A 137,893-nucleotide genomic window follows, 5' to 3' on the forward strand; every position below is an offset into this window, starting at 1 on the left:
TCCCTCTCTCCTCCCCTCCCCTCCCTCCCTCCTGACACACACAGGCTCTCGCTCGCACACACACACACTCGCACACGCTCACACGCACACGCTCACACACGCTCACATAACCTTTACCCTCTCCCCGCGCCCCCCCACTCCACCCCCCCCCCCCCCCCCCAAAAAAACCCTCTCTCTCCTCTCTCGCTCTCACCCCCGAGAGATTATGGGGCTCAGCGTATTTTTTTTTCGGGGGGGGGGGGGGGACGGACGGGGATAGATTTAATTCAAAAAAATGCAGCACTGAATTTTTTTTTCACCGCTCTCTTCCCTCTCTCCGTCCCCCCTCACCCCCTCATCATCTCTCCCCCTTCCACCCTCCGCGCCCCTCTCCCCCCCTCCCCCCCCCTCGCGATCTCTCCCCCTTCCTCTCTCCTCTCGCTGCCCCTCCCTCTCCCTCCTCTCCCTCACCCCCTCTCCTCTCTCCCTCCGTCTCTACCTCTTCTGCCGCTCCCCTCTTCCCTCTCCCCCTCTCACTCATCAGCATCTCATCTCACCAACGAGAAATTATTTTCCGGGGAGTGGTGGGGAGGGGGTGGGGGGCGACGAGATTAAGTTGAGGCGTTTGAGCCTTTCTTGACACACTCTTTTAAGAGCAAAAAAAATTGAAACGGTCCTCTTTAAAATGGGGCCGCAAACCAGACCGTCTATTATATTGCATACATATCACCCTAATATATATATATATGTTATATATTAACCCATTATATATATCTATAGCACACAAAACATAAAGACAAACCTTAAAACCAAAGGAAATTCCAACACCCCCCCTATTAAATACAAAATACTTAACAATTAAATGCGGTTATGAAACCCAGTCACTACACACCTTGCAGTGCGTCCCGTGAAGCGCTTCGAGACGGTCTCGGCGACGCGATAAGACGCCGCGTCAGCGTCCCGAGTCGAATGAAATGATTATGGCGACGAGAAAAAACTTGGGAGGAACCAATTCGGAAAAATGGCGCTTTCGGGGCTCAAACCCTCTTATTGGCGAAGGCCGTCCTCTCGCGGGTCTCGCGCTCCCACCCACACACCGAACCCCCCCCCCCCCACCCCCACAAGAACACACATCCTGTCAGACTGTCCTGATGGATCTTAAGAGGGGAACGTTGAAGTCGCGACTATTTTTTTTTTTTTTACCCGCAGTCACTACACTTCGCAGCGTGTCACGCGAAGCGCTTTGAGACGTCTCGAAGGCGCCATTAAAAAGTCAAAGGACATGAAACAATTCTTGAACTTCTCTTACTTTCCCCTCTCACTCTCACTCTCTCTCACTCTCTCTCTCTCTCTCTCTCTCGTAGGGTGAAGAGGGAGAGTGAAGTTGAGAGGGAGAGAGGGGAATATGAGGGAGGGAGGGAGGGAGGGAGGGGGTAGAGTGAGCTGAGCAAGAGGACAGGGCACGGGAGAGAGGGAGGGAGAGAGGAGGGGGGATGAAGGAAAGAGAGGGGGTGCAGGAATGAAGAAGAGGGTGAGGGTGGAGGATGAGGGAGCGAAGGAAAGCGGGAGATATAAGAGAGACAGAAGATGAGAGGATGAGAGTGAAGGAGAGAGAATGAGGGACAGAGCGCTGGAGGACGAGGGAGTGAAGGAAAGATGGGAGGGAACAAGATAGATGGAAGACGAGAGGACGAGAGGAAGAGGGCGCAAAAGGAGAGACTGAATGAAGGAGACAGAGGGCGGGAGAGAGGGGGAGAGAGAGGGAGAGAGAGAGAGAGAGTCTTCTCCTACAATAAAAAGTTAAATAAAACACGAGTGACGATGAAGAACAAAAGCTTTACCGTGAATCCGGTTTGTGTATAAACCGGAGGAAAGCGGAGAAACAAGGGGTTCATTGCTCTTCTCTGTCACAAGGAGGAAGTTTAAGGACTAAAGCATGTGGGGTTTTTTTTGGGGGGGGGGGGGTGGGGTGAGGTGCGAGTGTGGCGGCAGCGAGTTGGGGGGGTGGTGGGGGGGTGGGGGGCGGAGAGGGGAGAGCAACCACTCAGAGATGCTTCCCCCACATGGAGTACGCTGTGTAACTATACAGGTTCAAGATGTTGTGCGGTGGGCAGAGGTGGGGGAGTGGGGGGGGGGGGTTGGGAAAATGGGGAAAGGGTGGGAATATGGTGGAAATGGGGGGATACGGAGAGGGGAGTGTGTGTGTTGTGTGTGTGTGTGTGTGTGAGGGGGGTTGAGGATTATTTGGGGGTCGGGGTGGGGGTGGAGGGAGGGAAAGTGAGGGCGTTGGGGGTGTGAGGAGGAGGGATTGCCGTAGAGGGGATATTGGGAAGGGGGTTAGTTGGTGTGTATTGGGGGGGGGGGGTGGGGGTGCCTGTGTGTGTGTTTGAGGAGCTGGTTTGAGGGGGTTACTAAGGCTGCGTGTGAGGAGAATATGGGGGGCAACGTGTAGAGATTGTATTGAGGGGGGGGTTGCGGGTGGGGTGGGGGGGTGAGAGTGTGTATTGAAGGGGAGGGGGGGGCTGAGATGTTAGTGTCTTGAGGGAAATATGAGGGGAGGGGGTTAGTTAAGGTATGAGTGTGTGTGTGTGGGGGGGGCAGGGTTGAGGGTGAGGAAGTGGAATGTATATTGAGGGGGGAGGGTGTGTGAGGGGGACAGATCAACCCCATTCCCCCCCCCCATAGCCCTGATCAACCCCATTCCCCCCCCCCATAGCCCTGATCAACCCCACTCCCCCCCCCCCATAGCCCTGATCAACCCCACTCCCCCCCCCCCATAGCCCTGATCAACCCCACTCCCCCTCTCCCCCCATAGCCCTGATCAACCCCACCCCCCCCATAGCCCTGATCAACCCCACTCCCCCTCTCCCCCCATAGCCCTGATCAACCCCACTCCCCCCCTCTCCCCCCATAGCCCTGATCAACCCCACTCCCCCCCCCCATAGCCCTGATCAACCCCACTCCCCCCCCCCACAGCCCTGATCAACCCCACTCCCCCTCTCCCCCCATAGCCCTGATCAACCCCACTCCCCCACTCTCTCCCCATAGCCCTGATCAACCCCACTCCCCCCCCCCCATAGCCCTGATCAACCCCACTCCCCCCTCTCTCCCCATAGCCCTGATCAACCCCACTCCCCCCCCCCATAGCCCCGATCAACCCCACTCCCCCCGCTCTCCCCATAGCCCTGATCAACCCCACTCCCCCGCTCTCTCCCCATAGCCCTGATCAACCCCACTCCCCCCCCCCCCATAGCCCTGATCAACCCCACTCCCCCCTCTCTCCCCATAGCCCTGATCAACCCCACTCCCCCGCCTCCCCCATAGCCTGATCAACCCCACTCCCCGCTCTCTCCCCATAGCGTTGATCAACCCCACTCTCCGCTCTCTCCCCATAGCCCTGATCAACCCCACTCCCCCCTTCTCCACCGGCCTTTCAGGCAACGATTCCAGATCCCAACAACTCGCTGTGGAAACAATTCTCTTCGCCTCCTGTTTCTTCTAACAACTATTTTAAACCGATGCCCTCGGGTTCCCGACCCACCGCCAGTGGGAATAGTCTCTCCTGTTCACCCGATCGAATCCCCTCATCATTTTGAAAACTTCTGTTAAGTCTCCTCTGAACCTTCTCTGTTCCCCGGAGAATAATCCTCACTCCTCTGCCTCTCCTGATCACTGAAGCCCCTCATTCCTGGTACCATTCTGGTCAATCTCCTTTGCTCCCTCTCCAATGAGGCCTAACCTGGGGGACAGTGTACATTGTGGGGGACAGTGTATATTGTGGGGGACAGTGTACATTGAGGGGGACAGTGTATATTGTGGGGGACAGTGTACATTGAGGGGGACAGTGTATATTGAGGGAGGGCAGTGTATATTGAGATGGGCAGTGTATTGTGGGGGACAGTGTACATTGAGGGGGACAGTGTATATTGAGGGGAAGGGCAGTGTATATTGAGATGGGCAGTGTATATTGTGGGGGGCAGTGTATATTGAGGGGAGGGGCAGTGTATATTGAGGGGAGGGGCAGTGTATATTGAGGGGAGGGGCAGTGCATATTGAGGGGGGAGCAGTATATGGGGAGGGGCAGTGCCCCTCCTCAATATACACTGCCCCTCCCCTAATATGGGGCAGTTGGGGAAGGGGGGGCAGTGTATAAGGGGGGGGGGGTTAGTGAGGAGGTGTTGATTGGGGCAGTATTTGGGGGGAGCGGCATTGGGGAGGGGGGGCATTATGTGAGGGGGGGGAACAGTGTATGTTTGGGGAGGGGGGGCAGTAGGTGGGAGGGGCTGTGTGGGGGGCTGTGAGGGGAGGGGGGGCTGTGTGGGGGGGACTGTGTGAGGGGGGGCTGTGTGTGTGGGGGGGAGAGGGGGGGCTGTGTGTGTGGGGGGGGAGAGGGGGGGCTGTGTGTGTGGGGGGGAGAGGGGGGGCTGTGTGTGTGGGGGGGAGAGGGGGCTGTGTGTGAGGGGGAGAGGGGGGGCTGTGTGTGTGGGGGAGAGAGGGGCGCTGTGTGTGTGGGGGGGAGAGGGGGGCTGTGTGTGTGGGGGGGAGAGGGGGGGCTGTGTGTGTGGGGGGGAGAGGGGGGGCTGTGTGTGTGGGGGGGAGAGGGGGGCTGTGTGTGTGGGGGGGGAGAGGGGGGGCTGTGTGTGGGGGGAGAGGGGGGCTGTGTGTGTGGGGGGGGTTGTGTGTGGGGGGAGAGGGGGGTCTGTGTGAGGGGCTGTGGGGGGAGGGGTGAGGGGGGCTGTGAGGGCTGTGAGGGGGACTGTGTGGGGGGTCTGTGTGAGGGCTGTGGGGGGGTCTGTGTGAGGGGCTGTGGGGGGAGAGGGGGTCTGTGTGAGGGCTGTGGGGGGGTCTGTGTGAGGGCTGTGGGGGGGTCTGTGTGGGGGGGAGAGGGGGGGCTGTGTGTGTGGGGGGGACTGTGAGGGGTGGGGCTGTGTGTGAGGGGGGTGGGAGGGGGACTGTGTGGGGGAGGGGGGGTGTGGGGGGGGTCTGTGTGGGGGGAGAGGGGGGTCTGTGTGAGGGGCTGTGGGGGGGTCTGTGTGAGGGGCTGTGGGGGGGGTCTGTGTGGGGGAGAGGGGGGGGTCTGTGTGAGGGGCTGTGGGGGGTCTGTGTGAGGGCTGTGGGGGGTCTGTGTGGGGGGGAGAGGGGGGGTCTGTGTGAGGGGCTGTGGGGGGGTCTGTGTGGGGGGAGAGGGGGGGGTCTGTGTGAGGGGCTGTGGGGGGTCTGTGTGGGGGGAGAGGGGGGTCTGTGTGAGGGGAGAGGGGGGGTCTGTGTGGGGGGGAGAGGGGGGGTCTGTGTGGGGGAGAGGGGGGCTGTGTGTGAGGGGGGGACTGTGAGGGGGAGGGGGGCTGTGGGGGGGGTCTGTGTGGGGGGGAGAGGGGGGGAATGACCGCCTGAAGTTCTCACCTGAACGCCGTCCGCCATCTTTTCCCTCCTTCAGTGCCCGGATCTCAGCCTCGTTCTGGCTCACAGCCGCCGCCGCGCTCCAGCGCCACCCGCCGGTCAGAGCGGGTATCACCCCCAGCGCTGCCCCCCACCCCAACCCGCCCGCCCGCCAGCGGGTCAGCGCCGGTACTGCACCATCCAGTGCTGCCGCCAGCGGGTCCCCGCCGGTACTGCACCTGCACTCATACAGGTGTAGTGCCCTCTCTGACCTGAGAGGGTCTTGGACTCCAGCAGTTACCCCCCAACGCAGCCTCTGGGCTCTCCCCCCACCCCACCCCCCCCACCCCCCCCCCCTCACCCCAAGCCTTGGCTCTCGCCAACCTGCGCCTAACGCTCTCAGGAATTAGGTAACCAGGGGGCGTCCCTCCAGAGAGAGAGAGAGAGAGAGAGAGTGAGAGTGCGTCCCATCGCACACACTCTCTCTCTCTCTCTCTCCCTCCCTCCGTGGAAGGACACGCTCTGCTGACCCAAACCCGGGGGGTGTTGGGCGCAGGTTGGCGAGCGCCCAGGCCTGGCGCGTGCGTTGGGCTCACTGCTGGAGTCTGACCGGCCAAAACCACACGGGGCTCGGCCATCTGAGCCGCAAAAACAGAAGCGGCCGGGAACGCTCAGCGGGTCAGGCGGCATCTGTGGAGAGAGGAAAGTGAGTCAACGTTTCGGGTCCACGACCCTTCGTCGGAACTGGGCATATTGGGAGAGAGAGGCTTTTAAGGACTAACGGTGGTGGGTTGGGTGGGGGGGGGGGGGGGGCGGGAGGAAGACAAAGGACAAAATAGGGGTAGAGGATAGGGGATGATGGGTTAAAGAGATGTTAATGATGCAAAACAAAAGGTGGTGGGGGGGGGGCAGGGGATTGCAATTAAACAGGTCGACCAGAGAGAGAAAAAGGTGTGTCTGGGACCCAGATGTTGTGCACCTGCAGTATTTTGCCCATGGCGAGTGCTATCTGGCCAAGCTTTCCCGCTGCTTGTCCAGCTCGGACCACCCTACCCGTTCGTTAGGGCTTTGGCTGCAGGGTTAACGTGGAGCCGAGGCGGGAGGAGGATTCCCCGCCCCCAGTGACTGGTCGGCCCTTCCAGGTCCTGCCGGTGAGCCGGGCCGGGCCGGGCCGAGCCGCCACCAGGTGCCAATCCACATTGTGAGATCATTGCTGAGGCCCATCATCAGCATCAATTGATGACTTCACAAACATTCAACACATCACATACCCAATGGCCATTGTCCACCTGAAAAGGGCAGTGTAATACCTGAGCAAGATGCCATTCAAAAGATTGGTAGCAAAGTACATGAAGTGTCCCTCCTCCTCCGCCCAACAATAAATGTAGATAAGAGTGTAAAGGGGAAAGACGGACCGGGTCACCCCCACCCCCCACCCCACCCCCAACCGGCAGCAACTGCCTTGGAAAAAGGTCTAAGTTAACAATAGTTTAAACCTTAATGGTCTTATAGAGTCAAGATCTGGATTGAAAACAAAAGTGAGTTGGACCGAGGACAAGGTATTTTAAACCTCAGAAACCTTGAAGAGCGCATGTATGTCAATCTGTGTATCTTTCAAACGGAAAGTAGAACCAATACCAAACATTCGAACTCAAGGGAAACCCCCAAAAAAAACTACCACAAACTGATTCACCCAAAGGCAATCTAAATTGACCAAGAGAGAGGGAGGAGAGCGAAATACTTACAAAGAGAGAACAGTCCTGTTATGGAATATATCGAGGATGATCCCTTTTATGTGGATGAAGATAAGAGTGAAGACAAGAGAGATACAGGAGAGGTTGAGGACGAGGAGGAATTGGAGGAGGATTTAGCCAGAAAGCTTGAACGTCAGTGGATAAAAAAAAGGAATGAAGATCTCTATACTTATGAGAGCGATTATGAAGAGGAAGAGGTGTGCGGGGTAGACCCTGAAAACAGCGAAGAGATGGAGAAAGTCAAAGCAGAAAATATCAGGAAAGTGGCAGAGGAGAGGAGGAAGAAACAGTTTGAGGAAGAGAAAAGGATTGAGGAGCTGGAGAAGAGGAGGAAGGAGAAAGAGGAAGAGAAAAAGAAGAAGCGGGATGAGAGGAAGAAGAGGGAGGACAGGAAGTACAAAGAGAAATACCAGGACGAGGTGAGGAGTAAACAAGGCAAGGAGGATCAGGAGGCCGATGATGACAGTAAAGAGCGACAGGAGGAGCAGAGGATGATCGGGGAGGAGGAGAAGAAGAAAAGACAGGATGACGAAGAGAAGATGTTTGCAAGTGAAGATTCGTTGGATGAGGAGTTCATCCAGCCCTTGCTTCAAACCAGCAAAGATATGATGGGAAGTGGAGAGAGGGGGAGCCAGGAGAAGGAAGAGAAAAGACCAGAAAAGAGAGTTGGGGAGGACCAGGAAGGGTGGGATGAAGCAAAGGTAAGAGAAGAAGAGAGGCAGCGAAGGGAGCAGTTAAAGAAGGAGAGCAAGGAAGAGGCAGAGAGGGATATGAAAGAGGAAGAGAAGAGGAGGAAGCAGATGGAAGAAGATGCTGAGGCATCAGAGGAGGACACAGAAGTTTGCTTCTTGTTCTCTGACCCTGAAGCGGAGAAGGAAGAGAAGCCTGAGGATGATGAGGAAGAGGAAGATGAGGTATGTTTACTGGTGCCTGATAAGGAGGCAGAGGCGGAGGTGGAGGAGGAAGAGGAGGAAGGAGAGAGCAAAGAGGACAAGGTTGAGGGAGAGGGGGACGTGTGTTTGCTTCAATCTGATGAGGAAGAGGATGAGCAGCCAAAGGAGAGTGAGGAAGAGAAGAGAAGGAAGATGGAGGAACAGCCGGAGTCAGAGGAGGATGAGGAGGTGTGCGCACTGAGAGCTGAAGAGGATCAAACGAAGGTGAGAGAGGAAGCGAGGAAGAGACAAGAGGAAGAGGAGAGGAGGCAGATGGAGGAAGGTGTGAGGAAGAGGGAGGTGGAGGAAGATGGTGAGGCATCAGAGGAGGATGCAGCAATCTGTCCATGGATGCCTGATGATGAAGAAGAAAAAGAGCGTGAGGAAGAGAGGAAGAGACCGGAGGAAGAGGAGAGGAAGATTGAGGAAAAGACAACAGGAGACGTGTGTTTGCTTCAATCTGATGAGGAAGAGGATGAGGAGCCAAAAGAAAGTGAGGAAGAGAAGAGAAGGAAGATGGAGGAACAGCCGGAGTCGGAGGAGGATGAGGAGGTGTGTGCATTGAGAGTTGAAGAGGATCAAGCAAAGGCAAAGAAGAAAAAGGAGGAAGATGTGAGAAAGCCAGAGATGGGGGAAGATGGTGAGGCATCAGAGGAGGACGCAGAGGTCTGTCCATGGAAACCAGATGATGATGAAGAAGAAAAGGAGCGTGAGGAACAGAGGAGGAGACAAGAGGAAGAGGAGAGGAAGAGACAGGACGAGGAAAGGAGGAGACAGGAAGAAGAGAAGAAGATTGAGAAAACAACAACAGGCGATGTCTGTTTGCTTCAATCTGATGAGGAAGAGGACGAGCAGCCAAAGGAGAGTGAGGAAGAGAAGAAAAGGAAAATGGAGGAACAGCCAGAGTCAGAGGAGGATGAGGAGGTGTGCGCACTGAGAGTTGAAGAAGATCAAGCAAAGGCGAGAGAGGAAGCGAGAAAGAGAGAAGAGGAAGCAGAGAAGAAGAGGCAGATGGAGGAAGATGAGAGGAAGGGTGAGATGGAGGAAGATGGTGAGGCATCAGAGGAGGATGCAGAGGTTTGTCCATGGAAAGCAGATGCAGATGAAGAAAAAAAGGAGCATGACGAAGCGAGGACGAGTCAGGAGGAAGAGGTGAAGGAGGTTGAGGAGGTAAAAGAGATTGAGGAAGAGACAACAGGAGGCGTGTGTTTGCTTCAATCTGATGAGGAAGAGGATGAGGAGCCAAAGGAGAGTGAGGAAGAGAAGAGAAGGAAGATGGAGGAACAGCCGGAGTCGGAGGAGGATGAGGAGGTGTGTCCACTGAGAGTTGAAGAGGATCAAGCGAAGGCGAGGAAGAAAAAGGAGGAAGATATGAGGAAGGCAGAGATGGAGGATGGTGAGGCATCAGAGGAGGACGCAGAGGTCTGTCCATTGAAACCAGATGATGATGAAGAAGAAAAGGAGCGTGAGGAACAGAGGAAGAGACAAGAGGAAGAGGAGAGGAAGAGACAGGAGGAAGAGGAGAGGAAGATTGAGGAAAAGACAACAGGAGAAGTGTGTTTGCTTCAATCTGATGAGGAAGAGGATGAGCAGCCAAAGGAGAGTGAGGATGAGAAGAGAAGGAAGATGGAGGAACAGCCGGAGTCGGAGGAGGATGAGGAGGTGTGCTCACTGAGAGTTGAAGAAGATCAAGCAAAGGCGAGAGAGGAAGCGAGGAAGAGAGAAGAGGAAGAAAAGAGGAAGAGGCAATTGGAGGAAGATGGTGAGGCATCAGAGGAGGATGCGGAGGTTTGTCCAATGAAACCAGATGCAGACGAAGAAGAAAAGGAGCGTGAGGAAGAGAGGAAGAGACAAGAGGAAGAGGAGAGGAGGAGACAGGAGGAAAAGGAGAGGAAGATTGAAGAAGTGAAGGAGGTTGAGGGAGAGACAACAGGAGAAGTGTGTTTGCTTCAATCTGATGAGGAAGAGGACGAGCAGCCAAAGGAGAGTGAGGAAGAGAAGAGAAGGAAGATGGGGGAACAGCCGGAGTCAGAGGAGGATGAGGAGGTGTGCTCACTGAGAGTTGAAGAAGATCAAGCAAAGGCGAGAGAGGAAGCGAGGAAGAGAGAAGAGGAAGAAAAGAGGAAGAGGCAAATGGAGGAAGATGGTGAGGCATCAGAGGAGGATGCGGAGGTTTGTCCAATGAAACCAGATGCAGACGAAGAAGAAAAGGAGCGTGAGGAAGAGAGGAAGAGACAAGAGGAAGAGGAGAGGAGGAGACAGGAGGAAAAGGAAAGGGAGATTGAGGAAGTGAAAGAGGTTGAGGGAGAGACAACAGGAGGCGTGTGTTTGCTTCAATCTGATGAGGAAGAGGATGAGGAGCCAAAGGAGAGTGCGGAAGAGAAGAGAAGGAAGATGGAGGAACAGCCGGAGTCGGAAGAGGATGAGGAGGTGTGTCCACTGAGAGATGAAGAAGATCAAGCGAAGGCGAGAGAGGAAGCGAGGAGGAGAGAAGAAGAAGAAAAGAGGAAAAGGCAAATGAAGGAAGATGGTGAAGCGTCAGAGGAGGATGCGGAGGTTTGTCCATGGAAAGCAGATGATGATGAAGAAAAAGAGCGTGAGGAAGAGAGGAAAAGACAAGAGGAAGAGGAGAGGAGGAGACAGGAGAAGGAGAGGAAGATTGAGGAAAAGACAACAGGAGACGTGTGTTTGCTTCAATCTGATGAGGAAGAGGATGAGGAGCAAAAGGAAAGTGAGGAAGAGAAGAGAAGGAAGATGGAGGAACAGCCGGAGTCGGAGGAGGATGAGGAGGTGTGCTCACTGAGAGTTGAAGAAGATCAAGCGCAGGCGAGGAAGAAAAAGGAGGAAGATGAGAGGAAGAGGCAGATGGAGGATGGTGAAGCATCAGAGGAGGATGCAGAGGTCTGTCCATGGAAGCCTGATGATGATGAAGAAGAAAAGGAGCGTGAGGAAGAGAGGAAGAGACAAGAGGAAGAGGAGAGGAGGAGACGGGAGAAAGAGAGGAAGATTGAGGAAAAGACAACAGGAGACGTGTGTTTGCTTCAATCTGATGAGGAAGAGGATGAGGAGCAAAAGGAAAGTGAGGAAGAGAAGAGAAGGAAGATGGAGGAACAGCCGGAGTCGGAGGAGGATGAGGAGGTGTGCTCACTGAGAGTTGAAGAAGATCAAGCGCAGGCGAGGAAGAAAAAGGAGGAAGATGAGAGGAAGAGGCAGATGGAGGATGGTGAAGCATCAGAGGAGGATGCAGAGGTCTGTCCATGGAAGCCTGATGATGATGAAGAAAAGGAGCGTGAGGAAGAGAGGAAGAGACAAGAGGAAGAGGAGAGGAGGAGACGGGAGAAAGAGAGGAAGATTGAGGAAAAGACAACAGGAGACGTGTGTTTGCTTCAATCTGATGAGGAAGAGGATGAGGAGCAAAAGGAAAGTGAGGAAGAGAAGAGAAGGAAGATGGAGGAACAGCCGGAGTCGGAGGAGGATGAGGAGGTGTGCTCACTGAGAGTTGAAGAAGGTCAAGCGAAGGCGCGAGAGGAAGCGAGGAAGAGAGAAGAGGAAGAAAAGAGGAAAAGGCAGATGGAGGAAGATGATGAGGCATCAGAGGAGGACGCAGTGGTCTGTCCATGGAATCCTGATGATGATGAAGAAGAAAAAGAGCGTGAGGAAGAGAGGAGGAGACAGGAAGAAAAGGAAAGAATGAGACAGGAGGAAGAGGAGAGGAAGATTGAGGAAAAGATAACAGAAGATGTGTGTTTGTTTCAATCTGATGAGGAAGAGGACGAGGAGCCAAAGCAGAGTGAGGAAGAAAAGAAAAGGAAGATGGAGGAACAGCCGGAGTCGGAAGAGGATGAGGAGGTGTGCTCACTGAGAATTGAAGAAGGTCAAGCGAAGGCGAGAGAGGAAGCGAGGAAGAGAGAAGAGGAAGAAAAGAGGAAAAGGCAGATGGAGGAAGATGGTGAGGCGTCAGAGGAGGATGCGGAGGTTTGTCCATGGAAAGCAGATGAAGATGAAGAAGAAAAAGAGCGTGAGGAAGAGAGGAGGAGACAGGAGAAAGAGGAGAGGAAGATTGAGGAAAAGACAACAGGAGACGTGTGTTTGCTTCAATCTGACGAGGAAGAGGACGAGGAGCAAAAGGAGAGTGAAGAAGAGATGAGAAGGAAAATGGAGGAACAGCCGGAGTCGGAGGAGGATGAGGAGGTGTGCTCACTGAAGCCGGATAAGGATGATGAAGATGTCGCGAAGTTGAGAGCAGAAGCGAGGAAGAAAAAGGAGGAAGCTGAAAGAAGGAAGGAGATGGAGGAAGATGGTGCGGCATCAGAGGAGGATGCAGAGGTTTGCCCATGGACGCTTGATGAGGATGAAGAGGCAAAGGAGCGTGAGGAAGAGAGGAAGAGAGAGGAGGAAGAGGAGAGGAAGAGACGGGAGGAAGAGAGGAAGAAAATGGAGGAAGAGAGGAAGAGACAGCAGAAAGCTGCGGAGGGCGACGATGAAATGTGCGAGTTGGAACATGAAGACGAAGATGAGGACAAGGCACCTGGAGAGGAAATATCCAAACAGGTGGAGAGAGAGGTGTCTGAGGAGGAAGAGGCTGTGTGTGAATTGGAAAGTGAGGAGGGACAGGCCGACGGGAGCAAGGGAGAGGGGAAAGAGGAGATCAAGGGAGAGGAGGAAGAGGACAGCAAGGGAAAGGGAGAAGAGGAGGCCGTGTGTCTGATCCAATCCTCCGAGGGAGAGGATGAGGAGACGACAGAGAGCAAGGAAGAGATAAGGAAGAAGATGGAGCAACAACCAACATCAGAGGAGGATGAGGTCAGCTGCTCTCTTGACAAGGAAGAGGGTGATGATGGCAAGGCCAAGACCAAAGAGGCAGCGAGGAAGAGGAAGGAGGAGCAGGAGGAGAAGATGCAACCAATGGAGGGAGACAGCAAAGAGAGGCTGAAGGAGAGCGAGGAAGTGAGGAAGGAGGCAGCGGACGACGTAGAGGTGTGTGAGTTGGAAGAAGAAGAGGTAAAGGCTGAGGAGGAGGAGATGATGAAGAGACGGGAGGAGAAAGCCACAGCCGAGGAGGAAGAGGAGGTGTGTGAATTGGAAGAGGAAGGTGAGGGGGCAAAACAGGAAGAGGCGTATAACCCGGCAACAGAGGAGGCGGATGAGACGTGTGAACTGGAGTCACCCGAAGAGGACCAGGTCAAAGATAGAGAGGAAGATGGGGAGAGAGTGTCAGAGAAAGCATCGGTGCCCGAGTGGAAGGGGGAGGGGGAGGAGGAGACAAGCTTATTATCTCCCAATCAGGAAGAGGACGAGAAATCAAAGGAGGTGGAAGAGAGGAAGAAAACAGAGGAAGAGGAGAGGAAGGGAAAGGAGAAAGAGGAAGAAGATGAGATGTGTCTACGGGAACCTGGTGAGGAAAAGGACAAGGAGGACCAGGAAGCCAAAGCAAAAGAGGAAGAGAGGAAGAGGAAAGAGGAAGAAACAAAGAAGAAAAAAGAGGATGAGGAGGAAGAGAGGAAGCGGAAGGAGGAAGAGGAGAGGAAGGGGCTGGCGGAGGATGAAGTATGTGAACTGGAGCCGGGGGAGGAGGAGGAGAATGAGAAGAATAAGGAAAAGAGGCGGGAGGAAGAGAGAAAGAGGAAGGAGAAAGAGGAGACCATGGCTGCAGCAGCTGGAAAGGAGGAAGAGGAGGTGTGTTTGCTGGAGGATGATCAGGAGGGGATGAAGCCGGAAAAATCAGGGGTTGAAGAGAGTTCCCTGCCTTCCGATATGGAAGGTGTTAAGGCAGAAGTGGAAGGTGCGATGCCCCTAACAGGAAAGCAAACCCTGGACGAAGAGGAGATGTGTGAGTTGGACACGGGCAAGGAGCTGAGTGGGGAGATCACTGAACCTCACGAGGCGGTGAGAAGGAGCATTGAGGAGAGCGAGATAAATATGGAGGAAGGTGAGGTGTGCTCGTTGGGATCTACTGAAGAACTGCGAGCGAAGAAGAGTAAAGAGAAGGAAGCGGAAGAGACAGAAGTGAAATCGCTCCATTCTGACAAGGAGTTGGGGAAAGGGGGAGAAGGAGAAGGAGAAGTGTGTTCACTGGAATCTGATGATGAAGGTGTGAAACGTCAGGAGAAGGGGATAGAAAAAGAGAGGAAGAGGGTGGAAGAGATGGAGAGAAGGAAATTGCTGGATGAAGAGGAAGACAGGAAGAGGAATGAGGAGAGAGAGGAAGAAAGGAGGAAGAGAAAGGAGCAAACAAAGAGGAGGAAGAAAGAGGAAAGTAGAAGGAAAAGAGAGGAAGAGAGGTGCGAGAAAATGCAGGGTAAGATGAGGGAAAAGGAGAGGACAGCCGAAGGGAGGAGGGGGAGTGAAGTGGACGAGGACGAGTGGAGGAAATCAGAGCGAGGGAGGAAGAAAAGAATGGAACAGGAGGACGAGGAGGAGGAGGGGAGGAAGCTACGCAAGGAAAGGAGAAAGAGTATACTGGAGGAGGAAGAGAGGAAGAAGAAAGTGGCGGAGATCTTGAAGAAAGAGGAGGAAATAAAGAACAGGGAAGAGCAGCTGAGGATCAGGGAGGAGGAGGTCAAAAAGAAAAGAGAAGGGGAGGAGAGGAGAAGACTGGAGGATGAGGAGAGGATGAAGAAGGAGGAGAAGAAGAGGAAGAAGGAGGAGACGAGGAGGAAGAGAATCGAGGAAGAGAAGAGGATTGAGGAAAAGAAGACGAAGATTGAGGAGCAAATCAAATTGATGGAACAGCGCAAGGTGTGGGAAGAGGAGCTGAGGAAGAAGCTGGAGGAGGATGAGAAGAAGAAAAGGGATGATAAAGAGCGAAGGAAACGGCAGGAGAAGGAGAGGAAGAAGAAAGAGGAAGAGGATAGGCGGAAGATACTGGAGGAGGAGAGGCAGAAGTGGGAGGAGGAAGAGAGGAGGCGACGGGAGGATGAGGAAAGGAAGAGGCTGGAGGACGAGGAGGTGAGGCAATGGGAAGTGAAGGAGAGTGGGAGAATGGACGATGCAGTCAGGAGAAAGAGAGAGGATCAGGAGAGGAAGAGGAAGGTGGAGGACAGGAAGAAGAGACGGGCGGAGGAAGAGAGGAAGAGAAGGGAGGAGAGCAAAGTGGACAGGGTGGTGACCCTGGTCATCAACGTCATGGACAAGGTGGTAGACAAGTTCATGGAGAAGATAACAGAGAAGGACCGCAAAGGCAAAGGCAAAGACAAGAAGGCGGTGGACAAGACCAGAGGTGGCGATGACGGGTTGGGAATTGGTCCCAAAATGGATGAGTTCTGTGAGCCCGTGGCCTCCGTTTCAGAAGAAGCCAAACAAGAGGGCTTGTCCGAGATCCAGAAGAAGGGGGCTTCCCTGACCAAACACCAGCGAGAGGCCTTTAAGGAACTTTTCAACCTGTTTTCCGTGGCTCACACCGACGGCCTGACCCGCTTTGACCTGTCGCTGGGGCTGCAGGCTGTGGGCATTAAGCTGTCCGAGGACAAGCTGGCCGAGTTGGCCCAGACCCTGGATCTGGACAGAGACGGGCAGGTGGGCTTCGAAGATTTCCTGGAATTTGTGACAGATGGAAGCCGGTTCCTGCAATATTTCTCCCAGCTTCCTGACAGCTGTGAGACGTCCACACTTCAGAAGGGAATCGTCACCAACACGGTCTTCTACAAGATCCTGGCCGAGGTCTTGAAGCTGGAGGAGCTTTCAGTGGAGTCCACTAGGCTCATCGTCCAGTACTACTTCGCTAAGAAGAAAGGTGCCAACATCAAGAGCAAGAGGGACAAACAAGACAATGGTGAGATGTTGATGCCGTCCAACTTCATGGGCATCAACCTCCATCGGCTGGTCCATTACATCGACATATTGGAGCCCGAGGAGGACTACATGGAGTCTCTTCTGAACGAGGAACAGTTCTACGCTTTCCGGGAATTCTTCGAGCTGTTTGACCGCAACTATCAAGACAGCATCGATCACTATTCCCTACTGAATATCATGACATCCTTGAATATCTACGTGAGGAACCAATTGATCCCCATCCCCATTCAATTCTCGCCCATCAACCGGGGTAGAAATGTGACCTTCCGAGACTTCCTCACTATCATGTCCGACACGACCACCTTCGCCCAGTTTCTGGCTCAGGAGCGCGAGGACCTCTCTCAAACCAGGACTCTTACCCCAGAGATGGTCCTATTCGATGCCATCTCCAAACATGTCCACCTCCTCTCCCAAACTGCCAGAGTGGGCGATGTGATCATGAACTTCTACCACCAGAAGCTCAAGGAGATGCTAGTGGCTCAGTACAAGAGCTTCTCCCCACAAATGAGCACCAGCGAGGAGTTCACCACCAGTGAAGACTTGCTGACCAGCGATGAGTATTCCACCAATGAAGACCTCCTTCCTCAACCAGCCGGGCAGGTGGTGAGAGAGAAGCCAGTGAGAGATGAGACAGGAAACGGTAAGGAGACACGGGTCAAGGAGAAGAAAGTTGCAGGCGCGGAGAGGGAGAAACTGAGCAGCGAGGAGAAGAGGAAGAGGGAGGAACAACCCAAGTGCGTGCCCAAGTTAGAGGCGATGTCAGAGGGCAAAGAGCAGGGCATAAGCAAGGAGGTGTGTGAGGAAGAATCCTCATCACCCATTCCTGGGCAGACAAGCTCCTCGCTGACTCCCGATCGGACCCAGACTCACCAGATGGAGAGGAGCGATGTGGGCTGTCAGGTGTCGGTCAAGGTGAAAAGCTCCAGGAGCCACGTAGGGAGCATGAAGCAAGCCAAGCGAGGGGCTGCCTATGAGAAGAGGTTCAGACAGGCACTCAGGCACCCGGGATTCAACGCTGTGTTCAACGAGTATTCCTGGACCTGGAAGATGGAGGAGGCGGAGAGGCAGAAAGGTCAGGAGCACCTCAAAAAGCGCAAGAAGAAAGCAGAACAAAGTTGAGCGTCAACGTGGGGCGGGGTGGGGTGGGCAGAGTAGAGACCTCCTGGGGCGTCTTCTCATCTTCCTTTCATGTCAGCCACCCCAATCATTTTGTACGCAATTAGAAATTGCTTTGCTTGGATGTTCTCCTATCACAATAAAACCTCAGGGTCCAGAGAAATCTTGCTTTACTTACTTGCACCCACAGGACAATGTGGAGTCCTGTAGTGTAACGAAGTGGTTAGACCGCTCGCCTTGCAAGCAAGCGAGAGGACCCGGGTTCGATTCCCAGCCGGCCCAGAGAGTCAGGGCAGAACCGTAGGCAAATTTACTTACTCCACACACACGCACACGCCTCTGTTTACCAGCCGTAAGTAGGAACCGGTTTGCAAGTCGATTGGCGGATTGCTTTCCGGGGGTAATATAATGATCCCTTAAAAAAATAATTATAATTTGGTGCCTCAATCCACGACCGTTTGTGGGACAATTGGCTGTCGTGTTTCTCCCACAAAATATACAATCAATTCACTTTGCAATATATCCTATACAGCTCTTTGACACGTCTCAAGGATGCGCTAAGGCGCCACGTCAAGTACAAGGATTATTAATATTATAAAATTGGTCACTTACTTCATGCCGTTGGTGGGATAAACCGGCTTCCGTGTTTGCCTGCCTACATGATACAGTTGGCACTGAAATCCTGTGAAGCACTTTGAGGTGTCATGACGATGTCATGAGGCGCTGTATCAAATGCAAGCATTATTATTATTAATCCCAATTTTTCTACAGCCTATATTTTTATACTCAATGTCCCCGTTTGTAACTGGGGCAAGCAGCAAAGTGATAGGTCAGGGTTAGTAGGATGAGGTCATAAACATTGACACCTCATAGCAGTCACACAAATGCCATTTGAATTTTCACAGCCTGCAATTAATTGCCAAACCTTAGCTGTAGAGTTAAGTAACTCTTAATTCCCCCCCCTCCCCACCCTCCAAAAAAAAAAGCATCCTCATGTGTTTGAGAAGAGAAGAGACACAGACCAGTTCTGCAACGGTGAGGTTGAGGCTACTTTTCCCCCTGGGGGACATGCGACAGAACTGAAGGGACTTTTTGTTATATATTTTTGTGTGTGTGGGTGTGTGTGTGGGTGGGTGTGTGTGTCTGTGGGGGTGTCACCTTTGAAAGGATATCGCAACCAGCTGCCTGAGACAGACAGACAAGACACTCTGAATGAAGTGTGAGCCAGGATAGCGGGACACCGAGAGAGGTGGTTGACGTAGGGAGCAACCCCTCTTGTTCCTTGTCTCCCCTCCACCCTCACCCCCACCCTCCCCTCTCACCCCCACCCACCCACCCACCCACCCAGGCTCCTGGTAAACAGTCTTTGATGTCTGGTCTTGGAAGGAGACCAGATACTCCATTGTATAGAGAGCGCGAGCGACAGCGAGAGAGAGCATCAAAGGAGTAAACGTAAGGGGAACCTTTTTTTTAATATAAATTAAGAGGAGGGGGAAAAGCAGAAGAAGGCAAGTCAATTTCAAGATGACCACAGCTTCGACAATGAAAGTGGAGACCCAACAATGTTCAGAAGGCGACGTGGTCAAGGGGATCGGGAAGATAATGGAGAAGGTTGTGGATAAGGTGATCGATCGGATGATGGACAAGGTGATGGATCGCATGACAGAGAAGTGGAGGATAGAGAACAGGGACCGGGTGTCGGCCACAGTGGCGGAGACAATGTCTGAGACGGCTCACAACCTAATCGTGGAGGCTCAGACCATGGAGAACGCCATGGGCAACAGGGTGGGCGAGATGGTGGACAAGGTGGTGGTGGAGGTGGCCAACATGGTGGAGAAGATGATGGAGAAAGTGGAGAAGAAGCTGGAGGGCAACGCAGTGGACCAGATCCACTTGGGTCATGGGGACACGGTCGGGAGCCAGTCTGACCAGGAATCTGTGTGTGAGATGTACTCGTCCAGCGAAGACCAAGCAGAGGAGGAGGAGGAGTACGAGGAGCCCCCGCTCACCCAGAACCAGAAAGATGCATTTTACGAGATTTTTAAAGAGTTTACCAGAAAGGAGGAAGATTTTATAGATTTTGTCAGCCTCCAGTTTGTATTGACCTCCGTGGGTGCCAGGCTGAGGGACGAGAAGATTCACCGAGCGCTGGAGGTCCTGGACAGTAATAAGGACAGCCGGGCGGATTTTGAGGACTTCCTCAACCTGCTGACCAACACCAAACTCTTCTTCAAGTTCTTCGGCGATTTGCCGGACCGCTGTGAGGGCACGGGACTCCACAAGGGCTTCGTGGACAACACCATCTTCTTCGAGCTCCTGTCCAAGTTCATCGAGTTTCAACTGCTCTCTGAAGACTCCGTCAGGAAGATCATCAAGTATTACTACCTGAAGAAGAAAGGAGCCAAGCTATTGACCAAGGACGAGGGGGTCAAGAACCTCCCTACCTTCCTGGGACAGACCGTCTATAACCTGGTCAACTACGTGGACATCCTGCAGCCGGACGCGGATTACAAGGAGGTGGATTTGACCGAGGAGCAGGTTGCAGCATTCCGAGATGTCTTTGAGATCTTTAACAGGACGGGTGAGGACAGTGTAGGGGTGGACTATCTCCTGGACATGATGAAGCAGGTGCAGATCTACCTGAAGAACCCCCTCGTGCCCAATGATGTCAAGGTCAACGGGGTCAACCAGGGCCGCCCGGTAGGCTTCCAGGACTTCCTGACCATCATGACGGACACAGCTACTTTCAGGCAGTACTTGGCTCCGGTCTACAAGGAGTGCAAGGGCGAAGTGGACAGCGATGTAGTACTGTTTGAGGCTATCACCCGTCTTGTAGATTCGACCATCCTCACTGCGAAGACCAAGGGCATCATCACCGTCTACTACCGCAGTAAGTTCCAGCACAACTGGAACGTGGATAAGGAACCCCCAGAGAAACCTCACTCGGCCCATCAGCAGCAGAAGGGAAATCTTGACAAGCCCCGCGCCACCCCTCCCTCCACTGCCCCCAGACCCACCTCCAGGAACACGACCCAAATCCCAAGGAGTGTCGCAGTGCAAGACCATGGAAAAATAACCACGGCCAATGCCGGCAGGAAGCACCATAAGGAACAGGGGAATCGCAAACGGAACGATCTGGAGAAGCGATTCGCTGTGGCTCTGCAGAACCCAGCTTTCAAAGAAGCTTTCAACGCTTACTCTTGGACGTGGAGAAATCGGGCAGATGTGGAGGGAGGTCCCCCGTAAATGACATGACGTGTTTTTTTTTGGTGGGGCTGACGCTTAGTGAGTTGGGTCCTGGAGGCGGAGGGGGGGGGGGGGGCAGAGGGAGGAGGGAGTGGAGGCCACGTGAAGGGGTGGCTCGCTCTTGTTTTACTTCAAAACTATGCTAAGGATAATCAATGCTTTCGTGACTCTCTTAATGCAGAATAAATTGGCATCTTGAACATATGTTTGTGGAGTCCCTGTAGCGCATTGGGTTAGAGCACTCACCTCGCAAGTGAGCAAGAGGACCTGGGTTCGATTCCCGGTTGGGTAGGGTCAGGGCAAAATGTTAGGCAAGTATCCTTACTCCACACACACACACACGCACACACACAAACCCCACTCTGTTTACCAAGCAGTAAGTAGGAACCGCTTGTTAGTCGATTGGCAGATTGCTTTTCTAGGGGTAATAATCCCTTCAAAAATAGATATATAATAATTTGGTCACTCAATCCACAACGGTTTGTGGGACACTGCTGTGCTCAATTGGCTGCCACATTTACCCCACAAAATTTACAGTCAATTCACTTTACAGTGTATTCTGTGAAGCGCTTTTAAGATATTTCGACGACGTGGTAAGACGCTATATCAAATGCAAGGATTATTATTATTATTATTATCATTATTCCCACCTCAGGAGAAAGGAGATTCTGGATATAGATCGTTGGAACGGACTGCACACACTCTCCCTGGAGGGTTGCAACCTGCTTGCCCAATTCTGGAAAGTATTTGGTGCAGGTTGGCAAGAGCCAAGGCTTGGGGGACCCCAGTGTGCATTGGGATAACTGCTGGAGTCTAATCTGCTAAAACCGCACAACTTGCCATTGAGAGCGCTGCCTGCCAAGCTTGTCCAGCTAGGACCACCCTCCCTGTTGCCTGCCCCCCAGTGACTGGCCGGCCCTTCCAGGTCCTGCCGATGAGCCAGGCTCGGCTGTCATTAGCAGTGGGTGCCCTGGAATACTGTGGCCTCTCCTGCCTCAGGAACTGGACCTAGAGACCGTCACAGAGAGAGGGGGCTCGATTCCAGCATTCCATTGCCAAACATGTCACCTTGGAGCCAGTTCAGCTCCCCACATACACACACGCACCTCTATTTATCAAGCAGTGAGTAGGAACCCGCTTGTTAGTCGATTGGTGGATCGCTTTCCGGGGCTAATAATCCTTTTTTAAAAAAATGCGGTCATTCAATGCGTGGGAAACCTCTGTGTGCAATTGGCTGCTGGCTTTTGCCCACAAAACCCACAGTCACTACCCTTTACAGTATATTCCGTGAAGCACTTTGAGACGTCTCGAAGAAGTGATAAGGCCCTGTATCAAATGCAAGGATTATTATTACGGGCGGGGGGTGTGGGTGGGGGGGGGGTGGAGGGGGCGGTGGAGCGGGAGTTATGGTAGGTCACAAAATTATGACATAATGTGCTGATGCCCTTGAAGTGACAACTCATCATTGACACGATGTCACAAAACATCCCCCACCACATCATAAAAATATCTGACGAGATGTAAAATAAATGCTAATCCTTCATTATAAAGGACATGAACCAATCCCTCACCCCCTCCCCTCAAAGAAAAGCCCCTCATGGAAGTAAGTGGAACATAGAAACTTGCCCAACGAGGAGAGCAGTGAGCTGCATTGACTTGGCTGCTTTCAAGGAAAATAGACAGAACTGAGAACTGTTTTAGTGTAGTTACGGCTAAAATGTCAGTCGGTTGAATTGGAGCAGCTGTAAGGAGACTTCAAGACCCCCAAACCCCCCCCAAAAAAGCTAAAGTTACATCATAAGATAAGGCCACATCGCCCAAATTTGTTTTATCTTTTGTGAAGCGCTCGCCCCAAAAAGTATTTTAGTTCATCTCTTATGAAAGACAGAGGAAAGAAGAAGGTGAGATGGAGGAGGAACTGAGCCGAGATGATGAGGGGAGGATTGTTGGGCAAGGCGATGAGAAGAAAGAGTTCAAGGAGCAATTGGAGAAAGAGTCACTCACAAAGGAGTCCAGAGAAGTAGAGGCTGGAGGATCAAGAAGAGGAGGAGGAGCAAAGAAGGCAAGCCAGGAAGCCTACAATGTGAATGAGGAAGAGCCGGAGATGGAATCCATGGACACATGTCCTCTGGAGGAAGGATGGAGGGAAGAGACAGAGAGAGTAGAGGAAGAAGAGATGGAGGGAGAGGCGACAGAGGTGGAGGAAATTATGGAGGAACCGTTGACGCCCAAAGCGTCAGATGAGGTGTGCGATTTGGATATTGAGGGGAAGCAAGTGTACGAGTTGGAGAAAGAAGAGCAGGAGGAAGTGAAGGTAGATGAGCCCGAGGAGGAAGTGTGTGAGTTGGAGGAACAGGAAGTGAAAGCTGTAGAACCTGAAGAGGAAGTGTGTGAGTTCGAGAAAGAGCAAGAAGTGAAAGAGGAAGTAGAGCAGGAGGTAGAACCTGAGGAGGAAGTGTGTAAATTGGAGGAGGAGGAGGAAGTAAAATCACCCGAGCCAGAAGCAGAATCCGAGGAGGAAGTGTGCAAATTAGAGGAGGAAGTGGGAGAGGTAGAAGTAGAGCAGGAACTGAAATCAGCAGAATCTGAACCAGAGGAGGAAGTGTGTGACTTGGAGGAAGAGAGAGTGGAATTACCCAAGCCAGAAGCTGAACCAGAGGAGGAAGTGTGTGAGTTGGAGGAAGAGAGAGTGGAATTACCCAAGCCAGAAGCTGAACCAGAGGAGGAAGTGTGTGAGTTGGAGGAAGAGAGAGTGGAATTACCCAAGCCAGAAGCTGAACCAGAGGAGGAAGTGTGTGAGTTGGAGGAAGAGGGAGTAGAATCACCCAAGCCAGAAGCAGAACCAGAGGAGGAAGTGTGTGAGTTGGAGGAAGAGGGAGTAGAATCACCCAAGCCAGAAGCAGAACCAGAGGAGGAAGTGTGTGAGTTGGAGGAAGAGGGAGTGGAATCACCCAAGCCAGAAGCAGAACCAGAGGAGGAAGAGGGTGAGTTGGAGGAAGAGGGAGTGGAATCACCCAAGCCAGAAGCAGAACCAGAGGAGGAAGAGGGTGAGTTGGAGGAAGAGGGAGTAGAATCACCCAAGACAGAAGCAGAACCAGAGGAGGAAGTGTGTGAGTTGGAGGAAGAGGGAGTAGAATCACCCAAGACAGAAGCAGAACCAGAGGAGGAAGTGTGTGAGTTGGAGGAAGAGGGAGTGGAATCACCCAAGACAGAAGCAGAACCAGAGGAGGAAGTGTGTGAGTTAGAGGAAGAGGAGGTGAGAGAGGTAGATGCACAAGAAGAGGAAGAGCATGAGATAGAAGAAGAGGTGAAAGAGGTAGAAGCACAAGAAGAAGTGTGTGAGTTGGAGGAAGAGGAAGAAGCAGAGCCAGAACCTGAGGAGGAAATATGCGAGTTGGAGGAAGAGGAGGTGAGAGAGGTAGAGGCAGGACCCGAGCCAGAGGAGGAAGTGTGTGAGTTGGAGGAGGAGGAGGTGAAAGAGGTAGAGGAAGAGGAAGTGTGTGAGCTGGAGGAAGAGGAAGTAAAAGAAGTAGAGGAAGAGGAGGTGTGTGAGCTGGAGGAAGAAGAACCAGAACCCGAGGAGGAAATATACGAACTGGAGGAAGAGGAAGTGAAAGAACAAGTAGAGCAGGATGAAGTGAAAACAGCAGAGCCAGGATCTGAGGAGGAAGTGAAAGAAGTAGAGGAAGAGGAAGTGTGTGAGTTGGAGGAAGAAGAGCCTGAACTTGAGGAGGAAATATGCGAACTGGAGGAAGAGGAAGTGAAAGCGGAAGAACCGGGACCTGAAGAGGAAGTGTGCGAGTTGGAGGAGGAAGAGCAGGTGGAAGTGAAACCAGCAGAGGCTGAGGAGGAAATGTGCGAGTTGGAGGAAGAGGAGGGTGCGGTACAAGAGGAGGAAGAGGGGGAAGAACGCCAGTTGGAAGACGAGGAACCAGAAGAGACGACAGATGAACTGTGTGAGCTGGAGGAGGAGGAGGAAGCCACCAGGTCCTCGGATGGGCTGTGTGAGTTGGAGGATGAGGAGCCGGAGACCAGATCCTCCGAGGAGCTGTGTGAGTTGGAGGAGCAGGAAGTGAGGGAGGGGGAAGGGGAAACAGAGGATGAAGCATGTGAGCTGGAGCAAGAAGAGTCGACAGAAGAGGAAATATGTGAGTTGGAAGAGGGAAAGGAGGAAGAGGTTGTGTCAAAGACATCGGAGGAGGAACTGTGTGAGTTGGAAGATGAGGTAAAGGAGGAAGCAGAGAAAGAGGAAAAGATTGTACCAAAGCGATCGGAGGAGGAATTATGTGAGTTGGAAGATGAGGTAAAGGAGGAAAAGGTTGTGTCAGAGCCATTGGAGGAGGAACTGTGTGAATTGGAAGAAGAGGTAAAGAAGGAAGAAGTGAAGGAGGAAGTGTTGGAGGCAAAACCCTCGCAGGAGGAATTGTGTGAGTTGGAGGAAGAGGTAAAGGAGGAAAAGGTTGTGTCAAAGCCATCGGAGGAGGAACTGTGTGAATTGGAAGAAGAGGGAAAGAAGGAAGTGAAGGAGGAAGAGATGGAGGCAAAACCCTTGGAGGAGGAATTGTCTGAGTTGGAGGCCGAGGGGCAGAAGGAAGTGGCGGCAACAACAGAGCCAGAGTCCAGAGCACCAGATGTTTGTGATCTGGAGCTCGAAGAGCAACCAACAGGGAGAGAGGAAGATAGAAGAGAGGGGGGTGGAGAGGAGGAGGAGATAGAGGATGAAGAGGAAGAGGAAGAGGAAGAAGAGGAAGATGAGGACGAGGAAGGATGTCCCAGGGAAGGGTTAAAGAGTGAGCGCATGGATCAGGTGGAGTATGTGGTCAAGGTGGTGGTGAAGGTAGTGGAGAAGGTAGTGGACAAGGTCATGGAGAAAGCAATTGAGAAGTTGCTTCAGGTAGAGCAGGACCGCGTGGAGGACAAGGGCAAAGTGGTGAAGGTGGTGGGCAGGGTCGTAGACAATGTGGTAGAGAAGATCGAGCAGATGATGGAAGATGCCGGCAAGATGGAAAACATGGTAGAGCAGAAGATTGAGAAAATGGTGGAGCTGGTGGTGGAGGAAGGGGAGAAGATGGTGGAGAAGATGATCGAGAAGATGGGGAGGTTCGTGGAAGAGAGTGGCGATTTGGACACGGAGGCCTTGCTGTCTCAAATGCCGTTCAGAGACGGCGATCTCACGACCTCGAGCCAAGAGAAACCTGCGGTGACCAGGAAACAGCTGGAGGCGTTCCGCGAACTCTTCGACATGTTTCTGAAACGATCGGGAGACGCCATCGACTTGGACAAGTTCAAGGTCATTCTGGCCAGCGTGGGGGTGAAGATGAGCGATTCCAAAGCGGGAAGAGCCTTCAAGAGCTTTGACGTGAATGGGGATGGCAAAGTGGATTTCTCGGACTTCCTGACAGTCATGACCGACACCAAACTCTTCTTCCAGTTCTTCAAGGAGCTGCCCGACGTCTCCCAGTTTCTGGTGGTGCACAAGGGGTACGTGGACGACACAATCTTCTTTCAGATGTTGACCAAAGTCATGAAGAACCAAATCATCTCCGAAGACTCCACCATCAAAATCATCAAGTACTTCTTTCGGAAGAAGAAAGGCGCCAAGCTGAAGACTAAGAAGGAGGACAAGGTTTGCAGCAAGGCTGACAATACCTTCCTGGGAATCCCCGTCTTGAGTCTGATACAGTTCGTGGATATCCTGGAGCCTGAGGAGCAATACCGGGAGCTACCCCCCACGGCGGAAGAGGTGACGGCCTTCCGGGAATTCTTCCAAATGCTGGTGAGAAACAGCAATGACCGTATCGACGTGGCCAGTCTGCTGAGCAACATGACCAAGCTGGACATCTGCCTGAAAAACCCTCTGGTTCCCAATGACGTGAAATGCGCCACCGTGAATGGGGGTAAGGAGGTGGACTTCCAGGACTTCCTGAAGATCATAACGGACACGTCCAAGTTTGGCCAGTACCTGAGTCCTCCCTGCGAGGTCGTAGACCCCTACCTCTCCCCGGAGGTGGTGCCTTTTGAGATACTCCTCAGGTTGGTTGAAGCTCCCGTCATCAATGACAGGTTGAAAAAGACGGTGACCGGCTATTACCGGGACAAGTTTGAGGAGCCCATCCCCATATATCCCGAGATCACAGGGGAATCCCGAGGGTCCAGTGTCTCACGCGTCGTCTCCGAGGAACGCAGGCCGTTGTCAGCCGAAGAGGAAGGAGCGGAAGAGGAGGAGCCAGAGGAACTCGAGAAGGAGCCACAGGAACCAGAGCAGGAGCCAGAGGAGGAGCCTGAGCAGGAACCAGAGCCAACGGAGCCTGAACCAGAGAAGCCAGTGGTGCCAGAGGAGCCATTGGAACCAGAGACAGAGGAACCAGAGCCAGAGCAACCTGAAACAGTGGAGCCAGAGGAACCTGAGCCAGAGGAGATAGAGGAACCAGAGGAATCTGAACCAGAGCCATCTGAACCAGAGCCAGAGAAAACAGTGGAACCAGAGGAGCCAGAGGCCAAACCAGTGGTAAAAGAAAGCAAATCCGCAGTGAAGGAACCTCCGCCGGTCAAGAAGCCAGTGGCGTCCAAACCCCCGGTAAAAGCCCCCGTCCCGGCCAAGCCCCCAGCCAAGCCCCCGGCCAAACCAGTGTCCAAACCACCCGTCAAAAAACCCCTAGTCAAGAAACCATCTGTGGCGAAGGTGCCAGTGAAAAAGCCCCCACCTGTCAAGAAACCAGCAGTGAAAACGCCGCCCAAAACTCCAGTGAGAAAGACTCCGGAACCGGAGCCGGAGCCGGAACCGGAACCAGAACCAGAACCTGAACCTGAACCTGAGCCCGAACCAGAGGAGGAACCAGAGCCAGAGGAGGAAATTGAGCTAGAGGAAGAGGAAGCGAAAGTGGAAGAGGAGGAACCAGAGACAGAGGAGGAGCTAGAAGAGGAACCAGTGATCGTGGAGCCAGTGAAGGTGGTGCCCCCGGCAAAGGTCTCAAAGGCGGAATCCCTGAAGAAGACCATCCTCAAGTTGGAGGAACGCAAGAAGGAAGTCAAACCGGTGCTCAGACCACAGAGACTTCCTGTGGTGACCGCAGGCCCGCCCAGAGTCAAGAACTTCAACAGAGCCCTGCTCCAGGACGCCAACAAGACCGCAGGCCGGGCAGGCAGACCGGATGCGCAGCAGATCCGAGCTCAGGTCAGGGAGGCTACGGGGGAGTACGAGAGGAATGCACTGAAAAACCGACTGTACTACGAGAACAAGTTCCGAGATGCCATGAGGAACCCGGCTTTCTGCCAAGCGTTCCGAGAGTACACCTGGACCTGGAGGACCCAGAGTATAGACCGGGCCAGGAGCTCGGTTCGGGAGAAACAATGAGAAGAAAGAGAAAACGTAGGGATGAGTTTTACTGAGAGATGAGTTTTTTTCCCAGAAGCCTTGAACCAACTGACCAATGCCTCCCTCCCCTCCAAGGTTTGTTAAGAATTCAGTACTGGGCAGGTAGGCAGATGGACCTTTGACTGGTGTCCTTCAATGTGCAATAAACATCAAAACATAAGCCACATACAAATGCACCAATACTTGGGGTCCCTCTCTCCATTTTTGTTAATAATTCTTGCATTAGATAGAGTGCCTTATCGCGTTGAGACGTCTCAAAAGCACTTCACATGGATATACTGCAAAGCGTAGTGACTGTGTGTAGATTGTGGGCGAAACACGGCAGCCAATTGCACAGCAATGTCTCACAAATAGTCGTGGATTGAGTGACCAAATTATTCTTTTTTTTGAAGGAAACGGGAAACGCAATCGGCCAATCGACTAACAAGCGGGTTCCTACTTACTGCTGGTAAAGAGGTGTGTGTGTGTGCGTGTGCGGAGAAGGAAACTTGGCTAACATTTCGCCCCGCCCGGCTGGGAATCGAACCCGGGTCCTCTCGCTTGCAAGGCGAGCGTGCTAACCAATACACTACCAAACTCCAATACAAAGCAAAGGAATAGATGTCAAGTGTGTGTGTGTCTGTGTGTGTGTGTCAGCCTGGCGAGATGGTAGCGCTCTCACCTGAGTCAGAAGGTTGTGGGTTCAAGCCCCAAACACATCACGGACTTGGAATCATAGCGTCTAAGCTGACCTTGCCCGAGGCAAAACTGATCCAAACCCTAGTTCATTCCTTGGGGAACAAGAATCTAGAATAGAATCATATCACAGAATCTTACAGCACAGAAGGAGGCCATTCGGCCCATCGTGCCTGCGCCAACTCTTTGAAAGAGGCACCAACTAGTCCCAGTCTCTTACCCCCAACTAGTCCCACACTCCTGCTCTTTCCCCAATTAGCCACACTCCCACTTACCCCAACTAGTCCCACTCCCCCACTCTTACCTTAACTGGTCCCAGTCCCCCATTCTTACCCTTTGCAAAGCTACCATCGAATCTGCTTCCACCACCCTTTCAGGCAATACTTTCCAGACAGTAACAACTCTCCGGGTAAAAAAAAAAAAAATCTCGTCTGGTCTCCCCTCTGGTTCTTTAGCCAATTATCTTAAATCTATGTCCTCTGGTTTCCGACCCATCTGCCAGAGGAAACAGTTTCTCCCTATCAGAACCGCTCATAATTGGGAACACCTCTATTAAATCTCCCCTCAATCTTCTCTGTTCCCAAGGAGAACAATCCCAGCCTCTCTATACTAATCTCTCCACACGACTGAAGTCCCTCATCCCTGGTATCATCCCGATAAAACTGTTCGAGATTAATAACTTGCCGCACCATAAAACAGTTACAAACTAATAACTTTTATGATTTTTTTCTGATTTTTTTTTACAAAAGAAAGAAACAAACAAACACAGAAAACAAAAAAAAGATCAGGGGGGAGTGGAGGGAGAGGGAAACAGCTTATAATCAGGGTTGGCCCAACCATTTGGCTGCTGTGGGCCGGATGCCCTATTTCAGAAACATTTACAGACTATGAAGGAAGGGGGTTGGGGGATGAAATCGACCCGTGGGCCGCATCCGGCCCATGGGCCGCCAGTTGGACCACCCTACCTTATATAATGAAACTTCTACTGAACAATGATATCACACAGAAACCCATCCCAGAGGGGGCTTTTGATGTTGACACTAGACTCTCCCTCCCTCCTGCTGACTGCCTCCCCTCCCAAAAGGGGTGGGGGTTTGGGTGGTGATTAGAACACCACTGTGGTTTCCCCCCCTCCCCCCACAAAGGGAGAGTAACAAGACTAAAGAATGGGCGAGTTGAGTTGTCAATGGGGGGGGGGGTTGTTGAGGTGTGGTCTGAATTTGATAGGAAGAGGGTGTGATAAAGCGGGGGGGGGGATCTCCTCAACCGCCCACTTGTTCCTTCTCCGGTGCGAAGTGTGGCCAGACTCGAACAGGGCGCGAGGAGACAAGTCTGAGATGGAGATGGGGAGGGAGGGTGGGAGGGAGGGAGTGGGGGAGTGAACTTGTGAGTGCGTGTGTGAGTGAGTGCGTGAACGAGCGAGTAAGTGGGTGAGGGAGCGAGTGAGTGAGCGAGCGAGTGAGCGAGAGCGTTAGTGAGTGAGTCAGATCACAACCAGTCTAGATTCTGAACATTGGAAAATGCAGACATGTATACACACACACACACATGTATATATATATATATATATATGCAAAAGCTCTCAATTTCTCTACTCTTACATCTGATACCCTCTATTTGTCCAAAATGGTGGGGAATGTGTGGGTGAGGGGTGGGAGGAAGCGAGGAGGGTGGGGAAGCGAGGGAGGGGTAGGAACGAGGAATGGAGGGGAGAGGAGCTGGATTCAAGAGGAAAATTCACTGTACAAGACATATACAAACACTCAAGTTCCCGACATGTAAAATAGAAAAATATTCTCAAAGCAAGAGCTTCCCGTTCCGATGGATCTTTAAGATTTTGCCCAGTCGCTGTTTGGCTGTTGCCAGCCCTTTCTTCGGACGTTTTCCTGGTGAGAGAGAGAGAGAGAGGGGGGGGGAGAGGAGGGAAAGAGAGAACATTTACCACCTACTCATTAATTGGTGCCTTTTTGTCTCTTTGATGTCTATCTTCCCTGTCCTTGGGCTGGGAATTAATGACGGTATAATTATAATACTACTACTGCTAATAATAATCCTGGCATTCGATACAGCACCTTATCACGTCTTTGAGATGTCTCAAAGCACTTCACAGACTATGTTGTAATAATAATAATAATCCTTGCATTTGGTATAGCGCTTTTCACGTCGGGAGGACGTCCCAAAGCGCTTCACAGAACACACTGTAAAGTGAATTGACTGTATATTTGTGGGCGAACGCGGCAGCCAATTGCGCACAGCAATGTCCCACAAACAGTCGTAGATTGAAAATGACCAATTTAATTATTGTTTTTTTTTTTGGAGGGATTATTATTAGGCATGTGGAGTAAGGAAACTTGCCCAAGGTTTCGCCCTCTGCCTGGAATTGAACTCAGGTCTCTCACTTGCAAAGCGAGTGCTCTAACCACTGAGCTATGTTGTAAAGTGTAGTGACTGTATGTTTTGTGGGCGAAACTTGGCAGCCAATTGTGCACAGCAGTGTCCCACACAGTCGTGGATTGAGAGACCAAATTGTTTTTTTATATATATTTATGGGATTATTACCCCCGGAAAAGAGATCCGCCAATTGACTATCAAACAGGTTCCTGCTGACTGCTGGGTGAACAGAGGCTCGTGCGTGTGTGTTTCTATGTGTGTATGTCTGTCTGTATCTGTACGTCTGTGTGTGTGTGCGTCTGTGTGTGTGCATGCGTCTGTGTGGAGTAAGGAAACTCGCCTAAGGTTTCACCCTGACCTGCCCGGCTGGGAATCAAACCCAGATCCTCTGGCCTGCGAGGCGACGGCTCTAACCACTGAGCTACAGGACTCCCCAAAGTCACTTCTCTCTCCCCCCCTCCTCTCCATAGTAAACGCTCCCCATCCCCCCACCTCCCCCCCCACCCCCCCTCGCGGGGAAGGACATACCTGCAGTGCACTTGGTCTCCCGCGAGTGCTCAGTTGGGGTCTGGCTACCCTGTGAGGATGAGGAGGCTCGACGTTGGGTGAGGAAGACCCCGGGAGCCATGGGTGTGGATCCGCGGCTGATCTGGGGCAGGCCGAAGGTGCTGGGACCTGCCGTGTACTCGTGGTCCAGCAGGCTTCCGCTGTACACCTCCTGCTTGGGCACCACCGCCGCCCCCTCCACCTCGGCCTCCGGCTCGGCCTCCGCCTCCACCTTCGCCTTCACTTTACTCGGCTCCTCCACCAGCGGCTTCTTCTTGTTGGGACATTTCTTCTGTGTTTTCTGCTGTTCCTGAGGCCCGGGGTGGACAAAGAGAGCAAGAGAGAGAGCACAGTCACTACACTTTAGTCATTCTGCGGAGTTAGGGCCTTGGGTCACAGGTAACAAGCTCCATTGGCTCCCCTTCCCCAGAGTTCCTTGTCCTCGCCCTCAAAGCCCTCCATGACCTGGCTCCTCCTCACCTCTGTAAACTGCTAATCCCATATCAACCTGTCCCCCCACTCCTCCCTCACCCCCCCCCTCCCTCCACATCCCCTGCTCAGTCAGGGCATGGTGGTCAGGCCTTCAGCCTCTCTGCCCCCATCCTCTGGAACTCCATCCCTCATTCCCTCCGCCTCGCTCCCACTCTTGCTCACCTCCTTCAAGGCCCGCCATCTCAAGACCCTCCTCTTCGATCGGGCCTTTGGCCACCTCCTGCCCCCTCCTGATCCCAACCCCAGCACGGGTCCAAATCCCTGACTGTCCAGCGCCGGGGGACGTGCTCGACGGCAGAGAGGAGGGAACGAGGGACCAGCAGGAGGCCCGGAGCTGGGTGGGGGAGGCGAGCGGATGGGGAAGGACAAGAGACGAGCAGGAGTCATAAGACGTGACCCACCTGTTGTGAGAGTTTGGCTGCAGCTGCCGCTAGCCCGGTCTCGATGGAAGCCACGCGTGTTCCCTCTCGTACCGGCCTCTCCTGCCGCGGGAGCGTGGGGGCCACACGAGCTGGTCACAGGGTGAGAGGCAGCCATTAGGGACACACTGAACCACCATCTTAATACATCTCCCCACATAGCATCAACAACAACTCGTGTTTGTATAGTGCCCTTCACATGGGGTAGCAATAATAATAATAATCCTGGCCTCGATCACATCTCCGAGACTCTCAAAAGTGCTTCCCAGGATACACTGTAAAGTGTAGTGACTGTGTGTTTTGTGGGCTTGGCAGCCAATTGCGCCCAGCGACGTCCCCACACAGTCATAGATTGAGTGACCACGTGAATATAATTTTTTTTAAAAGGGATTATTGGCCCCCAGAAAGCAATCCGTCCACCAATCGACTCACAAGTGGGTTCCTTTATAATAACCCTTGCAACTGATATAACAACAGTCATAATCACTGCATTTGACCCGGCGCCTGATCACGTCGTCGAGACGTCTCAAAGCGCTTCACAGGATACACTATAGAGTGTAGAGAAACCAGGTTCTTACTTACTGCTTAGGTAAACAGAGGCGGGTGTCTGTGTGTAGTAAGGAAACCTGCTAAACCTGATTTGATTCCCGGCCACTGGGAGTCCACAGAATTGTAAATGGAGCAATGAAGTTGAGTACCTTTCGGGTTCCAGGGGCTATCGTCACTCTCTCGCCTCTTCTTTGGCTGCAACCTCAAGGCTGGGTCATCCTCGTCAGACTCCAGGGAGGGATACACTGGGGGAGAAATGCAATGGTAATAATCCTCGCATTTGATGCGGTGCCTTCACACGTCTTCGAGACGTCTGAAAGCGCTTCACAGAATATACTGTACCATGTTTGTATGTTTTGTAGGCGAAACGCGGTAGCCTATTGCACACAGCAGCGTCCCACAAACAGTCGTGGATTGTGTGACCACATTATTATTTATTTTGAAGGGATTATTACCCCCAGAAAAGTGATCTGCCAATCGACTAACAACTAGGTTCCTACTTGCTGCTAAACAGAGGCGTGTGTGCGTGCGTGTGTGTGCGTGTGAGCGTGTGCAGTATGTAAACTTGCCCAACGTTTCATCCTGTCCCGCCCGACCGGGAATCGAACCCAGGTCCTCTCGCTTGCCTGCGAGCTACAGACTCCTACAAGATACTATTATTCTGATTTACCGTAGTCGGAGTCTTTGAAACAAGCCCCAAGACTCTCCTGATCGTCGAAGCTGTCGTTGTCGCTGGCCGTGCTGTGGTGGCTGTCAGCTCTCTGTCTCGGTTTCTGCACCGGAGTCGGTGTGGGTGTGGGCGCGGGAGTGGGAGTGGGCGCGGGAGTCGGTGCGGGAGTCTTTGCTGGAGGAGATCGCTTGCTGGCCCGCGCCACGTGCCGGCCTTTGCTCTTCTTGCCCTGGGCCTGGCTGCCAGTGGAGGTGGAGACGTTACGGTCCTGCCCGCTGGTCCACCAGGCCTGCAGGCTGGAGGCCGGAGAGGAGGGCAGGTTGGCCATGGACAGCATCCCCTGGATGGCCTCCTGTGTGCTGGGGGAGGCAGGCGGCTGGCTGCAGGGAACACAGGAACAGAAGAATCATGTTTATAATAATAATAATAATAATCCTGGAGTGTGACCCGGCGCCTCACCACGTCTTCGAGACGTCTCAAAGCGCTTCACAGGATATATACCGTAAAGTGTAGTGACTGTGTGTTTTGTGGACGAAACGCAGCAGCCAATTGCACACAGAGACGTCCCCACAAACAGTCGTGGATTGAGTGACCGCCTTATTATTATTATTTTTTTTTGATGGAATTATTACCCCCTGAAAATCGATCCGCCAATCGACTAACAAGCGGGTTCCGGCTTCGCTAGGTACGGAAACTTACCCAACGTTTCAATCAAACCCAGGTCTCTCGCTTGCGAGGCAAGCGCTCTAATCACTGAGCTACAGGACTTGTGCAGCCCGCGGACATTTCTCAAATAGGGCATTTGCCCTCAGCAGCCGAAAGGGTTAGTGACTGGTGGGGAGAGGGTGGAGTTATCAGGAGTTCTCTGTACCTCTGAGTGGCGTAGTCCAAGCCTCCCACTTCTTTACTGGCTTTCAGCAGGTCCAGTATTCCTCCTGAGCTACTTGTCCCCGCCATGTCTCCCGTTTTCACCCCATTCTTCACCTCAACATCCATCGCAAAGTTTTCATCCTCTGAAGAATCGTCCTCCTTTAACACGAGAGGAATAATAATAACCATAACAACAACAACAATATTCCTTGCCTTTGATTTTGAGGCAGAAAGCGCTGTTTGTTTCAAAGACAAATGAGATAGATTTCTGTTGGGAAATACTATCTGGGGGGGATACAGTATATAGTTTAGGACACAACATGTTAATAATAATAGCGCTTTATCACATCTTCAAAACGTCACAAAGCGCTTCACAGAATACACTGTAACGTGAATTGACTGTATATTTTGTGGGTGAAACCGGCAGCCAATTGCGCACAGCAGCGTCCCACACACAATCGTGGATTGAAGTGGCCAACTTATTATTATTATTTTTTTAAGGAGTTATTACCGCTGGAAAAGGGATCCACTAATCGACTAACAAGCGGGTTCCTACTTACTGCTGGGTAAACAGAGTCGTGTGTGTGGGCGTGGAGAAAGGAAACTTGCCCAACGTTTCACCCTGCCAGCCTACCTGCCTGCCAGCCCACCAACCAGCCTACTCACCTGCCAGCCTACCTACTAGGCTACCTACCTGCCTGCCTATCTATCTGCCAGACTACCAACCAGCCTGTTCACCTAGCAGCCTACCTACCTTCCAGCCTGCCTATTTATCTACCAGCCGACCTACCTATCAGCCATCCAGCTTACCTACTTCCAGCCAGACTACCTACCTGCCAGCCTACTTACCAGCCATCCAGCCTACCAGCCTGCCTGCCTACCTGCCAGCCATCCAGCCTACCTACCTAATAGCCATCCAGCCTAACTACCTAATAGCCATCCACCCTACCTACTAATAGCCAGCCAGCCTACCTACCTGCCAGCCGGACTACCTACCTGCCAGCCGGACTACCTGCCTGCCAGACTACCTAGTCGCCAGCCAGTGAGACTGCCTACTTACCTACCTGCCAGTCTGCCTGCCCACCTACCTGCCTACCCACCTCAATATCGAAGTCCACCTCTCCAGGCTCTCTCTTTCTCAACGGATCCTTACACGGCTTGGCTCTGGGCAAGCGACGTGGTAACTCTGTGTGCAGAGGAGCAGAGGGAAACAAATTTATACAATAATAACAATCCTTTAATTTGATCCAGAGCCTTATCACGTCGTCGATGCGTCTCAAAGCGCTTCACAGCATACACTGTAAATCGTAGTGACTGTGCGTTTTGTGGGCGAACCACAACAGCCCATCGCGCCCTGCGACATCCCCACAAACAGTCGTGGATTGAGTGACCACATTATTATTATTATTTTGAAGCGATTATTACCCCTGGAAAGCGATCCCCCAATCGACTAACAAATGGGTTCCTACTGCTGGGAACACAGGCGTGTGTGTGTCTGTGTACGTGTGTGTGTCTGTGTACGTGTGTGTGTCTGTGTGTGGAGCAAGGAAACTTGCCTAAGGTTTCACCCTATCCCTGCCTGGCCGGGAATTGAACCCAGGTCCTCTCGCTTGCCTGTGAGGCGAGGGGGTCTAAGCACTGAGCTGCAGGAGGGTAGGGAGTGAGCGAGGTTTAAGGCACTGAAAAGGGGAGCGGAGCAGGGGACGCTTGTCTCACTCACTCGGGGATTTTTTGCGTCCCGCCACCCCCCGCCGCTCCCGTTTGGGGGTCTCGTCGATCTGCAGGTCGTCATCGGAATCGTAGCTGTACTCATCCTTCAGGTTCCGTCTGCCCCCCTTCACCCCCTCCAGTATCCCCAGCAGTGGGGCAAACTTCCCCCTCCTGCTCCCTGGGACCTTCACACCTTTATTGCTGAGGGGGGTGGGGTGCGGGGGGGGGGGGAGAGACACAAGGCAAGTCATAGGTCAGACAGTAAAGAGAACAAGGTCACAGAACACACTCCAACCTCACAGTGCTCGCTCCCTCCCCCACACTGACACAGTCTACTCTAACCCCAACCCCCTGCCCTCACTCTCTCTCCCCCACCCCCATCGGGTCCGTGTTGGTGCTCCCTCCATCGCCCCCCCACACTGACGCTCTCCACTCTAACCCCATTCCCCGCCCACACTGACTACTCTTTAACCCCATTCCCCTGCTCTCTTTCCCCCCCCCCCACCTCTCTCTCTCTCTCCGCCCCACAGAGGGCAGGAGGGGAGGGGAGAGAGGGGGTAATGCGAGCGAGTGAGCGAGCGACACTTGCCTCATTATCTTGCCATTGGAAAGGATGAACCTGAGTTTGCTCTCGTCAAGCCCGACCGAGGCATCCATCGAGAGCTCCCCCTCCAAGCTGTCCATCTGTAGCTCAGAGCTGGACACGTCGTGCTGCGGAGACAAGGACCACATCAACAACAACGACGACAACACCACCACACGACATTTACACAACGACGACGACCTGTGATTACACGGCGTCCCACAGCATTTGACAGTGGCGGAGCACGAGGCTGGTGGGGGGGGTGCGGTGACCGTAAGCACTGGTCGAAGGGACATGCAGGAGGCTGGAGCCAGTCGAGCGGAGGCAGCGGGTTTGGGGGTTGGGGGGTAAGCAGGTCAGAGAGTTAGGGAGGTGCCAGGGCTGGTGTGATAGGGGTACGGAGTACAGTACACAGCGTCTTTCAGGTCAGGAGGACATACGTCCCCAGGTGCTGGACAGTCAGGGATGGGCACCCGAGCTGGTGGTTGGGATCAGGAGGGGTGGAGGGCGGGGGAGGGGTAGGAGGGGTGGAGGGCGGGGTAGGAGGGGTGGAGGGAGGGGAGGGGTAGGAGGGGTGGAGGGCGGGGTAGGAGGGGTGGAGGGAGGGGAGGGGTAGGAGGGTGATCGAAGGTGCGGTCGAAAAGGAGGGACTTGAGACGGACTTGAAGGAGGCCGAGGGAGGGAGGAGGTGAGACAGAGGGACTGCGGGATGGAGTTAACAAGGACAATAACAACAACAATAATAATACTTGCATTTGATAAAGCGCCTTATCACGCCTTCGAGACGTCTTAAAGCGCTTCACAGGATATGCTGTAAAGTGTAGTGACTGTGTGGTTTGTGAGCGAAACGCGGCAACCAATTGTGTACAACAGTGTCCCACAAACAGTCGTGGATTGTGTGACCACATTATTATTATTATTATTTATTTATTGGCAAGTGATCTGCCAATCGACTAACAAGCGGCTTCCTACTTACTGTTGGCAAACAGAGGAGTGGGTGTGGGTGTGTGGAGTAAGGAAACTTGCCTGGGTTTCGGTTTCGCCTGCCCGGGAATCGAACCCAGGTCCTCTCTCGCTTGCGAGGTGAGTGTTCTAGCCACTACACTACGGGACACCACAGAAACGTGCCCAAGGTTTTGCCCTGACCCAGCCGGCTAGCTGGGAATCGAACCCGGGTCTTCTCTCTCTTCTGAGGTGAGCGGGCGCGCAAACCACTACGCCACCGGGGCTCCACAAACGGGACGAAGGGACTGACGGACGAACTCAAAAACAAGTTGAGCGAGTGATGAAATCGCCACAAACCTTTTCTTTCTTGGGAGACTCCATTTTCTTGAGGGTTTGTTTCGTGTGCATCTCCAGCAGGTCCAGGTCAGGGGTGAGGATTTCACACACCTCCTTGGCCTTCTTGCCCTTCCTCTTACCCCGTTCCTTGACCTGGGACCCTCGCTTGCGGCCTGGTTTGGGCCCCGGGCTGGCCAACCCCGTGGTCTGGGGGCTTCTCAACACCCCCAAGCCCCCACCCGCCTTCCCTGCAGGCTAACAAGAGAAGCACTGCTAAAAACACACACCATCGATCAATCAATCAGTCAGCCAGCGAGCGAGAGACACTGCACCAACTTACAGTTAATAGTAATAAACCTTGCATTTGTTACAGCGCCTGATCATGCTGTAGAGACGTCTCAAAGCACTTCACAGGATACACTGTAAAGTGTACGAAATGCGGCAGCCAACTGAGCCCAGCGACGTCCTCACAAATAGTCGTGGCTTCAGTGACCACTTGGTTATTATATTTTTTGAAGACGGGATTACTACGCCGAGAAAGTGATCTGCCAATCGACTAACTGGGTTCCCAGTTACTGCTGGTGAAGGCATGCGTGTATGCAGTGAGGAAACTTGCCTACGGTTTTGCCTGACCCGCCCGGCCGGGAATCAAACCTAGGTCCTCTCGCTTGTGAGGCGAGCGCTCTAACCACTGAGCTACAGGACTCCAATATACTGTGGAGCGACTGTGTATTTTGTGGGCGAAACACAGCATCCAATTTGTTCAGAGACATCCCCGCACACAGCCGTGAAGCGAGCCAATTTTTTATGTCGCCCAGGACACCGGGAGAGTGAGCGAGACTCCCTGAGGTGGGGTGGGATGGGGGGGGGGTGTGGGGGGTGGCGGAGAGATCTTCAACATCCGCCCTGAACACAGCAGACGGGGAGTGAGTGAGGTTTAACGTCTCGTCCAAAGGACAGCGTCTCTGACAATGCAACGCTCTCTCTCTCTCTACCCCCCCCACAGCATCAGTTTAGACTATACCAGTTCTGATTCCCTGATGTGTGTGTCTGTGAGTGTGTGTGTGTGTGTGGGTGGGGGGGGGGCTCAAACCTACAACATCCTGCCTCAGAGGCGGGAGAGCAACTGAGTTGGGCTGATCAGATGCACAAACTCACTTCGACCAGCCGGATCTCCTTGGCCAAGTCTTTAATCAGCTGAGCCGTTCGAATACAGTCTGGAATCTCTTCCTCATGGTCCTTGACTACCTGAGAGACAGAGAGAGAGAGAGAAAGAGACTGACTGAGCCAGCTGACAAGTAATGGAGGCCAGAGAGAGAGAGAGAGAGAGAGACAGAGAGAGAGAGAGTGATTGAGCAACGCTAAACCGTAGTTTACCTCCTTCTTTGTCCAGGACCTGAAGGCCATGTTGAGAGCCTTGGCTCCATGCACCAGATAGGCCGCTGGGTGCCTCCCGTTCTCTCGTAGGCCTGATGGAGATGGGGGGGGAAAGCTATTAGATAATCTCCTCACTGTCTGAGGCTGGGCTGAGTTTCACAGTTACTCACGCACACAGCAGGTGACACACACACAGAGAGACACACACACCAATATAGACACACACACACACACGCACCAATACAGATAGCCCCCCCTCCCCCCATACAGACACACACACTTACCTCTGAAGGTGTCTAGTAGATGTTTGCCCACATACCAGCAAATGGTCTCGAAGTTGGGGAACTTGAAAAGATCGGCTGTGTTGAGGCGCTTCTCAATCTCGTACGCTCTGCGCGGACAGAGATAATAATAACATAACAACATAATAATCCTGGCATTTGGTACAACGCCTTATCACATCGTCGAGACGTCTCAAAGCGCTTCACAGGATACACTGGGTACAGTTACCCAGGTCCTCTGTACGGAGGGGGAATTCTCTGTACGGAGGGAGGTGGGGGGGAGGAGTCGAGCTCACAACTTACTTGAGTTGCATCTCGATGTTCAGACTGTGAAGGAAGTTGCCTCCGAACGCGATACAATCCACTGGTGTCAGGACACCATGTATCCAGCCTGTGGGGGACAAGGTGACAGTCTGTCTGTCGGTCTCTCAATACATCCTAGAATTCGGCCTATCCTGGCTCTGTGAGTGTGTAGTGTGTGTGCGCAGGGGGTATGAGGGGGGTAAGTTACCTGTGGGTATAAACAGCGTGTGACCCGCCTTCACTGAGCAGCGGTAACACTTGTCCACCTGGTCACCGAAAAACATCTCGTTCTGGTTGGACGAAGAGCTCCAGCATTCAAACAAGGCCAGGTTCGCATTGGTGGGTCTGATCAAGTAGAAAATCTTCTCGCCCTGCGAGGAGAGCGGGACGGAGAGAGAGTGAGACACACACAATCTCACACACGCACAGACAGACAGTCACAGGGAGGGAGGGGAGGGGACAGATTACCTTGAGGACGTGGTACCAGACTGACGTACCCCCGAAATCGATGTGGAAATCGGTGTAACTGTCTTTCACCCCCATCAGACAGTATTTCTGCACGCTCGGCCTCTCGAACACCGACTGCTCCGGCCACAGGTTCTCAACCCAGGACAGCTTCCTCACCAGCCTGGGCGTCTCCACCAGGTTAGACAGCCTGTAGACACACCAGGACTCCGTCACACCCAGAGTCAGCCATGCCCGCACCCAGACTCCATCCCTCCCTCACACCCAGGACAGCTACCTCACCAGCCTGGGCATCTCCACCAGGTCATATCACACCAGGACTCCATCACACCCAGAGTCAGTCACATCCTCTTAGTGGGTATCCAGTGAGGGTGGGTGTGTGTGTGGGGGGGTGGGGGGAGGAATGAGGGTAAATTCCTCTCTCGCCTTCTCTCTGAGACCAGGCTGATGACTTTTAATGATGGGTGTGTGCGTGTGGAGTGTGTGTATTTGTGTGTGTGTGTGGGGGGGGGGGGGGGGGGGGGGGGGAGCTGAGGGTGAATGTCTCTCACCTGCTCTCTGAGAACTCCAGGCTGATGACGTTTAACACCTTCTCTCTGCGGCTGCTCCTGTAGTACTTCACAAAGTCTCCCAGCTTCATCTTACAGTCAGCTTGTCTGGCCACATCAATCACATCAATGGTCCTGTCACCCCCTACAGCACACACACCACATAATACATTACTCTACCAAACCATACTGTCCCCTGTCACCAACACACACGCAATATAGTAATGGGATTGATGACACACACACACACACACACACAGCTATACATACGGAGAGACAGATACACACAAGTACAGACAGACGGGCAAACAGACACACAGATACAGACAAATAGACACAGAGAGAGCAAGACACACACACACACAGATAGACAGACAGCCAGACACAGTTGGACAGAAACTTGCCTGAGGTTTCGCCCCGTCCGGCTGGGAATCAAACCCAGGTCCTCTGGCTTGCGATGCGAGGGCTCTAACCACTACACTACAGGACATTGCGACGGCTGACACAGGGAGACAGACTGACCTACAAAATGCTCCACGTCACCGACGGTGAAGGATTGAGGGGGGATTGTCATCCCCAGCCCCTCTTTCCTGGTCACCAGGATGGGAACGCTGAAACTGTTCTCCTCCAGGTACTCCACCGTCAACTGGCTGCCAGCCGGCTTCAGGATCACCTCATCAGCACTGGGGGGGGAGAGAGAGCAGTGAGACACACACATACACTCCCCCACACAGACACACACACACATCAGCAATGGGGGGAGAGAGAGCAGTGAGACACACATAACACATACATAGATATATATATATATAGACAGACACACAAACACAGATACTCATGTAGACACATGCAAAGATACACACACAGACACCTACACACCACACACACTGACACAAACGAGCGAAAGAGTGAGTGAGTGAGTGAGTGAGTGAGTGAGTGAGTGAGTGAGTGAGTGAGTGAGTGAGTGAGTGAGTGAGTGAGTGAGTGAGTGAGTGAGTGAGTGAGTGAGTGAGTGAGTGAGTGAGTGAGTGAGTGAGTGAGTGAGTGAGTGAGTGAGTGAGTGAGTGAGTGAGTGAGTGAGTGAGTGAGTGAGTGAGTGAGTGAGGAGAGAGTGGGAGCCCCTCTGCTGTAGACCGGTGACACTGGCCAGGAGTAGAAAAGGAGACTTATTAGGAGCGAAGGAGCGAGTGAGAGAAGGAAAAGGAGCGAAGGAGGGAGCGAAGGAAGGAACAGAGGAGCGAGTGAAGGAGCACGTGTGGCTGTGGACAGGTGACACTGCCCGGCTCAGGGCTGCGACACTGACCTGGGGAAGGTCCGGCTCCTCAGTTCCCTGATGAAGGTCTGGCTCCCGGTCTGTACCGGCCTCGCTCGCTCATTGTTCTCCACCGGCTCCAGTTTGGCACAGTTTTTCCTCCTCCTCACTGAAAGGGCAATGGCACCAGTAACGGGGGCTCACAACAGCAGCTATAACAAGAACGCTAATCCTCCCGTTCGACCCGGCGCCCGATCGCGTCGCCGAGACGTCTCAAAGCGCTTCACGGGATATACGGTAAAGTGTCGCGACTGTATTTTTAATGGGTGAAACGCGGCCGCCAATTGCGCAATGATAATAAAAAAAAAATTGTTTGAAGGGATTATTAACCCCGGAAAGCGATCCACCAATCGACTAACAAGCGGGTTCCTACAGACTGCTGGGAAGCACAGCCGCGTGTGTGTGTGTGTGTGTGTGTAGTCAGGAAACTTCCCTAAGGTTTCGCCCTGTCCTGACCCACTCGGGAATTGAACCCAAGTCCTCTCACTTGCGAGCCTCGTGCTCCAACCACTGAGCTACGGGACTCGGTTTACGCTTCCAAACTGTCAGGGTTTGAGATGTCCTCCTGACGTGAATGCCCCCTTCCCACACAAAAAGGATTATTTTATGTACTTACTGACAGAGGGACCCTGTGTTTTCTCACAGTTCGGGCAGTGATAGAGATCGATATCAGCAGCTTTCTCCTCTTCCACCCCCACACAACTGCAAACACAACACAGGATTACCAACACACCAGAGAGGAGGACCCAACGACAGAGACTGAGAGACAGGAGCTGAAGGGAGGGACCGAGTGACCGCCAGTGAGATGGAGAGACTGAGACGACAGAGACAGAGAGATAAGGAGATAATGAGGAGACAGAGAGCGAGAGACATGGACAGAGACAGTGATGAGGAGGAAGGAGATGGAGAAACAGTGACAGGCAGTGAGGAGCAGATGGGGAGACAGTGAGCGAGAGGAGAGACATGGAGAAATTGCGGAAAAGACTGGGAGACAGACAGGCAGACAGTGAGGAGGAGAGAGAGGGGAGTTGATGGGGGGGAGAGGCTGTGAGACAGACAGAGAGGAGGAGAGACTGAGACACAAGAAGTTGCCGGCAAAAGAGGACTAAGGTCCATCTAGTTCGCCTTCCGCCATCCTCGCAGTCACTTTAACGTGTCCCAAACTATACACCGTATCCCCAGGTATTATTTCCTCACGGAAATCCATCTCATTTGTTCCTGAGACAAACGACATGGGGAGACAGAGACGATGAGGTGGGGAGAGACAGACAGACAGTCAGACAGTGAGGAGGAGGAGGAGGAGGAGGAGGGACACATGGGGAGACGGCGGAGAGTGAGAGAGACAGAAATAAGGAGATGGAGAGAGCGCGGAGAGATGACGAGGAGGGACAGTGGTGATGTCGAGACGACAAGGAGAGACAAGAGACACACAGACAGACAGTGCGATGGGAGAGAGTGAGAGATAGTGACGGAGGAGAAAGGAGAGAGACCTGGAGTTGGGGAAACGTGGAGGGAATGAGGAGGCAATGAGGGAGTGCGGAGGAGAGGCAGAGAGCGTGTGAGAGAGAGAGACAGAGACAGAGAAAAGAGAGTAAGAGTGTGAGAGTGAGAGACAGTGACAGAGAAATGAAGATGAGTGAGACAGAGAGAGAGAGAGAGAGAGAGAGAGGGAGTGTGTGAGAGAGAGAGAGACAGAGAGACAGAGAGAGAGTGACAGAGAGAAAGTGTCAGAGAGAGAGAGTGAAAAGGAGATGGAGAGAGTGAGACAGAGAGAGAAGGAGATGGAGATGAAGAGAGTGAGACAGAGAGAGAGAGAGGGAGTGAGAGAGAGAGAGAGTGATAGAGAGAAAGTGTCAGAGAGAGAGAGAGTGATAAGGAGATGAAGAGAGTGACACAGAGAGAGAGAGTGATAGAGAGAAAGTGTCAGAGAGAGAGAGTGAGAAGGAGATGGAGAGAGTGAGACAGAGAGGAGATGAAGAGAGAGAGGAGAGAGGAGAGAGTGAGAGAGACGGAGAGAGAGTGATAAGAGAGAGAGAGTGCGACAGAGAGAGAGAGAGAGAAGATGGAGCCGGTGTTGAGTTGCCCGACTCCCCCTCTCCCTCTCTCTCCCTCACACTCTCCCTCTCCCCCCCCCACAGACCCCCCCACCCCTCCCCCCCTCCCCCCCCGGGGGCGGACCTGCCGTGAAACCAGTCCTGACAGCCATCGCACTCGATCATGAAGCGCGTCACGTCGTAGGGAAGGCGACAGAGACAGTACACGGGCGCGGCCGCCATCTTCCCTCCCGCTCTGCCCACCGCGCGGCCGCCGCTCGGCTCCCGGCGGCACTTTCCGGCCGCCCCGGAAACAAAATAAGCCCTGCGCCCCCGCGCCCCCCCGGGCCGAACTCCCCGCCTCCCCGGGACCGGCAGCGCCATCCCCGTCCGACGGCGGCGCGGCGGTGCTGTTTAGCGCCGGGGGACGCCCCGCGCTTCCGATTCCCGTCCGCACTTTCGAGCCGAGCGCGTCACCACCGCTTCCCCCCTTCTCTCTCCTCACCACCACCGCGCACGCGCGGGCCGTCCCCCCGCCCACAGCACGGCTACGGCTCGGCTCCCAGCCGCACTTTCCACTCGCTCTCCGTCGCCCTCCCGAATAAAATACCCCTCCGCCCCGCCCTCCCGGGGGGCGAACTCCTCGGCTTTCCGGATTCGTACCGAACTCCGCCGCTTAACGGCCGCGGAATTATATTTTTACCGTCGGCCGAACGCCCCGAACCTCCGATTCCGATCAGCGCTTTCCAGCCGCCGCCGCCCAGCGGGCGCTTGATTCCACGCAGCACTTTCCGTCCGCTCTCGCCCCCCCCCCCCCCTCCGCCCTCATCCATCGCCTGGAAAATAAACGGCCGCCGCTCGGGGCGAACCGCCGCCCAACCCGACGTCGGCCCAACCGCCGCCCTTCAACCGGGACACCGACATATTTTTGTATCGCGCGAAACGCCTCAGTCTGTGATTCCGGGCCGCAGGTTCCCGCCGCCTCACTGACTGACTGACCGACCGCTTCACGGCCGCACTTTCCGCTCCGTCCGTCGCCCCCTCGTGGCGACCTGTGGCGCAGCGGTGAGAGCGAGAGACCCGCGGGTTCGATCCCCGACAGCTCAGAGCCGAACCGGGGGCGGGTTTCCTCACTCCACACACACACACACACACACAGAGCCCTAATAATAATAATAATAATAATAATAATAAATTGGTCATTTTCAACCCCACCACTGTCTGTGGGGCATTGCTGTGCGCAATCGGCCGCCGCGTTCGCCCACAAATATACAGTCACTACACTTTACAGTGTGTCCTGTGAAGCGCTTTGGGACGTCGAGAAGACGTGAAAAGCGCTATATCAAATGCAAAGGATTATTATTATTGTTATGATAATACCCCCCCACCCCCCCCCCCCCCCTCTGCCCGGGGGGACACCCCCCCTCCGCCATCACAGTCATCATCGCTCTCTGACGACCGTAAAGTCATGTTTTTGTAACTCAGGAGAAGACGGTGACGTTTGATTCCCACCGGCGGTCTCCGACCGCCCTCCTCCGCAGAGCGCCGCCCTTCCCACGCGCTCTCCGTCACCCTCAATAAAACGCTGCGCCCGCAGGTCCAGGGGAAGCTCCGGCCGGCGCGCGGCGCACGTTCATATCATTACGTCTTACGCGTTAAACAGCGACGACGACACTCCCTTTGCATTGGACGCAGCGTCTGATCGCGTCTTCGCGACGTCTCGAAGCGCTCCACAGAATAGGGCCGCAAAGGGAAATGACCGCGTGTTTGTGGGCGAAACGCGGCGGCCGGTTGCGCGCAGCGGCGTCGGTCCCGCAGACAGTCACACAAACAATGTTTTATTATCTCCCTCCCCTCACCCTGACCATTCCCCCCCTCCTCACTCCCTCCCTCCCCTCACCCTGACCATCTTCCCCCCTCCTCACTCCCTCCCTCCCCTCACCCTGACCATCTCCCCCCCTCCTCGCTCCCTCCCCTCACCCTGACCATTCCCCCCCCCCCAATGCTCGGGTCCCGACCCAACCGTCCAGCGCCTCGGGACGTCCTCCCGACGTGAAAGGCGCTCTACAAATGCAAAGTTGCTGTTGTTGTTGTTGTTATGACTCAGTCCACTCTGCGTGAGAGACGCCAAATCAACGCGACTTGGCGTTCGGGCGATGCCCAATTCTTTGGACTCGTTGACCCACAAGGGGGGACCTCGTGGTCAATGACTGTGGAGCAGGTCATCGGCCTGAAGCCAAGTCACTGTTACATGGAGCGCCACCGCCCCCCTGTGGCCTCCTGTGGTAATGCGAGCGGTGAAGGTGAAGACGCGAAACTGTACATTCGCAGTCAACGTCGCCCTCCTGTGGTGGAGATTGGCACTGCGTCAATCTGAACACACGGTCATAATAATAATAATAATAATAATAATAATCCGTGTGTGTGACACAGCGCCTTATCGCGTCTTAAAGCGCCGCACGACATACACTGGAAAGTGCGGTGACTGTTTTGTGGGCGAAACACGGCAGTCGTTTAATAATAATAATAATAATGATAATCCTGGCGTTTGACCCGGCGCCCGATCACGTCGTCGAGGCGTCTCAAAGCGCTTCACGGGATACACTGTCAAGGAGAGAGAGAGAGAGAGAGAAGATCCCCTCTCTTGTCAAATAGCGCCATTCACGTGCACCTGAACAGGCAAAGCTTTCTCTCTCTTTTCATGTCCTGCAAAGCATTTTGAGACGTCTCGACGACATGATAACAGGGCGATGGCGGTGTCAAACACGAGGATAATTATTATTATGGTCTATATGGACAAAGTACCCATTCCCACCACTGTTTCCTGCTGTTGTGCGGGATCACGTTTGACCTGATCGCATTACCACAGTGTGGCCACAGGAGGGCAGTGACGCTCCATGTTTCCTGTGAAGGGCTTTGACACCGTCTCAACAACGCGATCAATACAGATAGAGACACAGTAACGCTCCTCTACACTGTGTGTCCACACTCCCAGGTCAGGGTTAGAGACACAGTAAAGCTCTACACTGTGTGTCCACACTCCCAGGTCAGGGTTAGAGACACAGTAAAGTTGTTGGAGAACAGAAAAGACAACTTTGCAATTTGCCACATAATTTATTTTGGTCAAAAAAAATTATAAATCATTTGACTCTGTTTTTTTTAAACTTTTTTTTGATGCCATCCCTATGTGTATATATATATGTGTGTATATATATATTTACTAAACATATGTACAAACATACTCCACAGATAACATTTTGCTCTCGTGTGTGTCCGCCTCTCTTGTGGATCGCGGCAGCCAATTGTGTGGGTGACCACAATTTTTTTTATTTCTATGTATTTTTTTGGAGGGATCATTACTCTTGGAAAAGCGATCCGGCAGTGGTCTAACAAGCGGGTTCCTACTGACTGCTGGTAAACAGAGGCGCGTAGGTGTGCGTGTGTGCGTGTGTGTGTGGAGGAAGGAAACTTACCTAAGGTCTCACCCCACCCGCCCGCCCGGGAATCGAACCCAGGTCCTCTGGCTTGCGAGGTGAGCGAGAGCTCTAACCACTGCACTACAGGACCCCAGGATGATCTCTAGCTCTAGCTCCAGGTGAACATGAGGTGTCTGTCTTCTTGCGCGAAGACAAAGTGATGTCTTATCTCCGGGTAAAGATAAGATGGTCTACGTTGCCTTCAGAATCTCGGTTGGAAGTTCCTCTGGTGTCAGGCCGGGGAGACGGAGGAATTGGAGACGGACGAGACATCCGTCTTTGATGTGGAGGACAACTCTGAGCCATCGTCCACTTTCTTTCCAAACAACTGGAGGATACAGTTACGGAACTGGGGACGGAGACAGGAAAATAATCCACCGTCAAACCATCACGATAATGAATAATATTCCTGGATTCAATGACAGTTTTTTCAAGGTGACGTGTTTCCATGTGTATGTGTGTGTGTGTGTGAGAGTGTGTGGGTGTGTATGTGTGTGTGTGTGTGTGTGTGTGTGGGTGTGTGTGTGTGTGTGTGTGTGTGAGTGTGTGTGTGGGTGTGTATGTGGGTGTGTGTGTGTATGGATCACACACCTGATGAATTCTCACCTGTCGGTTCATGAAAACATAGATGATGGGGTTGTAAATGGTGGAACTCTTAGCGAAGTAGCTGGGGATGGAGGCCACGAGGGGGTGGAAGGCGTAGCCTGGGTTCAGAGCCGAAAACATAGCGAAACAGGCGTAAGGTCCCCAACACAGACAGAAAGCAGCCACCATCACTACCACCATCCTGGACACCTCCTTCTCAGCCTTCTGTGTGGATTCTGACTCCTTCTGCTGTAAAGCAACCTGCACAGGACACAGGGGGAGAGAGAGAGAGAGGGAGAGAGGGAGGGGGAGTGTGAGCAAAATGGAGAGTCTTATAGCTCAGGGGTTAGACCCCTCACCTCGCACCCCACAGCCCCTGTAGCTCAGGGGTTAGACCCCTCGCCTCGCAGGCCAGAGGACCCGGGTTCGATTGGTGAGGGGTGGTTGGGGGAGGGTTGCGGAGGTGGGTTATGGGGGGGGAGATGTAGCTGGAGATTCTCACCGCTCTAATTGCCCACCAGACTTGGAAGTAGCAGAGGATGATGATGAGGAGGGGCAGAACAGCACAGCTCAGAGTCAGAGCCACCATATACGACTGGACACCGGGGTCTTCATTACCACTGAACACGTCAGGACCACACGAGGTCTTCAGCCCATGAGGCCAATACCTGCCACAGGAGAGACCGAACGAGACAGAGAGAGATAGAGAGAGAGGGGTGTGGAGCTCAGCTTCAGCTAATTACTGTTCATTCCCTCTCTATCTCTTCCCTCCCTCCCTCGCTCGCTCTCCCCTCTCTCTTGGCTCCCTCCCTCTTTCCTACCCTCCTTTTCCCTCTCTCCCTCCTCTCTCCCTCCCTCCCTCCTCTTTCTTCCTCCCTTCCTCCTCTCTTCCTCCCTCCCTCCTCTCTCTCCCTCCCTCCTCTCTCCCTCCCTTCCTCCTCTCTCTCTCCCTCCCTCCCTCCCTCCTCTCTCTCCCTCCCTCCCTCCCTCCTCTCTCTCCCTCGCTCTCCCCTCAATTATTCTTCACTCAATTTAATTCTCAAATCTTCCCAAACGAGATTAACGCTGTGTGAATTAGGGCTAATGATCTGATGATGGGATCAATCAACGGATTAAATAAGGATGTTTGGAGTCCTGTAGTGTAGAGAGACACAGACAGACACAGACAGACAGACAGACAGACAGACAGACAGACAGACAGACAGACAGACAGACAGACAGACAGACAGACAGACAGACAGACAGACAGACAGACAGACAGACAGACAGACAGACAGACAGACAGACAGACAGACAGACAGACAGACAGACAGACAGACGGAGGTGCCCTGACCTGCTCCAGCCGAAGATGGGAGGCAAACACCAGCCCGCGGACCAGACCCAGGAGAAGACAATCCCGGCCACAGCCATTTTACTGTCAAACTTCATGTTCCCGAAGGGTTTACACACCACAACCCAACGCTCCCAGGCGATGATCGTCAGCGACCAGAGGGCGGTGATCCCTACAGCGACAATCAATACAGTAACGATCAATACCACAATCAATACCACAATCAATACAGTAACAATCAATACGGGGGGTGAGTGAGTGTGAGGAGGTGAGTGTGTGGGGGTGAGTGAGTGTGAGGAGGTGAGTGTGTGGGGGTGAGTGAGTGTGAGGAGGTGAGTGTGTGGGGGTGAGTGAGGGGGTGAGTGTGTGGGTGAGTGTGGGGGTGAGTGAGTGTGGGGGTGAGTGAGTGTGTGGGGGTGAGTGTGGGGGTGAGTGTGGGGGTGAGTGAGTGTGTGGGCGAGGGGAGGGGGGTGGGGGAGGGGGCGAGTGACAGCCTCACGGAGCTCACCGCAGAGCGACACGACGAAGCCCTCGAAGACGCACAGAGGGTGGCCCAGGATGAAGTAGCCAAAGAACTGGTTTGCGACGCTGACGGTGCTGGCGAGGACGGTCTCCCCCAGGTCGGCCAGGGCCATGTTGACCAGGATCCAGTTCAGGGGGTGGCGGAGCTTCTTGAACCTCACGGTGGCCACTAAGACCAGTCCGTTAGTGAAGACAGAAGCCACCACCACGCCCACCATCCACACGCTGGTCAGGTTGTACGCCCAGCGAGGGGCGATGTGGTAGTTCGGGCCTTCGAAGGGACCTGAGCGAGAGAGAGAGAGAGAGACGCAGGTCCGCGGCATGTTAGCGACGTGTTAATCGCCGGTCAATGACGTGTTAAAGACACGTTTCACCCACGAAACACGCAGTCACCTCCACTTGGCAGTGGACTGCGAGTGCCTGCGGCTCAGTGGTTAGAGCTCGCGCTCGCCTCGCAAGCCGGAGGACCCGGGGTCTATTCCCGGACGGGGCGAAACGTTGGCTAAGTTTCCTTACTCCACACACACGCACACACGCACACGCACACACACGCGCACACGCCTGTGTTTACCGGCAGTCGGTAGGAACCCGGTTGTCAGTCGATTGGGGGATCGCTTTCCGGGGGTAATAAAAATAATCATAACTCGGTGGCTTCAACCCCCGGCTGTTTGTGGGGACGTTGCCGGGCGCGATCGGCTGCCGCGTTCGGCCCCAAAGCACACAGTCACTACACTTTACTGTGTATCCTGTCAAGCGCTTTGAGACGTCTCGACGACGCGATCGGGCGCCGGGTCACACGGGAGGATTATTATTATTGCTATTATTATTATTATGTTAAGGACTGGCGAATGATACAGGAACAGGAGGAGGAGGAGGCCATTCAGCCCCTTGAGCCTGTTGCACCATGCTATTAGATCACGGCGGATCTGTCCCTAAACTCCCAACACCCGTCCTCCGGCTCGCGAGGGGAGTGCGAGCTCTGACCACTGAGCCACAGGGACTCGCCTCACAGACAGACGGACAGGCGGATGGACAGACAGACAGTCTTACCTCGCGTCTGGTTGGAGTTGGTGTACACAAATATTCCGCTATGTGTCGGTTCATCATATTTAAAGCCTCTCCTGGCCGCGGGAGCCACGAGCTCCCAAGATTGAGTCATGTCTCTCTCTCTTTCTCTCTCTCTCTCTTTCCTTTCCTGCGGAGGGAGAGAGGGAGGGAGGGAGAGAGGGAGGGAAGGTGAGAGGGAAAAGGAAGGGAAGCAGAAAGCGGGGCGTGCAAGCAGAGAAAACCCGACCCGACCCAACCTGTCCCAACCCGACTGGCCAAAGGCAATGTGTTCCTCAGCTTTTATAGCGGGGAGGGAGGGGAGGGGAGGGAGGGAAAGCGGGAGGGAGGGAGGGAGGGAGGGAGGGTGGGGAGGGAGGGGAGGGAGGGATAACTTGACTAAATGACGTATTTCACATCAACGTTATCCCGGGTTAATTGCGCCCCTTTGACCCTATTAGTTTCCGGGTCCGATGATCGTTCCAAACATAGCGTCGGCTCCGCAGCTGAACTGGTCGGGATCCCCGGCGCCTCCCGACCTCTCCGCCCGGCTGATTCCCGTTCCCGGGAGGGAGTTCGCGCGCACGTCCCACTCGGAATCGGGCTTAACGGGGTGTCAGCCCGTGGCTCGGTCCCTCACGTCCCCCCCACCCGCCCTCCTCCCTCTCTCTCTCTCTCTCTCTTTCTCGCTCCCGTCTCCGAGTTACGAGGTTGGGGGTTTGAGCCGCACACACACACACACACACACACACAAATTGGGGGCTCGTACGGTCTAAACTGAGGCTTCAGCGCTGCACTGGGGGGAGAGAGAGAGAGAGAGAGAGAGTGTGAGGGGAGAGAGAGAGAGAGAGAAACCTTAAACCTCACTCACTCACTCTCTCTCCCTCTCTCCCCCCCTGTCTGAGCCCCGTTAAAAGATCTCCCTGACGTTTGACCCAGGGCCTCTCACGTCGGGAGGACGCCTCAAAGCGCTTTCACCCGATTCACGATCGAGTGTAGTGACTGTACACGGGGTGGCCAAACTCTCCTCTTTGTCTTTCTCTCTCTCTCTCTCTCTCTCGAACCCACAACCTTCTCACTCAAGAGGCGAGAGGGAGAGATGGGGAGAGAGCGACTGAGCCCGTCTGACACACACGCCCACGCGCATACACACGTCCGCGCACACGCACGCACACGCGCACGCGCACACACACCTGATAGAAGGTCAGCTAATCCAGCAAATGTCCGGCTATTTGGCTTCCCGTCCGATCAGGGCTTTGGATAATCCACGTGCGGAGACCGTCTGTCGATCAAATCAATTACTGTGTCAGTGTTAAACGATCAGCATCACCTGTCAGACCAGCTCAGCCTCTCTCTCTCTCCCTCTCCCTCTCCCTCTCCCTCGCCTCCGAGGCAGAGGGGTGTGGGTTCAACCGCCCCCCAACCACACGCACACACGCGCACACACGTCAGAACATAGTCTAAGCTGATGCTTCAGGGCAGCGCTGGGGAGAGAGAGGGACGTATTGTCAGAGACGTTAAACCTCACTCACTCCCCGTCTGTGCCCTGTTCAGGGCGGACGTTAAAGATCTCCCCCCACAGCGCTGTCGGGTGGGGAGGGGGGGTTGGGGGGTGGGGGGGAGAGAGAGAGAGCGTCCCATTCCGACAGTCTATCTCTGGGGTTTCCGGGTGTGGGGGGGATGTGGGGAGTTCTCAGTCGGGGTTCGGAGACTCTTAAGCCACAGTGACGGGTTTCCGTGTGTGTGTGTGTCAGACACCCGGCCGGTCACACGTACAGACACACACACACACACACACACGTACAGACACACACACACACACACACGTACAGACACACACACACACACGTACAGACACACACGTACAGACACACACACACACGTACAGACACACACACACACACGTACAGACACACACACACACGCGCGCCTGTGGGGATCGCTCTCCGGGGGTAATAATCCCTTCAAAATAAATAACATTGCTTCAACCCCACGGCTGTTTGTGGGGACGGCGCCGGGCGCGGTCGGCTGCCGCGTTGCGCCCCACAACAACGCACCGCCGCAACGCTCGGCACTGCCGCCCGCGAAGCACTTCGGGACGTCTCGAACACGTGAGCCCGGGGGCTGACGCGCAGCGCCCGACGCTCGGAGCTCCGGAAGTTTGTCAAAACTCTCCCCCCCCGGTGTGACGAGAGATTCCGGGTCCACTTCAGGGGAGACAGATCAGCCGGGAGTGAGTCAGGCATTTAATCCACTTAAATTAGAGGGCTCTCACTCTCTCTCCCTCTCTCCCCTCTCTCGCTCTCTCTCGCTCTCTCTCTCCCACCCTCTCCCTCAGAACACAGACTTGCGTTCACGTGTAGTGACTGTTTTTGGCAGGCAAGGACCCTTGAGCAATTTTAACTGGGGAGGAGAGCGAGAAGTTTGCTCGCACGATTGACACAGGCAATGACATTACGCCGACCGGCTCCTAAACCTCTCGATACAACAACAACAACAACAACAATAATAATAATAATAATAACCCCCGGCGTGTGACCCGGGGCCCGGTCACGTCGTCGAGACAAGTCTCACAAGCGCTTCCCGGGACACGCCGTGAAGTGTAGTGACTGCGTGCTTTGTGTGGGCCGAACACGGCAGCCAAACGCGCCCGGCGACGTCCCCCACAAACGGTGGCGGAGGGGCACTGTATGACCCCGAGCTGTGGTTGTGGTGCGTGTGCGGAAACGTGTGTTGTGTGTGAGTGTGTGTGACAGGTGTTGGGGGTGGGGGGGGTGGGGGGGGGCGGAAAGGGGAGTGCGACCACGTTCTGGTCACTGTGGGGGGGGGGGGGGGGGAGGCAGATGGAAACCGGAATAAAAACAGGTTTAAAGAGGCAAAGATTTCAACACATACGTTGCACAAACTTTTATTTTATGTCAAAATAACACAAACTACAGACATAATAATATCACTGTCCCCTCTGTCTCTAACACTGGGATCAGCCTCACTGTCTCCTCTGTCTCTAACACTGGGATCAGTCTCACTGTCCCCTCTGTCTCTAACACTGGGATCAGTTTCACTGTCTCCTCTGTCTCTAACACTGGGATCAGTCTCACTGTCCCCTCTGTCTCTAACACTGGGACCAGTCTCACTGTCCCCTCTGTCTCTTACACCGGGACCAGTCTCACTGTCCCCTCTGTCTCTAACACCGGGACCAGTCTCACTGTCCCCTCTGTCTAACACTGGGATCAGTCTCACTGTCCCCTCTGTCTCTAACACCGGGACCAGTCTCACTGTCCCCTCTGTCTCTAACACTGGGATCAGTCTCACTGTCCCCTCTGTCTCTAACACTGGGATCAGTTTCACTGTCTCCTCTGTCTCTAACACTGGGATCAGTCTCACTGTCCCCTCTGTTTCTAACACTGGGACCAGTCTCACTGTCCCCTCTGTCTCTAACACTGGGACCAGTCTCACTGTCCCCTCTGTTTCTAACACTGGGACCAGTCTCACTGTCCCCTCTGTCTCTAACACCGGGACCAGTCTCACTGTCCCCTCTGTCTCTAACACTGGGACCAGTCTCACTGTCCCCTCTGTCTCTAACACTGGGACCAGTCTCACTGTCCCCTCTGTCTCTAACACTGGGATCAGTCTCACTGTCCCCTCTGTCTCTAACACTGGGATCAGTCTCACTGTCCCCTCTGTCTCTAACACTGGGACCAGTCTCACTGTCCCCTCTGTCTCTAACACTGGGACCAGTCTCACTGTCCCCTCTGTCTCTAACACTGGGATCAGTCTCACTGTCCCCTCTGTCTCTAACACTGGGATCAGTCTCACTGTCCCCTCTGTCTCTAACACCGGGACCAGTCTGGCTGGATAAGACTGGCACGATCAACACAGACAATAACAGCACATCTGCCTTCTGTTAAAACTTTCCACGTCTGAAGCTCTGGATATCAGACCATCCATTTCACGATTGGGGTCATTCTCCCCACAGCGCCAGGGGGTGGGGGTGGGGGTTGGGTGGGGGAGGGGGGGGTAGTGGGGGCTAAAAAAAAAGTGATGGATTCACCCACCAAAAAAGCCAATTGCCTGAACCCCCAACTCCAGGGGTTGAGCTGAATTGGGGTTCCGGAGGAAACAATATTCACAACGAGGAAAATGAGACGAGAGTAGAGAAGGATAAGGGTGACGTGCCCCATCCCTGCCCCCCCCCGCCCCCACCCTCCGCCCCCACCCTCCGCCCCCACCCTCCGCCCCCACCCCACCGGAAATAAAAATCAAGACGGCGGTTTCAGGACCCGCCTTTCAGTCGCTTTGTACAACAACAACAACTACATTTCACGTCCGGAGAACGTCCCAAACGACATGGGACCCTAAACGACGACGACAACAATGTACGAGAAGCATAATAAGTCGGCTTCCCGGCCAGGGTTTTCGTGGGACGCCATGCGTGCTCTCTTTACCACCGGTCCTCGCCGGATCGGCCATTTTTGTTTGCTCCTCCAAGGGAGAGAGTTTTCTTTTCGAAACAGTCGGGTTATATTCGCTTGAATGTCTGAGTTGTTTTAACCTCTGGGTGTGTGTGCGCGTGTGTGTGCGTGTGTTTGTGCGGGGGGTGTGGGGGGGGTGTGGGGGGGGGAACAACAGCATTTTATATTTGCATTTTATTGACGTCTCTGGTTCCAAACTCCCTCCCCTTTCCCTCCCTCCCTCTCCCTTATTTCCCCACACTTCCTTTCTCCCGCTCCCCCTTTCGCCCCCTCCCCCACCTTCCCGCACCCATTCTCCCACCCCCCCCCTCCCCCGCGCGCAATCCCGTCGAATTAAAAATCATCGAAAGAATAATTAATTTGAAGTGACCCCCGGATTTATCTCACACAAACCTTTTTTTTTTTTTTGGGTAACCAATTGTGAAATATACTTTTTTTTGGAAATGAATTTGGAAAGAGAGAGATTGCTGCGTGGGAGGAGGGGGTGGGAGTGTGGGGGGGGGTTAGGGGGAGAGGGCGGGGGCGAAGGGCAGGGAGAAAGGGATGACACCTGATCGGAATGTGAGTGAGTGAGGGAAGGAGAGGGAGAGAGGGAGAGAGAGGGAGAGAGAGGTCGTCCATAAATTTCCCCCCAAAATAACTTGGAAATGGGACGGATCTCGGTTTCAAAATTGCCGCCCTGGTGTCGCGTGACGGGACGAGTGTCATTTGATTGGCTCCATATATCCTACCTGACCTTTGGCCCGAGTCAAAATTCGTTGCGTGACCGAGTTTTCAAAATGGCCGCCCGTTGTGCCGCGTGACCTCCTGTCGCCAACTCCGTGGGCTCTGATCTACATTGTCTGACGCCTACAATCCACACAGTTCATCAACCTAAGGCCTGAAGAGCCGCCTGACCCTCTCTAGTCTATACCACGCACCCAATGTCTAATCTATAGGGTATCGGGTGGGTGTCTGGAATCTATATGATCGGTCGGGTGTCTCTGTTCAATGTATGTCTGGGGTCTAAACTGTAGAATCAATGTATAGAATTGATCCGATTCCATGGGATCTAATCTATATGATCAGACTGTATGTCTATATGATCAACATGATGTTGCATCTATAGGATATGCCCAATGTCTCGAATCTATACGATCAACCTGGTGTTTCCAGTTGATACACACCCGGTGTCTTATCTACAGGATCCGGCTAATCCATAGGATACATCTGATGTATAGGACATGTGATGCATATAATCTAACAGTGTATTGTATGTGTAATCCATACGGTGTTCCATGGGTGTGATCTATAGGGTGTGTGATCTATGGGGTGTGTGATCTATGGGGTGTGGGGTCTATGGGTGTGGGATCTATGGGGTGTGGGATCAATAGGGTGTGTGATCTATGGGGTGTGGGATATATAGGGTGTGGGATCTATAGGGTGCGGGATCTATGAGGTGTGGGATCTATGAGGTGTGGGATCTATAGGGTGTGGGATCTATGGGGTCTGGGATCTATGGGGATAAAAATGAAAACACTTTTAGATCCATATTCATGTGTGTGTGTTGGGGCGGGGAGTGAATATGGGGGGGGGGAGTGATTGGGTGGGGGGGGGGAGTGAATATGGGGGGGAGTGATTGGGGGGGGGGGCAGGGAGTGAATATGGGGCGGGGAGTGAATGGGGGGGGGGGGGCGGGGAATTAAATTTAGCTACAAGTCTAAGCTTCCATTCCGAGCTTGAACGGTCCGAGGGCTACGAACGAGAGGAATTCCGAGGTCCTTTTCCCGTCCATCGTGGGTTTTTCCGCTCTTCCGCTCCTCTTTTCAGCAGCGGAGACGAGATCTGAGCGAGAGAGAGAGAGAGAGAGAGAGAGAGAGAGAGAGAGAGAGAGTTATACGGGGGAGAGACCGTCGGCGAAGGCTTTCATTGTGAAGCGTAGTGACTGCGCATTTTGTAAGACAACGCAACGGCCAATTTTCGCCCGGCGACGGCCCCTCAAACGGCCGTGAAGCGGGTCAGCGGCTTTATCTGTCGGCCAGGACACCGGGAGAGAGAGAGAGAGAGAGAGAGAGAGAGGGGAACTCCCTCTCTCTTTTCCCCCCTGATCTTTAATGTCCGCACTGATCAAGGCACAGACGGGGAGCGAGTGAGGTTTAACATCTCGCACTGCGCTCACGTCTCGCGCTCTCTCGCGCTCACACGCACACACACCCTCACACGCACACACGCCCTCACATACACACACACCCCCTCACACACACCCCCTCCACACACACACCCCCTCACACACACACACACCGACTCACAAACACTCACACAGACTCACATACACACTCACATACACAGACTTACATACACACACACACACACCACTCACACACACACACAAGCAAACACACGCACGCTCACTCACTCACACGCACTCGCGCACACGCCTACACACATACGCGCACTCGTACCTCAGAGCGTTTGATAAGAATTCCTTACCTCAGTCTCTCAGGCGGTTGACGTGGGTCAGAACTGGTCGAGATTCTCACTGAATGAGCCGAAATGATCGGTTCCTCCTTCGATCCCAAACAGCCAAGATACCTTCCAACAAACAAATTAAACTTTAATTCAATTCCTCCCCCTCTCCCTCTCCCTCTCTCTGTCTCTCTCTCCCTCTGAATGTTTCGCCTGACCCGCCCGGCCGGGAATCGAACCCAGGTCCTCTCGCTTGCGAGGCGAGTGCTCTAACCACTGCACCGCAGGACACCGCAGGGTCCGCTTCCTGGCGCCTGTCCTGAAATCACCCCTTCGTGGCTTGAGACCCACATCTTCTTCTTCTTATTTGACCCGGCGCCTTATCACCACTTCGAGACGTCTCAAAGCGCTTCACAGAATACACTGTGAAGTGAATGAAGTGGGGATGTCCGTGAGCGAAAGTTTTCCTGCTGTCTTGTTACATCCCAAAGCAACGAGCTGGGTTTACTTTCACAATCCCTTTGAAAATTAAAGTTGTAGATGAAACACCCGTCCTGTGATTCGTCACCGTGACCGGCCGGGTGTCTGACACACACACACGGAAACCCGTCACCGTATGAAGCGCTTTGAGACGTCTCAACAACATGATAAGGTGCTGCGCCAAGTGCAAGGATTATTATTATGTATTATTGTCACGTCGTCGAGACGTCTCAAAGTGCTTCACAAAGTGCTTTAGGCAAGTTTCCTTACTCCACACACACGCGCACACATGCACACATGTACACAGACACGCACACGCACACACGCACGCACGCACGCACGCGCCTGTGTCCCCGGCAGTCAGTAGGAATCGCTTGTCAGTCGATTGGGGATCACTTTCCGGGGGTAATAATCCCTTCAAAACAATAATAATAATAATAATAATTTGGTCACTTCAACCCCCGGCTGTTTGTGGGGACGTCGCCGGGCGCCATCGGCCGCCGCGTTTGGCCCCCGAAGCACACAGTCACTCCACTCCACAGTGTGTCCCGTGAAGCGCTCTGAGACGTCTCGACGACGTGATCGGGCGCCGGGTTGACCCAGGGATTGTTATTATTATTATTATTATTATCCCTTGTTCGAGGTACGTACCTGCAGGAAATCCCTGCCCATCTCGGTGGGCGACTTGCTTCGGGGTCCAAACCCAGACCCCACTTTGCTCGCTCACTCCCTTTCTCCACACACTCTCTCTCTCTCTCTCTCTCTCACACACACACACGAACCTCAGACAAACCCCCACAATCGCTACCCCTTCTGACCCGATTTATACTTTTTGCCATTATTTATACGGGGGATTATTTGAGCAAAAAAAAACCTGGTAATAGCTTTAACCTGTCGCTGACCCTTTAAGATGATGTGATCGGGTGATCTCGCAATCGGTGTTCCAGGCTTTAAGTGTGGTCTCGTCGGCTCATTAACGCTCGAGAGTAATTTTTATAATCCCTCCGAAATAATAGCAACGGTAATAATAATGTGTTCGCTCAACCCGCGGCCGTTGTGTGGGGACGTGGCTGGGCGCGTTTCGCCCGCGAAGCACGCCGTCGCTGTGTGTTTGGGACGTCTCGAGGGCGCGACTGGGCGCCGGTGTCAAACACGAGGCTTAATCGTTATTTGTCTGAAACGTTTCTCGTTCTTCCACTGAACAGCCCGCGGGTCGTGGCTCGCCCCTTTGCTTAGCCCCGATCTCCAAGACTTTGGGGGACGGTTCGGGGGACGGTTCGGTGGGAGAGAGGGGGTTGGGGGTGGGGGGGGGGGATGTAACGAGGCAAGATCAGACTCTCTAAATCTGCAGGCAAAACCCAACCAGTAACGAAGTGGGACCGTGATCTAATTGAGTCGGGGCCGGAGTGCCCAGTATTCGGGGGAACGACGTCAGGAATAGAGGCTGGAGTCCAAGCCCCAGCCCCCGCATCCCCCCCCCACCCCCTCACCCCCTGACACCTAAAGCCCTCACTCGAAACGTTAAATAATTATGACAGAAGGTCAGCGAACGACAGTCGTCAAACACGAAGGTTACAGGGACCGGCAGCTTTGCCCAGATGAAGGTCTTATGTAAATCGCAGCACAATCTGTCCAGGACCCACCCGGCAACGCTAACCATTGTAAGGAGTTCACTCCATCCCAGACGCCAGTGTTTTTTATTATGTTATTAATCCCCTTCCCTCCCTCCCTCCCTCCCTCCCCACCCCCCCCTCCCTCCCTCCCTCCCTCGCCCCACATCTAGACTTGTTTTTCTCGTACGTTGCACGAGGCACAGAGAAGTAATCCTGTCCCAGTATTAATCCCTCGGCATTTTACACGGGGCCTCATCCCGTCGTTGGGACGTCTCAAAACAACACACTGTAAAGTGTTCGTGACCGTGTGTGTTTATTGGCCGCAAGATATTTGGGCACAGAGGTGACTATCCCTGACCTCACTGCTGAGGCCTCACCAGTGTTTTATATAAAGGTTCATCATAACCTCCTGACTTGCGTATCCTATGCCCCTATTTATAAAGCCTCGTATCCCGGATGATGTTTTAACAGCTTTGTCTAACCTGTCCGGCCACCTTCAGAGATTTACTTACATGACCCCCAGGTCTCCCTGTCCCTTCACCCCCTTTAAGATTGTACCATCGGCTTACATCGCCTCTCCTTAATCTTCCTCCCAAAATGGATCACTTCACATTAAACTTCATCTGCCGCGTGTCTGCCCGTAGTCTGTGTATGCCCTCCTGCAGTCTGCCACTATCCTCCTCACCGTTTACCCCTTTTCCTAGTCTAGTGTCATCTGCAAACTTGGAGGTTGTCCTCCCTGTACCCAAGCCCAGGTCATTTATGTGGATCACAAACAGCAGTGGCCCCAATACCGACCCCGGGGGGACACCACCGCACTTCCCTCCAGTCAGAAAAACAACCGTTCCCCACCGCTCTCTGCTCTCTGTCTCCCAGACAGTTCTGTATCCGCTGCCACTGTCCCTTTAATACCGAGGGCTTCTAATTTGCTGACAAGTCTCTTAAGTGGCACTTTATCAAATGCCTTTGGAAAATCCATATAAACTACATCAACTGCACCACCTTCATCCACCCTCTCCGTTACATTTATGCATTAAAGACATAACAGAGTTATTATTATTATTAATAATAAGTAGTGGTGAGAGCGCTCGCCTCGCAAGCGAGAGGACCTGGGTTCGATTCCCGACCAGGCAGGTGGGTGAAACCTGAGGCAACTTCCCTTACTCTGCACACACCCCTTATCACATCTTTGAGACGTCTCAAAGCGCTTCACAGAATACACCGTTAAGTGAATTGACTGTATTTTGCGGGCGAAACGCAGCAGGTGATCGCGCCCAGCGACGGCCCCACAAACAGCCGCGGGGGTGAGTGACCAAATTGTTGCTGTTATGATTTTGATGGGATTATTACCCCCGGAAAGTGATGCCCCAACCGACGGACAAGCGGGTTCCTACTGACTGCCGGGAAACACAGGCGTGTGTGGGTGTGTGTGTGCGTGCGGAGTACTTGCCTAAGGTTTCGCCCTGACCTGCTCAGTCGGGAATCAAACCCGGGTCCTCTCGCTTGCGAGGCGAGGGGTCTAACCCCTGAGCAACAGGACTCCACGGTAAGGGATTACGCGTTGTTCCAAGATGGGGCAATTTACCCGAGAGACACGGAGGAGACTTTTCTGCTGAAAATAATCCTCATTGTGCAGGTTCAAAACTGCAATAAACCCAGAATAATAACATCATTATTGATAATTACTGTCAATACTAAGCTACGTCAACATCAGGTGAATTTATGCACACAGTAAAACTCATATCGGTCAGGGAAAATAACAATTAATGAGGTTAGTTTGCGAATTTAATACGAGAGGGAGAGTGAAATGGGACAGAGAGGGGGAAAAGAGAGAGGGGGAGGCAGAGAGAGAAAGCAAGAGAAAAAGGGGAAGAGAGGGAGGAGAGGGGAGAGAGTGGGAGGGGAGAGAGGGAGAGAGGGCGAGATGGAGAGAGAGGGAGGGTGGAGAGGGAAAGAGGAAGACAAAAGGGGGAAGAGAGGGGGAGAGAGACACGCACACACACACATACAGTGGGAGACAATTGTTATTATTATTACTATACGTGTAGTGACTGTATAAGTGTTTGGAGTCATTCTCCACACATCCAGATGTTCTGCAAACAGCCGTGAAGTGAGTGATCGATTTCATAAATAAATAATAATAATCCTGGCATTTGATACAGCGCTTTTCACGTCATCGAGGCGTCTCGAAGCGCTTCACAGGACACATTGTGAAGTGTAGTGACTGTGTATTTTGTGGGTGAATCGCGGCAGCCGATTGCGCCCAGCGACGTCCCCACAAACAGCCGTGGGTTGAAGCGACCAATTTGTGTCTTTTCTTGAGGGATTATCATCAGGTGTGTGTCTGTGTGTGGAGTAAGGAAACTTGCCCAAGGTTTCGTCCCCTCGGCCAGGAATCGAACCCGGGTCTCTCACTTGCGAGAGGAGTGCTCTATCCACCGAGAGCGCTCGAGTTTATCTGTGGGATTGTCGGCCAGGACACTGGGAGAGAGAAATTCCCTGTGTCTGTAACCCTGACCTGGGAGTGTGGACGGACGCACAGTGTAGAGGAGCTTTACTGTGTCTCTAACCCTGACCTGGGAGTGTGGACACACAGTGTAGAGGAGCTTTACTGTCTCTAACCCTGACCTGGGAGTGTGGACACACAGTGTAGAGGAGCGTTACTGCGTCTCTAACCCTTTGTATGCAACACGTTGTGACGTCCCGAGCGCATGAGGCGCTCGTTCAAATATTAGCACCAATAATAAGCTTAATTAATTAGCTCTAATTGCCCCCCGACAGAGCCGGGGGGAGGTCTTTGAGGCATTGGGCGAGAGATCAGGAGCAAGTTTGTGCGGCAGCATCGCCGCCTTCTGGCGACGCGGTGGAACTGCGGCTTTGCGAGACTTTGCCGTCACGTTGCGGAGTCCTGCGGCTCAGGGGGGGGTTGGAGCCCCTCACCTCGCGAGGCCGGGGGATCCGGGTTCGATTCCCGGCCGGGCCGGGTCAGGGCGACGCGTTGGGCGAGCGTCCTGGTTTCACACACGCCCACAACCCGGGCAGTCACTACACTTCACAGCGGGGCCCGTGCAGCGCTCTGAGACGTCTCGAAGACGCGATAAGGCGCTGGATCAAATGCAAGGATTATTATTATTATTTCCTTTGCTCTCCTCTCTCTCTCTCTCTCTCTCTCTGCGGTTTAAACAAATCTCCCTCACCCAACTCTCCGATAAGAGCGGGGGTTTAGCGAGCGAGAAGGAGCAGGATGTTGAGCGGAGTACAATAATCCCACAGAAAAGCCCCTTTCACCATCCCTAATCCTATAACGGAGCCCGAGATCCTATAAGGACTTGACAAGATTAAGACGCAGATAGTTCTGACGGAGTGAGAAAGGAAAATTCTGTCGCTCAGCGGTCAGAGCGTTCACCTCGCGAGCCGGGGGATCCCGGGTTCGATTCCCGGGTCAGATCGGGTCGAGGTCAAGATCCTCGTCCTCACCTTTAAGGCCGTCCGTGGCCTCGCCCCCTCCTACCCTCTCTGACCTGCTGGCTCCCTACCCACCTGCCCGCTCCCTCCGTCCAGCGGGCTCCGGGCTGCTCCATGCCTCCCGCCCCACCCGCCCGACCATCGGTGGCCGGGCTTTCAGCCTCTCCGCCCCCACACTCCATCCCGTGGTCCCTTCCCTCGCTTCCTCCCTCACCTCCTTCAAGGCCGGTCTCAAGACCCTCCTCTTCGACCATGTCTTTGGTCTCCCTCCCACCTCTCTGCCTTCCCTCAGCCCTTCCCCATCCTCGGGCCCCGACAGCTGACGTCCTCCCGACATGAAAGGCGCTCTATAAATGTCATTTTGTTGTTGTTGTTGTTGTTGAAACCTTAGGCAAGTTTCCTTTCTCCACATACACACACACGCTGTCTGTGAGTGTGTCTGTGTCTGTGTGTCTGTGAGTGTGTGTGTGTCTGTGAGTGTGTCTGTGTCTGTGAGTGTGTGTGTGTCTGTGAGTGTGTCTGTGTGTGTGTGTGTGTCTGTGAGTGTGTCTGTGAGTCTGTGTGTGTCTGTGAGTGTGTCTGTGTCTGTGAGTGTGTGTCTGTGAGTGTGTCTGTGAGTGTGTCTGTGTCTGTGAGTGTGTGTCTGTGAGTGTGTCTGTGAGTGTGTGTGTGTGTGAGTGTGTCTGTGAGTGTGTGTGTATCTGTGAGTGTGTCTGTGAGTGTGTGTGTGTCTGTGAGTGTGTCTGTGAGTGTGTGTGTGTCTGTGAGTGTGTGTGTGTCTGTGAGTGTGTGTGTGTCTGTGAGTGTGTGTGTGTCTGTGAGTGTGTGTGTATCTGTGAGTGTGTCTGTGAGTGTGTGTGTGTCTGTGAGTGTGTCTGTGAGTGTGTCTGTGTCTGTGAGTGTGTCTGTGAGTGTGTGTGTGTCTGTGAGTGTGTGTGTGTCTGTGAGTGTCTGTGTGTCTGTGGGGTTCAAACTCACAACCTTCTGACTTGGAGAGAGAGAGAGACTAATCCCGAGATTTACATCTAAGTGCTTTATACTAAGTGACTTCATTCTAACAAATAAAATTAGGCGATAAAGATGTTAACAAACAGGAAAGCAGAACAGCCAATTAAACGCCAATTAATTAAGGTAATTATAAGTGCTAATATTTGAACGAGCGCCTCATTCACTCAGGACATCGCAACGTGTTTCATACAAAGCGTTAGCGACACAGTAACGCTCCCTCTACACTGTGTGTCCACACTCCCAGGTCAGGGTTAGAGACACAGTAAAGCTCCTCACACTGTGTGTCCGTCCACACTCCCAGATGATCCCAGGCACCCAGACACCCCACACACACAGAGCCAGGCGAGGAACAAATCTGTTTGTGCGGGGAGGAAGATCAAGAGACACACACATACACACACACACACACAAGCAGATACACAGTGACACAGACATACAGAGATGCGGAGACACAGACACACACGGAGACACAGACACGCAGACACGCGGAGACACAGACACACAGAGACGCGGAGACACAGACACACAGACACACGGAGACACAGACACACACAGACACGCGGAGACACAGACACACAGACACGCGGAGACACAGACACACAGAGACGCGGAGACACAGACACACACAGACACGCGGAGACACAGACACACAGAGACGCGGAGACACAGACACACAGACACGCGGAGACACAGACACACAGACACACACACACACACAATGAAGCCACGTCAGGAAGCTGAAGAGAGACACGTAGAGCTTATCAGTTTGTGTCTGAACTATAATGGATTTGGGGTTTGCAGCTGCTTTTAAATCCTCTTTAATGACTTCCTCCTCAGAGCAGAGACCCGAGGGTTTAATACATTTACACAAGTCGGTGACGGACGTAACCCCTTCAGTGCCGGGCCTGGGGGAAATCATAACATTATTACCCCGTAAAAGCGATCCGCCACTCAATTAACAAGCAAAATCCTACTTACTGAAGTCCTGTAGTGTAGAGGTTAGAGCCCTCGCCTCGCAACCAAGAGGACCTGGATTCGATTCCTGGGCGGGTCAGGACGAAACCTTAGGCAAGTTTCCTTACTCCACACACACACACACACACATCTGTTTACCAGCAGTAAATAGGAACCCATTTGTTTGTCGATGGGTGGATCGCTTTCCGGGGGTAATAATCCCTTCAAAAAAAATAAAAAAAATAATAGTCACTCAATCCACGACTGTTTGTGGGGACACTGCTGCGCGCGACTGGCTGCCGCGTTTCACCCACAAAATACAGGGCGACCAAAAAGTTGTGATATCTACTCTACTATCTACAAAAAAAAAACACCTCGTCATTTCTTTTATGACGTATCAGACATCGCAATTGGTACCATAACTTTTTGGTCACCCTGTGCACACAGTCACTACACTTTAACCGTGCGTCCTGTGAAGCGCTTTGAGACATCTCGAAGACGTGATAGGGCGCTACGTCAAATGCCAGGATTATTATTATTATTATTATTACTGCTGAGTAAACAGAGACGTGCGTGTGCGCGCGTGTCTGCGTGTGCGTGTGGAATAATATTCCTGCCGGGAATCGAACCCGGATCCTCTCGTTTGCTTGCGAGGCGAGCGAGCGAGTGAGCGAGCAAGAGAGCGCTCTGACCACTTCACTACAGGCCTCCGCGCAGGTCTTAAGCGGACAATCACACGAAGGGCGACTGGAAGACGGAGATGATGGGGTCTTCGTGGTTCCGGACCACCAACACGCTGCGGAACTTGTCGATCAGCATCAACAGCGCTGAACGCCTCATGTTCTCACTGTACATGATCACCTCCAGGTGGTGACGTCCCTGGAAGTAGTGGAGGAGCCTGAGCGAAGGGGGTGGGGGAGAGGAGGGGGGAGAGGGAAGGGGGGAGGGGAGAGAGAGGAGAGAGGGGAGAGAGGGGAGAGACACACACATTATTAATGAAGGTACCAATAATAATCCTCGCATTTGACCCGGCGCCTTATCACGTCGTTGAGACATCTCAAAGCGCTTCACAGGATACGCTGTAAAGTGAAGTAACTATATTTCGTGGCAGCCAATTGCGCCCAGCGACGTCCCCACAGACAGTGGATTGAGTGACCGGATTATTATATATTTTTTGGAGGGATTATCACCATCCAAATTTGCCCAACATTTCGAACCCAGGAGTGCTCTAACCACTGAGCCACAGGACGCCACTGTGTGTGTGAGTGTGTGTGTGTCAGGGTTAGAGACACAGATACGCACACACCTCACACACACTGTTGTGGAATCTCTCTCACACACACACACACAGACACACACGCACACAGACACGTACTTGGCAAACATCCGGAGATCCTCTGGGTTCTGGGCAGCGGGGACGTTGAGGATGGCTCTTCGCTCTGTCTCGGACAGACTGGCCAATAGCGTCTCCGTCACTCTCTTACTGAGCGGGGAATCTCCTCCACCCAGCAACTCCGCACTCGACGTCTCCATACTGGGGCTGGTCAGCGTCATCTCATCACTGCTCGCTGTGGGCAGGACAGCACAGAGCCTCAGTAACACAGTAACCCTCCCTCTACACTGTGCGTCCGTCCGCACTCCCAGGTCAGGGTTAGAGACACAGTAAAGCTCCTCTACACTGTGTGTCCACACTCCCAGGTCAGGGTTAGAGACACAGTAACGCTCCTCTACACTGTGTGTCCACACTCCCAGGTCAGGGTTAGAGACACAGTAAAGCTCTACACTGTGTGTCCACACTCCCAGGTCAGGGTTAGAGACACAGTAAAGCTCCTCTACACTGTGTGTCCACACTCCCAGCACACCAGCACAGATACGATGGTGGGGGAGAGAGAGGGATAGAGAGAGAAGGGGAATGAGTTCAGAGGGCTCCAGTGTGGGGAAGTGGAGTGGGGGAGGGGGGGGGGAGGGAGGGGGGAGCAGTACGTACTGGGGGAGCCGAAGCTGAGAGCGTTGGGGGTGCTGAGGCTCCTGCCCCCCACTCGGGCTGGGAGGGGCCTGTCCTGGTCGCGGCTGGAGCCCCCCTCCTCCCCGCCGGCCGGCACCAGCAGACACACGTACGTGTGGAGCTGTATCAGCAGCCGGTGCTGCAACATCCAGATCATCATCTGTACCAACTGGGCCTGGAGACACAGGGAGAGAGAAAGAGAGAAAGAGGGGGCGGGAGGGAGACAGAGAGAGAGACAGACAGAGGGGGGGAGAGAGAGAGAGAGGAGAGGGGGAGGGAGACAGAGAGAGAGAGGGAGAGAGACACACACACACACACACAGAGAAAGAGGTTATTATAATAATCCTTGAACTTGACACAACGCCTTATCACGTCGTCGAGACGTCTCACTGTGCACTGCAAAGTGTGGCGACCGTACGCTTTGTGGGCGAAACGTGGGCAGCCAATTGCCCCCATCAGCCGTGGGCTGAGTGACCACATTATTATTATTATTTTTTATTTATCTTATTTATTTCTGAAGGTATGGTCGATTGCCCCCGGAAAAGTGATCCGCCAATCAACTGACAAGTGAGTTCCTACGTACTGCTAGGTCAACCGGTGCGTGTGTGTGTGTGTGTGTGTGTACGTGCACGCGTGTGCGTGTGTGTGTGTGGAGTAAGGAAACTTGCCAAAGGTTTCGCCCTGACCTGCCGGCAATCAAACCCAGGTCCCCTCACTTGCAGAGTGAGCTCTCCAACCACTGAGCTGCAGGACACGGGTGTGTTTGTGTGTATGTGTGGTGTGTGTACGTGTGTACGCGTGTACGTGTGGCGTGTGTGTGTGTGTGCGTGTGTATATCTGGGGGTGGGGGGGGAACTGAAGGTACTTACCTCCTGCATGGGGGGAGCGAGCGGATTCTTAAACTGCGAGAGAGAGGTTGGTAGAGAGAACTTTGAGAGAACAGTCAGGATGTCGTTGCCGGGAAATTGCTGAGCAAATTGATCAGCCAGTGGGGAATACCTGGGAGAGAGAGGGGGAGGGAGAGAGAGAGCGCAGGGGTCAGACACACAAAACACATCACCCCCCCCACTCCCCCCATTCGTGTCCGCGCTGTGGCTCGCTCCCCCCACACTGTAGCTCTCCCTCTGCGTGTGTGCGTCTGTTTCAGCGCATGTTTCTGTGTGTACATGTTAGTGCGTGTGTGCTTATGATTGCGTTTGTGTCTGTACATTGGTGTGTGTGTGTAAGTTTGTGTGTATATATGTTAGTGTGTGTGTGCCTATGATTGTGTGCGTATCTGTGCATCGGTGTGTGTGTGTGTAAGTTTGTCTGTGTATATATGTTAGTGTGTGTCTGTTTATGATTGTGTGCGTGTTTGTACACTGGTGTGTGTGCGTGTAAGTTTGTCTGTGTATATATGTTAGTGTGTGTCTGTTTATGATTGTGTGCGTGTTTGTACACTGGTGTGTGTGCGTGTAAGTTTGTCTGTGTATATATGTTAGTGTGTGTCTGTTTATGATTGTGTGCGTGTTTGTACACTGGTGTGTGTGCGTGTAAGTTTGTCTGTGTATATATGTTAGTGTGTGTCTGTTTATGATTGTGTGCGTGTTTGTACACTGGTGTGTGTGCGTGTAAGTTTGTGTGTATATATATGTTAGTGTGTTTCTCTGTGTGTGTGTTTATGATTGTCGTGCGTGTCTGTACACTGGAGTGTGTGTGTGTGTATATATGTTGGTGTGTGTGTGTGTGTTTATGATTGTGTGCGTGTCTGTACACTGGTGTGTGTGTCTGTCTCCGCACTGTGAGGCAGAGCTGTGAGGATGGAGTAAGGAGGCACACGGTCGGCTCGTGACTCACGTTGAGATGTTAGCATCAGGGCTGAGCATGTAGAAGTTGTTCTCACACAGGGGGTAGATGATGATGGCTTTACCCCAGTACACGAGGTGAGCAGCCAACTGGAACACCTGAGGAGCGCAGTACATAGAGGTCACTGTGACAGCAACAGAGTCCTGCAGCTCAGTGCTTATAGCGCTCGCCTCGCGAGCCAGAGGACCTGGGTTCGATTCCCAGCCGCACCCACACACACAGGCCCCTGTGTCCCCGGCAGTCAGTAGGAATCGCTTGTCAGTCGATTGGGGGATCACTTTCCGGGGGGAATAGTCCCTTCGAAACAACAATAATAATTTGGTCACTTCAACCCACGACTTTTCGCCCACAAAACACACAGTCACTACTTTACAGTGCATCCCGTGAAGCACTTTGAGACGTCTCGAAGACGTGATGAGGCGCTGTGTCAAACGCAAGGATTATTATTATTACCTGTGCCCAGGTGAGGCAGGGTCACCCGTGCCCAGGTGAGGCAGGGTCACCTGTGCCCAGGTGAGGTAAGGTCACCTGTGCCCAGGTGAGGTAGGGTCACCTGTGCCCAGGTGAGGTAGGGTCACCTGTGCCCAGGTGAGGTAGGGTCACCTGTGCCCAGGTGAAGTATGTTACCTGTGTCCAGGTGAGGTATGTTACCTGGAGCAGAGCCAGATCAGCGTCCTGGGCCAGTTGCTGTATGTTCTTGGTGGCTGAGGAGGTTTTGATGACCCTCACAAGGGCGGGAGAGCAATCCACAGGTAACTGTGTCAGTAACACCTTCTCATCATCCAGCAACAGCAGAGCGTGGTATGGTCTGGGTGTGAGAGAGAGAGAGAGAGAGAGAGAGAGAGGGTGTGAAGGAGAGAGAGTGAGAGGAAGGGAATGAGAGGGTGTGTGAGAGAGAACGTGTGAGAGAGGGGGGGGGAGAGAAAGGGTGGAGAAGAGAAGGGGTTGGGGGTAGCGAGGGGGGGGGTGCAGAGAGAGAGGGGTGGGGGAGAGAGAGGGGTGGGAGAGAGAGAGGGGGTGGGGGGGGAGCGGGGGGGGGGGCAGAGAGAGAGAGTGGGGGGGGGAGAGAGAGAGCATGGTAAGGTTTGTGTGAGAGAGTGTGTGTGAAAGAGAATGAGCGTGTGTGTGAGATAGTGTGCCCGAGAGAGAGAGCGTGTGCGAGTGTGTGTGCGCGCGTGTCTCAGGAGTGTGCGCGCGTGTCTCAGGAGTGTGCGCGCGTGTCTCAGGAGTGTGCGCGCGTGTCTCAGGAGTGTGCGCGCGTGTCTCAGGCGTGCGCGCGCGTATGTGACGATTGTGCAACTGTGAGCATGCCTGAGAGAATTGGCGCGCGAGAGTGAGAGCGTGCCTCGAAGTACGCACAAGTATGTGCGTGTGTGTGTGTGTGAGAGCAAGTTGGTCACACACACACACACACACACACACACACACAGACACACACGTGTGGGGAGCAGGTAGGAGGGAGGGAGGCAAGGCCGTCTTACCGGATAGCTTTGAGGCTCCTCTCGATGGCGTTGGGGGGGATGTAGTGGGAGCCGATCTGGTGAATCTTGTGGGGCAAACAGAAGCTCACCTCCAGCCAGTTATTAATGTGTAGCCTCATCACGCCTGTGGTACATAGACTGACACACACACACACATCACCTCAACACCACACACACAACAATCTCGTGGTACAACAACACACACACACACACCCACCCGTGGTATATAGACTGACACACATACAGACACGCGCACAACACATCACCTCTGTGGTACACAGACACACACACACAATAATCTCGTGGTACATAGACACACACCCACCCACCCACCCGTGGTATATAGACTGACACACATACAGATACGCGCACAACACATCACCTCTGTGGTACACAGACACACACACACCCCCCACGGTACATAGACTGACAAACATACCACATCACTCCTGTGGTATACACACACTGACACTCACACATATCCTCAACACCACACACAGTAATCCTATGGTACACACACACTGACCGACACACACACACACACACTGACTGACTGACCAACATACACACACACACACACACTGATACTCTCACCACACAGAGGACTGACCTATCATAGGCTTTCTTCAGGTCTGTGGCCAGTTTACACTTCGGGAGAATGTGGTGAAACGGAGACTGAGAGCCATCACCTAAACACCAACACAACCCAGTCACAAACCCAGAGTAACACTGTCCCTCCTCACGCCCAGGTCAGGGTTAGAGACACAGTAACGCTCCTCTACACTGTGTGTCCACACTCCCAGGTCAGGGTTAGAGACACAGTAACGCTCCTCTACACTGTGCGTCCACACTCCCAGGTCAGGGTTAGAGACACAGTAACGCTCCTCTACACTGTGCGTCCACACTCCCAGGTCAGGGTTAGAGACACAGTAAAGCTCCTCTACACTGTGTGTCCACACTCCCAGGTCAGGGTTAGAGACACAGTAACGCTCCTCTACACTGTGTGTCCACACTCCCAGGTCAGGGTTAGAGACACAGTAACGCTCCTCTACACTGTGTGTCCACACTCCCAGGTCAGGGTTAGAGACACAGTAACGCTCCTCTACACTGTGTGTCCACACTCCCAGGTCAGGGTTAGAGACACAGTAACGCTCCTCTACACTGTGTGTCCACACTCCCAGGTCAGGGTTAGAGACACAGTAACGCTCCTCTACACTGTGTGTCCACACTCCCAGGTCAGGGTTAGAGACACAGTAACGCTCCTCTACACTGTGTGTCCACACTCCCAGGTCAGGGTTAGAGACACAGTAACGCTCCTCTACACTGTGTGTCCACACTCCCAGGTCAGGGTTAGAGACACAGTAACGCTCCCTCTACACTGTGTGTCCACACTCCCAGGTCAGGGTTAGAGACACAGTAACGCTCCTCTACACTGTGTGTCCACACTCCCAGGTCAGGGTTAGAGACACAGTAACGCTCCTCTACACTGTGTGTCCACACTCCCAGGTCAGGGTTAGAGACACAGTAAAGCTCCTCTACACTGTGTGTCCACACTCCCAGGTCAGGGTTAGAGACACAGTAAAGCTCCTCTACACTGTGTGTCCACACTCCCAGGTCAGGGTTAGAGACACAGTAATCCTCTACACTGTGCGTCCACACTCCCAGGTCAGGGTTAGAGACACAGTAACGCTCCTCTACACTGTGCGCCCACACTCCCAGGTCAGGGTTAGAGACACAGTAAAGCCCCTCTACACTGTGTGTCCACACTCCCAGGTCAGGGTTAGAGACACAGTAAAGCTCCTCTACACTGTGTGTCCGTCCACACTCCCAGGTCAGGGTTAGAGACGCAGTAAAACTCGCTCTAGGCTGTGTGTTAGAAGGTTACAGACACAGTGGAGTGACTGTGACTCACTGTCAGACATGGAGGCCACCTCGTCCTGAATGGCTAACATCAGCTTGGCCTGGCGGCTCAGGTACTGACATCGCTGTTCCTCGTGCTGCAGAACAATGGCGATCCGTCTGGACAGGGTGTGCATACAGGCGATCACAGAGGGCCCTGCGTTAGCCTGTGGGAGGGGGAGAACAATAATATTCCTGGCATTTGACCCGGCGCCTGATCACGACGTCGAGACATCTCAAAGCGCTTCCCAGGACACACTGTAAAGTGTCGTGACTGTGTTTTGCGGGCGAAACGTGGCAGCCGATGGCGCCCGGCGACGTCCCCACAAACAGCCGCGGGGTTGAAGTGACCGAATTATTATTATTTTGAAGGGATTATTACCCCTGGAAAGCGATCCCCCAATCGACTGACGAGCGGGTTCCTACTGACTGCCGGGGACACAGGCATGTGGGGGTGTGTGTGTGTGTGAGAGAGAGAGAGAGAGAGAGAGAGAGAAAGGCAGCCATTACCCTTAAGGCAAACACTACGTTGAAGAGAATCATCGTTGGCATCTCTCGCTTTGGAGACGGATCCAATTTAGACACCTGCAACAGAGAGTGAGAGAGGGTCACTGTGTCTCTAACCCTGACCTGGGAGTGTGGACGGACGCACAGTGTAGAGGAGCTTTACTGTGTCTCTAACCCTGACCTGGGAGTGTGGACACACAGTGTAGAGGAGCTTTACTGTGTCTCTAACCCTGACCTGGGAGTGTGGACGCACAGTGTAGAGGAGCTTTACTGTGTCTCTAACCCTGACCTGGGAGTGTGGACACACAGTGTAGAGGAGCTTTACTGTGTCTCTAACCCTGACCTGGGAGTGTGGACGCACAGTGTAGAGGGAGCGTTACTGTGTCTCTAACCCTGACCTGCAGACCCAGCGAGTGCTGGAGAAGTGTCGGGTGTCCCACGAAGCGCACGTTGTCGATCTTCAGCTCAAACTTCCTGCCGCACATGTCTGACTTGGTGGCCAGGATAGTGGCCAAGATGGCGTCTGAGAACCTTGGAGAGGCCAAAGGGAAGAGAGATTATTGATCGGGGAAAATTGGAATGAAAATAAACTTACAGGAAATAGGATCAACCGTGTAAATCAAATATCCCCCCAGCCCCACCCCACCGGCGCCCTCTCTCTCCCCCCACCCGCCCTCGGCTGATTGTTGATTGGAACCATCCATTGGGAACTAACTTCTACTGAATCATTTGCTGATCACTTCGACTGGATCTGATCACTGGGTAAAGGAGGTAGGCAAGCAGGGGAGACACTGGACAAGGTGGGTGGGGAGAGGAGAGGTAGAGGAGGGCTTGGGTGTGATAGAGAGAGAGAGAGAGATGGGTAGAGAGAGAGAGAGAGAGAGGGATGTGGAGAGTCAGGGAGATAAAGAGAAAGACAGGCACGCAGACAGACAGACACAGGTAGACAAAGTAAGAAAGAGATGCAGAGAGAGACACAGTCTGCCTCTCATTGGAGATGGAGAGAGAGAGGCAGAGTGAGAGAGACACACATACACAGACACGGAGAGAGATGGAGAGAAACGGAGAAAAAAAAAACAGAGATAAAGAAACAGACAGAGAGAGACAGAGAGAAAGACACAGAGCGACAGATAGGTAGAGATAGACAAAGTAAGAGAGAGAGACAGAGACAGAACAACGCAGAGAGAAAGAGGGAGAGACACACGCACACCACACATAGAGAGTGGGGCAGGGCGGGGCAGGGCAGGGCAGGTCGGGGGTAGCTGGCGAGGAAGGCAGATCTCTTACCCTGATACCAACTCTTCGTCAGTTGGAGGAGACGGGTTTCTGAAAGGGGTGAGATGATGAGAACAAACCAAACAGAGACTCACACAATCCCACAACAACAGGACAACCCGGGTGGGGCGGGAAAGAGAGCCAGGTACACGAACACGGGCTCCACCACACAACCGTCCTCACGACAACTCGCGTTCACCCAGAGAGACACCAACAGATAATCAGACGTCCTATAACCGCGGAGTCCTGCAGGGCAGTGGTTCGACTCGCAAACGAGAGGGCCTGGGTTCAATTCCCGGGCAGGTCCAAACCTTCGGCGAGTTTCCGTGCTCTCCGCACACGCACACGCACGCACGCACGCGCACACGCAGTTGACCAGCAGCAACCCGGCTGTTAGCAAACCCTCCAAAAACAAACACGTGGCCTTACCGTGTCTCCGAGTCATCTCAGAGCACCTCCCGGCAAACACCGCGAGGCGAAGCGACCGTGTATTTTCGTGGAGCGAGACGCGGCGGGCCCCACTGCGCCCGGCGACCTCCCCACGAACGGTCGTGGATTGAGCGACCGGTTTATTATTGTCGCGAAGGGATTATTACCCCCGGAAAGCGATCCGCACACCAACTAACAAGTCACTCCTACTGACAGCCGGTAAACCGAGGCCCGCGCGTGTGAGCGGAGTAAGGAAACTTGCCCAACGTTTAGTCCGGCCCAGGTCCTCTCGCTTGGGCCAACCACACTGCAGGACGCCACTGACCCAAAGGACGGTGTCTCTGACAACGCAGCACTCCCCCCCCCCACCCACCCCCAGCGCAGTGCTGGACTGAAGGCGTAGCCTCCGTGAACAGTACCTGGAATCTCCGTCCTGGTCCTCAACGCTCTCCACTGCGCTGCGGAAAGCATATCGACTCCTGGGAGTGTCTGTGGGAGAGACGTCAGTCAGTCAGTCAGTCAGTCGCCGGGAATCTGACACGCGAAGGCGCGCACTGAATCACTCATTGCTCTCAGTCACTACACACTACAGACTCACAGTCACTACACACTGACACACAGTCACTACACACAGACACACAGTCACTACACACACACACACACAGTCACTACACACACTGACACACAGTCACCACACACACAGTCACTACACACACACTGACACACAATCACTACACACACTGACACAGTCACTACACACAGACACACAGTCACTACACACAGACACACAATCACTACACACACACACTGACACACAATCACTACACACACTGACACAGTCACTACACACTGACACACAGTCACTAAACACAGACACACAGTCACTACACACTGACACACAGTCACTACACACTGACACACAGTCACTACACACACAGTCACTACACACAGACACACACAGTCACTACACACACACTGACACACAGTCACCACACACACAGTCACTACACACACACTGACACACAGTCACTACACACACACACACACTACACACACACAGACACTACACACACACTGACACACAGTCACTACACACAGACACACAGTCACTACACACACACTGACACACAATCACCACACACAGACACACAGTCACTACACACAGACACACAGTCACTACACACACACTGACAGTCACTACACACACACTGACAGTCACTACACCCGCAGACTCACTGCTCTGGGCCCCGGGCTGCTCCTGTGGCCGCAGGAAGGGGTATCTGAAGAGCAGTTTGTTGCCGCGGCTGCCGGAGCTGACCAGGATCACGCTGACGGGGCTGCTCTCCTCGCCCATGGCCGCCACCGAGCGGGAACCCCGACACAGCACAGCGCCGCCTTCTCGGCCTCTCATCGCTGGACGCGCGCCGCCATCTTGGCAAAGGGAAGACGCGCCAGCCGCCATCTTGGTAAAGGGAAGGCCCCCGCGCCCCGCCACTGGCCGGCCGCCATCTTGGTAAAGGGAAATCAGCGTTAGTCGCCATCTTGTTAAAGGAAAGGCTCCCCTCCCGTTCGCCAGCCGCCATCTTGGTAAAGGGAAGGCCCCCGCGCCCCGCCACTGGCCGGCCGCCATCTTGGTAAAGGGAAATCAGCGTTAGTCGCCATCTTGTTAAAGGAAAGGCTCTCACTGTCAGCCCATCCCACTCCCACTCCACTCCTGACTGACTAAGCCAGTGTGGATGCGGTTAGAGGAAGAGAAAGGGACCAATCAGTCCAGGCTCCTTGCTCTCCGAGCCCGGCTGACGATGATAATAACAATAATAATGATAATAGTAATAATCCTTGCATTTGCCACAGCGCCTTATCACGTCTTTGAGGCGTCTCAAAGCGCTTCGCAGGGGTAAAGTGAACTGACTGTGTAGTGTGGAGTCCTGTAGCTCAGTGGTTAGAGCACTCGCTTTGCGAGAGAGAGACGTGAGTTCATTTCCAGACAGAGGGCGAAACCTCGGGCAAGTTTCCTTACTCCACACAGAGCCCTAATAATAATTCCTCCAAAACAAAAACGATAATAAATTGGTCATTTTCAATCCACGACTGTTTGTGGGGCATTGCTGTGCGCAATTGGCTGCCGCGTTCGCCCACAAATATACAGTCAATTCACTTTACAGTGTGTTCTGTGAAGCGCTTTGGGACGTCCTCCCGACGTGAAAAGCGCTGTATCCAATACAAGGATTATTATTATTATTTGTGGGTGAAACGCGGGGGCCAATTGCGCACAGCGACGTCCCATAAACAGGCGTGAATTGGAGTCCGGCAGATCAATATTTACACAAGAAGAGGAAGAAGAATGCGGTCACCCCAGCAGCGCGTTGGGGCATCGGCTTATACATGTATAAGCCGATGTGGCTGCCGTGGTTTGCCACAAAATACACAGTCAATCAACTTTACAATATATATTCCGTGCAGTGCTTCGAGACTTCTCGACGACGTGATAAGCCGCTGTGTCAAATAGAATACAGTATAAACACAGTAAGCGATGCTGACATAACATCCACCACCAGATGACAGCAGACCCAGTGGCTGTTACAGAATCTTGCGCAGGGGCGATACGCAGATGAAATTGTGTTTTTATCATGTTTTATAACCTCAAAATGCTTCCCAGTTCTTAGTGCTGTGACTTTTTTTTTAAAACAGGCAAAAAAAGTCTCAGCTTTCTGCCTTCCCAATTAAGCTTGTGTACAGCAATGGGGTGGGGGTGGGGGGCGGCGGTGGTCTGTGCGTTGTCGGAGACGCCGTCTTTCGGATGAGACGTTAAACCCTATACTCACTCCCCATCTACGCCCCGTTCAAGTGTAGGTTAAAGATCTCCTGTGGCCTTACTTGAAAAGAGATTGAAGTTTCTCTCTCTCCCGGTGGCCCGGCCGACGAGCCCCCAAATAAAATCGCTCACTCACCTCACGCCAGTGTTCAGTGTCTTTGGACATCCTCCCGACGTGAAAAGTAATTTGTTATTGTATTGTTTTTATAAGGAATGAGTGAGTGAGAGAGTGAATGAGAGCGAAGGAGTGAGGGTCAATGAAGGAGAGAGCGAAGGAGTCGGTGAGTGAATGAGGGCGTGAAGAAGTCAATGAGTGAATGAGAGAGTGGAGGAAAGAGTCACTGAAGAAGTGAGAGTGAAGGTGAGAGGAAGCGAAGGAGTGAGAGAAAGAGAGTGAGAGTCACTGAATGAAGAAAGTGAGTTAGATGGAAGGACTGACGGAGTTAAGTGTTAGATGGAAGGAGTGAGGGAGTTGAGTGAAGTAGTGAGCGAAAGAGAGTGAAGGGGTGTGAATGAAGAAGTGAGAGTGAAGGAGAGAGAAAGTGAGGGAGTGAGAGTCAGCAAGTGAACAAGCGAAGGAGATAGTGAAGGAGTTGAATAAGTGAAGGAATGAGAGAGTGTGAAGTGAGAGATGAGTTAATGAGTGAGTGAAGAAAACAGTAAAGACGCGAGAGATGAGTGAGTGAGTATGAGGGAGTGAGTGAAGAGAGAGAGTGAGTTAGTGAGTGTGAGGGAGGGAGTGAAGAGAGCGAGTGAATTAGTGAAGGAATGAGAGAGAGTGAAAGAGTGAGTAGTGAAGGAATGAGAGTGAGTCAGAGAGTGAGTGAAGGAATGAGAGTGAGTGAGTGAGTGAAGGAATGAGTGAGTGAGAGTGAATGAGTGAGAGTCAGTGAGTGAGTCAGTGAGTGAGTCAGTGAGAGAGTGAGTGAGTCAGTGAGAGAGTGAGAGTCAGTGAGTGAGTGAGTGAGTCAGTGAGAGAGTGAGTCAGTGAGAGAGTGAGAGTCAGTGAGTGAGTGAGAGTGAGTGAATGAGAGTGTCAGTGAGTGAGTGTCAGTGAGTGAGTGAGAACGAGTGAGTGAGAGTGAGCGAGTGAGTCAGTGAGAGAGTGAGTGAGAGTGAGCGAGTGAGTGAGAGTGAGCGAGTGAGTCAGTGAGAGAGTGAGTGAGAGTGAGCGAGTGAGGTGAGATGAGAGAGTGAGTGTGAGAGTGAGCGAGTGAGTGAGTCAGTGAGTGAGAGTGAGCGAGTGAGTCAGTGAGAGAGTGAGTGAGAGTGAGCGAGTGAGTCAGTGAGTGAGAGTGAGTCAGTGAGAGAGTGAGTGTGAGCGAGAATGAGTGAGTGAGTCAGTGAGAGAGTGAGTGAGAGTGAGCGAGTGAGTCAGTCAGTGAGTGAGCGAGTGAGAGTGAGTGAGTGAGAATGAGGGAGTGTGAGTGAGAGAGAGTCAGTCAGTGAGTGAGAACTTGTCAAGGCTCTCCCGCTCTCCTGGCCCCGCCCCCCTCCCCTGGCCCCTCCCCCTCCCTTGGCCCCTCCCCCCCCCTCTCTCCCGCTCTCTCCCCGCGCGGGGACTCGGGCCGCCGCGATCTCGCGAGAGCGGGGCCTGGCGGCGGCTGCTGGCTGTGGCCGCTGTGACGCGGGCTGCAAAACCATTTGAAAATGGCCGCCGCGCCGAGCGGGGGAGACAGGCTGTGAGTAACAACAACCGGCGGGCGGGCGGGGGAGAGCGTGGGGAGGGAGGGAGGGAGGGAGAGAGGGGAGAGCCGGGGTTGGGGAGGTGAGGTGAGGGAGGGAGGGAGGGAGTGTGAGGGGGAGAGGGAGAGAGAGAGAGCGCGCGCGCGCGCTCGGTGTGTGTGTGTGTGTGTGAGGTGACGAGAGGAGCGGGAGCGGGAGGGCCTCTCCCTCTCACCTCAGAGCTCCGTTGTTTCCTCTCCTCTCCCTCTCCCTCCCTCTCACTCCCTCTCCCTCCCTCCTCCCCGCGGCTGCACGGTTTGAGGAGAGGCCGAGGCGGGCGGGGCGGGGCGGGCGGGGGTTTGGGTTAGAAGCTCAAACGGTAGCCCCCACCTCCCCGCCCGCTCGCCCGCCTTCCCCTTTCCCGCTCAACCCGCCCGAGCGGAGCAGCGGTCGGGCTCTGACGGCGCGGCCCGCGGGCCGGGTGGCGGTTGGCGGTTGGTGGTGGTGGTGGGCGCGCGAGGGCGGGAAGCGGCGCGAGGCTCTCCAGTCAAGCGCAGCGGCTCGCGCGACCCCCACATCCTTTTTTTTTTGGCGCCCACCCCCCTAGCAACCGGGGCCGGGGCTCGCCCAGCAACCGACACCTGTCACTCACTCACTCCCCCCTCTCCCTCTCTCTCTCACTGACTGGACTGGTCGCCCCGGTGCAGGGGGTGGGGGTGGGGGGCAATGCAACCCCCACCCCACCCCCCCCCCCCACACACCCCCCCCCACCCACTCCAGGGCAATGCCCACCCCGGGCGCGATGCAAAAAATCTCAATGCAATGCAATACACATCCCCGTTGCAATGCAAACCAAACGCCCCCCCCACTCCCCACCCCACCCCCTCCCACTCACCACCACCCCCCCCCCCCCCCACCCCACTCCTCCCCGTGCAATGCCAACCTTCGCGCAAACGCCAACCAACCCCCTCCCCGGGGGGCGCGATGCGAATTCCCGGGGGGGGAGGGGGGGTGCGCGCGCTCTGGGACGCTCTTGCGGATGAAAGTTGTTGTTGTTGTCCGACCCGGGGGTAGGTGACGCACGCAGAGTTCCCAGGGCGCTGCTAATCCATCCCACCCGCCCGCCCGCCCCCGGTGCCGCGTGGAGTCCCGTTGTGTCGGTCTTGGTGACTCTCTTTTCGGCTCTGTGGCTTTGGACGGGGCGGTGGGGGGGGGGGGGGGGCGCGCGACAAATTCTGTCGGCTTGCGGCGAGCGGGGAGTTCGCGCGGGCGCGTTACGCGCGGAAATTTGGCGCGTGCTTCAGGGCGGGTATTCGTCCGGTCGCAGCCGTGCGCGAGTTTTGGTGCGTTTCGTTTCTCGGGTTTCCTTCTTTTTTTCTTTTTTTTTTTACGTTTTCGTCTTACAACCGCACCGCGGCGCGGGGCGGCGGACAGGTTCCTCTTCGGACGTGCAGGAAAATAGAGCGTCGCGGTGTTCGCTCCCAACAGAAACGTGCAGGGAGGGAGGGAGGGCGGGTTTTTCCGCAGAAGCTTCCACCTCGCCGCTTGTTTTCCGCGGAGGCGACAGGACGGAATTGCCGTTTGTGTGGCACCTTTCGCGTCGGGAGGACGTCCCAAGGCGCTGAAACGTGCACCGGACGCGTGTTCCGCACGGAAATGTGTATCGGACGCGTGTTGTGCTCGGAAGCGTATACCCCGGCGTGTGTTTTAGGCAGAAAACGTGCCCCCGAGTATGCGTTTTCCACCACCGCGCACCGGCCGGGTGTCTTACTTGGGAACATTCACCGGACGCGTGTTTTACGCGGAAACGTCCCAACGGACGCGCGTGTTACGTAGAAGCGTGCACTAGGCGGGCGTTTTACACAGAAACATGCCCCAAGTGCGTGTTTTACACAGAAACGTGAACCAAGTGCGTGTTTTACACAGAAACGTGCACTGCCTGCGTGTTTTACAAGGATACGTGCATCGGGCACATTTTTCACACAAAAACGTGCACTGGACTGCAGTGGCTTTACGTAGAAATGAGTACCGGACATGTGTTTTACACGGGAACATGTGCCAAGTACGTGTTTTACAGGGAAATATTTCCCAAACGTGTGTTTTACATAGAAACTTTTTCATGAAAACGCACTGGGCGTGTGTTTTCATGAAACCATACATAGGACACGTGTTTTACACGGATACATGCCAGAGTATGCGTTTTACACAGAAACTTGCACTGAACTCTTGTTTTACACAGAAACCTACATCGGACGCATGTTTTGCATGGAAATGTGCACCGAATGCGTGTTTTACACAGAAACATGCACCGGGCGTGTGTTTTACAGAGAATTGTGCACTGAGCGCGTGTTTTACACGGAAACATGCACCAGGCGTGTGTTTTACAGAGAGCTGTGCATTGGGCGTGTGTTTTACACAGAAACGTGCACTGGGCGTGTGTTTTACACGGAAACATGCACCGGGCGTGTGTTTCACAGAGAGCTGTGCATTGGGCGTGTGTTTTACACAGAAACATGCACTGGGCGTGTGTTTTACACGGAAACGTGCACCGGGTGTGTGTTTTACAGAAAACTGTGCACTGGGCGTGTGTTTTACACAGAAACGTGCCCCGGGTAAGTGGTTTACACAGGAACGTGAACCGGACGTGTGTTTTACACAGAAGCGCGCACGGGACTTGTGTTAATACTTGGAAATGTACCCTTGAAGCGTGTTTTTACGCGGGAAACATGCACCAAACTCGTGTTTTGGACGGAAACGTGCTTCTGTGTGAGAAACCGTGTATTTGTATCTTAGGCATAAATTTGCTGAGTTTGAACATTGTGGGTGTAAATCTTTAGGCGGGAGTTTACGCTGCTGGGTGTTATAACAGTAAATTTACTCTGTCGCCGATTGGGATGGAAATTTGCACTGTTCTTTCCGTTCTGTGTTTGGGCGGCAGTGGTTTGTGTGGAAATTTCCACATTTACACGTTGTACACCTTAGGGAAATTTTCCCGACGACTGTGGAAATCCACAGTTTAATTTTTTTCTTTTAAAAAGTCCTGCGGTGGAGTGGTTAGAGCACTCGCCTCGCAAGCGAGAGAACCTGGGTTCAGTTCCCGGGCGGGGCGAAACATTGGGTAAATTTCCTTACTCCGCACACACACACGCCTCTGTTTACCCAGCAGTAGTCGATTGGCGGATTGTTTTTCCGGGGTAATATTCCCATCAAAAAAACATAATAATTCGGTCACTTAATCCACGACCGTTTGTGCAGTTGGCTGCCACGTTTTGCCCACAAAACGGAGTCACTACACTTCATAGCGTACTCTGTGTAGTGCTTTGAGACGTCTCAAAGACGTGGTAAAGAGGCTATACCAAGTGCAAGGATTATTGTTGTATATCATGTACAATTGTTATATTTCATTATGGTATTTAAGTGAACTGTATTTCGAGGTGAATGTGGGAAAGATGCTGCGCAAATGTTAGGGGTTAAGTTGTTGTTTTAGCTTGAAAACCCAGACCAGAATTCAAACCTGTTGCATGTTTTTCAGGTTGAGGTTCGTTCGGGTTGCATCGATTTTTATTTTGCAAAGGAAGGGTGTTTGCACTGTGGCGTGCGCTGAGTGAATGAGCGTGTGTGCAAAGCTTGTGCAGAAGGTGGAGGCCGGGAGGGGTAGGAATTATTTTGAGTCACTTTTTTCCGCTCAGAGAAGACAGTTTGGAGGTGCCTGGTTGCAGCGCAAGTTACTGTCTTTTTATAGACACGTTGCACAGTTAAAACGGTAGAACCAAGAGCCTTAATCGGTCAAGCCCAGACCTGTCGCGGCCACTTTGGTATCTTCCACATTTCTCCCGATTCCCCGACACGCAGTGCCGGCTGTTTGAGGGGAAGTCACCGTGTGCGAATCATAATCTTTGCATCTGATACGGCGTTTTTTTATCACATCGTCGAGACGTCTCAAAGTGCGTCACGGAATGTATTATGAAGTGGGTTTGACTGTATATTTTGTGGGTGAAATGCGGCAGCCAATTACGCACAGCAGCGTCCCACAAACGGTTGTGGATTGAAGTGGCCAAATCATCATTATTTTTTTGGAGGGATCATCGTGGCCCGGAAAGTGATCCGCCAATCGGCTGACAAGCAGGTACCTACTTACTGCTGGGTAAACCGAAGGGTGTGTGTGGTGTGTGTGTGTGTGTGGAGTAAGGAAACTTGCCCAAAATTTTGCCCTGTTCCGCCTGGGAATCGACCCCGCTTGCCAGGCGAGCGCTCTTAACCACTGCGCTACCGAACCCCACGCAGTATACCCTGTGCGGGTGCCTTGAGGCGTCTCAACGACGTGATAAGACACTCTGTCGGGCGAAAGGATTATTAATGTTATAATCGACAAACCAGGGAATGTAACCTACGCCCTTTAGTTCTGTCGTGTCTCTCTTTTGTGGGGCGGGGGGTGGGGGGGTGGAGGGTGCTCGTTTAGGTACTGCCTGCCCTCGGGCCCCTCCCGTCTGTATTTCGGTGTTCCAGTAAAATCGGGGAATTACTTGAGGTTAGGGGGTGGGGCGCGGCTGTTTTTATGGTTACACTGGCGGGTTTTTGTGCTTGGGGAGGGGTGTGTTTCCCAGCGAAGAATTCCATTCTTCCTTATTGCCGTCACAACGATCCAGACGGCACTGTGAAGGGCTTTGGGAGTGATGTCATTGTCATCTCAGTGCACTTATTTCACTGTTGCTCTTGGCACTCGTTGAGCTTCTTAAATCTTACCACGACCTAAAGATGTTTTTTTTTCTCTCTCTCTCTCACTGATTTCTCTCCCCTCTTCTCCTCTTGTCTCCTCTCAAGGCTCTCGATTCTTGTTTGACTCCCTTTTTTTTTAAAAAAAAATATATAAAAATCCTGTAGGGTAATGGGTAAGAGCGCTCGCCTCGCAAAGAGAGAGGACCTGGATTCTGTTTGCGGCCGGACAGGGCAAAGCCTTAGGCAAGTTTCCTTACTCCACATCTGTGCCTCTGTTTACCTTGTAGTAAGTAGGAACCCAGTTGTTAGTTGACTGGTGGATCGATTTTCCGGGGGCAATAATCCCCTAAAAAAAACAACTGTTTCTGGGACACTGCTGCACGCAAACGTCTGTTGCATTTCGCCCACAAAATATGCAGTGAATTCACTGTGCAGGGTGTCCTGTGAAGCGCTTCGAGACGCCTCGAAGATGTGATAAGGCGCTGTATCAAATCCAAGGATTATTATTATTAGCGACGGTGTCTGCTGGAACCCGACCGAGCGATCGATTTGCCTGGAGGGATTGTTGACCAGGACGCGGGAAGAAATCCCTTTCTTGCGTTCATTGGCATAATGAGGTTTTTGATGTTTTGACGACTTGTGTGCGGGGAACGTCGTTGCGCTCAAGTTGGCTGCCGCGTTCGCCCACAAAAGTTAAAGTCACTTGACAGTGAATCGCTTTGGGACGCTCTCCTGATGTGAAAGCCACTGACTGGATGCACTGTCCTGAACGGACATTGTACAGCACCTCTGATAAAGCAGCGCTCCCCTTTTTGTGGGGTTCGAACCCACAGCCTTCAGACCTGGAGGCCAGAGTGTTACCGACTGAGTCAAACCGACTCTTACAGAGAGCAGCGACCTGCGCTTATGAAGCGCCCTCCACGAAGGGTAGCGTCTCAGAGCGCCTTGACGGGGCGGGGAGTGTCGGGTTGACGTGAGGGCCAGCGGGCTGGGCTTTGCTAATTGTTCGGGCCGTTTGACTTTTCGCGTCATTGCAGCATAAAAGTCGCTCACGTGTTTTCTGTCTGAGCGTTGGGTTTGCGACTGTTGCATTCTGAGAGTGCGTGGGTTTCTGTGACTGCACAGGCTTGTGAACAAGTGTGCCCACTTCCTATCCAGGCCTTGCTTCTTGTTTTCAAGGCAAGTGGGTGTCTCCCTGCCTTTGGTTCTCTCGCTTGTTCCCTCAACGTCGAATAATAATCCGCGTATCCAGTACGGTGGCTTTAATGTCGGGAGGACGTCCCGAAGTGATTCGCTGTCAAGTCGACTGACTTTTATGTAATGCAGCAGCCAATCTGCGCGCAGCGACGATCCCCCCGCCAACGGCCGTATTGTGAAGTGACCAATTTTTATTCGGGGGATTGTCGGCCAGGACACCGGGGGGGGGGGGGGGGAGGGAGAGAGAGAAACTCCCTTCTCTTTTCGAATCGCGCCGTGGGATCTTTAACATCAAAGCTGGACAGGCGAGCAGACGGGCCTCGGTTGCATCCGAAAGACAGCGCCTCCAGCACGTACCCCCAGCGCTGTGTTGATAATAATAATAATAATAATAACCCTGGCATTTGATATAGCGCCTGATCACGTCTTCGAGACGTCTCAAAGCACTTCACAGGATACACTGTAAAGTGTAGTGAATACCTATTTTATGGGCGGAACGCGGCAGCCGATTGCGCCCAGCGACGTCCCCACAAACAGTCGTGGATTGAGTGACCGTATTTTTTTTTTTCCCGATGGGTTTATTACCCGGGAAAAGCAATCCGCCAATCGACTAACAAGCGGGTTCCTACTTAACTGCTAGGTAAGCAAAGGCGCGCGCGCACGTGTGTGTGTGTGTGTGTGTGTGGATTAAAGAAACTTGCCTAAGGTTTTGCCCCGTCCGGTTGGGAATCACCCCCGAGTCCTCTCGCTTGCGAGCCGAGCGCACTAACCGCGACACTCCAGGGCTCCCCAGATTGAAAAATACCGTTCCGACTGTATTTGGTGCGGGACGGTGGACGGAACAGACCGCATTCTCTCTGAGCCCCAATCTTCTGAATGGTATTTGTTTTGCTCACTGCTAAGCCCTTGCCTCTGGGTCAGAAGGTGCGTCTCTGTTGGATGAGAGCATTAAAGTCGGCTCTTGTCTGTCTGTCTGTGTGTGTGTGTGGATGCCGAGGATCCCACGGTGCGACTTAAAATTAGAGCAGGGAGCTCTGAGGTCCCGGCAAGTATTTCTTGCTCATTCAAACGCACCAAATGAGATTAGTCCAGTCAATTTGCGCGTTTGGTGCAGTTTCGGTGCTTGCTCGTGCAATGCGGACGAAGCGGCAATTTGATGCGGGTAAGGCGATGTAGTAATAATACTACTAATAATAATAATCGTTGCGTTTGATGAAGCACCTTATCGCGTCGTTGGGATGTTTCAAAGCGCTCCACGCGGTACGCTCACTGTGAACTGGGTTGTTGTGTGGGCGAAGCGCAGCAGCCGATTGCGCACGGCAGTGTCCCACAAACAGTCAATAGATATTGAAACCTAAATGTTCGCAAGCCAAAACTTAATATTCCATCCCTCTCCGCTCTTTAAACCTGGCTTCCCTCCACGCCTGATATGTGCCCGAGCGCTGCAGAAATATTTCTAGGAATATTTTGTTCATCTCACGCTACGCAATTCTCTCGCACTGTTCCCAAGCAGATAGTTTTCCCGCTATGTTTTCTTTAAGGCGCCGATTTTCTGACCGTGAACCTATCGCTCCCACCCTCGCCAGCCCGGCTCCGCTGGCTCCCCATCCCCCCAGAGGATAGAGTTCAAAATCCTCGTCCTCGCCTTCAAGGCCCTCCACTGCCTTGCTCTTTCCTATCTTTGTGACCAGCTAACCCCTACCATCCTGTCCGCTCCCTCCCTCCCTCCGCTCTGGTCTACTCCATGTCCCCCAGCCTGCCCCACCATTGGGGGTCGGACCTTCAGCCTCTCTGCCCCCTCCTCTGGAACTCCCTCCCTCCCTCGCCTCGCCTCCTTCTAGGCCCGTCTCAAGACCCTCTTCTTCGACCGTACCTTCTGTCACCTTCCTACCCTCATCCTCCCTGATCCCAACCACCAGCTCAGGTCCGAATCCCCGACTGTCCAGTGCCTTGGGACGTCCTCCCGACCTGAAGAGCCATGTACTGTAACCTCAGCTGCTTGTCCTTCTCCACTGATGCCACGTCTGGGAGTTACTACCTACCTGGTTAATGGACTTATCGTAAATTAAAGCTTTGAGATGGCTTGGCTTTGTCTACAAAATGTGCCAGTTGTTTTTGTTGAGTGACTTGCAGTTCGTCTTGTTCCCCCCCCCCCCCCCCACGTTGTGTTAACTGGGCCTTCAGTTCCTGCACAGAGCGGCCAGATTCGAGTTTGCACCCGTCGTGTTCCTTCCCACAAGCAATGCAGGCGCGTGGCTGGTTTTTTTTTTAATGTGTAAAATGTGGCGGATTACTTTCTCTGCTTTGTGCTGCTTGTTGCGCGCAAACCTCCACCGGCTGAATTGGTGCTGCGTTAAACTGCAAGAAGAGGACTTAGTGCTACCCCTCTTCTGTACTTGTCCTCCTCCCCATCGCCCCTCTCCCATTAAAATATTTTTCTCCCACAAAACACACAGTCACCTCACTTTACTGTAAATCCTGTGAAATAATCCCTCAAAAAATAATAATAATAATTTGGTCACTCAATCCACGACTGTTTGTGGGGCACTGATGTGCGCAATACAGTTAATTCACTTTATATATATTCCGTGAAGAGCTTTGAGACGTCTTGAAGACGTGATAAGGATTATTATTATGATTTATTTTCCTTATTTCAGTGATTTGATTTGTTTACTATCTCGTGCATTCTTGTGGAAATTTGCCCGCGCTATTTCTCTGCAGAGGCGGCTTCCCAGTTTAGCAAAGATATTCGAAGGTTATAATTGCAATCCTTTGCTTTGTTTGTGTGGGATTGTAACTGCAGTGTTTACAGAGGGCATTGAAACCCGGGGGAGGGGGATTGGGGAGCGAGGCGGGGAAGAGCAGGGGAAAGCCCCTCCAAGAATATGTGTAGCGTTTCCGGCTATTTTATCAAAGGGAGATTTGTTTTATGGTGCGTTGTTAAAACATGCCGTGCCTAACCGTCGTAAAATGTAGGTTCGCTTTGATGGGACTAAATCTACACATTCTGTTTACATTGTGTGTGTGTGTGTGGGGGGGTGGGGGGTGAGGGGAGAGAGGGAGGGAGAATCTGGAGGGTGTGTCACTCCGCACTTTGCTCTATCTTGTAGTTCAGTGGTTAGCACAATCGCCTCGCAAGGACCTGGGTTTTATTCCGGGGCAGCGCGAAACGTTGGGCAAGTTTCCTTACTCCGCACACGCGCGCGCACGAACGCGCCTCCGTAACCTGGCAGTGAGTAGGAACCCGGTTGGTAGCCGATTGGCGCGTCGCTTTCTGGGGGTAGTGATGCCTTCAAAAAAAAAAACAATATTTAAAAAATAGTGAATTGGTCACTGAATCCACGACTGTGTGCGGGACACACTGCTGTGTATGCGATTGGCTTCTGCGTTTCGCCCACAAAACGCGCAGTCACTCCGCTGTATTCCGTGAAGCGCTTTGAGATGCCTCGAAGACGTGATAAGGCGCTCTTTTCAAATGCGTGGATTATTATTATTATTATTATTCATTGACGGGCAAATCCGGTTCAGATTTTTTTTTTTTAGCAAGCTGCATATTCCTGACACACGCAGAAACCCTATCTCCGTGCTTGAGAGCATCAAAAGTACACAGAGCTCCGCGTGTGCACGCCACCTACGCATGGAAATTTCCCTTTGTCTGGAATGGTGCAAGCATTCCCGCTACCCACAGGCACCGGGCTTATCTAATTCTGCAACGCTTTAGGCACGGATAAGGAGGGCCAGCATGCGAAGTGGGGCATGGCGGAGGTTTAACCACTTGTGACGTGCCAGCCACCTTGATGTTCTCGAGGTCTGAGTCCAATACTGCTTACTCTACCATAATAATCCTTGCGTTCGATACAGCACCTTATCGGGTCTTCGAGACTTCTGAAATGCTTTCCAGGATGTGCTATAAACTAAAGTGTCGTGACGACAGTTTGTGGGTGGAACGCAGCACGTTCCCGCAAACAGTCGTGGATTGAGCGACCTTATTATTATTGTTTTTGAAGGGATTATTAGTACCTCCGCAAAAGCAATCCGACAGTCGACTAACAAGCTGGTTACTGCGAGGTAAACAGAGGTGTGTGTGTGTGTGGAAACTTGCCCACGTTTCGACCTGCCCGGGAACCAAACCTCGGTCCTCTCGCTTGCGAGACAAGAGAGCTAACCACTACCTACAGGACTCACATGAAGTGATTGAATTGGATGTATTTTACACATGGGACATGGTACGTTTGATAAATTGGGGGCTTGTGTGCAATTTGTACGCAAGATGTCTCGCGACGTGATAAGGCGCTACATCAAACGCAAGTGTTATTAATTATCCGGGTGAAACCTGGCTGGCATTGAACTCGCTCATTAAGAGCAATTGCAATGCCATTTCCCTGATAATCTTTGTGTCGGAGAGCTGCAATAATTGATGCGTCCGACAAGCACTTGCCTCGAGCGAGAGGACCTGGGTTCGATTCCCGCCCGGGCGGGATGAAACCTGAGGCAGGTTTCCTTACTCCACACATACACGCGAGCCTGTGTTTACCGAGCAGTAAGTAGGAACCCGTTGGTTAGTCTATTACCGGATTGCTTTTTGGGGGTAATAATCCCTTAATAAAATAATTTGGTCACTCACTCCACGACTGTTTGTGAGACGCTACTGTGCGCAATTGGCTGCCCTGTTTCGTCCACGAAATACACAGTCACTGCACTTTACATTATATTCTGTGAAGCACTTTGAGACGGATCGAAGGCGTGATAAGGTGCCGTATCAAATGCGAGGATTGTTATTATGTTGTGTATTGATTGCCTGCTGAGTTTTCTGTTGAACAGTCACTACGCTTGGCGATAATTGCCACGAAGCACTCTGAGACGTTTCAGCCGGTGACGGGCGCTTTTATCGATTTAAAACAAAAAAAACGCACTTGCGTTGAAGCGGTGACTGCTGATGTCTTGCGCGGGGAAGGAGAGCCGGGGAGGAGTTTACAGAGCCTGACCGTGTGAGGGAGTGGAATTAACATAACATGCATAGCTGAGCCGGAGGATTCCTTCTCTCCCTCGGGCTTTAATGACTTGTTTCTACTGCGGCTGTTTCAGCTGTCGCCCCAGCCATTTTCCTGTGATAGCGCCGTTTAGTGCTCGCCGTTTAAAAACAACAAATAAATCATAAGGAATATTGTGTGGGGGCGGAGGCGCGCTCGGCTCCTGATCTCTCCCTAATTGATTTCAAAATCGGGGTATTTCTGGCGCTGGCTCACAATCTTTAGCTTTCTCGTCATTGTTGTTTAATCACACCGTGTGTTATGGTGTGTTTTCTTGCTGCTTGTCATTGCCCAGAAGGCAGCTAGGATGTTGTGTGAATCGAACCAATTTTCTGCTTGCTTTAAGCTGTGAAACCGGATTTTTTTTTTTGTCTTGCTTTATGTCTGATAATTTACCCTGTCCTCCCACTTGTCCCTCGTCCCCTCCGCTCCACCATCGGTGGCCGTGCTTTCAGCAGCAACAACAAATTGTATTTATATAGCGCCCCCCACCCCCACACACGCAGGGGGAGGTGTCCCGCGGAGATTGACAACTGGCTTTGTGCTCCCCCCCCACACCCCCCAAATAAATCTGGTCATTCAATCCACGACTGTGTGTGGGACGTCGCTTTGCCCAATTGGCTGCTGCTGTCTCGCCCACAAAATATACCGTCACTACACTTTACAGTATATCCTTTGAAGCCCTTTGAGACGTCTCAAAGCCGCGATAAGGTGCTGCATTAACGGCCAGGATTATTATTATTATTATTCCACCTTTTTCCCCCCCGGGTTATTGTTCTGTTTTGATACCTCTTTCAGGCTGCGTTACTGGTGAGAAACAGGGGAGAGATAGAGAGAGATATAGAGAGATAGAGAGAGATATAGAGAGAGAGAGAAGAGCGACCGGGGATTGTTTAGTGCCTTCCACATAAAGGAAACGTCCCAAGACATTTTATTAGAAATGAATTGAGTGTAAATATGGTGTTTAATTTGCACCAGGAACTTCCCTTAAACACGGAGCTGAGCCGCGTAAGGGTTGTGCGTGTGAGGAGAGCTGTGGGAGAGCTCCGCATACCCTACTAATAATACTCCTTACATTTGGTAAACAACAACGTGCATTAAAATAGCGCCCTTCACGCTGGGTAGCGTCCTGGAGCGCTTCACAGTGGCGGAGTCTGACAACGAGCGAGGGAGAGGGGGGGGGGGGGGGAGTCTCAAGTGTCTCAAAGCGCTTCACAGGATATACTGTAAAGCGTAGAGACTGTGTGTCTTGTGGGCGAAACGCAGCACCTGATTGTGCACAGCGGCGTCCCACCCGCAGTCGTGGAGCGAGCGACCAAATGCTTTGACGGTTCCCGACTCAATGCTTTGCAGTAAGAAACTTGTGAAAATCAATCTCTCTCTCTCTCTCTCTCTCTCTCTCTCTCTTCCTCCGTACGCACTGGTGTCGCCTTTAAAATGCGAGACCGATGCCAAGGCCGATGTGAGCCTGAGAGCAGATTCAATGCCTTCCGCAATGCTGCTATTTGCCTTGCAAACGAAACCGGCTTTTAAAATGTCAGCCTTGACCCTTCATCTCCCAGTTGTGTGTATGTGGGTGGGGGAGAAGGAGTGAGACCGCGCACACACAGACACACACACACACACACAGACACACACAGACAGGAGAAGGAGGAGTAAGAGAGAAACTGAGAGGAGGTGTGCGCTGCCGTGTTTATTGACGGTCCTTGCATTTGATACAGTGACTTCCCAAAGCGCTTCACGGGATTCGCTGTAAAGCGCAGTGACTGTGTGCTTTGTGGGCGAACCCGGCCGCCGACTTATGTCCCCGCAAAGCACCGCTAAGAGATTGTATTTGGGAGATTGTCGGCTTAGGACACCAAGAGAGGGAGAAACTCCCTTCACTTTCGGAGCAGTGCCACAGGGATCTTTTAACGTTTCCCCGAGCAGGCAGGCGGGAGCTCACTGCTCGGTAAACAGAGGTGCGTGTGTGTGCCGAGTAAGGAAACGTACTCCACGTTCTGCCCTGTCCCTCCCAGACGAGAATCGAACTCAGGTCCTCGCTTGCGAGGAGAGTCCTCTAACCACTGCACCACTGGACAAGTGTATTTTCCTGCCTCGTTGTAATCGCTCACGGCTGCTCACGGCCTTTCCCCCCCCACTTCCCCTCTCCACTTGCTGGTAATCGCTGGTCACAGGTAACTCATCGAAAACGCACCGATGGCTTTACTGTTAATTTCCCGGGTAATTTTACAAATGATTGAATAATTGAACTGTCCCTTGGGGACGCTGTCTTCCCTTTTTTGAAATTAATCTGATTTCAGGGATGTCCGGAGGGGATTTTGAGTCTCGAATTGTTATTAAACGTGGCCGTCACTCTCATTAAAGCAAGGGATTGATAATAATAATCCTTGCACGTCTCTGAGTTGTCTCAGAGCACTTTACAACACACACTGTAAAGTGAATTGACTCTTATTTTTATGGGTGAAACGCAGCAGCCAATTGCGCACAACCGTGTCCCACAGACAGTGGTGGATTGAGTGACCACATTATAATTTTTATTTGAAGCAATTATTACCCCCAGAAAAGCGATCCACCAATTGACTGACAAGTGCATTCCTACTCACTGCTGGTAAACAGAGGCGCGTGTGGAGTAAGGAAACTTGCCCAACGTTTCGCCCTTCCCAGGAATCAAACCCAGGTCCTCTCGCTTGCGAGGCGAGTGCTCCGACCTCCACGCTGCAGGGCTCCACACGCCAGGAAACAGGCATGGGAGTTGACATTTGAGTTTCTGTGTTTTTTTTTAAAGAAAAAAAAGAGACACCGATTTCTTGAGAGCCTCGTCTGGGAGGAGTGACTGCAGAATCCTTTTGAGCGACTCTTCTCCAGCCCCCGATATGCGCTGAGAGCTCGTTTCAAATTGGTATTTACACATCTGTTTGCTTTAATTATCCACACTGTGATGTAAACAAGTGTGCGTGTGATGTGGAGTTCTGGAGCGTGGTGGTTAGCGCGCTCGCCTCACAAGCGAGAGGACATGGGTTTAATTCCCGGCCGGGCAGGGCGATGCCTTTGGCAAGTTTCCTTACTCCACACACACACACACACACCACACACCCCTCTGTTTACCGAGCAGTAAACACGGTTGTTAGTCGATTGGTGCATCGCTTTCTGGGAGTAATAATCCCTCCCCCCAAAAAATGTGGTTCCTCAATCCACGACTGTTTGTGGGACGCTGCTGCGTCTGCTGTGTTTCACTGACAAAGTACACAGTCACTGCACTTCACAGCGTAGCATATACGGTGAAGCGTTTTGAGACGTCTCAACGACGTGACAAAGACGCTCTGATCGAATGCAAAAGGAATATTATTATTCACAACAACAACCTTCCATTCCGCAGCGCCTCATCACATCTTCGAGATGTCTCGAAGCGCTTCGCAAGATACACCGCAAAGCGAATCGACTGTATTTTGTGGGCGAAACGTGGCGGCCAGTTGCGCGCAGCCGGGTCCCAAACAGTCGTGGACAGTAAACCCTTTGATTAGATTTGCTGTAACTCATTCCCGGGTTTGCTTTATTCTATATATAAACCGTCCTTCTCAGGAGGTGCTGCCCTTGTTTTGTAATCTGCCGGGCAGCCATCTTTCCCCTCTGTCCCTGTGACTCTCTGCAGCAGCGATCTGCATTCTGTCTCACCATAATACACGTTCGGAATTTTCCATGCTTTTATTCTCTGTTCTCTAAACCACACGCTCTGCCCTTTACCGTTTGCAGTTTTAACTGGTTAAATTCCAGCAGTAACCCAATACGCACACTGGAGATTTCCCTCTCTCCTCTCTCCCACCACCGCCCCACCGAGCCTCGGCTCTTGTCACCTCGGCTTTCAGCTGCTACGACCCCGAAGCTCCTGAACTCCCTCCCTCGATCCCTCCGCCTTTACCCCTCCCTCCCCACTTGCAAACCCCGCCTGAAGACGTTTTTGACCGTGCTTACGGTCGGTCACCCCCCCCCTTCCCCTCCCTCTCCCCCTGGCTCGGGGTCAGACTCCGCCACTGTCAAGCACTCCGGGACACTACCCCCGCGTGAAGGGCACTGCATAAGTGCGAGTTGTTGTTGTTGTCAGTCACTGTTTGCATTGGAGGTGTGATTGCTGTAATATTTCTCATAACGAGCGAGAGTGCATTTGAGGATGTGTGACCCCAAATATAAATGGGCTTTGTTTTTTTTTTACTTTATGTTGCTGGAAACGAGGTGCTTGAAGTATGGTCATTTTCGGCGAATGACAGCGGTAATTTTTCTGCTGGCGTTACTGCCTCGTAGCTGCTCGCTCTGTCTTGCGTGTGGGCAGTTAAATAACACTCATCCGTGTGTTCGATGCAGCACCTTATTACGCCTTCAGAGGCATCTCTCGAAGCGCTTCACAGGATATGCTGTAAAGTGTCGCGACCAGTGCATCTTGTGAGCGAAACGTGGCGGGCGATTTGCCGTGAAGCAAGCGAGGGATTTTGTTCCGGGGGGGAATTGTCGGCCAGGATACCAGGGGAGAGAGAGAGAGCGAGAGCGACTCCCTTCTCTGTTTGAATAGTGCCGCGGGAGAACTTAACGGTCCACCTGAACGGGCAGGCGGGAGCTTGGTCTTAACGTCTCGTCCGAAGGACGGCGTCTCCCCGACAGTGCAGCGCGTTCTCCCCCCCCTCCTCCGGGACTGGGTTGGAGGGTGAGCCTCGAGTACACGAGTTCCAAGTCCCAAAATGGAGTTTGAACCCACAGACTTCTTGACTCAGAGGCCAGAGAAGTGCAACTGGGTGGGTGGGTGGGTGGGTGGGTGAGCTGACGCACCGGATTAGTGGTGTCTAAAAGCGCTTCCTGAAATGAGTTACTTTGAAGTGAAACGACAATTAACCCCAACCGCTGGGACGGCTCGTGGCAGCTGTATGTCACCTGCGAGCTTCCCGCCCGTAGCCCACGTGCGTGCGCGCGCGCGCACGCGTGTGCGTGTGTGCCCGAACTGTATTGGAGCGTCAGCTTGGACCCTGTGAGTTCCAGGTTGGGACTTGGAACTCGACTGCGGCGCTGGGGAGAGGGCGAGCCCCGCACTGTCGGGAGGCGCTGCCCTGCGATTGGGACGTGAAACCGAGCTCCCCCTCTGCCCGTTGAGGAGGACGTCGAAGATCTCCCGCGGTGCCGTTCGAAAGGAGAAGGCAGTTTCTCGTTCTCTCCTAATTATTATCCTTGCGTTTGATACAGCGCCTTATCAGGCCGTCGATATGTCTCAAAGCGGCTTCGTGGGATACGTCGTGAAGTGGTTTTGACTGTGTATTTTGTGGATGAAACGTCAACAGGATCCCCCACATAAAATTGGCCACTCACTCCACGACTGTTTGCGGGATTATTAATATTATTATCGCTTTGCAAATGAATGAAAGTGTACGTGTCAGCCTTTTATTATTTTTTTTTTTTGCCTCTCTGGCTCCCTGTAAGAGTTGGGTGGTTAAGCGTATGTGCTCGTGACCTGCTTTCGACAGTGCTTTGCTGTTCTGGTTCTGTAGCCGTGAAGGGAATTTCCACGCAGAAACCCCAACGATCCCTGCTCTAAATTAGTGGAAGTACCGGTACCCGGATTGGGAGTCCTGCAGCGCAGTGGTTAGAGTGCTCGTCTCGCAAGCGAGGTTCGATTCCTGCGCAGGGCGAAACCTCGGGCGAGTCTTAAGCCACTTGTAAAAAGTGTCCAGATGTTACTTCCGAACCCAGCGGCGTTGGCGTTCAAATACACTCTTCGTTTTCATCTGTTCTGGCCTCCGAGGCCGTTTTTTTTTTTTTTTTCTGTCTAAGTCGTGAGTTTCCCCTCATGCCTGGGTGCCGCTGAACACTGTCGCTGTGCTGTTTACTGCTGGGTAAACAGAGGTGTGCGCGCGCGTGCGTGCGTGTGGAGTAAGAAAACTTGCCTAAGATTTTGCCCAGCCCAGCCGGCCGGGGATCGAACCCAGGTCCTCTCGCTCGCAGGGCAAGTGCTCTAACCACTAAGTTACAGGACTCCACAAATGAGCAACAGGAGTAGCTTTTACGTACGGAGTCCGTTTAAAGCGTTTAACTGTGTGTGGTGCGGTGGTTGCTTGTGGGTGTTTTAGGCACGTCCTGGTGAGTTGATCTGTAGACGAGGGACGGACCGTACTGAGTACCAATGAGTCAGACGCTCAGTCTGTCTGCCTTTTAAAATTGATAAAATGAGTAATCGTCGACGAGAGCGGTAACCAGGGTCTCCGTGTGGTTTAACTGACACCGGAGCCTACTTGCGTCGTTTTAAAATAAAACGCTTTGGCCTTGCTGTCAGTCACCTTTGCCGTCTAACCCGTGAAGCGCTTTGAGGCATCTCGATGAACGTCGATGGGGCAGTGTGTCAAAGGCGAGAATTATTATTATTATTATTATTATTATCTTTCCTTCCCATCCACTTGGCTTCCACCGAAGCTCAATGTCAAACCTACCAGAGTAACAGTGATAATCCTGGCATCTGATACAGCACTCTATCACGTCGTTGTGGCGTCTCAAAGCGCTCCGCAGGATATACCGTAGAGTGTAGTGACTGTGTGTTTTGTGGGCAAAACGCGGCTACTAATTGCGCACAGTTGTGGATTGAGTGACCGAATTATTATTATTTTGAAGGGATTATTACCCCCCCCCCCCGGTAAACGATCTGCCGATCGACTAACAAGCGGGTTGCTGCTGACTGCTAGTAAACAGAGCTGTGTGGTGTAAGGAAACTCGCTCTGACCCGCCCGGCCGGGAATCAAACGCACGTCCTCTCGCTTGCGGAGTGAGCTCTCTAACCACTGATCTGAACGAGCAGGATATTGGTTGCTAAAGCAGTTGAGTTTCAGCCCCCGGAAATCCAGCTCGAGCTGAACTTGCTTATCAGAGACGCACCTGGAGTCCATCCCACGTACAGCAAGTTCTGTGTCACTGTGACACAAGCCCGGGCCTCGCAGGCAGAGAAACCAGACTGAGCCGCGGTGTTACACACAGGAGGAACGACTGGGGAAGCTCAGAGCTCCAGCATTGGTGGGAAAAACTCCGGAGGGGGCTTGGAAACACAGGAACAGGAGAAGGCCATTCAGCCCCTCGAGCCTGTGCCTCCATTCTGTACGATCGTGGCTGATCTGTACCTCGAGTCCAATCACTCACCCTTGCCCTGATTCCCTTAATACCCTGACCTGACAAATAGCCGTCCGCCTCAGTCTTGAAGATGTAAATGGATCCAGTCATAGTCAACAGCCTTCTGGGGGGGAGAGCGAGAGAGAGAGAGAGAGAGAGTTGCAGATTTCCACTCGCCTTTGGGTGACAAACTGCCTCCTGATTTCGCTCCCGAACGGCCGAGCTCTAATGTTAAGATGATGCCCTCTGGTTCTGGATTTCCCCACCCACCGGAGGAAACGGTTTCTCTGCGTCTCCCCGATCGAATCCCTTTATTATTCTGAAGGTTACGTATCTACGAATGTTTGGCCGGGCTGGAGAGAGAGTAAACCGGGAACCTGCTTGTGAGCCGATTGGCAGATCGCTTTCCGGGGGTAATAATACCGTCAAAATAAATAATGTGGTCACTCAATCTATGACTGTTTGTGGGACACGGCCATAATAATAATAATAATAATAATCCTTGCATTTGATACAGCGCTTTTCACGTCGGGAGGACGTCCCAAAGCGCTTCGCAGAACACACTGCAAAGTGAAGTGACTGTATGTTTGTGGGTGAACGCGGCGGCCGATTACGCACAGCGATGTCCCACAAACAGTCGTGGATTGAAAATGACCAATTTATTATTGTTTTGGGTTTTTTGGAGGGGTTATTATTAGGGCTCTGTGTGGAGTAAGGAAACTTGCCCGAGGTTTGGCCCTGACTGACCCCCCGGGGATTGAACTCAGGTCTCTCACTCACAAAGCGAGTGCTCTAACCCCTGAGCTACAGGACTCCACAATCAGCCATGTGCAATCAGCCGCCACGTTTCGCCCGCAAAACAACACAGTCGCTTCACTTTACGGTGTATCCCGCGAAGCACCTTTGAGACATTCCGATGACGCGACAGGGCCGGGGTATCAAATGCGAGGATTATTATTATTATTATTGTTGTCGTCGTCGAATCCTGTGAAGCCGAAATGAGAGGTGCCCCACCACACGCGATGATTGTTATCACGGCTTTTTCCTCTCAGCCTCCTGTTGCAGTGGAGCGAGGGAGGCCCGCGCTTGCTGCTCTGTGTGTCTGACGTGTGCGTACGTTTCCCGGCTTGGAATCATTCTCGTCAGTGCTGCCTGGTCGGAGCTGCTCTGCTTTGTGTGACTCATTCCATTTCCGTCACACGCAACGGCTTTCATATCCTCTTTAGGAAACTCTTTTTAAAATACGCGCACACACACACACACACACACACACACACACAGACCTTATCGCAGGCAACTTCTCTTGTCTTTATATATCTACGCGTGTCGTCTTGATGCCGTGCGCGTGCGGAGCCCCGCGCGGTAACCCCTTCAGAAAATAATGTGAACGCGGTCGCTCAGTCCACGTCTGTTTGTGGCACGTCGCTGCACGCAATTGGCTGCCGCGTTTTGCCCACAAAAGACAGTCATTACACTTTACAGTATATTCTGTGAAGCGCTTTGAGACGTTTTGAAGACGCGATAAGGCGCCGTATCGAATGCCGGGATTATTGTTGTTTTGTGAAAGGGTCGGGATGTTGGTGTTTAGACGGAGACTGAAAAAACGGCTGCTACGATTCCGTGTGTCAGTCTGGCTCAGTCGCTGTGTGTGTGTGTGTGTGTGTGTGTGTGTGTGTGGCTCAGTCGCTGTGTGTGTGTGGCTCAGTCGCTGTGTGTGTGTGTGTGGCTCAGTCGCGGTGTGTGTGTGTGTGTGGCTCAGTCGCTGTGTGTGTGTGGCTCAGTCGCGGTGTGTGTGTGGCTCAGTCGCTGTGTGTGTGTGTGTGTGTGTGTGGCTCAGTCGCTGTGTGTGTGTGTGGCTCAGTCGCTGTGTGTGTGTGTGTGTGTGTGGCTCAGTCGCTGTGTGTGTGTGTGTGTGTGTGGCTCAGTCGCTGTGTGTGTGTGTGTGTGTGTGTGGCTCAGTCGCTGTGTGTGTGTGTGTGTGGCTCAGTTGCTGTGTATGTGTGTGTGTGTGTAGGGAAGAGGGGATGAAGAGACAGGGGAGTCAGACTAAATGGCTGACTGTGTCCGAGAGTTGGCAGAGCTGTGTTGGGCCTAATGGGCTCCCGCTGCAGAGTTGGCTGATTGTATCTGTGAGTGTGAATGAAGACCTTTGTTTCGCTCCCAGTGTTATCGCGGCTATAATCAGTCAGTCCGCTTGGCACAAGCAGAGAAGGACCGAGTCCTTCCTGCTCCCTGCCTTGTCCATAGTACAGCGGGTTTAACCACTCAACCGTGTAACATGCCCTGCAGATTGTGTCGAGCTCCGAGTCCAGGCTCCTCTGGCTCCCCAACCCCACAACGCTTCCAGTTCAAGATCCTCGCCCTCGCCTTCGAATCCCTCCGCGGTCTTACCCCCGTCCCTATCGCCGCGACCTCCTCAAACCATAGCAACCTGACCACACCCTCTGGTCAGCGGGCACCGTCCTGCTTCACATCTCCCGGCCCCACCGTTGGGCTTTCAGCCTATCTGCCTCTGCTCTCTGGAACCCCACCCCACCCCAGAGTCCCTTTGACTCGCTCCCTCCCGCAACTCGTTCAAGGTGCGGGAGGGGGTGAATTAATGATAGTAATAATTCGGTCGCTCTGTCCACAACTGTTTGTGGGACACTGCCGTGCGCAATCGGCTGCCGCGTTTCGCCCACAAAACACACAATCACTACGTTTTACAGTGTATCCTGTGAAGCGCTTTGAGACGTCTCGAAGACGTGATAAGGCGCCGTATCAAATCCAAGGATTATTATTATACATGGTCCGACTCAAGACCTTGGGATGTCTTCCTAATGCGAAAGCTGCTGTGTGAATGTAAAATTATAATAATAATAATCCTCATCACAGCATCGATCCGTCTCAAAGCGCTTCACAGGATGCGCTGCAAAATGAAGTGACGGTATTTTTTGTGGGTGAAACGCAGCAGCCAATTGTGCACAACAACGTCCCACAAACAGTCATGGATTGAGTGACCAATTTATTATTATTTTTTGGAGGGCTTATTGCCCCTTTTAAGTGATCCGTCAATTGACTAACGAGCGGGTTCCTACTTATTGCGGGTAAACAGAGGCGTGTGTGTGTGTGGAGTAAGGAAACCTGTCCAAGGTTTCGCTCCACCCACCCAGCTGGGAATCAAACCCGGGTCCTGTGGCTTGCGAGGCGAGCGCTCTAACCTCTACGCATTTGAGTGCAATAAAATGTGATTTGTTTTGTTGTTGTTTTACTTGGCAGCGAAGAGAAATCAGAAGAGAATGAACAGAGCGGGCAGAAGGAGAAACTACTGAGGCTTAAAAAATACAAGAAGAAGGAGGAGCGAGATGAAGGCAAACACCGAGACACTCAGCCCGCAGCGGCAGACACTCAGCCCGCCCCGCCGGAGCCCGCCGACGGCAACAAAGCCGAGACAGCGGAGCACGAGGGAGCTATGGCCGACACACCCTCCACTCCCAAACCTCGCCGCTCGCTCATCAGGGACCGGGGGCCGCTGTACGAAGACCCCACCCTGCCCCAGGGCTGGGCACGCAAACTCAAACAGAGGAAGTCAGGCCGTTCGGCCGGCAAATATGACGTTTACATTATCAAGTAGGTGGCTTTGGGTTAGCTCCGCGTGAGGAGCGCTGTGTAACAATACTATCACTAATAATAGTAATAATAATAATAATAATCCTTGCGTTTGATGTACCGCCTTATCGCGTTGTTGAGACACTCGTTTTCAAATCCCTTCACGCCCTGGCACCTCCCTCCCTCTCTCTCCGACCTGCTTAACCCCTAACCCAACACCCGCTCGCTGCCTCCGCCACTCGGCTGGCTCCAACCTTCGGCTTGTCCCTCGTGCCCTCCCTTCCACCATCGGCAGCAACACTTTCAGCCACTGCACCCTGAAACTGTCAGTCCCTCCCTGAATCCCTCCAGCTTGCCCCCCCCCCCTTTCAGGTAACGCCTGAAGACCGTCCTCTTCAATTGTGCCTATGATCACCTCCCCCGGGGGCCCGGTGTCGTGCTCTGTGTGACTCTCTCTCTCTCTCTCTCTCTCGTAGCCCACAAGGAAAAGCGTTCCGTTCTAAAGTGGAGCTCATCGCGCACTTTGAGAAGGTGGGCGACACCACCTTGGACCCCAACGACTTTGACTTCACCGTAACCGGGCGGGGGAGCCCCTCGCGGAGAGAGAAGAAGCCCCCCAAAAAGACCAAGGCCCCCAAGTCGCCTGGCACGGGCAGGGGGAGGGGGCGTCCCAAGGGCAGCGGCAAGGACAAGGCCACTCAGAAAGGGGGCTCGAGCCGGCGACTGTCCGACAAGAGCGCGGCCAAACTGCTGGTCAAAATGCCCTTCACCGCTCCCCTGCTCCCCGGGCCGGGCGAGGTGGCAGCGTCCTCAGGACAGCAGCACCCCAAAGTCCAGCGTAAAGGGGGTCCCGGCAGGAAGAGGAAATCGGAGGCCGAGCCGAGGGCGGTGCCCAAGAAGAGGGGGAGGAAGCCGGGGGGAGGTGGGGGGAGCGGGGGCGGGGGAGGACCAGCTCCGGCCGTGAAGAAAAAGGCGGCCAAGGAGTCCTCTTCGTGTTCCTCGTCGTCGCTGGCCAAACCGGAGGAGGTGGCGGTGCTGCCGATCAAGAAGAGGAACCTGGGGGAGGAGAGCTCACCGCTGAAGAAGAGGAAAAGCACACGCATGTTCGAGGGGGATAGCAGCGGGAGCGTGCCCGCTCTGGGGGTCTCGGAGACCAAGGAGAACCCCCCCTCTCAACAGCCACCTCCGCCGCCTCCACCACCACCGCCGCCGCCGCCGCAGCAGCAGCAGCAACAACAACAACAACAGCAGCCACAGGCAGAGACAGCGACGGGAGCCGGGGCGGGAGACAAGAGCGGGAAAGGACTGAAAGGCGGGAAGAGCGTCGTGGCTCCCCCCAAGGGGAGAGAGGCCAGCCCGAAGGGAAGGGCGGCCAAGAAGGAGTCGCACCAACTGCAGCCCCAACCGCAGCCCCAACCCCAACCACAGCCCCAACCACAGCCCCAACCACAGCCCACCGTTCAGGAGGCCGAGAGCTCGAGAGACAGGAGCAGCCCCTCGGAACCCAAAGACTTGAGCACCAGAGGGTGTGCGGGGGAGGAGCGAGCGCCCCGGAGCAGGCCCGAGGCCCTCCCGCCGGGAGCCAGGGAGGCTCCAAAGACTGCCGAGGCCCCGGAGAGGGGCAAACTGCGCGGCGAGGGCGACCCGCGAGGCCTGATCTCCTCCGTGTCCAGGCCGGCCCGCGAGGAGGCGGGCGACACCAGGGCCGCCGTGTCGGAGAGGGTGAGCTGACTTTGATTCTAGGAAGAGGAGAAAAAGGAAAAGGAAAAAAAAAAGAAAGAAAGAAAGGAAGGAAGGAAGGAAAGGACGGTGGGATGGACGGGTGGACGTAACAAGGCAGCTGTTGTCTGTTGTCTCCTTGTGAGTAGGGCGCTAACTAACCTAGGCTTTTTCAGTCAGAGCAGCAAAGCCGAGCCGGGCGAAGCCAGGCCGAGCCAGACTGATATTTCCAAGCTCACGATCGCGGGGCGAAGGGTTTTTAATTTCTAATTTCTTCCTCCCGAGTGTTTTTCCTTTTTTTTTTTTCTTTTTCCCCCCCACCCCCCACCCCCCGCATCGTATCTCGTTTTTTGTCTTGTTTTTTTTTTTTCAGGGTGTCGAAAACTGTCCCGAGTCCGTCTTTTCGTGTCTTGTGCTACGCTCTGGAAATCCTACCGTGTGAGAGGGAGGGAGGGAGGGAGAGAGGGAGAGGCGGGTGCGAGGTGGGGGTGGGGGGAGAACTCCCTCTCTTACATCCTCTCCGCACCCTCTCTCTCCGCACCTCTCTCTCCACATTGCCCTTTCTCTCTCTCTCTCTCTTTCTCTCTCCCCGCACCCCTGTCTCTTTAAGTGGTAGGAATCCTGTAGCGTAGCGGTCAACACACTCGCCTCGCATTCCTGGCCAGGCAGGGCGTGGCAAAATCTTGGGCAAGTTTCCTTACTCCACACACACACACACACACACACACACACACACACACATATACACACACCTCTGTTTAACTAGCAGTAAGTAGGAACCCGCCTGTTAGTCGATTGGCGGATTGACTTTCCGGGGATAATAATCCCTTCAAAAAAAAAACAATAAAAATAATAATGTGGTCACTCAATCCGCGACTCTGTGCGTGGGACGTCGCTGGACCCAGTTGGCTGCCGGGCTGTCGCCCACAAAAACACGCAGCCACCTTCACTTTGCGGTATATTCCGTGAAGCGCTTTGAGGCCGTCTCGAAGACGTGATAAGGCGCTGTGTCAAAAGGCAAGGATTATTATTGTCGTGAGGAGTAGGAAATTAGCAGAAAAGTTGGTGTCCTGTTGAGCTGTCCTGAGCGTGCTTTGCCGGCGTTCCGATGTCTTTAGAGGCAGGAAAGGGTTTTGGTTGGTTTTTTTTTTTTATCTGTTACGTTTCCTCTTATCTTCCTCTCTCTCTCTATCGTGTATGTGTTTTGACGGGTTTGTCCCGACTCGGACACCTCCTCTTCCATTCCACATGCGTTGTCTTGTCAGGGGCTTGAGGTGTCTCTCTCTCTCTCTCTCTCTCTCTCTCTCTCTCTCTCTCTCTCTCAATCCATCAGCCCCCACCCCACAGAGGTTACATCTATGTCCAACAAGTGGTTAGTCACATGTATATGGGGAGAGGGGTGGGTGTAGTGGAACGGGAAAGGGGGTGGGTGGGAGCGGGGGTCGCGAGTGACTGAGCTGTAGATCCCATCACTGTGATCAGCCGGGTGTCTGATCTCCACTCGCACACACACGGAAACCCGTCACCGTGACCGGCCGGGTGTCTGACACACACACACGGAAACCCGTCACCGTGACCGGCCGGGTGTCTGACACACACACACGGAAACCCGTCACCGTGACCGGCCGGGTGTCTGACACACACACACGGAAACCCGTCACCGTGACCGGCCGGGTGTCTGACACACACACACGGAAACCCGTCACCGTTGCTGAAGAGTCTCCAAACCCAACTGAGAATTCCCTGCATCCATCCCACCCGCACCTGGAAATTCCCACAGATAGATTGTCGGGATGGGACACTCTCTCTCTCTCTCTCTCCCCCACCCCGGAGAGACGCACCCTGCTTAACTAAGTCCGGAGAGTATTAGGCGCAGGTTGGCAAGAGCCAAGGCTTGGGGGGAGGCCCAGAGTCTGCGTTGGGGTAACTGCTGGTACAAAAACTGCGCAGGAGAGTTTTAAGCTCATTTAGAGGGGGATATTAAATGTTAGAATTTGCTGGCGAAAGAAAACTATGGTCCATCTCGTTCGACTTCCACCATCCTGGCAGTCGCTTTGAAATGCCGTGTCCCAAACTGCACACTGTATCCCCAGATATTATTTCCTTCAAGGAAACTATCTCGTTTGTTCTTGAAACAAACAACACTTTCTGCTTCCACCGTACGTCTCCTTAGAGAGCCTGTTCCGCGCGTTTATTACTCGCTCACTGAAGTAGTGTTTCCCCGCAGATTTGTTCTGAACTTACCCCCTTCAATCACGGGCCGTGTCCTCTGGTTCAACTGTTCAGTACGAGATAAGACAGTTTATCATGTTCCACGTTGTCTTGCCTCTCCATTAAAGGTGCACATAATCTGTGGATTGGAACTGTTAACACGCTCAGAGCTTCGCAGACGTCTTTTGGAGGGTAGGGGGAGAGGGTGGGAAACAGCTTTATCTTAAAGCAGTAAAGTGGGTGGGGAGTGGGGGGGGGGTTTAGAGGGTGGCAGAGTAGAGTTCGTGTATTTCCTCCCTCTTTCCCCCTTCTGTACTCCTCTTTTATTTTGGTAAGAGGCTAATAGATTTGCTCTGCAAAAATCAATCGAAGCCATCCAGGCCTCTGTGGCTCAGTCGTTCTCTCTCTCTCTCTCTTTCTCTCTCTCTCTCTCTCTCTCTCTCTCTCTCTGTCTGTCTCTCTCTCGCCTCCGAGTCAGAAGGTTGAGGGTTTGAGGCCCCCACGTGTCAGCGTCGGGACTCGGATTGGAATCTCCCCCAGTCGAAGCTGACGGACCAGCGCAGAGCTGGTGGTGTGTTGCGTTGTCGGAGGCTTCGTCCTTCGGATGAGATGCAAAACTGAGCTCCCTGCCTGTGCGAACGTTAAAGATCTCCCACAGCGCTATTCGAAAAGAGAAGGGAGTCCCTCTCTCTCTCTCTCTCTCTCCTGGTGTCCAGGCCGACAATCCCTCGAATAAACACGCTCGCTCCGTGGCTGCGTGCGGGGATGGGGATGCCGCTGTGCGATACAGTAAAATTCCTGATAGCTCGACCCTGGCTTAACCAGTCACCGCCACTTGAGAGTCATCGCAGCGCTGCCGATATCCCGGCCACATTTATTTATGTATGTGTACACGTCGCCACTCCTGGTAGCAAGTCACTGGGCCCATTTACCCTCGGGAGAGACTCTCGAGATATCAGGAGTTCGCTGTACGAGCTGTGGAAGGGCTTTGAGACGTCTTGACGACTTGATCAACCGCCGGGTCGTGGTTGCAGGGGTTATTATTCTTGCGATTGGAGTATAGGCCAGAGGGGCGCAGTGGCTTTCTGGTTGAGGGGTGGAGACGTGTACCAAATACAAGCAGCTTCTTTTTTTTTTTTTTTTGCCTGATAGGACAGTGGATCAGCGGGGATAGTGGTTATGAACATGTTCTTCCTCCCCGCGCTCACTCTGTAGCGCTCGAACCACTGAGCTGTGGAGTCTTGGAGCGCAGTGGATAGAGCGCTCGCCTCGCAACCGAGAGGATCCGGGTTCGATTCCCGGCCAGGCAGGCGGGGCGAAACATTGGGGAGGTTTCCTTACCCCCCCCCCCCCCCCCCCCACACACACACACACACACGCACATACACACACGCACACGCACAAACACGTGCGCCTCTGTTTGCCTAGCAGCAAGCAGGAACCCGCTTGTGTCCTTGTGAAGCGCTTTTGAGACGCCTGGAAGGCGCGATAAGGCGCTGCATCAAATGCAAGGATTATTGTTATCGAGCAGTTTGCCGGGACAGACGGGTGGGGGTTTGAGGCTGACATCAAACTGGACAGAAAGACGTCTTCCTGCTGATCTCTCTGGCGATCCCGTGCCTGTCTGTGTCTGTCACTCCCCTGGCACAGCGCGCGCACAAGGAGGTCCATTGTCCCTGGATTCGCTCAGGCACAGAGGTGCTGTGTGCGTGTGTGTGCGCGCGTGCGCGCGGGCGCACAGGCATCTCTCTTCCCCCCCCCCGTCGCACTTTGTCCGCCCGTCCGTCTTCCCTCTCCACCCCGGGTTGACACGTCTCCACGCTATGTTCCAGCAGAGTTAGAAGCAGGGCTTTGAGGGTGTTCTCGTGAGCCAGTTTAACCGGCCCTCAAACCACTGGCTTCAGTTCTGGTCAGCCAGGTGTCTCCTGACACAAGTGAACCCGTCACCGTGCTTAAAATAGTTCCCCGTCTGCTACCTACCACATGGAAATTCCCTCGTCTGGAATGCAATGCTCTCTCTATCTCTCCCTCTCTCTCCCTCCCTCTCTCTCTCTTCCTCCCCCCCCCCTCTCGAGGACACAACCTGCTTAGGTAATTCTCGTGCGGACTGGCAAGAGCCAAGGCTCAGGGTGGGTGAGAGGATGTCAGACCACACAGCTCATGAGGCGTATGAGTTGTGGGGGGGGGGGGGGGTAACTGCTGGAGTCTAACCAGCGAAAACAGCACAGTTTGCCCATCGAGAGCGCTGTCTGGCAAGCCTTCCCAGCTCGGACCACGGTACCCGTTAGGGCTTCGGCTTGTAGGGTTAACGGGAGCCGATTTAGTGGAAAGAATCTGTGATCGTGGAGTTCTGTAGTGTAGTGGTTAGAGCACTCACCTCACAAGCGAAAGGACCTGGGTTTGATTCCCAGGTCGGGCAAAACCTTCAGCCAGTTTCCTTACTCCACCCACACGCCTCTGTTTGCCGAGCAGTAAGTAGGAACTTGGTAGTTAGTCGATTGGCGGATCACTTTTCCTGGGGTAATAAATCCTTTTAAAAAAAAAATTTGCTCACTCAATCCACGGCTGTTCGTGGGACGTCTCCGTGCGCAATCGGCTGCCGCGTTTCACCCACCAAATACACAGTCACTCCACCTTGCAGTGTATCCCGTGAAGCGCTTTGAGACGTCTCGAAGACATGAGAAGGCGCTGTATCAAATGCCCAGGATTGTCACTTATTATTATTATTATTATCCCCAGTGATGTGAGGTTCCTTTTCCTGTAACCCGTAGCCGCTAACACTCCTCCGCATCTTGTTCTGTAGAATATCGCTTTTCTGGTCAGGTTTGTTTTGCACGGAATATAGAGAGAAAACAATGGTTTTATATATTTTTTTTATCGAAAAAAAAACATGGAATTGTAAAACTGTTCTGCTTGTGACTTTGGACAGATGTCTGGGAATAAAACTATATATAAAAAAAGTATATATATATATATCTATAAATATATATAAATATGTTGCTTTTACAGTGTTCATGTACGATCATGTGTAGAGTAAACGTGGAGTGCTGATGTTTTTTTTAAATTATTAAGACAGGATGTTAGTGAGACTTTTTTTCTTTTTCTTTTATCAAGAATCCTGTAAGTGTAGAGGTTAGAGCGCTCGCCTCGCAAGCGAGAGGACCTGGACTCGATACCCGGCCGGGCTGGGCGAAACGTTAGGCAAGGTTCCTTACTCCACTCCACTTACTCCAAGCAGTAAGTAGGAACCCGGTTGCTAAGTCGATTGACGGATCGCTTGTACGGGGATAATAAGCCCTAATCAGCAACAACAAAAATCATAATAATTTGATCACTCAATCCACGGCTGTCTGTGGGGACGCTGCTGTGCGCAGTCGGCTGCCGCGTTTCACCCACAAAACACACAGTCACCCCAGTTTACAGTGTGCCCTGTGAAGCGCTTTGAGGCGTCTCAATGACGCGATAAGGCGCTGTATAAAAATGCAGAGATTGTTGTTATAACGATATAAGAAATCCTGAACGATTGTTGGGTGGGGGCTCTTGCTGACAAACAGATAGAAAGTGGGGTGGGGGGGGGAGGAGTGGGGACGAGTCTTGCTCCCCGTTTCCTCGCCCTCCCCACCCCCCCCCCCCCAAAATACACAGCGTCGGCTGGTAAAGTGCGCTTCCTCCCTCTCGAGGGAGTCATGTGGAGTTGATTTGCGCCGTTACTTACTACTTGTGTGTGCGTGAGCGAGCGAGCGAGTGCGTGCGCGAGTGAGTGAGTGAGCGAGTGTGCGCGTGCGTTTTTTTTAATTAAGAGAGACGATGTTTTGCCCCGCAAAGTTTGGGAGGAAAAAAAAACACCTGGTTTATATTTTTTACATTTCAGTAATAATATAGAAATATATAGAGCTTCCTATGGAGTATAAATGTATAGTTTCCTATAGAATATATATGTAGAGTTACTTATAGAATCTCGCGTAAGTGCTTCCTTCCTTCCTCTTCTCTCGTATCTTGTCCGAAACAAGTGAATGTCAGTCAGTCAGTCAGTGATTAAAGCTGATCAAGTCGTGCAAGCTCCCCAATTCTCACTACTGTGCTAGAGGTGTGTGTCGTGCTCGCTGTTTAGATTGTGTGTTTGTGTGGCCGGGGCGGGGGAAGAGCTTTGAGACTCTCCGTCAAACGCGAGGATCGTTGCCTGCGCCTGTGCAGCTCGGGGGGGTGGGGAGGATTCAGTGTGCGGGTGAGAGTTAACCGGCTCTGTTCTGCAGGAGAGAGGATTAACTGGAGTCCTGTAGTGTAGTGGTTAGAGCACTCGCCTCGCAAGTCAGAGGACCTGGGTTTGACTCCCGGGCGGGTAGATCAGGGCGAAACCTTAGTCCAGTTTCCTTACACACACACACACACACACACACACACACGCGCGGCTGTTTACCAGCAGTCAGTGGGAACCTGCTTGTCAGTCGATTGGTGGGTCACTTTTCTGGGGATAATCCCTTCAAAAAAAATAAGAATAATGATTTGATCAGATCAATCCACGACTGTTGGTGCAACAGTTGGCTGCCGCGTTTCGCCCACAAAACGCACAGCCACTACACTCGACAGTGTATCCCGTGAAGCGCTTTGAGACGTCTGGAAGACGTGGTAAGGCCCTGTATCAAATGCAAGGATTATTATTATTAAGGGTTACCTGCGTGGGGTGTGCTTTGGCTCAGCAGGGAAGGGAAGGATGGGTTAACAGTGTGAGTATGTGTTTGTGTGCAGTTAACTGGCTGAGATGCTGAATTATTGCTGTGTACAGTTGCCTGTAAATCGCACGTCCATGATCAGGGACAGAGAGAGAGAGAGAGAGAGAGAGAGGGGTTGTAAAGACATTTCTATCTGTAGAGCTGTCCTATTGCCCATTGTGGGATGCTGACATAGAATCTTATAGCTCACGAGGAGGCCATTCGGCCCATCGAGCCCGTCCGGCTCTTCGAACGAAAGAGCTCACCAACCAACCCCGCTCCCCCGCTCTTACCCCGTATAGCCGGCACATTGTTCCTTTTCAAGTAACTATCCGATTCCCTTCTGAAAGCTGCCGTTGAATCTGCTTCCACCAGCCTTTATAAACTTCAGTGTGTTTCGTGTCTCAGTGAAAAAATATATCGAGCTTCTCTTCTCTTCCCTCCGCCCTCCAAAGAAGCCTTGCTGGAGTCCTAAAGTGTAGCGGTTAGAGCGCTCGCCTCGCAAGCGAGAGGACCTGGGTTTGATTCCCGGCCGGGCAGAGCCAAACCTTAGACAAGTTTCCGTATTCCACGCACACACACACGCACACGCACACACACGCACACGAACGCCTCTGTTTACCTAGTAGTAATTAGTTGGGTTGATAGTCGGTTGGCGGGATCACTTTCCAAAGTTAATAATCCCTTCAAAAAAAAATAATAATGCGGTCACTCAATCCCACAACTGTTTGTGGGACACTGCTGTGCGCAATTGGCTGCCGCATTTTTCCCACAAAATATACAGTCACCTCACTTTACAGTACATTTTGTGAAGCGCTTTGAGATGTCTCGAAGGTGTGATAAGACACTATAAAATGCAAGGATTATCTTTTTCTGTAATAATGTTGTTATTATCTTATTGGCAAATGTCTAAGTCATTAGAAAGCCGACTTGAGATGACACACACTCCTTGTGAACGCATGTGCACTCGCCAAACACCTGCCTTTATTTTTAACAAGTAATAAATCTTTGGCAATAAAAATGTCCCAACGCACCTTAAACACAACACAATAATGGCCAGTTAATGCTGTGCGGATGTGAGCCAGGCGTTGCTGGGGATAACCGTAGGCCATCACCGTTCGTTCCTTCCCGAGCGTTTGGTGCGTCAACGAGAGGGTTTGGTGGGTTGGGTTTGTGTGGTGATGCCTGCCCTTGTATCCTTGTTCAAGTCTTAGCGCTTGCTCCATCTGGCAAACCTGTCTTCCCCCTGGTTGGGTGAGGTTGTACAGTGCAAGTGGGTAGAGTGTACATCGTAGAGTCCCGTAGTGTGGTGGTTAGAGCACTCGCCTTGCCACCGAGAGGACCCGGGTTCGATTACCAGCCGGGTGAAAGCTGAAACAAGTTTCCTTACTCCACACACACACACACACACACACAAACACACACACACGTGTCTTGTTTACCAGCTGTAAGTAGGAATCTGGTTGTTGGTCGATTGGCGGATCACTTTCCAGGGGCTAATATTCCCTTCAAAAAATTATAATAATAATAATAATAATAATTTGGTCACTCGATCCACGACTGTTTGGGGGACGTCGCTGCGCACAATTGGCTGCCGCGTTTCACTCACAAATACACAGTCAATTCACTTTACAGCGTATCCTGTGAAGCGCTTTGAGATGTCTCGAAAATGTGATAAGGCACTGCATCCAATGCCAGGATTATTATCACTTGTGGGTCATCCAGAGGTGTCTGACATTATTATTATTAATATTATTACTAAGAGGCTTCCACAGGCACCTTTCGTGAATTGACTCATCTCTGTATCTTCCATGGACATCCGAATGGTTCCTTTTGACTGCTCCCCCAATGGCCGGTTGGGTTTGACGTCCTGACGTGAAGGGCGGCGCTGTACAAATGTCACTTGTTGTGTGAGTGCGGCAGACGTGTGGCACGTTTGAGCCCATCCTTGAGCTAAGCCTGGGTGAGGAGTTGGGTTGTGGAAGGATTCCATTTCCCTCGGCCGTTCCCCAACCCAACTCCTGTAGATCTTAAGCCTCCGTGAACTCGGTTAGGGATTGGAGGAGGTCAACTGTGTTGCCCCTTTTCACTCGCCCCCTCCGCCCGTCCCCCGCTAAAAATTTGCTGCCACGTTTCGTCCGCAGAACACAGTCACGATACAGTGTAAATCCCGTGAAGCGCTTTGAGACGTCTTGATGACGTGATCAGCCGCTGTACCAAATGCAAGGATTATTATCAATGAGTGTGATCGACGCCTACATTTTTGACCCATCTCTCCAACACCACTTCCCCTCTCTCTTTCTCTTCCCCTCTCTCTCTCTCTCTCTCTCTCCCGCTCTCTCTCTCTCCTTAGCTTTCCTTCCTGAAGGTTGTACATCAAGCCAAGCCCACAATGCAAATACTCTACCACTCCCTTTCCCCTACAGGGAACCTGTTTGTATGTATGTACGGGTGTGTGTGTGTGTGTGTATTATCCGTGCTTCTAGTTAACAAAAAAAACAATCTTCCACTGACTAGTGAAACCTGGTCTGTTTAACTGCTGCCTCTAGGAGTGTATCTTGATGACCTAGATGAATGTATTGGAGGCGTGCGTGTGTATTACTCTTTCTGTTTCAAGTCTCGGTACTTTTTTCAGACATGTGTGCCGGGCACTACAGTACAGTTAACCGGGGGGAGGGGGTGGGGTACGGGGATCGGAAGGGGAGGGGGAGCGTAGCCCAATTCCCCCTCGTCTGCGTACTTCATTTCTCCTTCGAAGTAGAATGCAGCGTAAAACTCCTTTTTATATCGCCCGTTTTTATATATGAAAACTGGCTCCGAGGTGACGCGTTTGGCAACGGAATATGGGAATCGAGCCCCCCTTTCCCCCCCCCCCCCCCCCACCGTGACGGTCTCCAGCCCCCGGTCCCTGAGCCAGGAGGGGCCGCGGTGTCCCAGGGCACTCACTGCTGATGGCGGCCCGGCCCGGCCCGGCTCATTGGCAGGACCTGGAAGGGCCGACCAGTCACTGGGGGCAGGGAATCCCCCCCCCACTCAGCTCCCGGTAATTCTGCAGCCAAAGCATTAACGTGGACAAGTTTAATGAACCGATCGCTGGCCTAACGGTCGATCAATGGTGGAGTCCCGTAGTGCAGGGGTTAGAGCGCTCACCTCGCAAGCGAGAGGACCTGGGTTTGATTCCCGGGTCAGGGCCAAATCTTAGGCAAGTTTCCTTACCCCACGCGCACACCTCTGTTCCCCAGCGGTCAGTAGGAACCCACCCGCTTGTTAGTCGATTGGCTGATCGCTTTCTGGGGGTAATAATCCATTCAAAATAATAATACATGAACAATAATAATTTGGTCCCTCAATCCACGACGGTTCGTGGGGACGTCACTGTGCGCAATTGGCTGCTGCGTCTCGCCCACAAAATACAGTCACTTCACTTAACAGTGTATCCTGTGAAGCGCTTTTGAGACATCTCAAAGGCGCGATGAGGCACTGTATTATTATTAATAACTTAAATCTGCAACCGAGCATCGTTAGACCAAATAAAAGAGGACTGTTAAATATAAGAGTGCGTAGAGAGTTTTCTTACGACTATTAAATGTCCCCCTTCCCGTCATATTTTTTTTAAAGAGCGGTCCCTTGTTTGTTGTGAGTTTGTTCTCATTTCGAAAGTACACAGACGTACGTACGTGTATAGTTTTTTTTTAAAAAAAGGTTATCTCTCTCTCTTTCCAGGGGTAAAAATGCCTCAAAAAAACAAATAAAATAATAATAATAATAATAATGTGGCCACTCAATCCACGGCTGTTTGTGGGGACGTCGCTGGCGGCGCAATTGGCCGCCGCGCTTTGCCCGCAAAACACACAGTCGCTACGTTTTACGGTGCGTCCCGCGAAGCGCTCTGAGACGTCTCGAAGACGTGATAAGGCGCCGGGTCGAACGCGAGGATTATTATTATTTCTTTCTCTCGTCTCTCTCTCTCTCTCTCTCTCTCGTACAGTCTTGAGATCGTTCTGACAAAGGGGCAAGAGTGTGGGCGGAGGGGGTTGCCGGGGAAGGGGGGGGGGTGGGGTGGCGGGGGGGGGGGGGTTGGGGTTTAGCGGTGGAGATGGTGGGGGGGAGGGGGTGGTGGGTAGGGGGGGTGGGGAGAAGAGAAGGGGGAAACAGGACGGTTTGATTTATTTAATATCAAATCCAGATCAATTACATTTAAAAATAAAATAAAAAGAGGTTCTATTTTCTAAGCGTAAAAAAAGGGGGTTCTTTGTATTAGCTGAGGAACGAGTGAGATCTCGGTGAAACCTGTCTGTGATTTGTACAATTTGAGTTCGGACCTGTTTGAACGTGTGTCTGTAAAAGTGATCCTGGATTCCCTACAACATATTTATTAAAAAATCAAGTATAAAAGCGACGTTCCTTTTCTTTCGTTACTGTCTGTTGGCCATCTCTATATGACATGGTCGCCTCCTCTCTCTCTCTCTCTCTCCCTCTCCCTCCCTCTCTTTCTTTCTCTCTCTCTCTCTCTCTGTATTTCTTTCTCTCTTCCTGGAGCCTCGTAGCGTATTGGTTAGCACCTCGCCAGCGAGCGAGAGGACCCCCGGGGGTTTGGTTCCCGGCCGGGTAGGACAGAGCAAAACCTTAGGCAAGTTTCCGTACTCCCCGCACACGCGCTCGCGGGCGCGCGCACACGCGGGCCTCTGTTTGCCAGCAGTAAGTAGAAACCTGGCTGTGAGTCGATTGGGGGGGCGGGAATCACTTTCCGGAGGCAATAATCCCGTCAAAAAAGAATAATAGTAATAATAATTCGGTCGCTCAACCCACGACGGCTGTGCCCGCTTTCACTCCCGAAACACGCACTCACTCCACTTTACAGCGCGTCCCGTGAAGCCCTTCGAGACGTCTCGACGACGCGATCGGGCGCCGCGTCAAGTGCGAGGATTATTACTGTTATTAATTATTCATTTGAGTTTTGTGAACGTTCCCCAGCAAGCGGACTGGGAGGGCGGGGGGAGGTGGGGTGGCTGGTGGGGGGGGAGAATGCAGTGTAAGACGCCTTTTTATATTCCCTCTAACTCACGTCTCTGTGTGTTTCAGAAGTAAACAGCCTATTTTGGCCGAGCTGCTGAATTCATTCCATTCACTCACTCGCTCGCTCGCTCACTGCGTATCTTTGCTGGCGCAGGAACAACCCTGCCCTCCCCCCACCCCCTCCACACACGCACACACGCACACACACAGACACACACACACACGCACACACACACGCACACACACACCCACGCAGGAAGCAGGAAGCTGCCTTGCTCCTCCCTGTGACTTAGCCTGACTCAGTGACCACGTGTTTGAATAATTCACTCACTCACTGCACAGTCATGCACAATCCAGCGGGAAGGAAAGGCACCTCCCTATCCCTCTGACCCGCTTACTCCACCCCCCCCTCCGCCCCGAAACTCTGGAAAACTCTTCCCCTATCCCTCCGCCTTGTGGCTGTTAGTCGCTTTTCCGGGGGCGAGTGACCGTGTCCCAAGAAAAAAAATAAAAATGCTAATACAAATAAGTGCGGCAGCAGTCGGCTGCCGCGTTTCACCCACACAGTGCACACAGTCCATTCACTTCACGGCGTGTCCTGTGCGAAGCGCTTTGAGGCGCCTCGAAGACGTGATGAGGCGCTGTATCAAATGCGAGGATTATTATCATTTGTATCACACACACACACACACGGAAACCCATCCCCTGGTGTCTTGACACACGCGTGAAACTCTCCACCCTGAAGTCCAACACGTATCTGCCAACTATATATGGAAATTTCCCTGTGTCTGGAATTGAATGCACGCTCCCTCCCTCCCTCCCCCTCCCTCCCTCTCCCTCCCTCGCTGTTTCTCGCTGGAGGGACGCACCCTGCTCACCTAATCCTGGAGAGCATTGGGGGCGCAGGTTGGCGAGAGCAAAGGCTGTGGGGCGGGGGGGGGGAGCGCAGAGTGTGCGTTGGGGTAACTGCTCAAGTCTAACCGGCTATATCCACGTAGCTTGCCGTTGAGCGCGCTGTCTGGCCTGCTTTCCTGCTGCTCGTCCAGCGAGGACCATCAGGGCTTGGCCAGTCACACAGTTACTCCACTTGACCCGCAAAGCGCCTTCGAGACGTTTCGACGTTGTCGGAGCCGTCTCAAACACGAGGGGTTTGTTGATAGATATTTTATTTGGGGTCCTGTTTATTGATGTACACTGTAAAGTTCCAAAATAAACGGTCGTATAAAAAAAGAAAAAAGTCCGTGTATTTTTCCCGCTCGTTCTTTCCTTTGCAGTTTGGCTTAACATCAATCAGCTTAAGAGTTTTTTCCGACTGGACTCGGTTGTCGGCGTTCAAGACAGCACAGGGACCGGCTCGGTTCTTTCAGGTAAAATAAATCCCTTCAAATAAAAAATAATAATAATAACAATGTGGTCGCTCGAACCCACGACTGTTTGGGGGGGGGGGGGGGGGACGGCGCCAGGCGCCGCGTTTCACCCACTAAGTACACAGTCACCACACTTGACAGCGTCTCTTGTGAAGCGCTTTGAGACGTCTCGAATGCGTGATAAGGTGCTGTGTCAAATGACCCCGGCGCCTTATCACGTCTTTGAGACGTCTCATAGCGCTTCCCAGCACAGACGGTAAAGTGAAGTGACTGTGTGCTGTGTGCACGAAACGCAAGAAGCGCGAGTCATCTCTCTCTCTTTCTGTTCCTCCCCTTCTGTTTGTTTCGCTTTCCTTTCCCAGAAGAGCGTAATTGACTTTTGTGAGAGACGAACTAAGCCTCGAATTAGTACAGAGCGTCAGAGAGAGAGAGAGAGAGAGAGAGAAATCAACAACAGCAATTTGCATGTATGTATGTATGCATATATGTATATATATGACCCCATCACCCCCACCCTCGCCCGGCCCCACTGACTCCCCCCTCCCCACCCTCGCCCGGCCCCACTGAGTGCCCCCTCCCCACCCTCGCCCGGCCCCACTGACTCCCCCCTCCCCACCCTCGCCCGGCCCCACTGACTCCCCCTCCCCACCCTCGCCCGGCCCCACTGACTCCCCCCTCCCCACCCTCGCCCGGCCCCACTGAGTGCCCCCTCCCCACCCTCGCCCGGCCCCACTGACTCCCCCCTCCCCACCCTCGCCCGGCCCCACTGACTCCCCCCTCCCCACCCTCGCCCGGCCCCACTGACTCCCCCCTCCCCACCCTCGCCCGGCCCCACTGACTCCCCCCTCCCCACCCTCGCCCGGCCCCGCTGACTCCCCCCTCCCCACCCTCGCCCGGCCCCGCTGACTCCCCCCTCCCCACCCTCGCCCGGCCCCGCTGACTCCCCCCTCCCCACCCTCGCCCGGCCCCGCTGACTCCCCCCTCCCCACCCTCGCCCGGCCCCGCTGACTCCCCCTCCCCACCCTCGCCCGGCCCCGCTGACTCCCCCTCCCCACCCTCGCCCGGCCCCGCTGACTCCCCCCTCCCCACCCTCGCCCGGCCCCGCTGACTCCCCCCTCCCCACCCTCGCCCGGCCCCTCTGACTCCCCCTCCCCACCCTCGCCCGGCCCCGCTGACTCCCCCCTCCCCACCCTCGCCCGGCCCCGCTGACTCCCCCCTCCCCACCCTCGCCCGGCCCCGCTGACTCCCCCTCCCCACCCTCGCCCGGCCCCGCTGACTCCCCCCTCCCCACCCTCGCCCGGCCCCGCTGACTCCCCCTCCCCGCCCTCGCCCGGCCCCGCTGACTCCCCATCCCTCAGAGGATAGAGTTCAAAGTCCTTGTTCTCACTGTCAAGGCTCTCCATGGCTTTGCTCCCCCCAACCTCCCTGACCCGTTGACCCCCTATCAACCTGTCAGCTCTCTCCGCTCTGCTCCAGGTCTCCCGACCGACCGACCAGCCCTATCGTCGGCAGACGGGCTCTCAGCCTCTCTGCCCCCACCATCTGGGAACTCCATCCCACAATCCCTTCGCCTCGCCCCCTCTCTTGCCTCGTTCAAGACACGAGTAATAACGATAATAATAATAATAATCCTGGCATTGGATATAGCGCTTTTCACGTCTTCGCGACGTCTCAAAGCGCTTCACAGGATAGACTGTAAAGGGGATTGACTATATTTGTGGGCGAAACTGCCCCCACAGACAGTCGTGGGTTGAAAATGACCAATTTATTATTGTTTTTGTTTTGGAGGGAGTATTATTATTAGGGCTGTGTGTGGAGCGAGGAAACTTGCCCGAGGTTTGGCCCTGACCTGCCGGGAATCGAACCCCAGGTCTCTCGCTCGCTCAAGACCCTCCTCTTCGACCGTGCCTTCAGCCGCCCCTCCTACCCCGTCTGCCCTCCCTGATCCCACTCCCCCCTGCCCCGCCCCGCCCCGCCCCCCCCGCTCGGGTCCTGATCCCTGACCGTTCAGCGCCTGGGGACGTCCTCCCGGCGTGAAAGGCACTTTGCAAGTGGGATGTTGTTGTTGTTGTTGTACGGCGCCCCTCGTGCAGGACAGCCTCCCAGAGCGCAGGAAGGGGAAAGGAAAAAAAAGAGCAAGGAAAAAGAGAGAAGAAAGAAAGAAAAGAAGGAGAAAAGAAAGAAAAGAGAGGTAGAAAGAGAGAGAGAGACCAGGGCTGGTGAGGGTCCCTTTAAATCCTGATTGACAGCTGTCCCGTCCAAGTGGGAGGAGCCTCCCTTCGGTCACGGGCCAATAGCGAGCGGGTTCGATGCCACGTGGTTTCCGACCGACGATTGACGTTGCCCTGATTGACAGCCGGGAGGGCCAATCGAAGAATCGAGTGGCGGTTTGTGACGGCAACCAATAGCGCCAATCAGGGCGAGAGGCGGCGTGACGGTGACCCAATGGGGGTGGACGGAGTGGGCGGTGGTCGGCGGCTGACTGACGGCCGGAAAGGCCAATCGAGACGAGCGACGTAGCGAGAGCGACCAATGGGAGCGAGGAGGGCGGGTGACGGGCTGGTCGGGGAGACTGACGGTCGGAGAGACCACTCAGGGGTGCGAGAGGCGGTGTGACGGCGACCGCCGGGACCAATCAGGATGAGAAAGTGAACAATGGGAGGCGTGGTGGGGGGGGCGCGGGGGAAATGGGCGGAAATGAGCTGGCGGGTCTGATGACTGACAGCCGGACGGCACAATCAGAGCGAGAGGAGGGCGAGCGAGCGACCAATGGGAGGAGGGCCATTGGGCGGGAAGGGGGAGCCGGCGGCGGTTGAGCGCGCGGACGGCCGGGCGGGTGGTTGCTATAGGAACGCAGTGGTTTGAAGGCGCCGACGGTTGGTCTCGAGCGAGAGACGGACGGGCGGACGGGCCGGGGAGGGCTGGTTGGTGCCATGGCGGCCGTTCCGCCGGGCTCGGGCTCGGGCCCCGCCGACTGTGGCTCCCGCTGCCGGCCGCTGTGGCGGCTCCCCGCCAGGGTCGTGTGTGACTTCTGCTCCGTCATGGACACGCTGAGCGGCCCCGACTGGCAGCGCTTCGGTAAGAGAGGCCTCGGGGGGGGGGAGATGCTGAGGAAAAGAGTGTGAGAGAGAAAAGCTGAGGGAAGAGAGTGAGAGAGAGAGAGGGGGGGATGAGGGGGGTGGGTTTTGGGGGGAGGGAGAGAGACGGAGGAGAGAGCGAGTGCGTGAGTAAGAGAGGGTGATGGGGGGGAGAGAAGTGAGTGAGTGAGAAAAGCAGAAGAGAAAGAGGAAGGCGGGAGAGAGGGAGAAGATGAAGGTGAGAGAAAAGCCGAGGGAGAGAGAGTGTGAGAGAAAAGCTGAGGGAGAGAGTGAGAGAAAAGCTGAGGGAGAGAGAAAAGCTGAGGGAGAGAGAGAGTGAGAGAGAAAAGCTGAGGGAGAGAGTGAGAGAGAAAAGCTGAGGGAGAGAGTGAGAGAGAGAAAAGCTGAGGGAGAGAGTGAGAGAGAAAAGCTGAGGGAGAGAGTGAGAGAGAAAAGCTGAGGGAGAGAGTGTGAGAGAGAAAAGCTGAGGGAGAGAGTGTGAGAGAAAAGCTGAGGGAGAGAGAGAGAGAAAAGCTGAGGGAGAGAGTGTGAGAGAAAAGCTGAGGGAGAGAGAGAGAGAAAAGCTGAGGGAGAGAGAAAAGCTGAGGGAGAGAGAGAGTGAGAGAGAAAAGCTGAGGGAGAGAGTGAGAGAGAAAAGCTGAGGGAGAGAGTGAGAGAGAGAAAAGCTGAGGGAGAGAGTGAGAGAGAAAAGCTGAGGGAGAGAGTGAGAGAGAGAAAAGCTGAGGGAGAGAGTGAGAGAGAAAAGCTGAGGGAGAGAGTGAGAGAGAGAAAAGCTGAGGGAGAGAGTGAGAGAGAAAAGCTGAGGGAGAGAGTGAGAGAGAAAAGCTGAGGGAGAGAGTGAGAGAGAGAAAAGCTGAGGGAGAGAGTGAGAGAGAAAAGCTGAGGGAGAGAGTGAGAGAGAAAAGCTGAGGGAGAGAGTGAGAGAGAAAAGCTGAGGGAGAGAGTGAGAGAAAAGCTGAGGGAGAGAGTGAGAGAGAAAAGCTGAGGGAGAGAGTGAGAGAGAAAAGCTGAGGGAGAGAGTGAGAGAAAAGCTGAGGGAGAGAGTGAAGGTGTGAGAGAAAAGCTGAGGGAGAGAGTGTGAGAGAAAAGCTGAGGGAGAGAGTGTGAGAGAAAAGCTGAGGGAGAGAGTGAGAGAGAAAAGCTGAGGGAGAGAGAGAAAAGCTGAGGGAGAGAGTGAGAGAGAAAAGCTGAGGGAGAGAAAAGCTGAGGGAGAGAGGGAGAGAAAAGCTGAGGGAGAGAGTGTGAGAGAAAAGCTGAGGGAGAGAGTGTGAGAGAAAAGCTGAGGGAGAGAGTGTGAGAGAAAAGCTGAGGGAGAGAGTGAGAGAGAAAAGCTGAGGGAGAGAGAGAAAAGCTGAGGGAGAGAGTGAGAGAGAAAAGCTGAGGGAGAGAAAAGCTGAGGGAGAGAGGGAGAGAAAAGCTGAGGGAGAGAGTGAGAGAAAAGCTGAGGGAGAGAGTGTGAGAGAGAAAAGCTGAGGGAGAGAGTGAGAGAGAAAAGCTGAGGGAGAGAGTGAGAGAGAAAAGCTGAGGGAGAGAGGGAGAGAGAAAAGCTGAGGGAGAGCGAGAAGCTGAAGAGAGGATGAGGGAGGGATAATAACAATCCTGGCATCTGATACAGCGCCTTTTCACGTCTTCCAGACGTCTCAAAGCGCTTCACAGCGTAAAGTGTAGTGACTGTATATTAGTGGGCGAAACGGACACTTGTGCCCGGGGACATCCCACACACAGCCGTGGGTCGAAGCGACCAATTTATTGTTGTATTTTTTTTCTCTTGAGGTATTATTATCAGGAATGTGTGTGGAGTAAGGAAACGTGCCCACGGTTTCACCCCCTGCCGGGAAAGGCAAGTGCTCTCACCACTGAGCTGCAGGGCTCCGTAAGGGAGAGAGAGTGGGTCAGGGAGAGTGTGTGAGTGAAGGAGAGCGGCCGAGGGGAGAGGCTGTAGAGACGGACACAGACGGGCTGAGAGCCAGAGAGAGAGAGGCCGGGGAGAGGTGAAGAATAAAAAGAGATTGGGGCCAGCGGGGCAGTGGGGGTTGGGGAGAGAGGCCGGACACTGGGTGGCGAGGGGGGAGAAAGGCTGGGAGGGGGGGCATCAGAAGGTTGTAGGTTTGAGCCCTCCCCAACACACACACACACACACACACGCGTCAAACTCCGAACCTGTATAGTTTAAGCTGACGTTGGGGGCATAGAGAGGGAGAGAGCGGCGCCATTGTGGGAGCACCGTCCTTCGGATGAGACGTTGAACCTCACTCACTCCCCGACCGTGCCGTGTTCAAGGCGGACGTTAAAGATCTCCCCCCGCGGCGCTGTGGGGGGGCGAAAGGAGAATGGAGTTTCGCTCTCTCTCTCCCGGGGTCTTGGCCGACAGATAAAACCGCTCACTGGCTTCACGGATGTTTGCGTGGGCGTCGCTGTGTTGCCCTGTCCACCTTCAAGACATGCAGTCACCGCAATTTACAGTGAATCCCGTGCAGTGCTCTGAGACAATGATGACGTAAGGCGCTGTGTAAAGTGTGAGGTTTATTATTAGAAGCTTTTATCCGGCTTTCATTGAATGCGGTTTAGTGTGCTGTAAATGGATGCGTTTGTAATTCTGGGGAGATTTGATTGATAAGAAAAACCTGGTCATCATATTTGACATTTTTTGATCGAGAGAGAGAGAGAGAGAGGGGTTGAGGTTTTAATTTGTTTTTAAAGGTGTCTTTTCAACTCAAAAGTTCCATTTTATGTGGTTTTGTGTGCCGCTAGGTGCAGTTTTATTTTTTTTACTGTGGTTACCATTTGACCAAACCTGTTAACAAAATCAAAGTTATTTGTTGCAAAATGTAATTCATGGGATAATTATGTAAATATAATGATATTAATCCTTGCATTTGATACAACACCTCATCATGTCTTCGAGACATCCCAAAGCGCGTCACAGGAGTGTATTGACTTGTGTTTTGTGGTTGAAACGCGGTCCCAGTTTCTCCATATCGTCCCCAGTATCATCCTGGTTAATGTGCATAACTTTAGCTCACTCTCGGTGTGAAACCTTTCCCACCCCCTCCAACATCACTGAGAGCAATGAGTACCTTTCAGATCAAGCTTGGGTTCCCTCGGCCCCTTCACAGCTCTCAGCACTGCGCGCAAACCCAGTCATTCCTCTCTGCTGCCTCAGCCCACCATTACAGTGCTAATCCCCGCGATACACACATCAGGATGTCTCCAAGCGCTTCACAGGGTTTCACTGTATTGTGTGGGTGGGTGACTGACTGTGCTTATGGGTGTGTTGTGGAGTCCTGTAGTTCAGTGGTTAGATCACTGGCTTCCCAAGCGAGAAGGCCCGGGGGTTTGATTCCCCGGCAGTGCGAAACCTGAGGCAAGTTTCCTTACTCGACCCACGCACGCCTCTGTTTCCCGGCAGTCAGCAGGAACCCACTCGTTCGTCGATTGTCGATCGCTGTTTCGCCCGCAAAATGTGCAGTCGCTAACACTTCACAGTGTATTCTGTGAAGCGCTTTGAAGCGTCTTGAAGACGTGAGCAGGTTCTGTGTCAAATAATGCCCGGATCGTTCTCGCTGTAGCCTCGCAGGCCACTTTCAGAACATCAGTTTTGAATCAAATTCACAAGCAATCACTGCCAAGTGACAGTGCAGGTTCTTGGCAACGGCAGCAGGCAATTTGCACACAGCGGGTTCCACATGTCCAGGCAAGCAGGGAGGGAGCGAGGGAGGGAGCGAGGGAGGGAGTAACCTGCTGCTTTGTTGGCTGTGACATTGGCTCTGCCTGTTGCTCAGAGCGTTTCCCTTCCTGGAGAGTCAACCACAGGCAACAAACACTGTGTTTACCCCTCCTCTCCCTATGGTCGTATGTCTGCCTGCTTTAGTGAGGACCCTCTGCTCTCTAACAGCAGATGACATTTACACAGTGCCTGCCTTTCACGACGGGAGGATGTCCCAAGGTGCTGGGAAGTCAGGCATTTGGACCCGAGCTGGTGCTTGGGAACAGGAGAGGGGGAGATTGGAGGAAGGAGAGTGGCCAACGGTGCGGTTGAAGAGGAGGGTCTTGAGACAGGCCATGAAGGAGGCGAGGGAGGGGGCGAGCCGGAGAGAATGTGGGACGCAGTTCCAAAGGGTGGGGGCAGAGAGGCTGAAGGTGGGGCAGGCGGGCGGGGGACATGGAGCAGGCCGGAGCCTGCTGAGTGGAGCGAGGAGATGGGTTGAAAGGTCACAGTAAGAGCAGCGACTGTGTGTTTTGTGTGTGAATGTGGCCGCCAGTTTGCTCGCGTTTTAATATTTCATTCAAATCCCGGGACCTCCCACCGCCCCACCCGCGCTGCCTAAACTGAGCTCGAAGTCCCCGGCGTGGGGCTGGAGCACAGGCCAGGCTGACACACCCTCCCTCTCTCTCTCTCTCTCTCTCTGCTCTATTCCCACCCTGTGCTGATTTACAAATCGGCTCACCTTTGATGCTGTGGACCACTCAATCCTCCTCCACCGCCTCTCCTCCCACCTCAACCTTCAAGGTTCTGTCCTTGACTGGTTCAGGTCCTACCTCTCACACCGCCTCCACTTCGTCTCTGCAAACGGCTTCTCCTCCAGCCCCCGCACCGTCTCGTGCGGTGTTCCTCGGGGCTCTGTCCTCGGTCCCCTTCTCTACATGCTCCCCCTTGGCGACATCATCCGCAGACATGGGGTAAATTTCCACATGTATGCGGATGACACCCAACTCTATCTCTCTGCCTCCACCCTGAACTCCAGGACGATTGGTGTCCTGACCGACTGCCTGTCCGACATGAAGTCCTGGGCGAGGGACAACTTTCTCCAACTGAATGTCAGCAAGACTGAGGCTCACGCCAGCGTCTCCGCACCTCGGGCACTGGCAGCATCAGCCTCCACCACTGCACACTCAACCTCACTAAGTCAGTCAGGAACCTGGGGGTCTTGTTTGACCCTGAACTGTCCTTTCTCCCCCACATCCGCACCATGACCAGCACTGCCTACCACCATCTCCGCAACATTGCCAGCCTCGGCCACTGCCTCACCCCTCAGGCCCCCAAACCCTCACCACGCATTGGTCACCTCAAGGCTCGATTACGGGAACTCTCTCCTCATCGGACTTCCCAACTCTTCCCTTCACAAACTGCAGATCATCCAAAACTCTGCAGCTCGTGTAGTCTCACGCACCAGGCTCCACGACTCCATCACTCCCACCCTCGCCCAACTCCACTGGCTCCCCATCCCCCAGAGGATCGAGTTCAAGATCCTCGTCCTCACTTTCAAGGTCATCCATGGCCTCGCCCCCTCCCACCTCTCTGCCCTACCAACCTGCCCGCTCCCTCCGTTCAGCAGGCTCTGGCCTGCTCCATGTCTCCCGCCCAACCCGCCCTACCATCGGCCTCTCTGCCCCCACACTCTGGAACTCCATCCCACAGTCCCTTTGCCTCGCCTCCTTCAAGGCTGGTCTCAAGACCCTCCTCTTCGATCGTGCCTTTGGTCGCCCTCCCACCTCCTTGCCTTCCCTCCCCCCTACCCTACGCCTCTCCCATGCTCGGGTCCTGACCCCTGACTGTCCAGCACCTTGAGACGTCCTCCCGATGTGAAAGGCACTCTATAAGTGTCATTTTTTTGTTTTTGAAAGGGAGTTATGGAGCAGGAAATCCCCATGATTTATAGGCGTGGGTCACCGATGCCTCCAGGGAGCAAGTGTGTGTGACTCACTTTTACAGATGGCAAATAAGTAGCAGCAGCTCTTTCCTGTTCCGGTTTGCTGGCAGGAAGAGCTCTCTCGTGGTTTTTCCCCAGGAATCCCAGTGCCAGCCCAGCCTGTCTGTGTGTCGGTCTGGCTCAGTCGCTCGCGCTCTACTTCTGAGTCACAAACTTGCGGGTTCAGATCTCGTCCTCGCCGTCAAGACCCCCACGGCCTGGCTGCTCCCTACTCTGTGAGCTGCTAACCCCGTATCAACCTGTCAAGTTGACTCAAGACATCATCACTCAAGACATCATCACTACAGTGAAACTCAGGACCTCATGGCAATCGGGCAAACAAGCCCTATGTCATAATGAGTTGCATTTGACACAGTCCTGATCATGTCAGGAGGACGTATCAAAGTGCTTCACAGGATTATAATTGTAATAGATCATTGATTGATAACTAATCGTGCTGTTTATTGACGCCTGTTTTGCAGCTTCGTGTATTATCAGTGACGTGACTGAGCTGCGGCTGCTGCTGAGCCCGGGTGATGCTGGCCGCACAGAGCGGGTCCTGTGGCATTGGATTAACCGGAATGGCATGGTGGAGGAGCTGCTGGGCATCCTGAGCAGTCTCAGCCTGTGGAGAGCCCGAGACATCATCCTGGCCTGTGAGTCCGTGCCCCCTATTCTCTGCTACTCCATCTCAAAGGATACGGTTCAAAATCCTCACCTTCACAGCCCTCCATGGCCTCGCTCCTCCTTCCCTACCTCTGTGACCTGCTAACCCCCTACTTACCTGTCCACTCCCTCCCTCCGCTCAGCAGGCTCTAGCCTCTGAATCACACAGTCTAAGCCTTCACGGCTGTTTGCGGGGACGTTGCTGTGCACAAACACTATCTGCCCTGTTTCAGGCGCAAAACACACAGTCACTACGTGCGCTTTGGGATGTCCTCCTGACGTGGAAGGCGCTGTATCAAATGTAAGGATTTATTATCATTGTGACCTTGACTCAAGTGACTGAGAGAGTCTCTGTGTGTTTGAAGCACTTTGCCATAAAGGTACTGTGTAAGTAAGTGAAAGCTGTTACCAACAAAACCTGGTGTCATGCTGGTGAGAGGTTGAGCAATCAATGTTTCTCCTGTCACAATGGGGAAGTCCCCAACATAGGACATCTATAAATAGGACAGAGAGTAGCTGTGACCCAACCCAGAGCTCACTGTGTCCTGTCCCTTCCCCCGTTTCCCCCTCTCACACACGCACACACACATCGTCCCTGACCCCAGCTGAACTGCACTTCCCATTGCTGAGTGCTTAGCATGTGATTACAACACTACCAGACATTCTCTCTCAAGCCCACTGTGTCTGTTATATTAAATACAACGGCATTAGCAGTAGAAAGCAGCTGTCGAGTGTGGTGACTGTGTGTGTGGGTTGGGGGGCTTGTGGAGGAGGAGGGGTGTATACATTTTACACCACGAGCGGGTGATTGTGTGTCAGCCTGGCTCAATCGCTCACACTCTCGCCTCCGAAATAAACACAATTAAAAAAAATGACGTTTAAATAAAATAAAAAATAATTTGGTCACTCAATCCACGACTGAGTTCTCTGAGTCGCTACCCCGGCTTGAAGGGTGCGATTTAAATGCGAGTTGTTGTTTGTGGGATGTCGCTGTGCACAGTTGGTTGCCGCATTTTACCCACCAAATATACAGTCACTACACTTTACAGTATATTCTGTGAAGCGGTTCGATACGTCTAGAAGATGTAATAAGGTGTGATATCCAATGCAAGCATTATTATTATTATAATCCTGTGAAGCGCTTTGATATGTCCTTCTGACGTAATAATATAATAATCCTGGCATTTGATATCGTTCCTTATCACATCTTCGAGACATCTCAAAGCGCTCCACAGGATGCACTGTAAAGTGCAGCGATTGGGTGTTTTATGGATGAAATGATGAGGCGATGTGTAACAGGTAACCCATTGTGACGGGGGGTTGTGTGACTCCGGTTGCCTGTGAGACGTCTGTGAGGTTTTACAGTTGTGTTGATATGTCTTTTGCTGTGTGTTACAGGGCAGCCAGTGTCCCTACCCAGGACTGACCCACACTGGTATCCCCGCCCGCACCCCACACCAGCCCCAGTGCCCCCAGCTCCGTGCCCCCCAGTGCTCAGGCCAGACCCCAGCAAGCCCAGCGTCAGGATCCTCAGCGACCAGGACACTGCGGAATTTGACACTCCCAGGCCAGAGAGCACAAAGGGTAAGTTACCTTAACATCACACCAGTCCCTGTTGTGTCTGTCTGTGGGTGGGTGGCTGGGTGTGTGTGTGTGGGTGGGTGTGTGTGTGTGTGTATGTGGGGGGGGGGGGTGTCAGCCTGGCTCAGTGTGTTGCACTTTCACACTCCTAGGCCAGAGAGCACAAAGTTTCCCCTCCTCTTCAATATCTATATTCTCTCTCTTACTGACATCATCCGCAGACATGGGGTCAACTCCCACATGTATGTGGATGACACCCACCTCTCCCCTCTGCCTCCCCCCTTGACTCCAGGACCCACTGCTGTGCTGACACAATGTCTGTCAGACCCCAAGTCCTGGATGAGAGATAACTTTCTACAGTTGAACGTCATCAAGACCGAAGCTCCAGATTGGCTCCCGTCAGTGCCTCCTCACCTCAGGCGCTGACAGCGTCACCATCCATGGGGCTCACTCCCCCTCACTGAGCCGGTCCCGAACCTTGGGGTCTGGTTTGACCCTCAACTATCCTTTCTGCCCCACATCTGCGCCATGACCCGCTCTGCCTTCCCCACCTCCGCAACATCACCCGACTCCGCCACTGTCTCACACCGCAGCCCCACTATTGGCGGGCGGGTCTTTTGCCATTCTGCCCCACCTTTTGGAACTCCATCCCGCAGTCCCTCCCCCTCGCCCCCTCTCTTGCCTCCTTCAACACCCATCACAAGACCCTCCTCGTCGACCGCGCCATCGATCTCCTTCCTTCCCCCCCCCCCCCCCACTGCCCTCCTCCGACCCCCAGCTCAGGTCCGAAACACAGACTGTCCAGTGCCTTGGGACATCCTCCCAACGTGAAAGACGTTTTACACATGTAAATCTGTTATTGTTAACATCACACCAGCCCCTGTTCTGTCTGTCTTTGTGTGTGTGTGTGTGTCCTGCAGTACTCTGGTCTCTGAGGCAGAAGGTTGTGGGTGTGAGGCCTATACACCGGGATGTGGGATCTCATAGTCCAGGCTGAAGCTCTGGTGCAATGCTGGGATGGGGTGGGGGGGGGGGGGGGTCAGGCGGGGCTGAGTGTTGAAAATTGCTCATTCACTTCATGGCTGTTTGTGGGGCCGTCGCTGTGCGCAAATTGCCTGCCGAGTTTCGCCCACTAAACACATAGTCACTGCACTTTACAGTGAATCCTGTGAAGGGCTCTGGGACAATAACCTGCGTGAGGGGCGCTATATAAATGCAAGTTGTTGTTATTGTTGAAATGCTTTGAGATATCCTCCTGAAGTGAAAGACATCGGATCAATTATTTAGTTAGCTCGGGCTCCCTCTTTCATCATGCTGGAGTGGTTTGAGAAGCTGAACCAGTACGCTGGCCTGGAATGTGAGCTCATACCTCACAGAGGCAGTTGCCCTCCTGTTGACATGTTTTTCTCTCCTCCCTTCCTCCTGCCCTCCAGCACACTGCCGCTTGCCGGGCCCTCCCACACCTCCTCCCAATATCTCCGAAGCTTTTGATCGGAGCTCCAGCACGGATACTCCAATCAAGGTAATAACTCCACGTTTGGAGGGGTGGGAAGGGGGTGTCCACGACACACACACGCGGAAACCCGTCACCGTGACCGGCCGGGTGTCTGACACACACACACGGAAACCCGTCACCGTGACCGGCCGGGTGTCTGACACACACACACAGGGAAACCCGTCACCGTGACCGGCCGGGTGTCTGACACACACACACAGGGAAACCCGTCACCGTGACCGGTTGGGTGTCTGACACACACACAGGGAAACCCGTCACCGTGACCGGCCGGGTGTCTGACACACACACACGGAAACCCGTCACCGTGACCGGCCGGGTGTCTGACACACACACACACGGAAACCCGTTGCCGTGACCGGCCGGGTATCTGACCCACACACACACATGGTAACCCGTTGCCGTGATCAACCTGGACTGTGAGCTCATAATGCCCCCATTGTGAGGGTTTAAACCCACACCTAACTCTGAGACGAGACTGGGAGCCACTAAGCTTTAGGCTGGGAATCAGTACGCAGCACTTTAGGCCGTTGCACGGGGTTGCGTGGGGGGGTGGAGGTGGGGGGGTTATGCCAGTGAGCACCCGTTTAATCTCTTCCCACTCCCATCAGCCCACAGAGGATAGGAGCGCTGTGGGCACTCTCTCCCCAGAGACCTGCCTGCTGTCCTGGTCGCTGCAGGAGCTGAGCGAAGGCACCGACAACTTTGCCGAACATCGGCGGATCGGGGAGGGAGGATTCGGCCACGTCTACCATGCTCTGATGCGGCACACGCACTATGCCGTCAAACGCCTGAAGGAGGTGAGCGAGACCGAGAGAGTGTGCGGGAGAGAGCAAAGGAGAGTGAGAGAGACAGCGAGGGGGCAAAGGAGAGTGAGAGCGACAGAGCGCGCGCGAGAGAGAGGGTGTGCGCGGGGTGGGGGAGGGAGGACACGGGAGGCCACACCAGTGGGGGAGAGAGGAGGGAGGGGAGGGGAGAGGAGTTGGGTAAGTCGCTGGTACTTAATTATTATTGATTGTTGTTGCTAACGGTGCGGCCATTTTGTAAAGCGTTCCATGGTGCGATAGTTTGAGTCGTTGCCTCGGGGTTTAATCCCCTCTCTCTCCTCCCCCCCCCCCCCTCCCGGGCAGGACTCTGATCTGGATTGGAAGACAGTGAAGCAGAGCTTCCACACTGAGCTGCAGAAGCTGTACCAGTGAGTATCACGTGGGCTTTGCTGCCCCACACGTCAGCGACTCGGGGCCCTGTCTAGACTAAGCTGCTGCTCCGACCCTGGGTGGGGGAAACAGAGAGAGCGCCACATTATCAGAGACTCCGTCCTGCGTTAAACCTCACTCACTCCGTGTGCTGTTCAGGGCGGCGTTAAAGATCTCTTCCCCCCCCCCCCACCTCCTCCGTGCAGCGCTGCTGGAAAAGCAAAGGGGGTTTCTCTCTCTCTCTCTCTCCCGGGGAGGGAGAGAATCATTCACTCCACTGCTGTTTGTGGGGGATGTCGCTGTGCGCAAATCGGCTGCTGTGTTCACCCGCAAAACACACGGTCACTGCTCTTCGAAGCAAATCCCGTGAAGCACTTTGAAGCCTCCTGATGTGAAAAGCGCTGTGTTAAATGTTAGGATTATTATTATTATGGCTCTATGTCGGAGTTCAATCTGTGACCTCCGATTTGTGCGTCTCTCTCACTATCTGTGTGTGTGTGCGTCTATCTCTCTGTGAAGCTATCGACACCCAAACATTGTGGAGCTGGCTGGCTGCTGTGTGGAGGGGGACATTTACTGCCTGGTTTACGTCTACATGGCAAATGGCTCCTTGGAGGATCGGCTTCAATGTCAGGTACTGAGCGACAGTGTACACGCGCGCACACTATACACGTGCGCACACACTGTGTACACGCGCGCACTCTGTACGCACACACACACGCGCGCACACTGTGGTGTGGCGTGGTGGAGCCCGGCCCCTCTCACTGCTGCCTCTCCCTGTGTCTTGACAGAACAACACGCCAGCCCTGCCCTGGCTGAGACGCCTGGACATTGCCCTGGGCGCTGCCCGAGCCATCCAGTTCCTGCACTCCAGCAACCCCAGCCTGATCCACGGGGACGTCAAGAGGTCAGGGAGGGTCTGTGTCGTGTCTGTGGGTGGGTGTGGGAGGTGTGTGGGTGTGGGATGTGTCTGGGTGGGTGCGGGGGGTGTCTGGGTGGGGGGGGGTGGTGTCTGTGGGTAGGTGGGGGGGAGTGTCTGTGGATGTGTGGGGGGGTGTCTGGGGGTGGTGTCGGTGGGTGGGTGGGTGGTGTCTGTGGTTGGGGGGCGTGTCTGTGGGGGTGGGTGTTACTCTTTTTTCCCACTCCCTCATTTTCTTTCTCTGTCTCTAACTCTCCCTTTCTCCCTCACTCTCTGTGTCTGTGTCTCTTGCTCTCTCTGTCTCTCACTCTCTGTCTCTCTCCCCCCCACCCCCAGCTCCAACATCCTCCTGGATGAGAACCTAAGTGCTAAGCTGGGAGACTTTGGGCTGGCGAGGTTCAGCCGACTGTCTGGGAACACGGGGAGGAGCTGTACTGTGGCTCGCACACAAACGCTGCAGGGAACCCTGGCCTATCTCCCCAACGAGTACATCCAGAGTGGCCAGCTCGCCCCTGAGCTGGACACCTACAGCTTCGGTGTGGTGAGTGAGTGTGTGTGTCTCTATCTCTATCGCTGTGTGTGTGTGTGTGTGTCTCTTATCGCTGTGTGTGTGTGTGTCTCTATCGCTGTGTGTATGTGTCTTTTTTTATGTGTCTGTCTCTGGCTGTCTCTCTTTATCTGTGTGCGTGTGTATGTGTGTGTGTGTCTTACACTCTTTTTTTCTCTCTCTCTCTCTGCGAAGGGGAGGGAGACCTGCCATTCAAACCGAATAAGATCTAAACCCAGATGTTTTTTCAGCTGTTGCAAACAGAGACGTTACCTTCTGTGCTCTGTCTCTACAGGTGCTGTTAGAGATCCTGACAGGGAGGAAAGCGCTGGAAAATCACGGGCCCACAAAGTGCAAATACCTGGTGAGAGAGATCCCACTGTGGCTAACCCTGACCTGGGAGTGTGGACACACAGTGTAGAGCTTTACTGTGTCTCTAACCCTGACCTGGGAGTGTGGACGGACACACAGTGTAGAGAAGCTTTACTGTGTCTCTAACCCTGACCTGGGAGTGTGGACGGACGCACAGTGTAGAGGAGCTTTACTGTGTCTCTAACCCTGACCTGGGAGTGTGGACGGACGCACAGTGTAGAGGAGCTTTACTGTGTCTCTAACCCTGACATGGGAGTGTGGACGGACGCACAGTGTAGAGGGAGCTTTACTCTTTTGAGGGCAGCTTGGGACATCCTCCCGACATGAAAGGTGCTATACAAATGTTATTTTGGTGTTGTTGTGTGGCTGAGTGTCTATCTGTTTGATGCAGAAAGAGATGGTGGAGGAGGATGATGGAGAGACGAGTGGGACAGACAGCCAGAGCTTTGCTGCTAATCTCTGCCTCAGACACCTGGACAGGAAGCCAGGGCAGTGTGTCAGTGAGGTGCTGCTGCAGCTCTGTGTGCTGGCCTGTGAGTGTCTGAACCGCAGGAGGAGGAGGAGACCCAAGATGACAACGGTAATAAAACCACTCGCTTACAAATCACTTCACCCCCGCACCTCCCTATCTCTCGCACCTGCTCCCCCTTCAATTGTCTGTCTCTGGCCTCCAGCCCCTCCCTTGTCCCCTCCGCTCAACCATGGCCGTGCTTACAGCCACCAAACTGTCACTCCCCCACATTCTCCCCTCTTCAGATCCCACCTGAGGATCTTCCTCTTCTACTGTGCGTATAGTCACCCTCTCTCTCTCTCTCTCTCTCTCTCTCTCCCCAATCTGCCACTGTTAAGCGTTCTCCACGTGAACGCGAGTGAACTGCTATTGTTAGTATGTGGAGTCCTGTAGCTCAGTGGTTAGAGCCCTCGCCTCTCAAGTGAGAGGACCCGGGTTCGATTCCCGGGCAGACGGGTCAGGTTGAAAGTCCTAGACAAGTTTCCTTACTCCACACACACAGACACACACACACAGACACACACACACAGGCCTCTGTTCACTGTGGATCACATTCCGGGTGTAATAATCCCTTCTGAAAAGAAAATCCCCGACTGTCCATGGGGACGTCGCTGGGCACAATCGGCTGCCGCGTTTCGCCCACAAAGCGCACAGTCACTACACTTTACAGTGCATCCTGTGCAGCGCTTTGAGACGCCTCGATGACCTCGATGATCAGGCACCGGGTCACAAACACCAGGTTTATTATTGTTATTAATTATTATTAATGTCCGAACCGGCAGGTTTACACCAGACTGGAGGAGCTGAGGCAGAGGCTGGCTGGCTGGCCTGAGGCAGAGCAGCCAAGTGCCTGGACGCCAGGCCATGAGGCTGAGCGCAGTCGGGCAGTGGACAAAATGGCCGAATGGAGTCAGCCAGTGGACAGAGTGACCGAGAGCTTGCGAAGCTGCTCACTGAGCCCCGTGCAGAACACGTACCGTTTCCCCAGCGTGCCCCAGGGCCTCTCGAAGCCCACCTCGTCGTCCTCCTCACTCCGAGAGCCCCCAAGCTGGAGCCCCTCCACGGACTCCCTGTCGCACAGCGGGAAGCAGCCCTGGCCCGTGGCCTCTGTCTCCCCCTCTGCCTCGTGGGGAGCGTCTCGGCCGGTGGAGAGCGACGAGAGCGACGCCGGGGGGGGCATCTACTCCCAGACCAGCCTGGACACACGGCTCACAGCCAGCAATCAGCCCCGGCCCTCCCCTCGCGAGGGGTCTCCCCGCCACTCACCCTCACCGTCACCGGTAACAACACCGGCCGACACACGCTCACCGCAGGACTCCGGGAGTTGCTGCGGAGCCGCACAGGCTGGAGACGGACACGGTAATAATGATAAACCTTCCCTTTGACCCGGCGCCTGATCACGTCTTCGAGACATCTCAACGCGCTTCGCAGGATACACTGTGAAGTGCAGTGACTGTGTTTTGTGGGTGAAAAATAAGTGGGTGAGGGCGGATCGGAGGGGCTGTTGTTGTTTCTCACTCGCGCGCTCTCTCAGGTCGGTGGTCAGGGTCACACAGTCGCAGGCACACACACACTGCCTCACACACACACACACACAACCAACTCACTCACAAACACGCACACACACACTCACACACACACACACACACACGCGCGCGCACACACACACACAGACAGACAGGATCTCAGGTTTGATGTCCCGCCCCGATGGACAGTGCCTCTGACAGTGCAGCGCTGTTTTTCGCTCTCCTCTTCCCCCCCACTCCTGCCCCCCAGTATTATCTCGGAGCTGTGAGCTCCAACAACAACACCACATGACATTTACACAGCGCCCGCCTTTCACGGTGTCAGGAGGACGTCCCAAGGCGCTGGACAGCGAGGGACAGCGAGGGACTTGCTCCCGAGCTGGGGGTTGGGATGGGGAGGGAGGAGCGTTAACCCCAGTACCCAAAGTGAGCTTTTAGCCAACTTTAGAGCAAAGAGAGTGAGCAGCCCTGGCTCTGCGCGCGTGGCTCTGCGCGCGTGGCTCTGCGCGCGTGGCTCTGCGCGCGTGGCTCTGCGCGCGTGGCTCTGCGCGCGTGGCTCTGCGCGCGTGGCTCTGCGCGCGTGGCTCTGCGCGCGTGGCTCTGCGCGCGTGGCTCTGCGCGCGTGGCTCTGCGCGCGTGGCTCTGCGCGCGTGGCTCTGCGCGCGTGGCTCTGCGCGCGTGGCTCTGCGCGCGTGGCTCTGCGCGCGTGGCTCTGCGCGCGTGGCTCTGCGCGCGTGGCTCTGCGCGCGTGGCTCTGCGCGCGTGGCTCTGCGCGCGTGGCTCTGCGCGCGTGGCTCTGCGCGCGTGGCTCTGCGCGCGTGGCTCTGCGCGCGTGGCTCTGCGCGCGCGTGGCTCTGCGCGCGCGCGGCTCTGCGCGCGTGTGTGGCTCTGCGCGCGTGGCTCTGCGCGCGCGTGGCTGTGTGTGTGTGTGTGTGTCTGTGTGTGTGAGCATTACTGTAGAAGCGTTCAGTAATGCTCTCTCTCCCACACACACAGTGTGTAGCCGTACCTGACCTCTAGTGGCTTCTGTGTGACACTGCGGGCCGAGGGGAGGGGGAGCAGTGGGTTTGCTTTGGCACAGTGTTTGTACAGTGATTCCCATCCCGAGCCCCAGCGTGTGGGGGAAATTGTTTCCCTCTCTCCCTCTCTCTCCCACCCCCCCCCCACTCCCATTCCCCCCTCTCCCTCCCATTGCCCCCCCCCCCCCTCTCTCTCTCTCTCTCTCGCTCTCTCAACCTCCCATCCTGTGCTTGGGTACCACATACCATGACTGTTTTAAAGCAGGGGAAGGTCCCAGATTCTAGCCATCAGGGCAGGCACACACACACGCACTCACACACACACACACACACACACACACGCACTCACACACACACGCACTCACTCACACACACACGCACTCACACACACACACGCACACACACACACACACACACTCACACACGCACTCACACACACACACACTCACACACACACGCACTCACACACACACACACACGCACGCACTCACTCACTCACACACACACACGCACGCACTCACACACACACGCACTCACACACGCACTCACTCACTCACACACACGCACTCACTCACACACACGCACTCACTCACACACGCACTCACACACACACGCACTCACACACACGCACTCACACACACGCACTCACACACACGCACTCACACACACGCACTCACACACACACGCACTCACACACACACACGCGCACTCACACACACACGCACTCACACACACACACGCGCGCTCACTCACACACACACACACACGCACTCACACGCACTCACACACACACACACGCACTCACACACACACGCACTCACACGCACACGCACACACACACGCACTCACACACGCACTCACACACACACACGCACTCACACACACGCACTCACACACGCACTCACACACACGCACTCACACGCACGCACGCACTCACACACACGCACGCACTCACACACACACACACACTCACACACACACGCACGCACTCACACACACGCACTCACACTCACACGCACTCGCACTCACACACGCACTCACACACACACACACACACGCACACACACGCACACACGCACTCACACACGCACTCACACACACGCACACACACACGCACGCACTCACTCACACACGCAGTCACACACACGCACTCACACTCACACACACGCACTCGCACTCACACACGCACTCACACACACACACACGCACTCACACACGCACACACGCACTCACACACGCACTCACACACACGCACACACACGCACTCACACACACGCACACGCACTCACGCACACGCACTCACACACACACTCACACGCACTCTCACACACACACGCACTCACACACGCACACGCACACACACACACGCACTCACACACACGTACTCACACAGACACACTCACACAGGCACAGGAAGGCACAGGCAGACGCACCCAGACCCAGGCAGAAACGGGCAACAACAAAATTGCATTTGTAGAGTGTCTTTTCGCATCGGGAGGACGTCCCAAGAAACATGCATACAGGCAGAAACACACACCCGCACACACACACACGCACACACACACACGCGCGCGCAGGCAGAGACAAACACAGACAGAAACACGCACACAGACAGAGCCGGGGGAGCCAGGTCCTGTTTCTGGTGCGTGGTGAATCTCTCTGAGCTGCTGTTCTCACCCGAAAAGGCGTCAGTGTAAATGGGGAAGCTGTGAGGCGGTGAGTGACGGGGGTTTATATTGGGAGGGGGAGAGAGGGAGATAATTCCCTCCCTCTCTCCCCACCCCCGCCTGGCCGTGTGTCTGACCTCTCTCCCCTCGTCTCTCCCCACAGGTATCTCTCCGCTCATTGTTCTCAACCCGGCCAAGCAGCGCATCCTGGAGCAGTTTGCACTGTACCGCGCCGGTCAGATAGACAGCACCGAGCTGCTCTCCTCATTCCCTGACACAGGTACAGAGCAAATAATAACAGTCCCGGCATTTGACCCGGTGCCTGATCAGGTCATCAAGACATCTCAAAGCGCTTCACAAGATACACTGCAAAGTGTAGTGACTGTGTGTTTTGGGGGCGAAACACGACAGCCAATTGCACATAGTGACGTCCTCACAAACAGTCTTGGATTGAGTGACCGGCCCTCCCACGCTGGCCCCCGGCCCTCCCACGCTGGCCCCCGGCCCTCCCACGCTGGCCCCCGGCCCTCCCACGCTGGCCCCCGGCCCTCCCACGCTGGCCCCCGGCCCTCCCACGCTGGCCCCCGGCCCTCCCACGCTGGCTGCCCCTCCCACACTTGTCCCGCCTCCCACACTGGGCCTCTCCTTCACCCTGTGGTTTTGATTAACCCTCTCCTTTCCTGTACAGATGGATCCTGTAGCGTGGAGCGCCGGGGGCCAGAGGAGAGCGACGAGTTTGACTGAGACCTGAAACCCAGCCCTGAGAGGAGGCAGAGCGTGACACAGAGACAGGCAGAGAGCGAGCTACAGAGAGAGCGCATCACTGCATAGGGAGAGAGAGAGAGAGCAACACTGCACAGTGAGTGAGAGAGAGTGTGAGAGAGACTGCCCAGTGAGTGAGTGAGAGAGAGAGAAACACAAATAGAACGACATTGCAGTAAGTAAGAGAGTGTGACAGCGAGCGACATTGCATTGTGAGAGAGACACTCAGACAGACAGAGAGAGGGAGACAGACAGAGAGAGGGAGACAGACAGAGAGAAGGAGACAGACACATACACACACAGACAGAGAGAGACACAGAGAGAGACACACACACACACACAGAGTTATCAACTGCACAATGAGAGAGAGAGTGACAGAGAGAGAGGGAGAGAAGCATTTATTTAGCGCTCTTCATGCGGGGTAGTGTCCCGGAGCACTTAAACAGAGAGAGAGAGAGACTCACTGCCCACTGCACAGTGAGAGAGGGGTCATTGCCTTACTACACAGTGAGACAAGAGATTGTGACACAGAGAGAGAGAGCATCACTGCCTCCACTGTACAATGAAAGAGAGAGAGTGCGGTCACTGCCCAGTGTGTGAGGGAATGTGAGTGACACAGAAAAGGAGTAGTCGGTGCACAACGAGAGCAAGAGTGTGAAACAGAGAGAGTCACTATTCTGTGAGCAAACTCGGCAGCCAATTTGTGCAAAGCGACATCTCATAAACAGCCATGACACGCCCTGGGGGGATTGT

General features: G+C 53.6%; 6 protein-coding genes and 2 long non-coding RNA genes across 16 annotated transcripts in view; 3 read left to right on the plus strand and 5 right to left on the minus strand.

Moving 5' to 3' along the window:
- The window catches only part of LOC121851562, a 12,209-nt gene extending 6,761 nt beyond the window's left edge, over nucleotides 1-5,448 (minus strand). For both annotated transcript variants that reach the window (XR_006085919.1, XR_006085918.1), the window contains exon 1: nucleotides 5,380-5,448. This is a non-coding gene — a long non-coding RNA (uncharacterized LOC121851562). The remainder of the gene's footprint in view (nucleotides 1-5,379) is intronic.
- A 2,089-nt stretch (nucleotides 5,449-7,537) lies between these two features.
- On the plus strand, nucleotides 7,538-27,548 carry LOC103191497. The gene is made up of 5 exons (XM_042345513.1): nucleotides 7,538-16,946; nucleotides 18,519-20,190; nucleotides 22,079-22,317; nucleotides 22,429-24,883; nucleotides 24,971-27,548. The coding sequence occupies exons 1-5, from the start codon at nucleotides 7,601-7,603 to the stop codon at nucleotides 27,546-27,548; spliced, it is 16,290 nt and encodes a 5,429-aa protein (XP_042201447.1). The 5' UTR covers nucleotides 7,538-7,600.
- Nucleotides 27,549-29,679: 2,131 nt separating this feature from the next.
- Nucleotides 29,680-44,414, minus strand: phf8 (PHD finger protein 8). Of its 5 annotated transcripts, none has more exons than XM_042345534.1 (21): nucleotides 44,220-44,414; nucleotides 42,658-42,743; nucleotides 42,033-42,150; nucleotides 41,252-41,412; nucleotides 40,733-40,874; nucleotides 40,185-40,371; nucleotides 39,925-40,087; nucleotides 39,717-39,804; nucleotides 39,417-39,523; nucleotides 39,133-39,224; nucleotides 38,914-39,003; nucleotides 37,777-38,010; nucleotides 36,481-36,602; nucleotides 35,902-36,092; nucleotides 35,282-35,367; nucleotides 34,183-34,340; nucleotides 33,312-33,691; nucleotides 32,791-32,886; nucleotides 32,075-32,184; nucleotides 31,164-31,491; nucleotides 29,680-30,130 (listed from the first exon to the last, which is right to left on the minus strand). In XM_042345534.1, exons 1-21 carry the CDS (start codon nucleotides 44,315-44,317, stop codon nucleotides 30,042-30,044), a joined length of 3,126 nt encoding a protein of 1,041 aa, XP_042201468.1. In that variant the 5' UTR covers nucleotides 44,318-44,414; the 3' UTR covers nucleotides 29,680-30,041. The 5 variants fall into 5 exon arrangements, with proteins under 5 accessions (XP_042201468.1, XP_042201467.1, XP_042201466.1 ...); XM_042345533.1 differs by having other exon boundaries at nucleotides 35,270-35,367; XM_042345532.1 differs by having other exon boundaries at nucleotides 42,033-42,168.
- A 3,232-nt stretch (nucleotides 44,415-47,646) lies between these two features.
- LOC103174183 (red-sensitive opsin-like) lies at nucleotides 47,647-52,457 on the minus strand. 2 transcript variants are annotated; one of them, XM_042345508.1, is made up of 7 exons: nucleotides 52,225-52,457; nucleotides 51,038-51,182; nucleotides 49,974-50,270; nucleotides 49,469-49,637; nucleotides 48,638-48,803; nucleotides 48,157-48,396; nucleotides 47,647-47,899 (listed from the first exon to the last, which is right to left on the minus strand). In XM_042345508.1, the coding sequence occupies exons 2-7, from the start codon at nucleotides 51,144-51,146 to the stop codon at nucleotides 47,783-47,785; spliced, it is 1,098 nt and encodes a 365-aa protein (XP_042201442.1). In that variant the 5' UTR covers nucleotides 51,147-51,182; nucleotides 52,225-52,457; the 3' UTR covers nucleotides 47,647-47,782.
- Nucleotides 52,458-57,177: 4,720 nt separating this feature from the next.
- LOC121851561 lies at nucleotides 57,178-65,518 on the minus strand. Its single transcript, XR_006085917.1, has 4 exons — nucleotides 65,493-65,518; nucleotides 61,627-61,685; nucleotides 57,973-58,074; nucleotides 57,178-57,327 (listed from the first exon to the last, which is right to left on the minus strand). It is a non-coding gene; the product is annotated as an uncharacterized LOC121851561 (long non-coding RNA).
- A 585-nt stretch (nucleotides 65,519-66,103) lies between these two features.
- On the minus strand, nucleotides 66,104-76,363 carry nprl3 (NPR3-like, GATOR1 complex subunit). Of its 2 annotated transcripts, XM_042345521.1 has the most exons (14): nucleotides 76,146-76,363; nucleotides 75,329-75,398; nucleotides 74,493-74,531; nucleotides 73,604-73,736; nucleotides 73,209-73,283; nucleotides 72,712-72,865; nucleotides 71,410-71,488; nucleotides 70,800-70,937; nucleotides 69,970-70,126; nucleotides 69,310-69,416; nucleotides 68,343-68,472; nucleotides 67,456-67,648; nucleotides 66,844-67,036; nucleotides 66,104-66,366 (listed from the first exon to the last, which is right to left on the minus strand). In XM_042345521.1, exons 1-14 carry the CDS (start codon nucleotides 76,318-76,320, stop codon nucleotides 66,201-66,203), a joined length of 1,809 nt encoding a protein of 602 aa, XP_042201455.1. In that variant the 5' UTR covers nucleotides 76,321-76,363; the 3' UTR covers nucleotides 66,104-66,200. The 2 variants fall into 2 exon arrangements, with proteins under 2 accessions (XP_042201455.1, XP_042201456.1); XM_042345522.1 differs by lacking the exon at nucleotides 74,493-74,531.
- Nucleotides 76,364-79,310: 2,947 nt separating this feature from the next.
- mecp2 (methyl CpG binding protein 2) lies at nucleotides 79,311-103,072 on the plus strand. Its single transcript, XM_042345517.1, has 3 exons — nucleotides 79,311-79,406; nucleotides 100,722-101,072; nucleotides 101,528-103,072. The coding sequence occupies exons 1-3, from the start codon at nucleotides 79,375-79,377 to the stop codon at nucleotides 102,780-102,782; spliced, it is 1,638 nt and encodes a 545-aa protein (XP_042201451.1). The 5' UTR covers nucleotides 79,311-79,374; the 3' UTR covers nucleotides 102,783-103,072.
- Nucleotides 103,073-119,098: 16,026 nt separating this feature from the next.
- Nucleotides 119,099-137,254, plus strand: irak1 (interleukin-1 receptor-associated kinase 1). Of its 2 annotated transcripts, XM_042345525.1 has the most exons (13): nucleotides 119,099-119,151; nucleotides 125,344-125,517; nucleotides 126,926-127,111; nucleotides 128,542-128,630; nucleotides 129,233-129,421; nucleotides 129,752-129,816; nucleotides 130,337-130,451; nucleotides 130,609-130,724; nucleotides 131,073-131,277; nucleotides 131,579-131,647; nucleotides 132,047-132,235; nucleotides 132,949-133,525; nucleotides 137,067-137,254. In XM_042345525.1, the coding sequence occupies exons 1-13, from the start codon at nucleotides 119,115-119,117 to the stop codon at nucleotides 137,120-137,122; spliced, it is 2,067 nt and encodes a 688-aa protein (XP_042201459.1). In that variant the 5' UTR covers nucleotides 119,099-119,114; the 3' UTR covers nucleotides 137,123-137,254. The 2 variants fall into 2 exon arrangements, with proteins under 2 accessions (XP_042201459.1, XP_042201460.1); XM_042345526.1 differs by lacking the exons at nucleotides 119,099-119,151; nucleotides 125,344-125,517; nucleotides 126,926-127,111; nucleotides 128,542-128,630 and adding an exon at nucleotides 136,542-136,658 and having other exon boundaries at nucleotides 129,176-129,421.
- The last annotated feature ends 639 nt before the right edge of the window (nucleotides 137,255-137,893 follow it).

The sequence above is a fragment of the Callorhinchus milii genome, unplaced genomic scaffold (assembly GCF_018977255.1).
Source record: "Callorhinchus milii isolate IMCB2004 unplaced genomic scaffold, IMCB_Cmil_1.0 Scaffold56, whole genome shotgun sequence".
Classification (NCBI taxonomy): Eukaryota; Metazoa; Chordata; class Chondrichthyes; order Chimaeriformes; family Callorhinchidae; genus Callorhinchus; species Callorhinchus milii.

Excerpts from the sequence above, each read along its gene's own strand:
- LOC103191497 (XM_042345513.1), top strand. The coding sequence starts at position 7,601 with ATGATCGGGGAGGAGGAGAAGAAGAAAAGACAGGATGACGAAGAGAAG. Across the intron at positions 16,947-18,518 it reads CAAGAAGAAAGCAGAACAAA|AAGGCGACGTGGTCAAGGGG; the intron begins GTTGAGCGTCAA and ends AACAATGTTCAG. Across the intron at positions 24,884-24,970 it reads AGAGAGGAAGATAGAAGAGA|GGAAGGGTTAAAGAGTGAGC; the intron begins GGGGGGTGGAGA and ends AGGATGTCCCAG.
- phf8 (XM_042345530.1), bottom strand. The coding sequence starts at position 44,317 with ATGGCGGCCGCGCCCGTGTACTGTCTCTGTCGCCTTCCCTACGACGTG. Across the intron at positions 40,372-40,732 it reads CTGGAGTTCTCAGAGAGCAG|GCTGTCTAACCTGGTGGAGA; the intron begins GTGAGAGACATT and ends GTGTGTCTACAG. Across the intron at positions 40,088-40,184 it reads TCTGGTACCACGTCCTCAAG|GGCGAGAAGATTTTCTACTT; the intron begins GTAATCTGTCCC and ends CTCTCCTCGCAG.
- LOC103174183 (XM_042345508.1), bottom strand. The coding sequence starts at position 51,146 with ATGACTCAATCTTGGGAGCTCGTGGCTCCCGCGGCCAGGAGAGGCTTT. Across the intron at positions 48,804-49,468 it reads CCCATCTTCGGCTGGAGCAG|GTATTGGCCTCATGGGCTGA; the intron begins GTCAGGGCACCT and ends CTCCTGTGGCAG. Across the intron at positions 48,397-48,637 it reads TCTGGTGGGCAATTAGAGCG|GTTGCTTTACAGCAGAAGGA; the intron begins GTGAGAATCTCC and ends TGTCCTGTGCAG.
- nprl3 (XM_042345521.1), bottom strand. The coding sequence starts at position 76,320 with ATGAGAGGCCGAGAAGGCGGCGCTGTGCTGTGTCGGGGTTCCCGCTCG. Across the intron at positions 72,866-73,208 it reads ACGTAGTGTTTGCCTTAAGG|GCTAACGCAGGGCCCTCTGT; the intron begins GTAATGGCTGCC and ends CCCCTCCCACAG. Across the intron at positions 70,127-70,799 it reads AGGAGCCTCAAAGCTATCCG|ACCATACCACGCTCTGCTGT; the intron begins GTAAGACGGCCT and ends TCTCACACCCAG.
- mecp2 (XM_042345517.1), top strand. The coding sequence starts at position 79,375 with ATGGCCGCCGCGCCGAGCGGGGGAGACAGGCT. Across the intron at positions 79,407-100,721 it reads CCGAGCGGGGGAGACAGGCT|CGAAGAGAAATCAGAAGAGA; the intron begins GTGAGTAACAAC and ends TTTACTTGGCAG. Across the intron at positions 101,073-101,527 it reads TATGACGTTTACATTATCAA|CCCACAAGGAAAAGCGTTCC; the intron begins GTAGGTGGCTTT and ends TCTCTCTCGTAG.
- irak1 (XM_042345525.1), top strand. The coding sequence starts at position 119,115 with ATGGACACGCTGAGCGGCCCCGACTGGCAGCGCTTCG. Across the intron at positions 127,112-128,541 it reads CAGGCCAGAGAGCACAAAGG|CACACTGCCGCTTGCCGGGC; the intron begins GTAAGTTACCTT and ends CCTGCCCTCCAG. Across the intron at positions 128,631-129,232 it reads GCACGGATACTCCAATCAAG|CCCACAGAGGATAGGAGCGC; the intron begins GTAATAACTCCA and ends CACTCCCATCAG.